The sequence below is a fragment of the Phascolarctos cinereus genome, unplaced genomic scaffold (genome assembly GCF_003287225.1).
Source record: "Phascolarctos cinereus isolate Bilbo 61053 unplaced genomic scaffold, phaCin_HiC Scaffold_9;HRSCAF=440, whole genome shotgun sequence".
Classification (NCBI taxonomy): domain Eukaryota; kingdom Metazoa; phylum Chordata; class Mammalia; order Diprotodontia; family Phascolarctidae; genus Phascolarctos; species Phascolarctos cinereus.
In genome coordinates, this window is record NW_027556402.1 from 251,105,176 (window position 1) to 251,247,912 (window position 142,737).

Sequence of the window (142,737 nt, forward strand, 5' to 3'; positions counted from 1 at the left end):
TATTGCATATTGTTAAATTCAAACAAATATACATTTTGCTCTACCTCAATGGTGTACATCTTCAAAGGACATGTACAAAGCATCCCCAAAGAGGGAGAATGATACGGTGGAGGGTGTGTTCAACTAGGGATCAGGAAATATGAGTTCTAGGCCCACCTCTGTTTATAGAAAGCTGCACAGCTTGGGTAAGTCACTTTCTTCTTGGGGCCCAAGTTTCTTCATCTGTAATATGAGAAGATTGGACTATATTTGTAAGTTCCCTTCCAGTTCCAAAATTCCTGGTTCTATGTTCCAAAATTCTGTTTAACCCTTACCATCTAAGTGCTTTGTTCTAATGTCCCTTCTAAGATCCTATGAGCCACCTTCCATGAGTCTGACATCCATGGATTTTTCATCAATAAAGTCAAAGATGGCATGATCATCCCATTGGTAAGTGACACAAATCTAGCAGGGTTAGCTTACATGTTGAATAACAGAGAAGGGATCCAAAAAATCTCAGCAGGCTAGGACATGGAGCCAAATCTAATCAGATGATATTTAATAGAATAAATGTAAAATCTTGCACTGGCATTTTAAAAAAGTTGACTTTATAAATACAAGATCAGGTTGCAGTGGAATTCTAGTGCAGGTTTTCGTGCTTTCGGGTCCAGGATTCTATTTACTATGCCATACTGCTAAAAACAAAACAAAAACAAAAACAGAAACCAAAACAAAAACCAGGGGGCAGCTAGGTGGTGCAATGGATAGAGTATTGCCCCTGGAGTCAGGAGGACCTAAGTTCAAATCTGGCCTCAGACACTTGACACTTACTAGCTGTGTGACCCTGGGCAAATCACTTAACCCTGATTTCCTCACTAAAAAGCAAAAACAAAAAACCAACAACATCAAAAAACCCACAAACAACAACAACAACAAAAAACTATGTCATGCTTCTTCTCTATTCCCCTGTTTGCTTTTTGATTCAGGAAGGCTTACATGACTATCACCTAGAATATAAGCAAAGAGTTATAAAGTATTACTTAGACTATAAGTCTGGATTGCTCCTGTCTAAAGGACTGACTAAGTATCCCTAAATAAGTCACCTCAATCAACCAATCAATTGATCAACAAATATATATTAAGTGACTTCTATTTACAAAGCACTATGAATATATTGATATGCATGGTTCACTAATATACTGACCAAGGCAAATCAGTAAGTATTTATTAAGTGTCTGCTTATATGTCATGAATCCAACATATACACATTGAGCACCTGTTTATGGAAACCACTCTCCCAAATCTTGAGGACATGAAGGCAAAAATAAAACAGATTTTGCTTTCTAGGACCTTCAATTCTGTTGGAGTGATTGGATATAAAAAGGACATGGATACGCAAATTCAAGGTTATTTGAGGAGAAAAACAGCATTACTACCTGGATGATCAGGGAAGATTTTGTGGAGGAATTGGTACCAGAATTGAGCCTTGAAAGAAGATAAGGATTCTGAAATGTGTAGATGAAGATGGAAGAATCCTAGGCAAACCAGGGACGGTTTGTACAAATGCATGGAAGTAAGAGATGGCATGCTGAGTTCACAGAACAGCTGATTTTTCACTATTGCTGGAGCGTAGTATGTGAAGTGGAGTAATGTGATTGAAGGCTAGAAAGACAGCTTGGAGACACATTTTGGACAGCCTACTAGGTCAGGTTGAGGAGCTTTTGGTTTTTTCCCTAGAAGCAAAGGCAAGCCACTGCAGAATTTGAAATAAAACAAGAGAGTGAGTTGGCTAGACTTGTGCCTTAGGAAGAGTTTTTTTTTTTTGACAGCTGAATTGAAGATGGATTGAATATGGATGAAGCTGGAAATCAACTAGGAGTCTATTATCATAATCTTAGTGAGAGGTGTTGAGGACTCCAATAAAGGTAGAGGTTATGTGAGTGGAGAGAAGTGGCCAGGTGTAAGGATGTTCTAGAGCTAGGATTGGCAAGACTGAACAACTGTTTGGATATGGGGAGCAAGGGAGTGGTAAGAGTTGAGACAGGTCCAAGATTATTAAACTAGGTGACAGAAAGGATATTTGTCTCCACAACAGAAATAGGGAATTTTTGAGGAAAGAATATGTTTAAGGGGAGATATGATAAATTTCATAGTAGACCTGTTAAGTTTGAGACACTAGGTCAAATTTAACTCACAAACCTGGAATTGTAGATCGATGAAATATTTTCTTTTCTTTTTTCTTTTTTTTTTCTTTTAGGCAATTGGGGTTAAGTGACTTGCCCAGGGTCACACAGCTAGTAAGTGTCAAGTGTTTGGTCTGAGGTCAAATTTGAACTCAGGTCCTCCTGACTTCAGGGCCGGTGCTGTATCCACTCCTCCACCTAGCTGCCCCCTTGATGAAATATTTTCAAAACTTTTAAGAAAGTAGGTCCACACTTTATTCATTGAAAATAATAAACATAATATCATGGAATAGCCAAGTTGAAAGGGACCTTAGAGATTGTGGGCCTCCTGGCATGCTGTTGAGTATATAACAAAGCCCAGGTCTTTGAGAGATTTTGAAAGATGGCTCCCTTCAAATGTCAGCCTTGCCTCTTGGTTCTTTTCTGGCACCACCTAAATGCAAATACTCCGCGGATCCAGATGACCAACTATCCAAGGAATAGTTGGAAAGTACAAACTAATTTATTAGTGAGTAACTTTTTCAGTTATAATCCATAAATGATGCGCTCAATAATCCCACTCAGTATTTTCATAGTATTGTAGATCAAAAGTTGCTATTGACATCGGAGGTCATAGGATTACGGATTGTAGAGCAGGGATGAACCTTCAAGGGTATCTGGCAGCTCTTTCATTTTACAGATAAGAAAACAGGACTCAGAGAGATGATGTGATTTGCTCAGGTTTACACAGGTACTAAGTGATTGAGCTTGGATTTGAAACCAGGACCTCAGAAATCCAAATCTAAAACTCTTCATATTTTATATTTAAATATCCTTTTGAAAATGAATCCTCTCTTCCAATTTTCCATTGGCTTAATTCCACCCATTATGGAAATTAGCAAAGTATGGAGTATTTTTTAAGATCTTATCCTGTATGGAAATTGGGATTTAATTTTACTAGGAAGATATTTATTATGGTTGTGTTTTTGTCATTATGATAAAATTTTGATGCCTAGGGCTAGTATTGCAAACATGCCTGAGGCAAGGAGCATGAAGAGTACCCTTAGCTGGCATGGGAGAGGGTGGGATGGAGACCATGGGACATTGACGGGAAGTTGTTGCTCGGAAGACCTGCAGTGGAGGCAGGGTTAGTTCAGTATTCAGTAGCTTCCTATTACACCTAATTATTCTTGCTAAACAGGAACTAAACCCTTGTTGCTTCTATCCGTAGAAGGACTGTGAGAGCTATCAGAGCCCACAAAATTCTGTGCCAGGTCACCTTGCCCTAGCTATAGCTCTGAGGACAATGATTTTGTCTTTTCTGAGGCTTTAAAAACAGTAACTTTTCTTCGTTTATTCTAAAAAGCCCATGAATCTGCAATCTGAATGAATATATAAACCCAGTCTTCTATTGGCTTTTGTTTTCATATGAATAATCCGGTGTAGGGACACCTTGTCCTCACTGGACAAGGGCTGCTTATTCAATCAAAATTAAACTAGAAAAAGGCACTAAAACTATGGTACTTTTGCCAAAGGGCAAAATCTCATTTTAGATTTAGGATGTTCTGATTAGCTTGACTTCAGGAAGGCACATGATGTAAACATGGGGAAATCAGCCTGTTTTGCTAGGTTATGCATATTTGTTACAAGGGTTTCATTTCCTTTTGCCTTGCAGAGGGAAGAGGGAAGGAGAGAAAACAAATGATGACTAATAAAAAAAAAGTTTTTTTTTAAAGCAGAGTCAGAGTTGGAACCAAGGGCTTCTGACTCCAGAACCAGTGTTATTTCCATAGTAGTAAAATACTACCAGTCTTGCTCATTTTCAATCATTGAACAAATATTTCTAAAGTTCTTACTATGTCCCAGAAATTGAGCTAGGTTCCAGGGATACAAAGATAGAAAATGAGAGTCCCTCTTTCCTTACAGTCTATTAGGGGGTGGTGGTGAGGAGACAACATATACACGTGTAAGGATATGCAGAATAAATGTGCACATTCTGAGTAAATCCAAGCTAAATATGGGGTAGTTCTGAAGTGAGGACACTAAAAGTTGAAGAGACCAGGAAAGGCTTCATATAGAATGTGGCACTTAAGCTTGAGTCTTGAAAGAAGCGAGAGATCCTATGAGGCCAACGTGAGGAGGGAAGGCATTCCAGGCATGGGCAATGGCTAGTGCAAAGGCATGCAGATCGGGAACACCACGTATGACAAACAGAAGGCCAGGTGGCTGAAGCTCAGAGTGTGGGAAGTGGAGGCTGGGAAGACAGGTTGGGGTCAGGTGGTAAAGGGCTTTTTTTTTTTTTTGCCAGGCAATTGGGGTTAAGTGACTTGCCCAGAGTCACACAGCTAGTCTGAGGCCAGATTTGATAAAGGGCTTTTTAAAAGCCAAACAGAGGAGTTTATAATTTGTTCTATAAGCAATAAGAAACCACAGGACTTCACTGAGTAAGGGAATGACACAGTCAGACCTGAGGTGTTTACATCCAAGCAAAACACATTGGCGGTTATGTGACGGATGGATTAGAATGAGGAAATGAATTTAGCCTTTTACTCTACATTTCCATAGATTAAGGCAACAGACCACCATGAACCTAATAGAACTACCATCTTCATGTGTCTCTGTTCAAATGAGGACTCATATTCTCTCTCTCTCTCTCTCTGACCTGACACTGAATTGTATGACCACAGGCATACAATATTATCTCTGAATCTCAGTTTCCACATCTATAAAATAGAAGCAAAAATATTTATAATACTTGCCTCACAGAGCTGTTGTTAAGATTAAATGAGATAATCTATGTAATGCGCTTAAACTTTTTTTATTTTGAACTTTAAACAAAAAAAAAGAACATTTCCATGCATACAGTAGAACACAAAAAGGGGATTCACTATAAAACCATGAATCTCCATTTGAAACTATTTGTTTTAACAAAAAAATATTCTATGTGTTACTTTCAAAACTGTTCTCTTCTTTGTGCTTCCTTCTAACTTCCTTCCGTTGTCTTCTTCATATTGTGAAGTGCTTTTTCAGACCTTAAAATAATATTGCTCAAGAGCCAGCTGTGGAGAGAGGAAACATATTATCTGTGGATCCCTGAGTAAATCACTTGCCCTTTCAGTGCCCCATGCAACTATGACTTATAGACTCCAATCAGATCTTTGAATTGTTTACAATGTCCTGAAAGCACATCTCTGCAAGCTGTTTTCTGCTTTAAATAATCCCTTTGCCAAACCTTCAAATACTTTAAAATTGTTATCATATTCCCTGCAAGTCTTCTCTTCTCCATTTTCAGTTTCATCAACCAATCCTTACATGATGTGATATACTCCCTGATCTTATTATCCTAGTCATTCTCTTCTGAAAAACTTCAGTTTGTCTCTACCTTTCTTAAAGTGGGCTCAGGAAAAGTGGGCTTCAGAAATTTTCTTTCTGCTACTTTCTCCCCAGCTTTCAAAGCATTCCTTTGTTTCTTTTCCAGCTATAAAAATATGTTGTCAAAGACAGCTCTCTCTTTTTCCTTTATTTTTTTGCTTAGGCAATTGGGTTAAGTGACTTGCCCAGGGTCACACAGCTAGTAAGTGTTAGGTGTCTGAGGCTGGATTTGAACTCAGGTCCTCCTGGTTCCAATGCCAGAGCTCTATCCACTGCGCCACCTAGCCCAAGACAGCTCTCTTAAGGACGGTTTTTTGCATTTTCTTTTGCCCAAAGAACATTGAGTTGAATTCAGTATAAGCAACTTCCTTTCCAAAAACTGATGATGTTGGATACCCCTAAACATCTGCTGGACTCAGTTCTCTTTTGGTTGTTGCAGAGAACGTAGTAGCATCAGAATCCCAGAGGTCTGTCAATGTCTTCCCCACCATTGTGACAGCAAAGACTTGTCCATACTTTCCACAGAGGTTTTCTAGAATTGCAATAAGACTCTTCCTAAATACAATTCTGTATCCAGAGAAAGAAATAGGGGAGCAAATACATAGACAGTTGGTCAACACACATTTATTAAGTGACTACTATGTGGCAGGCACTGTGCTAAGTGCTGAGAATACAAAGAGGGGGGAAAGTTCCTGTTCTTCAAGAGCTCACAGTCGAATGGGGTAGACAACATATAAACAATTAGATACAAACAGGATGTATGCAGGATGAATTAGAAATAATTAACTGAGGGAACATACCAGAATTATTAACAGATCATTATTTATTTATTTAAAAATTAATTAATTTTTAGTTTTCAACATTAATTTTTATGAGATTTTGATTTCTAAATTTCTTCCTCTCTCCCCTCCCTCCTCCCCAAGACAGCTGCAATCTGATAGGACTATACATGTATAATTATATTAAACATATGGGAAGGTACTTGTATTGAGGGGGAATTAGTTAAGAAGACCTTGTAGCAGATGGGATTTCATCTTTGACTTGAAGGAAGCCAGGGAGGTCAGGAGATGGAGATGAGAAGGGGGAGATGACTGCAGGCATGAGAGACAGCCAATTAACATGTCTGGCATTTGGAGATGGACTTTCTTGTTTGAGGAACCCGAAGGAAACCAGTGTCACTAGATCATGGAGTACTTAGAGGAGAATAAGGTATAAGAAGACTCAAAAGGTAGGAAGGGGTCAGAGCTTTAACAGACAAATGCAAGATTTTGAATTTTATAATGGAGGCAATGGGGAGCCAACTGGATTTTACTGAGTAGGAAGATGATACCTAGGAATATCAATTTGACAGCTGAGTGGAGGATAGACTGGAGGTGGGGAGACCAACCAGTAGTCTATTGCAATGGTCCAGAAGTGAGGTGATAAGGGCCTGCACTAGGGTAGTGTCAGAAAAGAAAAGCAGGAAAATGTGAAAGATATTGCAAAGATGAAATCAACAAGTCTTGACAACAGCTTCAATATTGGGCAGGGGATGGGGATGGTAAGACAGAATGAGGAGCTGAGGATGACACCTTTGGTGTGAACCTGGGTAACTGGGAGGATGGTGATGCCCTTGACAACAGGAAAATTAGAAGAGGGAGGCTTTTTTGGGGGAAAGATAATGAGTTCAGTTTTGAATCCTTTGAGTTTAAGACGTCCAAAAAGCAGTTGGAGGTGCAGGACTGAAGGTTAGGGGAGAGGTAAGGGCTGGATAAGTGTCTATGATGCTGAGACAAGGGCCCAGGCTGAGAGGGAGGGGGCAGGTGGCTAGCCCTAAAGGAGAGGAGATTGCCTTTTGTCAGCTGTCCTACCTCACGTCTTGATACCTACATACTGGCCTCCAGCAAGCAGAGAATGGCAGCCTTTCCACTGGACCATCTGTCCTTGCTGTTCTTATCATGTGCTGCTGCCTCTGCCCTCCAGGATCCATTTTGTATTCACTTCCTGGTGATTTATTATCCTCCCACCATCTTCATTAGAATGTAAACTTCTTTTTCTTAATTTTTTCTTAATTTATTTTGATTTATCAACAATCACTTCCATGTGCTTTTGAGTTTAAAATTTTTCTCTCCCTTTCTCCCCACCATCCTCCCCAAGACAGTGCACAATCTGGTATAGGCTATACATATAGAATGTAAACTTCTTAAGGGGAGGGATCCCAAGTGCTTTTATTCCTTTTTGGCATCCTTAGATTTCTTTGTCAGTCTACCTGACTCACGTATAGCTGCTTAGGTCCAGGTAAGACACTGCTATTCTGGTTTTCTGTGAAGAGATTCCAAGGTAGGATGAGATGGTGTGGAAGAAAGTAGTATGATAAAATACAGCGAACATTAAATGCCTATGTGTGCCAACTATGTGTGCAGAGCACAGGGCATGGCACATAATAGACAGTTAATAAATGTTTGATTGGTTGGGGGAGATACAAAGTTAAGATACTGCCTCTGCCTTCAGGCATCTTACATTCTAATATGTAGAGAAAATGATGGGAGTTACAATGCAAAATAGAAGACCAGATGGTTGAGGAGGTATCCAGATGGCAATTGTTTAGCAGAGGAAGTTGGAGCAAGTAGGTTAATTAACAAATGAAGAATCTGGGTTGTAAATATAACCTCTCTGAAGGTAGGGATTGTTTATTTTTTCTCTTTGTATCCTGAGAATGTCTCACTGTCTAGCACATAGTATGCACTTAATACAAGTTTATTGAATTGAATTGGGATTAATCATTCCAAGTCTTGTTAGACCATCTTTTTTTTTTTCACATGAAAAATGGGGGTGTGTATGAATGATATTGAACACAAAGAAAGTGATAGGGATAGTCGATCACAATGTTCACAAAAGGTTTGGAGGGCTGATGTTGCCACTGGGGCCAAAGTCTGAGCCTGAGGTTATCTCTTATCTCAGTGATATGGGAGAGTAATGTTGCTCACAGGCTTTTTCCACTTGGCAGGTCCAATGGGAGAACACCGAACAGCAGGGATACAATTCCATTCCCACAGTGCAGGTCCTCATATTTATGACCTTCCTTTTGTTATACCTGGGTGCCTGGTGGTTAACTTCATTGCCCTCAGCACCTGGAGTGAATGTTCCCTCTACATCCCACATACTTCTTCCTTTTTGTGTTAGAGGTCCTGAAATTTGGCTACTCTAGACCAACACTGCTCTTTTGACTTTGGTAAGTGGTATGTTCGTGGGGAAAACACTTGTTTCTCTAGACAAGTTACTTGCCTCTCTAGACACATTACATTATAATCAAATCATGAGTTGACAGTTGTGTATGCAGGTAGCATTGGGATCCTTAGTGCTTGGGTTTCTGTTGTCACTACCACTCTAATCTGCCACCTCCCATTCCGTGACAACATTGAAACCTACCACTTCTTCTGTGTCTTGCCTGCAGTCATGCATCTGGTCTGTGTAGACACTCATGAGCATGAGACTGCCTTCCACATCATTAGTGTCACAGCTGTGGCCAATTCCTTCCTGTTGATCCGGATGGCTACCATCCTAAGGTTGATGTCAGCACAGGGACAGTGTCATGCCATCTCCCCTTACTCCTCTCACCTCATTATTGTCCTCCTGCAGTATAGTAGCTATACTCTAATTTACCTTCACCCCAGTTCTTGCTCCTCTCCAGAGAAGGCCTGGTGGTGTCTGTGGCCTATACTTCTTTCTTCACTAGTCCTGAACTCCTTGATCTACAGAATGAGGAACAAGGAGGAAAAGGATGCAATAAGGAGATTTATGAGAAGACATATACTAGAGGAAGAGATAATTCAAGGGAGTAAGGCAAAGGGTAGAGAGTTCTGCTTACCAAATCATTGGCTCTACAATGGTCTAGATCGGTGAAAGTGTAACCAGGTTTACATTCGCACTTCTTTTAAGAACCTACAATGAAGGTCACAACAAGTCACAGAGATCATTTGCTAACACAGAGGTTCTTTACCCTTTTTTGTAGGCTAGTGTAAATAAAGACATAATTTTTCCCATCCAGGTTCATGGGCTCCTTGGGAGTCAGTGGATTCCAAGTTAAGAACTTTCATGTTAAGGCATAGAAGGGTTATGATTTGCACTGGCAGAAAAAATACTCATACCAATGAAATGGACCTTTCAAATATTGATGTAACAAGGGACTGAATTGGGATTGTAGGAGAGACCCGTGAAATGGATGCCATTCATTTCCTTTTTTGAGAATCTAAATCCATTTCAGCAATTAACGTCACTCGAGCATCTCAGGACCAGATAAGTAGAGGAGACAGAAGATGATGGCAAGCACACTATGCTCAGAAAACCTACGTTCCAGTCCTAACTCTGACATGAACTAGTTGTGTGAATGTGGACAAGTCACTTCTCCCTGAGTCTCAGTGCCCTCATCTGTAAAAGGGGGATGATATAAATTCTATTCCCTAACTCACTGGGCTGCTGCAAGAAAACATTTTGTTTCTGTGAAAAAAGATCTTAGGGTTTCAATGGACAGCTCAGTCAACAAACATTTCTTAAGCACTTAACATATGCCTCGTACTATACTCAATACTGCAGGTACAAAAAAGGGCTAAGCTCAATAAGAGTTAAAAGTGTAACACAGAACTACATAAATGTTAACTATAATTGTTCAATGTACGGCATTACATTGGGTGACAAAGATGTACAAAAGACAGAAGCACCGTCAGGTGACAAGACGAAGCCAGAGTCTGTAAAGAGAACACCAGGAGTGTGAAAGTGCAGAGAGAGCTAAACTGGTAAGGACAGCGAAGGGCAATGCCAAGGGTTTTCTTTGGGGGGAGGGTTGGCACACAGGAGAAAAGGGGCAGAAAAAAAAGGATTGGACCCCTATTCAGGGCGAAGGGGAACAATGTAACAGATGTCAGAATGCAGGCCGACTTAACTCAATTCTTGTACTGCTTCTATTTTGTCTGCCAAGGATAACGTTCTTTGGCTTGAAAGGGTTTCATTGGCAGTTGAGAATCAAGATCAGTAGTGAAATAATTAATGTGCATCTGCCTGTCCTTGATGAGCTTGAGTCCTTGGGTCCGGACAGACTGCATCCTAGGGCATGAAAGAACTGGCACATATCACTGCAGAATCACTGTCAGTGATCTTTGGAAGAACATGGGGAATAGAAGAGGTACTCGGGGAAGAGAGTAGTACAGATGGTAGACGCTATTGACTGGTGAGCTTTACTTCAATTCCTGGCAAAATTCTAGAAAGCATTATTAAAAGGATGGTTAATGAACGTCTTGAAAAGAAGTGATCACAGGGACAGCTAGGTGGCTCAATGGATAGAGCACCGGCCCTGAATTCAGGAGCATCTGAGTTCAAATCCAGCCTCAGGCGCATAATACTTACTGGCTGTGTGACCCTGGGAAAGTCACTTAACCCCATTGTCTAGCCAAAAAAGAAGAAGAAGTGATCACAAAGAGCTATCATGTCTTTATCAATAACAGGCCATGCCAGGCAAACCTCATTTCCCTGTTTAATGAGGTTCCTCAATTGTTAAAAGGGAACGTCAAAAGATGGAGTTTACTTAGATTTTAGCAAAACATTAGTATTGGAGTCATTCTCTTCTTCCAAGTTTGTGTTTTGAGCTTCCCTGCCACCATAATAGTTCTTTATGGTGACTTTTTTTTTTTGCTCATTCTTCTGGCCTACTTTCTAACTTTGAAATTTGTTTTAGGGCTGGGCTCTGCCTTGCTTCTGGAGGAAGTGGACCTCTAGCTTGGGGATCTGCAAAGATGGTCTGACTCTGGGAAAAGTCCGGTTACTGACCCCCTGGTCTGTGCTTATCAAATGGTCCTGAGCAATAGTATCTGGATTCAGCCCCTATCAACCAGCTGGAAAGCTGTGCTGGTTCAGTGACAGAGCTGGAATCTCTCTTTTGATCTGAGATTCCTGCTCTGATTATTCCCCTGCTGGCTGGGTTAGAGACCCTGCGCTGGGCCTAGGGTCTGACCCACACCACCACCAAGCTGCTGCTGACTTCTGAATTTCTTCCTTTCTCAGTCCACTGCTGCAGGTCTTTTCTATCAGGGAACACCACTCCCCTGAGCAGGTGTCAGTCAGACCTGAACCTGTGACTTAGAATTGGGTAGTGGGTGACAAAGTTGCTGGTTAGCTCCTCTTCCCATTGCAGTGTCCTAGGATGGGTTAGAGGGTGTCCTACCAGGGGTCTGGTACTTCCTCTTGCCCTGGTGCTCAGTCTCTCCTTGGGTATTGGAGTGTTCTGCAGCCCGGATGCTCCCGCTCCACCTGTTCCAGGCTGAAGGTCTCCTTGCTTGTCTCCCTATGCTCAGCTGGGCTAGATAAATGACTCGGTGACTTTTTCTGGGTTTCTCCTTCAACATTTTGTCTGGTGAATTTTCTAGATTGCTTTATAGGATTTTTGTGGGGGGAGCTCTACCATGCTAGTTCCCACAACTATGCCATTTTTGGCTCCACCTTACCAAACCATTCAACAAACTCTCATGCTGTTTTGTAGAACAGATGGAAAGATAAGGAGTGGACAGATGTGTAGTTAGGTGGGAGACGACTAGACCCTATGCCAAGTCCCTATGCCAACTTGGAGGAAGTCCTTAGTAGAGTAGCTGAGTGGTTCTGTGCTTGGCCCTGTGCTCTTTAATAGTTTTATCAATGACTTGGATAAGGCACTGATGGCTTGCTAACCAAAACAGATCTTGCCAGGCCAGAACATAGGCCAGAAATGAATGAGGCCAAGTTAAGTGAGGAGAAATAGAAAGCCCTAGGGGCAGCTAGGTGTTGCAGTGGGTAGAGCACTGGCCCTGAAGTCAGGAGGACCTGAGTTCAAATGTGATCTCAAACCAAACATTTGACACTCACTAGCTGTGTGACCTTGGGCAAGGCACTTAACCCCAATCGCCTAAAAACAAAAAAGTTACCTGTTGAAATAGAAAGCCCTAAATTTGGATTGAAAAAAAAAATTAATTCTGTAAGTATAAGTTGGGAAAAGCACGACTAGAAAAAATTCATTGGAAAAAGTTCTATGGGTTTTAGTGAGTTGAAAGCTCAACATCATTCAGTAATATAATATGGCAACTAGTGATAACAGTAAGCATAATAATAATAATAGCTAACATTCATAAAATACTCTAAGTGTTTTGTAGTGATCTTAGGCTGCATTGAGAGGCATAGTGACCAGCAAGAGGGAGTTTACTAGTTTTGTTATTCTCTGTCCTTCTCAGATCACATCTGTAGTATGTGGCCAAGCTCCAAACACCATATTTTAGGACTTATATTAACAAGCAAGAGAAGGGAAACCAAAATGTCAGTGTTATTCAAGGTCATGTGTTAAGTGGATTATTTCAGGGGATGTTTTAATGTGGAGAAGAGAAAAGCCAGGAGAGTTTTGATGTTTTTTTTTCAAGTATAAAGATGGAGTTAAAATCCCTCTGAGCCCTACTCTTAGGTGAGAACACATCTTTACTAGTCACAAGGTGTGAACAAGATCTGAACCACTCCCTAGAAATTTTGTTTGGATTGGCTGAGGGACTTAATATCTTCCTATAGAGCCTGTGTCAGCAAAAAGGAATTATATTTGTTCTGATTGGGCTCGGGAAGAGGAATTAGGAGCAATGAGTAGAAGTTATGAAGAGGAAAACTGAGGCACGTTTTTAGGGAAACAAAACTTCTTAATGATTAGATCTATCCCCAAATGGAATGGATGATCTCAGGAGGTGGTGGCTTCCCCATTCTGCTTAGGGGAGAAGTTTTGTAGTCATAATCTTAGCACCTGGCTCCATTGCTTCATACCTTTGTCCCACATATGCTTTTAGAATCCCCTTTGTTAAAACTTCTTTTTTCCTGATCAAAGGAGTAAGCATTGATGGATAAGGGAGAGAGAAGAAACCAAAGTCTGAAAGAGGCAGGAATTGAAGGCAATTCAGAAAGTCAGAAAGAGGCAAGACAGATTCTCAGTCAATCATTATCATCATCATCAATCTTATCAGTGCTGTCTCTTTTCCCCTTACAGGCCTTCAAGCAATGGCTGGATGACCACTGGTAAAATATGTCCATGTTAAAGAAGGAACTCTTTTTCGGTATGTGTTGGACTAGATGGACTTTGAGCTTTCTTCCAACTCTGAGGATCTGTGAATCCCTTATTTCCCCCCTTTCTCCTTTGAATTTCCTCTTCAACTTCAAGACTCAGCCGTACTCAAATCTTCTTCATGAGCCCTCCCCTGGCTCTCTCCTTTGTCTGAATTCTCATTGCTCCTTTCTATTTCAACATGTTTCGATTCTTTGCTATTTTGTATTGTTCTTCTATAGATTTGCACATGTGTGTTTTGTTTTTCTGGCATGACTGTGAGCTCTGTGAAGAGACAGGACGTCTTACTTATCTTTGTACCCCTGTGGCATCCAGATCAGGGCTGGGCACAGAGTACATGCCTCTTCATAAATGTCTGTTCATTTGATAATGTAAGGAGTGGGGAGCTGTTAGAGGCAGGTAGGAGTTCAAGGCAAAAGCTGCCAGTTCTATTGCTCTTTTCTGGCGTACCTAAGTGCCTTCTTGGGCCTTCTCAAAGATTCCAGGCTATATGCATCATCTTAGAATAGCTGCCAGGGGGTGTGACAACAGGAGTTGATAGGAATTCATTCATTCTAAGGCAGCTAGCAAGGAGGGCTTCACTGAAGAAATGGGGGGAGGAAAATAAAGAAGGGGGGAAGGGCTTGATGGCTGCCTGAGGGGCGCCTTTGTGCACTATCCCTGTGTTTAATGGACAACGGATATGAAAATGTGTTGATTAGCTCATTGTTACTTGTCAGGATCGAAAAAGTCCTCCCTTTGAGGTCAAGGAAGTGGTAGCAGATGAGAACTACAACAGCTTTCCACGGTAGCCAAGTGGAGAACTAGGGAACAGAAGCTTTGTAGGCTGAGGGGAGAAAGAGGGATGTACATCTGACTGGTGGTGTGGGAAGTATTCTAGAATAACCCTAGGTATGTGTGGGAATATACCCCCTTATTTGCAGGAATATTCTGTCTCTTAACTGCACGGCTATCTGGAAGATTGTACCTTACTTTGTGGATAGAAGGTGTGGGGAATGATTCTACTACTTGGAATTCCCTTGTTGCTTATTTGGTATTCTATCTCAATTAAATGCTTTGCTATTTGCTGTATGGTTCATGACTATTCTATTTGGTAGAAAATGACCTGGATGAGAGTTTGAGTCATATTTGCAAAATGTCAATTAACCCAAGCACCTCCCACTAAAACTGTGGTAGGAAGGATTTATACATGAGATTCATTGCATAATACCACTCTGAAAGGCTAAATATGTCGAGAGGCAGTGGGGTATAGCAGAGGGTGCATCAGATTTAGAATTAGGGTACTTAGTATTAAATCCTGACTGTGCTATTGTTGTGGGAACTTTGGAAAGTCACTCTTTTTTCCTCCTGGGCCTTAGTTCCTGTAAAATGAGAGATTTGGACTATGTCATCTCCAAAGTACCTTCTAGTTTATAAAAGAAAGGATTTTAAATATATGATAATCTGAACAGCTAATTTCCATTGGGAGAAAAAAAAACCGGTAACAATTCTTGTGTTGGTGTGTCATGAAAATATAGCATGGAAATTCACACATTTTGAAAAACAGTGACAAGTGTGGGAAGGGGGAAAGCTTGTCAGTCACATAATGGGCATTGTTTTTTCCTCTATGTATATGATGCCATTTTTTTAAATGTCTATGCAGAATAAGATCCCACTAGCTTGTTTTTCGTTGGTCCAATTTCAGGACCTTAGTCTCCTCACTCAAGAAGAGCTTGGATGAGATGATCTCTAAGGTTTCTCATCTCAGCAGCTTCACATCAGTTCCCCCAAATTTTGCTATGACTTCTTTAAAATGATTTTTAACAAAGAAACTCCAAAACAAATACCTTCTGTGTATGTGAGAGGATTCTCCCCCTCCCCATTTCATCTCATTGCTAAGAATCCTTACTGGTATCATTAAATCTCAGATGCTCAATTCAACTCATGTTATGACAAGAATCTCCTCTCTATCTTCCCTGACAAGTGGGAGGTTGTACGAACCCTTGGTACAAATGAAGGAAAACAAAAGAGTCATTTATCTGGGAAAAGTTGGGACTCAGCTCTTGACTCTCAGTTTATCCATGTGCTTTGGTATCTTGAGCCACTGGGAAGAGGTCTTCCTTCCCTCACCCCTTCTTTTACTTACCCAGTGACGCAAAGGACAAAGGGATTAGATAGATATAACTCCAGAAATGGAGTCAGTTGTTCCTAGAATATTTGGTGGGAAAATCCTAACAACAACATTATTGGATACCATTAAATGTCATAGAGATTCTTATGTTTGGGCAGGCTTGAGTCTGTCATCTTGTCTCCATTATTTCTTCTCCACCTAATACCATGTTTCATAGGATCATAGATATTCAGATCTGGAAGGGACCTTAGAAACTATTTTTACTTACTAAATTTAGATGAGGAATACACTCCAGATTACTTTTCCAATTGGAAGTACTCTCCACCCCTGAGGCTTCAGCTTCTGCAATAGGTGATTTTTTTTTTTTGGTGAGGCAATTGGGGTTAAGTGACTTGCCCAGGGTTACACAGCTAGTTCAAAGTCCACTTTGGATGCTTCTGAGATGTGTAACCCTGGGCAAGTTACTTAAACTCTCTGAGACTCAGGCCACTCTAAGACTCTTAGATTTCTCTGTTAAACTATAGATGGTGAGCAATTCTTACACCCATGAACACACAGTCTTCCTTGACTCCATACTGTCACTCAGTCCACATATCCAATCAGATGCCCAGTCACATAATTTCTACCTTAATAATATTTCTACTGTATGTTTTCTTCCCTTCACATAGCCAGCAACTTAGATCAGGTCCTCATCACTTGTCTCCTTGCACTGCTGGAACCCTATCCCAATTGATCTTTCTGCCTCCAATCTCTCCTTCCAATTCACTTTTCACAAAGCTGCCAAAATGATTTCCTTAAAGCATGGTCAGACCATGTCACACCAAACCTGCTCAGGAAACTTCAGTAACTCCCTCTGATCTCCAAGATCAAATATAAAGACCTCTAGTGCTTGAAGCTCCTCATACCCTGGCTCTTTCTTACCTTTCCAATCTTCCTATACCATACTCTCCATTATACACTCTAAGGTTCAGTGATTATGGACCACCTTCTGTTATTCACACATAACACTCCAAATCCCATCTCTATGCTGTTGCACCCCGTTCTTCTTGGAGCATTCCTGGAGTGTTCCTCCTCATCTCCACCTTGGACATCCCTACCTTTCTTTAAGACTCAACTTAAATGAAGGATGCCTTCCAGGTTCCTGGTTCTTCCCCTCAGCATACACTTTGTCCCTACCTAGTTATTTGCATAATATAGTCTCCTCCATTAGTATGGAAACTCCTGGAGGGCAGGGACTATTGTTTTGTTTTGTTGCCTTTCTTTGTCGTCTCTGCACCTGGCACACAGTAAGATGCTTAATATATGTTTACTAATAGATGGATTGATTAATGTTTTCACAGTTGAATTCTAAGAGTGGTGTCATCCACACTTCTCTATTCAAATCTACCCAGTAAACAATGAAGAAATAGGTCCCTTCTACTCCATCCTATCAATCCCCTAAAACTATATGAACAGGTCAGATTGAAAGGCCTGGAAGTCCTTTAGGGGCAATGACAGGGCAGATGGCTGTGTCTAGTGGTAAATAAGGGGCAGTGTCAGAGCAGTATGGGTAAGGCTCTGTGGTTCCTCTGTTTTATTGGAAGGATTGCCATTGGTGACCTGTTCATCAAAACAGTGGAAGCAGCCATGTCTGCCATGCAGCTGAGGACATTGGGGTCCTGGGCCCATGGACCCTCAATGAAGAGACAAAATGGAGCTGGGGCTCCAGGTCCCTCCCACAGGAGTAGAAATACTAGTAGGGAATTAGAAAGGGACATTGGGCAGAACATTTGGTACACCATTCTAGGAGTCAGGAGCCATGGATTCAGACAGTAGCTGTATGGCTTTGAGCAAGTCATTAAATGTCTAGTTCTCTGATTTGGTTTCTGACTTTTTATCATAAGGACAGCATAAGAATGGTAAGACTTTCAATAATTTTTTCAGTGCTCTGAGAAATTGCTATGGTTAATCCCTCCATCTTCCCCCTTGCCTTTGGTATGATGCCATCATGGTATGACCCCATCAAGGAAACCCACTTTTCTCAAAAGTCCTCACCTCTGGCTCACATCTCCTAACCCTGGGCCAGGACAGATGGCTAGATCCAGAAAACAGGGATTCCAACCTACCCCGTCTGTGGCCACCAGGGGGAGCTAACTCTCCCTTCAGGCCCAGGAGAATATGTAGATGAAGGGGAACCAGAGGGTAGCCTGGAAATGAGCTCTGGTCAAGTCTGACACTGGTCAGGTCATTTCAGAAAACTGCTTGATGTCTCTTTCTCTTTTAACATTTAAAAAATTGATAAAATTTTAATTGATGATTTAATTTAAATTGATTCATTTTTTTTTGGAAGTTGGGAGGCACTTTGTACACTTTACAGTGTTATATAAATACCGGCTATTATCATTTTGATCCATCCTCCAAAACCCCACCTCATGAGTAAATTCCCTTTAATAAAACAGTTTAGAAAAACAGCATAGAAGAATGATCAGGATGGATCATCCCAGCATCTTCACAATTTATTTATTTTAAAATTTATTTAAATTTGTTTTTCAATGAACAAAAATTAACTTTAAACTTTTGTAGACTACAAATTTCTGTTTGTTAAAATAGAGGGTGTGTGTGTGTGTGTGTGATAAATTAATTTCAATATTTTCCTTAGTTCTTGATCTCAGTTTTGAAGTGGTTATGATTTATAGAGCTGGAGTATGGGTGCTAGATGGCACAGCTGATAGCATGCTGGACCTGGAGTCAGGAAGACTCATCTTCCTGAGTTCAAAACTGGCCTCAGACTCTACTAGCTGGGAAAGTCACTTAACCTTGTATGTCTCAGTTTCCTCATCTGTAAAATGAGCTAGAGAAGGAAATGGCACACCACTCAAGTATCTCCACCAAGAAAACCCCAAATGGGGTCACGAAGAGCTAGAAATGGATGTAAAAACAACTGAACAACAACAATTATGTTCAGAGTTGCTGACCTGAGTTTTGAAGTAGCTGTCATTTCTAGAGTTTGGAGATTATACACATTATTCTTGTGAGTATGATTTGTCTACTCTGTGTCCCTTCATCTGGGTTGTCCCTCATTTTTTTTTCAATTATTCATATTTTCCTGTGGGACAGTGATATTCTATGACATTCAAATTACAGAGTCCTAACATCTCAAAGTTGAGAGGAACCTCAGACAGAACCCCCTTTATCCCACCCTTACATAGACAAGTAGTCCCACTACCTCGCCCAATTCCCCAGGTCTGGACCACTCCTCCAGCTAATGCACATTCTATCCATTCTGAAAGACCCCGCCTCCATCCTACTGCCTCCATGAAAACTGGTCCCAACACCTCCAGCCCAAAGTAAGATGACTCTCCTTCCTTGGCCCTGAGCTATGGCACCCGCCAAGGGCTCCTTTGGTGTTCATAGTCTCTCGGAGAGTTGATCATCTTTTTGTGTGTTCAGATCTCGCCTTCTCAATGCTTTCGGTTAAACTAGGTTTTAATCATCTCTGTAGGTTGCAGTAGGTATAGTTTGATTGTAATGGCCTCATAACTCAGCTGCCTTGTGGTCTTTTGTATTCAGGTATTTCCTTGGGGATATACACATATATTCTATTAAATTCAACAACAACCTATACAATTTGCAATATCCTGTGTTAGGTTTGCGATTTGTCTGTGTACTGCCTTGCTCTAAAGTGTATCATAGTGAACCAGTTATGGGTAACCCTTCCCCACCAGTGCCTTCCTGCCTACCCCAGGAAAGGCCCAGGTGGGCTCTCGTAATTGCGGGAGACTCTAGAACATTTGGCGCTGGAAGGGACTTCTGAGGCCACTGGTCTAACTCCCTCCATCCCTTATTTTACAATTAGGTTAACTGAAGCCCAGGGCAGTTAAATGACCTGCCCAAGGTCACATAGGTACCACATATTAGAGGTAAGATTTGAATTCAAACCCTTTGATTTAAAGCCAATGTTCTTTTCCCTGTATCAGATGGTCAGTTGGAAAGCCTGAATCATAGTCAAACTGAGACCTGTTAAAGACCTTAGGTTAAAAAGGCCAAGGTCTCCCCCTTCATCCAGGGCCCTCTCCAGTTATACTGATCGACATCTGGCCCCTGGACCCAGATGGCTCCGGAGGTGAAAGTGAGGCTGGTGACTTTGCACAGCCCTCACTCACTTAAATCCAATTCACCTGCATGTCATGGCATCACCTCCCTGATGCCAATCAAAAAAATGGCCCCTGGAGGGAATTTATCCTTAATCTAGCCTGAACCTACCATTTTAAAGAGGTAGGAAACTGGGGCCCAGAAAAGAGAGGGAAGAAGCTGTTACATGTGCTAAGCACAATATTTTACACATATTTCCTCATTTGGTCTTCCCAACAACCCTTCAAGATAGGTGCTATTATTATTCCCATTTTACAGTTGAGGAAATCAAGGCAGAGGTTAAGCGACTTGCCCAGGGTTACACAGCTAGTGAGGCTGATTTGAATTCATGTCTTCCTGACTCCAGGCCCAGCTCTCTGTCCTTGGCGTCAACAACTGGACCAGGACTTGTTTGCCTAAAATCACATGACTTGTAGTACTGAGCCAGGATCTCTGATCACTTGACTCTGAGCCTTAGGCTTCCCCCCCCCGCCCCCCCCCAGTTTTCTACCATCTCCAATGAGATAATAAATTGTATCATTTACATCCATAACATTTTAAGATTTACTAAGTACTTTGCATACATTATCTCCTTTGATTTGTGCTAGGAGCAGCCCCATTTGATAGGTGAGAAAATAGGCTCAGGGAGATTGTGACTGGCTCAAGGTCACACAGCCAGGAAGTGTCCGAGGAAAGATTCAAACCCAGGTCCTCCAGACTCTGAGTTCAGCTCTTTTTCTACCATGCCACAAATTACTTGAAGTTCTTTGAAAAACTAAAAGTATTATCTCAGTGTCAGTTATGATGATTACTCCACTATGCTACCTATTTCATAAATTGTCAGATAGATTAACAAACAGGCTGTATCTGGTAGAATGTGCATGAAAGTACTTCCCCTTTAATGAGTCAAGCTATTCGGTTGGCCACAGGCCTCAGGTGAGCAAAGCAGCCTCAGAGAATGGAATAAAGCAAGTCAAGCAAGCATTTTATTGTTTACTATGTGGCACACACAGTGCTAAGGACTGGGTATCCAAATACAGATAGAAAGACAGCGTCTGCCCTCGAGGACTTAATATTTTAAAGGGGGAAAATAACACACGAAGGGAAGCTGAAACATTAGGGGATGGGGCTGGCATGATAGAAAATTCTGGAGAATAAGGAGCATGGTGTGGCAAGGAATGAAGACATGGCAGGCCTGAGCATTCTCCTTAAAATGGGGGTTTGGGGAGGAACCAGCCAGTCAGAGGGAGAAGCCAGAGGGCACAGTGTGTTTCCCAAGTGAGAATCTAGGGATGAAGTGAAACTTCCAGGGTGAAGAGGAATAAAGTCTAAAAATGCATCGCAGATCATGAGGACCAAAGATTCCAAGTTCAAAGAGTCCTTAGAGATCATCTAATCTAACTTATTCATTTTACAGATGAGTAAACTGAGGTCCAGAGAAGTGATTTGTCTGAGATCAAATGATGCAGCTGAGACAAAACTGGAACACAGGTCTGTTCAGGCCGAAGAACCCAGTGTTCTTTTTTTTTTTGCTATAATTCATAGCAGCCAGAGGGAAGTAGAGAGGTCTGTTCCTCAGAGACCTTTCCAATCTTTCTGCTGTAGGGAATTTGGTAACAAGGCCAGAATTAGGACAAGACAGTATCCAGATAGGAGAAAAAGCTTTGGGGAGAAGGAAGCAGAGAATCATTATAACAATAGCTAGCACTTTAATGAATGTAGAGAGTTTACAAAGGCCTTTTAATCCTGTACTTTGAGGGCTGATAGCAGAGCAGAAAGAGTTTGGGACTGGGAGCCAGGAGTCCCTTGAGAATGCTAGTGTGATCCTTAGCAGGCCATTTTTATTTCCATGGACCTTGGCTTTGGGCAAGTGTAAAAGAAGAGAGTCAGTTGAGCAGAGGGGATCTTTAAGTTTCTTTACACTTCAAAGCATCCCGATTCTATGACTCATCCACTCATTCCAACAAGTGCCCACTGATGTGGACCTTCTATCAGGAAGAGAAGGTTGGGCCGGTTTAGCCAGTGAGTTTGACATATTTGCCATTCTCCAGTTCTGTTAGGTCCTCCACTTCCTGGAGATCACTCTCCTCTCTCCACCAGTCCTCAACCATCCTTTTCTGATTTACCTGAACCCCGTGGGGTTCTGCTTTTTCCTAAACTCTAAAGTTGTTCTTTCTTCCCCTGGGACTCTTTCTACCTTTTCTTCAATTCTCTAACCTCCTTTTCAGTTTGTTCTCCACAACCCTGGCATGTCCAGCCCATCTAACTCCAGCAGAACTTTCTAGTCTTTTTATGCATTACTTCCTTTCACCTACTCTATAGTCAAGCCAAACTGGACAGACTACATCATTTCTGATAGGCTGCCCCCATTCCTGGAATGGTCCCCTCCCTCCATTTTTTCTTGTTGTCTTTGCCTCTCAAAATCCATGTTTGCTTCAAAGCTCAGCTCAAGAAGCATTTCATTCCTGAGGCCGGGGTAGGGAATCCGCAGCCCTCGTGGCTTTCGTACTAGAGGACCTAGAGGGCCACATGTGGCCTCGAGGCCGCAGGGCCCCACCTCTGACAGACCCTCCCCGCCTCCAAATTACTTTGCGTATACTTGGCATTTACTTATATGTGTGCGTGTTCTCCTCCCCCCTCCCCACCACATAAGCTTCTTGAGGGCAGGGACCGGTTTTTTTTTTTTTTGTCTTTGTACCAGCCCAATGCCTTGATACCTAGCAGGAGCTTAAACGCTTGTCCCATTGAATGACAGCAACAGAATTAGGGTTAGGGTTAGAGTCGACATCATGGAGGACCCAAGTTTGAATTCTGGCGCGGCAAGTCACCTCATCTCAATGGGCCTCAATGTCCCCAGATGTAAAAAAAAGGCCTCAAAGATTTTTCTGGTCTACATTTATGATCTCTGCCTTCTCCCACCCTCTGATGACCTTTCAGATTTCTTCTTGCTCTCCCAGGAGACCTTCTCGTTCTAGCTCCTGGGGGTTTCTTCTTTCTCTGTTTGGTAGGAGGCCAGAGGCAGGGTTATCCTTCCTAAAGGCGGTGGTAGTAGGAGGAGAGGAGGAAAAGGAGGCAGGGGAGGGGGTGAGAGTCGAGGAGGGGTGAGAAGAAGGAGGAGGGCTGGGGAGGAATCTAGGAGAGAAGAGGCCGGGGAGGAGGAAGATGTTGAGGCGATGGGAATGAGGGAAGAAGAGGCGGGAGAGAAGGAGGAGGAAAAGGAGAAAGGGAAGGGGAGCAGGTGGGAGACGGGGGAGGGCAGAAGAGCGCAGGGGGCTCAGGGAATGCGGGCTGCGGCTGGCCCTTTAAGGCCGCCGCGCAGTGGGCGGTGCTCAGGTAGGAGAGGCGGGGCCCGGCCGGCCGCCCCCTTCCTAGAGTGTACCGGAGGATTAGTCCGGCCGCCGCTCTGCGCCGCCCGCCCGCCCGGGGATCAGGCTCGGGGGCGGATTTAGAGCGCACTCTCGGGCTGGAGCCGGAGACGTGGGGAGCGGGCCGTCAGTCCCCGACGGGACTTGGACGCTCCTCCGAGCGCGGCCGCCACCCCGCTCCTCGTCCTTCACCTGCGGCCAACCTCGGGCGGCTACTTCCTGCCGCTCACCTGGGCTGTGCTCGTCTGGCTGAGCTCACCTGGGCGGTGCTCACCTGGGCCGCGCTCTACTGCCTGCCGGCGCCGGGGAGGGGGCCCCCCCGGAGGCTCCTCTGTCCAAGATGAAGGACCGGCTAGAGCAGCTGAAGGCTGTGAGTGCAGCTTCCCCACGGGGTCGCTCCGGGGGAGGTGGAGGGCAGCCCCCTTTCTTGGGGGTTGGGGGGAGGCCCGGGCACTGCCGCCCAGGAGGCTGTGTACGTGCTAGAGGGGTGGGAGGGTTGGCCTTCCCTTCCTCCATTCTTCCGATCCCCCCTCCCCTGGTGCTTCGAACTCCCCTCCCCACCCGCGTCATGTGCCGGCTGATTCATTCCAGGGAGGCTGCTTGCTTCCCTGACCGCTCCTGCCCCGCACCCCCTTCCGTCTGTCCAGCTCCTCCGAATGGGTGAATGGTTCTAGCTTCCATCTCAACCCCCCCACTGCTGGGTCTCTGTGCACTCAGCATTAACCCCGACAGGCGTGTGAGTGCGTGTGAGTGTGTGTGTGTGTGTGTGTTTTGTGCTCTATTCCGTGCACGGTCACCTAAGCTAGTTCTGGCTGGCAGAGTGTGGAGGGCGGTGGGGCTAGGTCTTCCTGGGGTGACAGAACAAAGAGGTCATTCAGGTCACTCCTGTCTGTTTTCTCCTTTGGGTTCTCTTGCCTCCTTTCTCCCCCAGGCACTCTTCTTTGCCTCCAGCCTCTCCCATGCAGCGGCTCACGCCTCCTCCAACTTGGAAAAAAAAAGGGCAGGTCTGGCTGGCTGCCTGGGCTCTGCTCCTCACCATCTCCTCTCATTATTGATTTTCCCCCCTCATCACTTAAGTTTCTATTATCCAAGATTTATTTTCTTTCTCCTTCCAAGCCTTGGCCTAGTCCTTCATTGCCCTTTGAACTGAGTTTATTGTAGAGATGCAAATGAAATCAAAGTGCCAGACTTCCTCAAGTCTGGAGGAGCATAGGAGGGCAAAGAAAGGGGCAAGGCTTTGTTGTGGGACTTTGTGGGGTTCAGTAGACTCCACCTGTTCCCAGGGGCCCATACTAGTCTTTAGCAAATTATCGGATAGTGAAGTAGGCATAGTATGTCTGTTACTTCCCTTAGTTAGGACTAGACACATTCTAAGGCGTCTGAGGGGTCTATTCAGTTGTTTTAACACCTCCTGGGAGAAGAAGCAAGAAAGATCCCATCCATCCAATTGTTGCCAGCAAGAAACTGATAATTAATAATGCTATGAGCCATCATTAAGTGCCTCTGTGCCATGCTGGGTGCTAGGTGTGATGGAGAGACAAAGGCAGAATGAAGCAGTCCCTGCCCTCAAGGAGCTTACATTTAACTGGGGTCAAGAATATCTACCCATATAAGTATGTTTTAAAAATTGGGGATAGGTAGTGGACCTATGATTTCACCAATATAGTGAACTTCCAGAGGAGGAAGCTTCTCTACCAAACCAGGTTACCACTTATAGTCTTAGGGAGTTGCTGAGGCACTGAGGGGGTAAGTGACTTGTCCAGGATCACATAGGCAGCATATAAGTGAAATCCAGGGCCTGAATCCCGGTCTTCCTGGTGCCAAGACTGGCGTTCTATCCGTGACATCATACTGCTTCAATCTAGGTTCCATATAAAATGAATACAAAATACATCGAATAAAATTAGGGAGGGGGAGAGCATTAGCAGCAGGCAGGATCAGGATAGGCTTGGAGAGGGTGGTGGGGAGCCCAGTCTTGACTGAAGCGTGGGATTCTATGAGACAGGGGTGAGGAGGCCAGGTATGAGAGTACACCAAGGCTAGGGGGCAGCTAGGTGTGGCAATAGATAGAGTGCCAGGTCTGAACCCAGGAGGGCTCATCATCAGGAGTTCAACTCTGGTCTCAGACACTGGCAAGTCACTGACCCTTGTTTGTCTCAGTTTCCATGTCTATAAAATGAGTGAAGTGACTTGCCCAGGGTCACACAACTAGTAAGTTTCTGGGGCTGGATTCGAACTCGGGTCTTCCTGACTCCTGGTCCAGTGCTCTATTTACTGCACCATCTAGGATCATAAGTTTAGTTTTGGAAGAGGTCTTAGAGGGCATCTAATCCAACCTGCTAGTTCTCTAGACGAGGAAATTGAGGGTAAGTGACTTGTCCAAGGTTATACAGCTGGTAAGTACTGAGTCAGAATTTGAACTCAGGCCTTTGGTTCTCCATCCAGTGCTCCTTTCTAGGCTCTCTTCCTTTCAGAAGCCAGGCCAACGTTTCTTAACCTCAGAGTATCCTGTGGATTGGTCCACTCCCCTAACTAAGCGCTTAGCTAAGATTTGGGCTGGGAAAGGAAGGAACAGGGGGGACAGGGGATCAGGAAGGAGAAAGGGAATCTAGATGCTGGGAGATGGAGGGAGCCACTTTTTAAAGTTGATCTGATCTAATCCAATCCAATTAGACATTATTAAACATCTATTATATGCAAGTTTGGGAGTCCCCACATTGTGGCCAGTGAGGGTCACCTTAGTGACCTTGTAAAGATCCAAATTCAAGCTCTGCCTCTGATAGACCTGCTGTATGAACTTGGCAACTCCCTTAACCTTTTGGTGTTCTAGGCGCTGCTTTATAAATTAGAGAAGTTGCCAGTCTGAATTGATGGGCAGTTTCCCTACTGGGAGCTCCCTACCTGGATGAGATCACAGGTATGAACCTTTAAAAAAAAAAGTGCAACTTCATATACATACATACATACATACATACATATACATACATATATATATATATATATATATATATATATATATATATATATATATATATATATATATGAAAATTTTTTTTTTGGTGAGGCAATTGGGGTTAAGTGACTTGCCCAGAGTCACACAGCTAGTGAGTGTCATGTGTCAGGCCACTTTTGAACTTGGGTCCTCCTGACTCCAGGGCCAGTACTCTAGCCACTGTGCCACCTAGCTGCCCCAACTTCACATATTTTTAAGAAGTAAAGTGACCTTTGGTAGAAAAGTTTTTTTTTTTTAATTCCCTCAGATCAGTAACTAATTGGGGCCAACTAGTTACTGGGTATTTGGAGAACACCAGGGAAAGCCAGGCACTCTTCACCATTTTGGTGTCGTGGGCCCCTTTGATTGCTTTGGGTGTCCCCAAACACTTACTAGGCACCTGTATGACAGGTGCTGAGCTAGGTGCTAAAGATCCAGAGGTGAGTGGAAACAGCCCCTGTCCTCAAGCAGCTGATTTTCGTTCTTGTTGAGGAGGCTTCCTGTACCTAGGTAGTTCTATACAGGAGTGATACAGAGTGATTGTGGGAAGTAGCTAGTAATTGCTGGGGGATCGGGAAAGGTCTCATGAAGAAGGTGGCCTCTGAGCTGAGCCCTGAAGGATAAAACTGATTCGGAGATAGCATATCGCTTTAGAGTCAGTTGGACTTCCTTTGAGAGGGTCTAGAGTTTTTAGTTCCTCAAGCAATGCCCCAACTGGTGTCTTGTGCCATTGCTATGGTGTCCCATCCTGTCCTGTAAGCATTGATTAAGAGCCTGCTGTGTGCTAGGTCATGAGGATACATAGAAGGAAAGAAACAACAGAAAACCATCCTTGCCTTCTGGATCTTCCATCATATTCCTCTGAAGGTCTAGGAAGGGAAGGACTGGAGAGGCTTCTACTTACTCATGGCAATGTCCTCACCTCCAGGACTGGGGTAGATTAGGCCCCTCCTTTTGGAAATCTAACAACAACCACCAACTTTGCCCCTTGTCTCAGATTCCAGGTAGAACTAGGCCCTTCCCTACTGGGCGAATCGTTGCTGAGCACTGAGCTGTGGACGTTGGAATGCGGGGCTATTTTGGCCTTCTGTCTGCTCAGCCAGCGGCTGTCCGTGGTGAACTTACTCCTATGTGAGCAGGAGGGAGGCTGGGCAGCAGAGGAGAGTGACAGGGATTGAAGAGGGATTACAGAAGCCAGCAGGATAAGGCCAGAAGATAAAATGCTTGGATGAAAGAAGGGGATTAATTTTATTTTTATTCTCGGTAATGTGGTGGGGGTGGGGCGGAGGAGCTGAAGCTCATGGGAGAACTATTCAGACAAGCAGCATGGTACAACAGGAGGAATCTAGCTATGGTATTGGAAGGCCAGAGCTCCAGTTATTCTCAGATTAGTCCTTGTGTGGCCTTGGGCAAGCTGCTGCTTGTTTTCTGATCCCCAGTATCCTCCTCTGTAAAAGGAGAGTGTTGATCTAGTTTAGGGGTTCTTAACTTGGGGTCCATAGGCTGGGGGGGGTGGATAGATTTTGAGGGAGTCTGTGGACTTGGATGGAGAAACAAATGACAGTCTTATTTTCCTTAATCTTTGCTTTCTTTTGTTATCCCATGTATTTTATTTTGTGCCTTTAAAACCATTATTCTGAAGGGATCTATAGCAAAATGTCAGAGGAATCCATCTGTGACATACAGAAAGGTTAAGACCTCTGGACCAGGGCATTTCTAAATCCCATGATCCTAAGGGGACTGACTTTTGACATTGGTTCCCACCAGTTTTCTGTTACTTCCACACCCAGAATTCTTTCTCTCCCTGACATTTCCCCAAATCATCCCCATCCTTCAAGGCCCAGCTCAAATCTCACCTCTTCCGGAAAATCTGGAGTCAGTATGTTACAGAGGAAATAGGGCTAGCTCTGAAGGCAGAACACCTGGGGTTAAATACTGCCTGTGTGACCTTGGGCATGTCACTTCTGCCTGGGATTGGACTCCACGGCTTAGTGAGATCCTGTCAAGTATGAGCCCAGAATCTGCCCTACAGAACTCTGCTGAGTTCTTGTGTTTCCTGTTGTCCCTGCTCTTCATTTGCTACCTAATTTTGCGGTGAATTAAAAATAACTGAGGAAACAAACGGAGCTTTACAGGTTATTAGCAATAATAAATGGGTCTGGCCTCCCCCGTCAGTCCCAAGACCCGCTTATTATGCCTGTTTTGCTAATAAATCATATAGCTCAAATTGTTTCTTCAATTATTATTAATTATCCCCCATAATTAGCAGTGGGAAGAGGTAAATGCTATCTTACATGGACGTGTTTGTGTTTTGTTTTCCTGCCTAAGGGTAAGAATTCATCCTGTGTTCTTCTACCCTGCCCCCCTCCCCCTCGGCCCAGGTTAAACTCTAAGCTCACAGAATAACGCTCATATTTTTAGAGCCAATTAAAGTTTGCTCAGGGTTCTGTATAGACTATCGTAGTTGACTATCACAGCAAACCCTCTGGAGGAAGCTTTACGGTTATTACTGCGCTCATTTGACAGCGGAGTAGACTGAGGCTCGCAGAGGCTTACCCAAGATCGCTTAGCTAGTCAACAGCACAACCAGGATTAGAACCCAGGTCTGGATTCGGTATCTTTTCCCATGCTAGCGCATGCTGCCTCTTCAATTTCAACTTTAAAATTCTAAGACATCATCTTCTCTCCACAACTGAGCTGTAATTTACTTGAACGTACAGAGAGCTGTTTGGTATTTTGTCCATCAGAAGTCATATGATCATAGCTTTAGAGTTTGAAGGGGTCTCGGAGCTGATCTGATTTAGCTTCATTTTAAAGATGAGGAAACTGAGGCCCGGGAGGTGAAGGTAGTAAAGCACCAGAGGGAGGATTTGAATTCAAGTCCTCTGACTCCAAAGTCAGTTGAAGTACTCTTCAATAAGTACTTTGTTGGTGGATTGGCCCAGCAGAATCAGAACCATAACCATTATGGGTGACGAGGGCTTTACCCCAGGGGACTGATAACTCCGAGGAGCATGTCTCCTCCCCATAGAATGCTGATAAGGTCGGGAGCACGCCTTCCTGAGGACTCGGCACTGTGGACCAAGGTGTAGGCAGAAAGTCCCTCCCTGCTGTGTAAGCACCTTGGTGGGGGGGAGGGGAAGACCATGTGACCCTCCCTCGTGCTCAGCTGTCCAGGGGGCTGTTACTCCTTGAGCATCCTGATAGTCGCATACTCCTCTATTCAAACCCAGACCTTTGGTGCGGTGCTATTGGGTCTGACCCAGATGGGCTGCCCTTGCTTTGACCTAGCCTGGGTACCCAGGGAATGGGGAACACCTGGGCTCAGTGGGGATGGCAGCACGTGCCCCCATCCAGCTACCCCTGGGTCTCCGTCACTCTTCCCTTCTCTCACTGTCTGACTTTGCCCCGGTTACTGGAATTCTCAGCCATGCCTCTGAACAGAGTAGTCATCCTCCTTGTCCGCATTGGTCACTGCTCTCAAAGGGGCCTTCATCTGGGCACTGGGAAGCTTTGCTGTGGATACAGGTCGTGGGTTTTGTATGTTTGTGGTCCCAAGGCCCTTAGCATGGCATTTTGCACACTTGGACCTTTATTCACCAAGGAAACTAGATAAAAAAAAATTGTAGCTGGCTCAATGCTAGTCCATCATTGCTGTTAGGAGAAGATTCTAATCCCATGTCATTTTGAGTGGGTGGCACCACCTTTAGCTATGGAGTATAACGTGAAGCTGCTATGGCTTCTCTTTGGTTTTACTGGGCATTGAGAGCAAATTGAAGGAGTCATTGGTGTCCTGGTTAGGAATCAGTGGGCCTGGGTTTGAATCCTAGCTCTGACCTTAACTCAGTGGGGAACTTTGGGAAAATCCCATAATCTGTATGAACCTTTTTGGGTCCATTGTCCTCATCTGTAAGGAATGAGATGAGATGATCTCTAAGGTTCTGTCCGACTGTAAAATCCTAAGACAAGAAACGTGCAGTCCAGCCAACCTCCTAGAACTTGGACTTTGAATGCCTCATTTACTGTGAATGCCACATTCCTGATTAGTCAGTACAAGTTCATACTGTGTGCCAGGCTCCATGCTAAGTGCTAGGAATGGGCAGCCCCTGCCCTCTAGGGTCTCACAGTCTAACCAGTTATTTCTACATTTTCTTGAGGCAGAGCAGGAGCTTGTGTGGGCCGCGTGACTGGTCACAGGGTGGCTTAGAGGCCTGGACGGTCTCTTTCAGCTCTAGGGTGCTTAATGGGATTTAAAGCTGTAAAGAATCTGTGAGGCCCTTTAGTTCAAACCTTCATACTGCAAATAAGGAAACTGAGGCCGAGGAGGGTGAGTAAATTGCTCTAGATCTTGGCGGCTGGTTGGGATTTCCAAGTCTGATTGTTTTTTGTGTTCTCTTGGCCAGGAGAGGGTGAGTTCCCTGAGGGCAGGGGCCTGCTTTTTGCCTTTCTTTCTATGCCCTGCACGTAGCACATGACAATTGTGTCATAAAGGCTTTGGTTGACTAACGGAAGAGGAATTAGGCCTGTTCTGCTTGGTTCCAGAAACAGGAACAAGAAATGGAAGCTGAAAAGACACAAGTTTCGTCTTTCTGTCAGGAAAACCTTTCTACTAGTGAGTGCTTTATAAAAGACACATGGGCTGCCTTGAGAGGCTACCTCACTGGAGGGCCGCAAATCATGCCTGGAGGACCTCTTGTCTGGTACATGCAGGAGAGGAGTCTTGTTCTGCTATGGGTTGGACCAGATGGGCTTGGGGGACAGCTAGGTGGTGCAGTGGATAAAGCGCCAGGCCTGGAGTCAGGAAGACTCCTCTTTCCGAGTTCAAATCTGGCCTCAAACAGTTACTAGCTGTGTGGTTCTAGACAAGTCACTTAACCTTGTTTGCCTTGGAAAGAAATGGAGAAGGAAATGGCTAGCTACTCCAGTATCTCTGCCAAGAAAACTCCACGAGGGGTCATAAAGAGCTGGACCCGACTGAACACAGCAAAAATGGGCTTAGAGATCCTTGGCTTTGGAGATCTGGGATTCTTTGATTTCCTTGTAGTCAGCTGGCTTGTTCCCATGGTAATGATCAACTGTCTGTCCCTGGAGGCTGTGAGTAAAGTTCAACCTCTGGCTAAAGAGATTAGTGGAGTCTTTAGCTGTCCTAGTTAAGGCAGCTTTGTTAGGCCTCTATATATAAGCGGGTGCTCCGAGTCCATCGTCCAGCCTGGGCAAAGCTAGTGGCTGGGGCCCCTATGGGGACCCCAGTGGGCTCTGCTTTCTTGCTTGCTGGCATCCACCCTAGCTGCATCTTTAGATAACCAGTGGGTTGCATGGCTCTGATACCACTTCAGCTGGTGTGGAGAGCAGCCTTGTCTTACATGGCTGAGCCTGTCACATACATGTGCGCAATGATATGCCCAAGGCGGTCCAGTCTTTTTAAAGATACAGAGGTTCAGAGCTGGAAGGGACCTTGAAGATCATCAGTTCCAACCCCCTCATTCTACAGAAGAGGAAACAGGCCCAGAGAGAGGAAGTCATTTGCCCAAGGTCACACAGTAGCAGAACTAAAATTTGAACCTGTCCTAAACTCTGCTAGTCTTTTCACAGCGCATTTGGATCATGCTGCTACGAAAGATGTAGCATTCTTTCTGATTTCTTGAGTGGTGGGCCATTCGTGGAAGGCAGGGAATTTTCATCCCATACACCTCTGCTCCTATGGCTATGGCCCTTTCCATGTCCTCCCCTCCCAAATCATCCCCTTCCAGGGGTTCTTAATGGGGTGTGTGTGTGTGTGTGGGTGAGTGTGAGTGAGTGTGTGAGAGATGGATGCCCTCAGAAGTCTAGGGAAGCCTCTGTAACCCTTCTCCAAATAAAGCTTGCTGCCTACCTTTATCACTGAAGGAAATTCTCAATTTTAGTGAAAATAAAGATGCAATTTTTCCCGTCAAAGTTCATGGACCTATGGGGGACTGTGGACTTCATGTTAAGAACTCCTGTTCTAGAGCAAGGCAAGATTGGCTCCCTAGCCACTCCTTTGCCTGCTCCAAGTCCTTTTACTACTTTTCAGTAAGTTCAAACTACCACCACCCCTGTTTGCCCCTAACTTACCTTTTCAAAACTTTGCTAGAGGTATTGGGGTCTAATGAAGACCTTTTCTTACTAGTGATCTAGCCAATTGTAGTAAGTAATCCTTTTCTTCTGGAAAAAAGGACAACACCCAATTCTTTGTTTCCTTTTCCCTACCCTGTCTCCAGAATGTAAGCTACTTGAGAGCAGGAAGAATTTATTTTTTATCTTTGAATCTCCAGTGCCTACCATAATGCCCAATACCGCTACTTTATAAACACTTGTTGATTGATTAAATCTTCATAGAACAAAGGATCATACTTTAGAGATCATCTATTCCTGACTGTGGAAACGGAGAAAGAGACTGAGGCTGAGGAAGGGGAAATGATTTGCCTGACATCATAAGGCTTAGTGGTAGAGCAGGATTAGAAACCAAGTCTCTTTACTCGTGGATCAGTATTGTTCTTACTTAATTCCCTCATCGTGAAGTATTCAGTGGCAGGTAAGTGTGTGTATACATAGCTAGTAGTGTGGCGTTGTGGATAGAGCCCTGGACTTAAAATCAGTAAGATGAAGGTTCAGTCTTTGTTGCCCACACGTAAGCTCTGCCCGACCGTGAACATCTAACATGTCTGAGCCCAAGTCTCTTAATACGTAAAATGGGGATCAAATACTTGTAGAATGTATGGCACAGGATTGTTTTGAGGCTCCAGTGAGAAAGTCTGTACGGTGCACAGGCATCGATGTCAAAGCCCTTGAGCAATGTCAGCTCTTTTGTTCTAGTTTCCAGGCATATGTGAATGTAGGTCTAGGTTTTGTTAAAAATCGATTTCGAGCACAGCCCAGTAGAAAGGTGCTGAACTTGGAGCATCTGCGAGACCAGAGTTTGAATGCCAGCTCTGCCATTTGTGTGCCAGGTAAAGGCATTTCACTTCTTGGTGCCTCAGTTTCTCCATCTGTAAGATGTGGAGGTTGGATTTAATGGCCTCTGAGATCCCCTCCAGCTCTCGGATCTTGTATTTAGGTAGGCTGCTCCTTGGATAGCAGAGACAGTCTCTCACTGGGACTATACTTGGCACACCGTTAGCTTGGTTTAATTTTGTTGGTTTGTTACCCACTTGAGACAGTGGGAGTGTAACAGAATTACAGTAGCATGGTGGAAAGAAGACAGTTTGGAGTCAAGAGCTCCGTTACTACATACACTTACTATGTGCCAGGCACACAGGGCCTGGAGTCAGGAAGACCAGAGTTCAGATCTGGCCTCAGATGCTTACTAGCTGTGTGACCACGAGCAAGTCACTTAACCCTGTGTGCCTCAGTTTCCTCCTCTGTGAAATGAGTCAGAGAAGGAAATGGCAAACCACTCTAGTCTCTTTGCCAAGAAAACCCAGATGGGGTCATGAAGAGTCGCACCTGACTGAAAAGCAGCTGAATGACAAATCAGCACTAGGGATACCAATAAAAGCAATTTTGGTAGGTTATTTATTTCCCTTCTCTGGCCTTCACTTTCCTTATCTGTAAGTTGAGGAGGTTGGACTTCCACCTTTAAAATTTGCTGGGCTAGTGGAGACTGTACTGTCCCAAGAGTTGGGAGACCCGGGTCCATTTTCAGGCTCTGTTAATAGCTTGGGGAAATCACTAGCTTCAGTGTCTCATGGTTTATTAATCTTTCAATTCTATTCCGTAGGAAAATCTACTTTTGTTTTTGACCAAATCAGTGATTTTGTCGGTATTGGGAACTTCCAGTGTGGGAAATCCCTCGGCTAGTTCAGATTAGTGCTTGTCATGTATTTTACTGTCTCTTGGGGAGTTTCCTGGGTTGTAGAGAGTTTAAGTGAGGAAATTGCCCAAGGTCACTCAGCTGGTAAACATCAGTTGCAGAATTTGAACCCAGCTCTTTCCAACTTCAAGAGCAGCCATATAGGGAAAGTATGGTGAAGATAGAAGATCACAGTGGTGAAAACATATTGGAAGTGGAAATGGTAGAGACTCATGGATCAGGAGGGACCTTAGTAATCCTCTCACTTCACTAATGAGGAAACTGAGGCCCAGGGGGTTGAAACTTCAAGAATCGATGCTTCTGACCTCTGGACCAAATGTCCTTGGGATCTTAGGGCGATCCCATATCCCCTTGACTTGTCATTGATGGGTGCTTGAGGAGGTCGCAGGGCCGCTAAAAGGGGAAGTCTTCCTTTGGGCTGGGTTTCCTCAGGAGGGTGGGTCCAGTATAGGTGGCAGAAAAGGGAACCAGAGGAGTTTGTTCTGACCTTTTCGATTGGGGACAGAGCAGTGAGGGCAGTTTATGCATTTTTTGCTCTTGTAGTCCAGGGAGAGGAAACTGGAGGGACAGGCAACGGTGGGCCTTCTTCACAATGCCTGCAGATGAGCTGTGTCTTCCTGAAGTCCCTGTCAGCTGGTCAGTCAGCAAACATTTATTAAGCTCTGGCCATGTCGCTATATTGTTGGAGGGCCTGGAGAGACAGAAATGAAACTGAAATAATCTCTGCCGGCAAGGAGCTTCCAGTCTCCAGGGGGATGTCCCGACCAGACAGAATCATTTATAAGAATCTGTGCGTGGTAAATTGGGGGTGGGGTGTGAGAGGAATGGGGGAGAATCAGGAAAGGCTTCATTTCCCCTCCCTTGGTTTGAGGTTCCTTATCTGTGAAAGGAGGCTTTGGACTGACTGCAACATCAGGTCCCTTCCACCCTTGACATCCCTGTTGTAAGGCCTCTTTCAGCCCTGACATTCCCTGTTCTAATGCCCTTCTTATCTCTGACATTCCTTGTTGTAAGGCCCCTCTCAGCTCTGACATTCTCTGTTCTGAGTCCCCACTTATCTCTGACATTCCCTGTTCTAAGGCCTTTCTTATCTCTGACATTCCCTGTTCTAAGGCCCCACTTATCTCTGACGTTGCCTTTTCTAAGTCCCCACTTATCTCTGACATTCTCTGTTCTGAGTCCCCACTTATCTCTGACATTCCCTGTTCTAAGGCCCTTCTTATCTCTAACATTCCTTGTTGTAAGGCCCCTCTCAGCTCTGACATTCTCTGTTCTAAGTCCCCACTTATCTCTGATGTTGCCTGTTCTAAGGCCTCTTTCAGCCCTGACATTGCCTGTTCTAATGCCCTTCTTATCTCTGACATTCCTTGTTGTAAGGCCCCTCTCAGCTCTGACATTCTCTGTTCTGAGTCCCCACTTATCTCTGACATTCCCTGTTCTAAGGCCTTTCTTATCTCTGACATTCCCTATTCTAAGGCCCCACTTATCTCTGACGTTGCCTTTTCTAAGTCCCCACTTATCTCTGACATTCTCTGTTCTGAGTCCCCACTTATCTCTGACATTCCCTGTTCTAAGGCCCTTCTTATCTCTAACATTCCTTGTTGTAAGGCCCCTCTCAGCTCTGACATTCTCTGTTCTAAGTCCCCACTTATCTCTGATGTTGCCTGTTCTAAGGCCTCTTTCAGCCCTGACATTCCCTGTTCTAATGCCCTTCTTATCTCTGACATTCCTTGTTGTAAGGCCCCTCTCAGCTCTGACATTCTCTGTTCTGAGTCCCCACTTATCTCTGACATTCCCTGTTCTAAGGCCCTTCTTATCTCTAACATTCCTTGTTGTAAGGCCCCTCTCAGCTCTGACATTCTCTGTTCTAAGTCCCCACTTATCTCTGACGTTGCCTGTTCTAAGGCCTCTTTCAGCCCTGACATTCCCTGTTCTAATGCCCTTCTTATCTCTGACATTCCTTGTTGTAAGGCCCCTCTCAGCTCTGCCATTCTCTGTTCTAAGGCCCCACTTATCTCTGACGTTGCCTTTTCTAAGTCCCCACTTATCTCTGATGTTGCCTGTTCTAAGGCCTCTCTCAGCCCTGACATTCCCTGTTCCAAGGCTTCTCTTACCTCCTTGCTCTGACATCCTATGAGTCCGCAACAGAGAATGGGAGCGTGGGCTTGGGGAAAAGAAACATCAGATGCCATTATCCCTTTTAGTCAAGTCCAGGGGGAGGAAACTGGGGTTTCTAAGGTTAGGAAAGTTAAGGCTGTCCTCCCCAGGGAGTCTCTGACACTTTTAAATAAGGTTGAGAAAAGGCCGAAGGAGTGTCTTTATCTGCTTCCCCACACATCTGCATTCCTTTACCACCTGCAGTGTGAGGCCCAGGACCAGAAGACAGACCAGCCCTCTCAATCAAATGCAACCTTTTCCCTCGGGTAGCTTTTGGCCCTTCAGTCAATAGTCCATGAAGACCAGCATGGTCAGCATCCTGGGGCCAGAGAGCATTTCTTCCTTTGTATTGGTGACTCCATCATCTGGCACACATAGAGAGGGGAGCTTTAATAAATACTTGGCAATTATTGGTTGATTGACCTGGAATCAGGAAGACGGGGGTTTGAATCCTACCTCAGACACTTAACCCTGGGCAACTCACTTCTGTACCTCAGTTTTCTCATCTGTAAAATGAGGGGGTTTGACTTATTGGCCTTGATCCCTTTAAGCTCTAGGCAGCTGGGTAGTGCAGTGGGTAGAGTAGAGTAACCTGGAGTCAGGAAGACCAGAGTTCAAATTTGGTTGCATATACTTACTAACTGTGTGACCTTGGTCAAGTCATTTAACCTCTGTTTCCCTCAATTTCCTCACCAGTAAAATGGGGATAATAATGGCACCTACTTCCCAGGGTTGTAAAGATCACATGAAATAATATTTGTAAAGTGCTTAACACAGTACCTGGCACCCTGTAGGCTCTATAAAAATGCTAGCTAGTATTGTTATTATTAAATCTGTGCTTTAGTTCTGCAGGAAACCTCTCTTGTTGCCTCTGTTAAGTTGTAAAAAAGCCCATCAATTACTCAATCAACAGCTATTAACTGATTACCAGACATGGTACTGGGCACTGAGCATAAAAAAGCAGACAGTTCCTACCTCCTGGGAAATTATCCCCTCTTGGAGGACTGGGAGATGTTCACAAACAAATAAATACAAGACAGATCAACTACACCTAGTGAATGTGTGTGTGTGTGTGTGTGTGTGTGTGTGTGTGTGTATGTGTGCGTGTGTGTGTGTGTATGTGTGTGTGCGCGTGCATGTGTGTATGTGTGTGTGTATGTGTGTGTGTATGTGTGTGTGCGTGTGTGTATGTGTGTGTATGTGTGTGTGTATGTGTGTGTGTATATGTGTGTATGTGTGTGTGTGTGTGTGTGTGTAAATGCACTCAAACAATCACTTGGTGGGGGGGCAGGACAGCTTTCTTGAAGGAGTGGGTGCATAACGGCACCTTCTGTACCCCTCCAAGGTGCGGAGGGGGTTCAGGCTTCTTGGGGATCCTGGCAGAGACCTGCATCTTTTGGGCTTCGAGGGCTCTATTTCTGCCCACACTGTGCACTCTCTCCTCCAGTCTCCTTGGGTAATGGTTAATTATTCCTGAAGAAGTAGGGATGTTTTGACCTGAGGGGGGGGGGCAGGGTGAGAGTTAATGAGGGGAAAGAGGGCTAGCTGTAATCCTGGCTCTTCTACTTACTAGCAATGCATTCCATCTCTGTGGGCCTCAGTTTCCCCATTAATAAAATTGAGATGACAATAACAATAGCTCTCACTTTATGCTTTGCAAAATGCTTTGTATAAATTCCTGTCTCATTGGATTCTCCCTCAGAAGCTGTGAGGGTAGGTGGGCTAATTCTTTCTGTTTTACAGATGAAAAAATTTAGGCTCAGAGAGGGTAAGTGACTTGTTTAGGGTCACATAGCCTGAAAGCAGTTTTGGAACCCAGGTCTTCCTGATTCCCCAGTCCAGCATGCTAGCCATTAGGTGGCCCTGACTCTCAATGATACATGTGCCACCTACCTCATAGGATGATTTTTGAGGAAAACTTTTTCCAGAATTTGGAATGTTATGGAAGTGTGAATTGATGCTGTTTTATAATCAAAAGAAGCTTTGTTTGATGTGAAGGAAGAAGGGGAAAGAGGTGGGAGCACAGTGCAGTAGGAAAGTCCTGGCTTTGGAGTCAGAGGAGCTGTATTCAAATCCTGGGTCCACTCCTTTCTGTCTGTGTGACCTTGGGCAAGTCTCTGAAGTTCTTGGAGTTTCAGTCTTTTGTTTCCTATAAAATGAGTGAGTTGGAATGCATAACCAGAAAGGTCTCTTTTAAATCAAAATCTGTGATGCTTCTCTTTACCCCTGAGGTCCTGGCTGCTCCCCGGGGCTCCTCTCTCTGGCTTTGTGATGGTTCTCGACTAGGGGAAGAGATGAGGGGGAGGACTTCTCTAGTTCTTGCATTGCTCACAGATGACTCAACTGGGTTGTTTGGCTGGCTTTCTTTGGAGACTTGTGGCCCAGCTCTTTCCCTTTTCTTGTCCTGATTCTCTTGCTCCAGGGTCACACCCTCTAGAACTGGCTGGCAAACTCCCATAGTGATGACAATTTGCATTTTGGGAATGTGGGAGCCCTTAATGAGAGTACTGTTATTTCAGTTTTATATATAGATGAGGAAATTGAGTCCCAGAGAAGCAGAGAGCTTCTTAGCAAAGAAGTTTCAGAGCTAGGATTTCACTTGCTGACTCCAGGTTCGAGGTTCTTTCCACTGTATCTCCATGGCCCATTTGCCTGTGAGGCCCTTGAGGGCAGGGACTATCTTTTGTCTTCTTTTTTTTTTTTTTGTATCAAAGTAGGTGCTTAATAAATGTTTATTGATTAACTGTTATCTAACCCCATAATCATGATTTCCCCCAATTGTTTTTCCATTCCCTCCCTCTCACTTTTTGTAAGTTCTTGCCATTAGAAAATGCCTGACACATAATTGGTGCTTAATGAATCCTTGTGGACTGAATCATCTCCCCATCACTGTGTTTTAGATTGATCTGTATGTGTGTTATTTCTCCCTTGTAGAATGTACGTTTCTCTGTTTTTGTCTTGGCATCAGCAGCACCTAGCCTAGTTCCCAGCACAGAGTAGGCACTTGATGAATTTCTTTGAAACACTCATCGAGTGCCCATTACCTCAGTGTAGGGCACTATGCCAGGCACAAGGGTTTACAAAGAGGTATAAAACTCCTAGTCTGGAGGGGCTTAGGATGTCCTGGAGAAGCTGGTACATGTTTTCATACAGAGACAGCGGGCAGAGCAGGTCACTAAGCCAGAGTTTCCATCTGTGGTTAAGTCTCCTTTGCTATTGCTGGAAAAAAATAATGCCTGAATCTCTTCTGGGTCATCCCGGTTGAGCATTGGCTCTTGGGTCCTGGCCTTTCTGCCTTACACTCAAAGAGCATTAGAGCCCGGAAGGGGCCTTTGAGAATAGGGGAAATGTGGACTTGATCACTCAGAACACGGCTTGGAAGATTCTAAGTCAGTGGACACAGGGAGGTATCTGGTGGAGTCAGAGGACCCTGAGTTCTAATTTTGCCTCTGCCGCTTCCTATTTGTGTGACTTTGGACAAGTCATTTTACTCTTCTTTCTAGAGTCAGCTCATTTATAAAATGAAAGCATTAGGCTTTTGTGTATATGTCTATATGTGTGTGTGCATATGTATATATTGTATATGTGTATGTGCATGTATGTATGGAGTTATGGGCATATACATATATGCATATGTATTTATCATATTAGAAATCAAAATGTCTTAGTATGAAAAAAGTTTTGAGCTCAAGGGCCCCCTGAAAGGGTCTCAAGGACCCTAGACCACATTTTGAGAACTACTGGGCTAGGTCTTCTCTAAAGGCCCTTGTTAGCTCCAAATCTGTGAACCTGTGGTCCCAGTGCCTATATTTACTACCGAGTGACTTTGAGTGCGTTAATTAGCCCACCTGGGCCTCACTTCCTCCTTTTTGAAATGAAGAGGTTGAACTCGATTAAGGTTCTTACCCTGGGGTCGGTTCAAGAATATTTTGGTAAACTGTATTTCAGTATAATTGGTATGTATGCACACATTATATAGGTATAGGTATGTATGCCTCAGTAGATAATATTATTATTATATTATTGTTACTTGTAATCCCACGTAGTTTATTTTGTGCAGTTACACACCAGATTCTGAGAAGGGCGCCGCAGGCCTTCCCAGTCTCAGTGGCCTAAGGGGGCCAGGACACAAAACAGGTTAAGAACCCCTAGACCAGATGATCGACAAGACCTTGTACTTATAGCTCTTTGGGACTTACAACCTACGATGTTAGATCTGGGAAGGGACTTTGGAGACCCTTTCACTCACCTCTCCTCATTTTATATTTGAGAAAACTGAGGCCTGTGGAGGTGAAGTGACTTGTCCAGTGTAAGGCAGTAAGCATCACGGGCAAGATTTGAACCCGGGTCCTGTGGCTTCAGAGTCAACAGTTTCTGCACCTCTCTCCCTCCCCCCACAATTACAACGTAAGTTCCTATTTCACTTTTTTATTCCCAGTGCCTGGCCCAGTACGTTGCACGTAGCAGGTGCGCTGTAAGAACTGAATTAATTGAATTGAATTGAAGCTCAATGCCCTGCCTATGGCACTGGATTAGTAAGTAATGAAGGATCTAAAGCTAAGTGGATCTCGGAAGCCACTGAGGGGAAAGGGAAGGGAGGGGAACAGTCTGTTCTTCGAAGTAAGGTGAAGAAGAGTGAAGATCAGGGGGCGGCTAGGTGGCGCAATGGATAGAGCACCGGCCATGGATTCAGGAGGACCTGAGTTCAAATCCGGCCTCAGACACATAACATTTACTAGCTGTGTGACCCTGGCCAAGTCACTTAATCCCATTGCCTAGCCAAAAAAAAAAGGAAAAAAAAGAAGAGTGAAGATGAAGGCCTGGTGGGTCCAATGGTTTCCCTGCCACAGTACTCTGTGTGTGTGTGTGTGTGTGTGTGTGTGTGTGTGTGTGTGTGTGTGTGTACATGCACACGAGGCCTTCTGTGCTGTACCCAGTGGGTAGTTGAGGGAGGTTTCCAGAGTTAGATTTCTGCAGATATAGATAAGTTTGTGATCTCTTGCTTCTGGAAAGGATGCGAGCCAAGGCCGTGTGATAAGGCAGCTGGAGGCTGGGGAGGGGAAGTGGTCAGCTGTGGCCTGGCCAGCCTGTCAGGGATGTTTCCACTGTGGCTTGTAGCCACAATAACGTATGTGAGGATTTCACTTTCGATAAAGTTGCTCAAATTCTCTTCCAAAGTTGGTACAAAGCCGTGTAACTGAGGAGAAGGGGCCCATGGATGGCCATCACTTTGGCCTTTGGTTGGAAGGGCAGGGCCAGCTCCACCAAAGCACAGATTTCCCCTCTTCCCTGTCTCTTTTGGTCCTGGGCTCCACAGAAGCCCTGCTGCCTGCCTTGAAGTCATTCTGGGGTAGGTGGGGAGGCCCTTCACTGACCCTCCTAGCCTCTAAGCGGCTGGGTGCCTGTGCGTGGTTTCTGTTTGGAATCCAACACTAGCCCGGGGCCTGCTTTTCTGGGGTCTCCTCCAAATCTGGCAGAGGCTGTGGCTGGGGCAGAAGGGTCTTCAAGCCTCTTCCTGAGTCATTTATTTTGATTTCAATTACTCTAAGGAGGAGGAGAACCACTGAGGGATTATAGTTCATAGTCACAGTTGGGAGGGAACATAGAACGTAGATTGTCAGAGCTGGAAGGGACCTTAGAACATAGAATGTTAGAGTTGGGAAGGACCATGGAACTCATAAGCTTTTTTTTTTCCTTATGTTTTGGTATGTAAACCTAGTATGTACAGGGCTGCGGGCCTGGTCTGTATTTAGTCAGCAGACTGTGAGCTAGCTCCTTAAGGGCAGGGACTGTCTTTCGTCTCTTTTTGTAGCTCCAGGGCCTGGCACGTAGTAGGCATTTAATAAATATTGGGAGTGGGGGGCAGCTATGTGGTACAGTAGATAGAGCACTGGGTCTGGAGACAGGAGGATTCACCTTCCAGAGTTAAAATCTGGCTTCAGGCACTTACCACCTCTGTGACCCTAGGCAAGTCACTTAACCCTGTTTGCCTCAATTTCTCATCTGTAAAATGGGCTGGAGAAGAAAATGGCAAACTACTAGAGAAGGAAATGGTAAACTACTCCAGTATCTTTGCCAAGAAAACCCGAAATGGGATCCCAAAGGGTCAGACATGACTGAAATGACTGAAAAACAACAACAATAAATGTTGATCGACTGAATATGTGTTGGCAAATTCTTATGAAGCTGACTTGGCTCCTTCTCTATGTGAAGAGGGACAGATCCCTCCCTCCTTTGGAAATGAAGGTTTCTGCCATTTTTTTGAGCCATGCTGAATCTCTCTCTTAAGGGGAAGAGAAAGGAACCAGCATTTATCTAGCTCCTAATGTGTACCAGACACTTTGCTAAATGCTTCATAAGTATTATCTCATTAGATCCTCACAACAGCCCCATGAGATAGGTGCTCTTATCATCCCCATTTTATAGATGAGGAAACTGAGTCAGATAGCGTTTAAGTGACTTAACCAGGGTCACACAACTAGTAAGTGTCTGAACTCGTTTTCCTACTCCAGGGCCAGCTCTGAAGAGAACTTGTAGAAGAACAACTCTTCCTTACACCACCCTGTGAGTTAAGAAGTATAGATGTTATCATCTCCATTTTGCAGATTATGAACCTGAGGTTCAGAGAAAGTAAATAATTTCCCCCAGTGTGACATCCAGCTAGAATAGAACGAGGCTGACAATTTGATGATGTTTGTTAGTTTGTTTCTTTCTCTCTCTTCTCTCTCTCTCTCTCTCTCTCTCTCTCTCTCTCTCTTTCTCTCTTTCTCTCTCTCTCTTTCTTCTTTCTCTCTCTCCTCTTTTCTTCTTTCTCTTTCTCTCTCTCTCTCTTCCTCTCTCTCTCCTCTTCTTTTTTCTCTCTCCTCTCTCTCTCTCTCTCTCTCTTCTCTCTCTCTCTTTCTCTCTCTTTCTCTCTTTCTCTCTCTCTCTCTCTCTCTCTCTCTCTCTCTCTCTCTCTCTCTCTCTCTCTCTCTCTCTTTCTTCTGATGATGCTACTTTCATAAGGAACTGGTTTCCTATGAATCCTGTCTTTGGGCCTACCTAGGCCTACCCATATCTTCATCTCTGTGGGAAGTGGTCAGGTTTAAGCACTATCTGGTAGTAGATGGACAACTTAGGCCTTGATTTCCTGATTGTCTTTGATTGAGGGGCTGAAAGAACTGCCCCAAGGGAATTCTCTGGGTTTTAGAGAAGGTCTTAGAGCAACTGAAGGAAACTCGGAGAATCCACCCCAAAGGTTCACACAGACTATTTGTGCCCAGCCTGTGTTAGACCAGTGCAAGCTCATATTGGTCTGATCAGCCACAGTCAGACACACTAAAACTTGACTCTAGCATAGTGATGTCATTTTGGTCCTCTTTGAAAAGGAAGGACAGTCGCAACCTCCATCACAGAGTGGGAGGAATGGAAGCACATTCTTTGTTCATCAGAACAGGAGTCCTTCAGTCTAGGACACCTTGGGCTTGTAAATTATTGGGTAAAAGGCAGAAATAAGAAGGTGGTCTCCTTGAAGTCAGCTTTTGTGGAGGAGAGTAGACTCAAGGGAGCCATCATAGCCAGCTTTAAGTATTTGAAAGGTTTTTATGTGGAAGAGGGATTGGACATATTCTGTTTGGCCCCAGAAGATAGAACTAGGTGCGATGCATAGAAGTTACGGAGAGGCAGATTTCAGTTAAATATAGGATTCTAGGGTCTAGAGCAGGGAGAGGCCTCAGAGATCATCTAATCCTGGCCTCCCCTTTGCCATTTTAGAGATGAAAATGTTAAATTATAGAAATGTTTAGTGGCTTGCCAAGGTCACACAGGTAGTAAGTACAGAGCTGAGATCTGAACCTGGATCTTCTGACTCCCTAGTCCGTCTGCCAAGGGTTTCCTTGGAAGGTGGTGAAGTTTCCCATCACTGCAAGTTTTTTTCAACTAGAGGATGAAAGACCTCTTGTTAGGGTTGGTATACAGGGGATACCTGTTCAGGAATGGGCTGGGCAAGATGATGTCTCAGATTCCTTCTAATTCTGTGATTTTGTTATTTGATTGGTAGCTCAATGTGTGTGTGTGTGTGTGTGTGTGTGTGTGTGTGTGTGTGTGTGCGCGCATGCGCAGGGAGATGGGGGTAGTACAAAGTAATTCCATTCCCAGACAGAGAGTCTGTAGGGAATATATGATCAGTTGCCTACACTCAGGATGGCATTAGTAAATCAACAAGCATTTATTAAGTACCTACTGTGTGCTACACATTGGACTACGTGCTCTGACACAAATATAAAGAATGAAGCAATCCTTTTTCCTCTAGGAGCTTAAATTCTTACAGCGGAAAGAGAACACATATTGATAAGCACATGCAGAATAAATATAAAGTGGCTTTGAAATACTTCTTGGGGGTAGGTTCATTCTTTGTGACTTTCTGCATAGGAAGTGGATGAGATTAGCAGAGCTGAAATCTTCTGAGGTTGTAGGGAGAATTTCCTTTCTTTCTGCTGTAAATATGGAAATTCCTGCAGGGAACAATACAGTCTCGTTTCCTCTGCCTCATGCTGTCTCTGAACATGGGGATGTCTGTATCTTCATATAGACAACTGGTAGCCATGGGGTGGAGAAGGTGCTGCTTGGAGCTGGACTGATGGACCCATGGTTTCTCATGCTGTACCTTATTCTCTCTTGTAGAAGCAGTTAACAGAAGATGATGCTGACGATGAGGTGGAGATCGCCATTGACAATACGGCCTTCATGGATGAATTCTTCTCAGAGGTAGGCAGTCAGACTGGTAGAGAAGATTCTGGGTCAAGTCATTTCTCTCAGACCTTATCTGTGAAGTGGTAGTGGTGGTGATGGTAATCCTTTGGCCATAGCTATCTTCCTGGGTTAGTAGAGGGAAAATGCTTTGAGAGCTATAGAAATGTGAACTGGTAAGAGATCATCCCTTCTTTCAGAACCTCTGTTGGCAAATGTTTCTGTAATTTTTTCATGAGAGACTTCTTATTCTGAAGCACAGAGAGAGGATGCTTTATTCCTGTTCTGAGGTGGCTGGCTTAGCTTTCCCTCCTTGGGCTCACAAGTGTGCATGTGAGGAGTTTTCCTTCCCTGCTATTGCTTGGGTAGAACTGGGTCTGTTACTGATCCTGCTGGTTAGTGGCAGTAGGGAAGAGTTTTAGAGGTAAATCCAACCGTGTGTGGGCTGATGAGGGAAGTTGAGTAGGACGGCTTCAGGCATTCCTTCCTTTGCCTTGGTCAGAGCAGCTCTGTCTGGCTGAAGCATCTCAGTAAGAAAACTGCCTAGAGGGAGAGACCTAGTAAGGACTGGAAAAAGCCAGCTTGCCTTCTCTGAAATTGTTGCTATCTTGTCATCTATCGTCTTGTCCATAGACAAGCCATCATACTCACGCACTGCACTGGCTGCAGGCTCCCCACCCCTGTGCAGAATGGAAGAAGCATTTAGCCAAGAACGAGAGAAATGACTCACTACTGATGGGGAGAGGAATTGAGAAGGTGCCTCTGGGAGAAATCTGAGGTCTGTTAATTTAGCCGGCATTTCTGTGTGAAGATACAGAGTTCAAAACTGAAGCAGCCCTTGCCTTCAAGAAGCTTACATTCTAGCTTGTATCCTAGCATCTTTTTACTGCTGTGGCTTAGAGAACAGAACGTGCTAAAGAACATGCTAACATTGCCCATTTTGCCCTGGTGAGTCTGTTCTTATCTCTTGTCTTAAGCCATCTCATTATCAGCCATCTTTCTGGGTTTTGTTTTTTTTTTGCAACATCAGCCTCTATCTCCTGATAAGCATGAGTACGGAGCCATTTCTGTTCAATATCCCAGAGAAACACACTGTTGCAAGAAAAATTAACTCTCCTCTGCACCCTGCACTGGACTTTCTCTTGTGAGAGTAGCTAGGCAGCTCAGAGGATAGAATGCCAGGCATGGTGTTGGGAAGATCTGAGTTAAAATCCAGCCTTAAGACACTTAGCTGCTGTCTGTTCCTGGGTAAGTTCCTTAGTCTCTGTTTGCCTCGGTTTCCTCATTTGGAGGATAGTAAAATGGGGGTAATAATAGCACCAATCCCACAAGGTTGTTGTGAGGATCAAATAAGATAATAATTGTAAAGTACCTAGCATGGTAACTAGCATGTGGTAGGTGCTATATAAATGTTAGCTATTATTGTTATTATTTATTAATATTGCTTCGTGAGCATTCATGGGTATAGGTATTAAAATAAAGAGCCACTCCTTGGGCTCCAGAGCTCCAAGATTTCCCGTGCCACTTATATTTTTTTAAAAAAATTTCTTTTTAAAATTATGAACTTCACCAACATTAACAAGTGTTTCAATATATAAAGAACGGAAAAAGAGGATTGCTTATGAAACTGTGAAAAGGTTTCAGTCTGCTGGAGGGATCCCCTGAATTGATGAGATCACAGATCGATTGGGAACTGCAAGTTAGGTATAGCTTGTTTTTTAAAAGAACATTTTTTTTGTGTCCCTGCTTATTGGTGTCCCCTTCAAAACTTCCTTCTCCTCTCTTCTCTGTAGTTTAAAAATGTTTCATTGATAACTTTTCTTCTTTTTTTGTGCATCATTATCACTCTTCTTCCTTCCCCACAACTGTTCTTCCTTGAATAAAAGCCCTCTGGGGCCTGTATAGCCTCACTTGCTCATTGCTGGGTTTTGCTGGCTCCGAGTGAATAGTAAATAGCGATTGCTTCTGTTCTAGCCAGAAACTCTGAGGGTCTTTCTTCTCCCCCAACCCCCCACTGGTTGTTTTGTGAAGGCAAACGAGGCCATCTTTTACCTCAATTCTTACCTAGCCTTTAACTACTGAATTGGCTTTGCCTCAGACAAACTGAGACCTGGCCAGGGTCTCCCACTGCATCCTGTGCTGTCACCAGTTGTCCTGACCTAGGTCTTGCCACTGGACTCCTTGACCCTGGAAGAGAGAGCTCAGCCTCACTTTGATCCAATTCACTTGCAAGTCAAGTCATGGCCCTCCTGATGTCATTGGTCCTCTTGGAGTATGAAGGACAAACAACAATGACCATGATAAAGACAACAATCTCTTATAAACTGACATTTCTGTGGCACCTTAAAGGGGCTCTTCTAGCAGCAAACTGAGACTCCAGGGCTGTATCTGTTTCTCTTCCTTAGCGTTTCTACGTCTGCAGCCCACATCTGACCTTGTTCTTGGTGAACTACTTCTTCCCATTCTGTACCAGGGGTGGGGACCCTGCAGCCTGAAGGCCACAGCTAATCCGGGTGCGTGAGTGTGAGGGCTTCTCCATGGATAGATCTGCCTGAGGGAATACAATGAACTTGTCCTTTATCTTCTCTGCTTGTGGACTAGAAATCTCCGAGATTAAGGGGGTCAAGCACATTCCAGAGAAGGTTGTATAATTCTGGGAAATGAGGTGTGAAGGTCCCCCTTTGATGTGCTCCATGGGCTATAGTCCTGCAGATTCCCCCGGATTCGCTTGTCCCTGCAGGTGCTCCTGAGATAAACCTTGTTTTCTGGACGGGCTCCAATCAGTCACCCAAGATTGTTTGTTCAGGGATTGATTTGATTACTGCTCTGGGTGGAGGGGAATTCATGCCTGGGCTTTGTCCTGTTAGGGTGGTGGTGGGAGAAGCTATGGATCATGGCTACTCTAAGTCTTCCCAAGCTAATAAAAACACAGATATTGTCCTCAGGCAACTGCATTCATTGAGACATCTACAAGAATTAAAAAAAATAATTTCTTTGTACATTTGAGGTACAAAAAAGCCTTTATTAGTTAAGTGATTTTCAGACAGCTTATGAAAGCCAAGCATCCTGAAATTAATATAACTTAGAAGGGGCAGCTAGGGGGCGCAGATAGGCCCTGGAGTCAGGAGGATCTGAGTTCAAAGGCAGCCTTAGACACATGATACTCACTCGCTGTGTGACTTTGGGCAAGTCACTTAACTCCTGTTGCCTCACCCCCCCCAAATACATATCTATATTTATATCTATATACCTATATATCTATATCTATATCTATATCTATATCTATATCTATATCTATATCTATATCTATATCTATATCTATATCTATATCTATATCTATATCTATATCTATATCTATATCTATCTATATCTATATCTATATCTATATCTATATCTATCTTAGAAGTCCAGCTATTGAATTAAATCCAGTGCAAAGTAATGGAAAGATGAAGACTCAGGAGTCGGTTTTATAATGAAAAGATGATAGCTCTGAAACGAGAGAACCTGGATTCACTTTCTGCCCCTGAGGCTTAACCTGTAAGAACTTTGGGCAGGTCACTTAATTTTATTATTTTTTTAAGGCAGTCAGGGTTAAGTGCCTTGCCCAGGGTCACACAGCTAGTAAGTGTCAAGTGTTTGGTCAGAGGCCGGATTTGAACTCAGGTCCTCCTGACTTCAGGGTTTGTGCTCTATCCACTGCACCACCCAGCTGCCCCCAGGTCCCTTAATTTCCCTGGGCCTCAGTTTCCTTATCTGTCAGATGAGGTGGTGGGCCCAGATGGCCTTTGAAGTCGATTCCAGCTCGAGATGTTGGCTCCCAGGGTCTTGCCCTTGTCATGGTTCTCCTTTCTAGCTGGTCCTCACAAATCCATTCACATCTGATCCCTAGACTCTTCATCTGTAAAGAGAAAAAATTCTACTCTTACTACCCCCTTTACTTACTGGTGCTAAAAAAAATTAATTTGTAAATCTTAAAGCTTTGTAAGCTCGGTGAAATATAGAGATGCAGGGAGGCGGGGGCTTTTATTGGGCAAGAATGAAAGAATTGAAGTAATTGCGTTCTTTGGATGGAATGATTAAGAAATTCCAAGAAACCTGGCTGAAGTTCCAAGAAACCTGGCCGAGCGATGTGTCTTTGCCAGTCACGTCTGGTGTAGTGCCAGTGCCAGTGCCAGGAAGTCTAATGCTCCTTTTGACATGGATCCCTTCTTGGAAGCAAGCTAGAGGAGTGGAAGAGACAGCATCTGAACTCTGTGGCCGTGCCTGAGGGTCCAGGAAGAAGAGCATGTTTGGGCTTGGCCAGCTCAGGCCACGTAAGGCAACCCTTCCATTTTATAGATGAGGAAATTGAGACCCAGAATAGTGGCATAGTTTTTCCTAGGAGCAAAGGGTAGAAGTTGGGAAAAAGGCATATTTATACTTGATATGAGGAAAAATTCCCAATAATTAGTCAGTAAGCATTTATCAAGTGTTCCCCGTATTCCAGGCAGGGTGCTAACAGCGGAGATACGAAGTGGAGTGGCTTGCCCCAGGACGGTTGTCTTCACCGGAGGTCTTCAAGCGCGGGCTGCACTGCCACTTGTTGGGGGTGTGGGAGAGTGAGTTTTGGGCTCTGTTTGTGTTGGACGAGATTCTCTTTTCCGCCTCAGAGAGTCTGCGACTCTGTGACTTGCCTGTTTGTTGTCCAGTGTCACACAGTGAAGCTGAGGGTTTTCTCCCCTTCTCCAGACACAGAGTGGAAACGCCAGCACTGAACACGGGGCCTTGCACGTGCTTGGATACATCAGTGACTGAAAAAGCATTTCTGAAGGGCTTTCTTTGCGCCAGGCAGGCTGCTAAGCTCTGAGGACACAAACACAAACAAGGAAGACAGCTCCTGCCCTCGAGTAGCTTACCTTCTAATGGGGAAGGCAGCACACGGCGGTGAGCGGTGGCCAGGGAGGGGAGTTGTGGATGGGAAGTCTGAGTGAATGTTGAAGGGCAGGCCTGATTTGCTTGCTGTTGTCTGAGCTAGAGTTGGAATGATGGCTGGCCGTTTATGGCCTGGAGGCGGCCTGGAGACGGCACGGTGGGCCTGAGGCTAGGAGAGACAAGGTGAATGCTTCACAGTCAGATCCCAGACTCACCTCATGAGACCTTCAGCTTCAGATGTAGGAGGAACGAAGGGTACTTGGATGGGTTCATGAACTCCTAGCTGGGAACATTCCCTTCAGGGGAGCACATTGCAGCCTGTCTTCATCTTTTTATCCTGTGCCGCTCTAGAAAGTCTTCTTGGCCAGTCTGCTGGGGTACCTTCTTCTAATTCCGGTGACGTTGCATGGATACCAGCAGAACGCGTGGCCTGCAGCCACTGATCATCCCTTGCTTTTGCTGTATGACTAGCTCCCTTCCTTTTCCCGGGCATTCATCAATTTGGTGAAATCGTTTACTGCACTGCCTGTTCTGCCCCGTTCTTTTATTGGAAGTTTGTCTCCGCCTATTCACTCTCCCCGTGGGTCTCTCCATTGTCCTTTGATTGACTCCCTGATTTGATTCTTCTGAGACTGGCATGTTATGGCTGCTTACTAATTGTGTGACTCTGGGCAAGTCACTTAACCCTGCCGGCCTCCATTTCCTGAACTGTAAAATGAGCTGGAAAAGGAAATGACAAACCACTCCAGTGTCTCTGCCAAGAAAACTCCAAGTTGAGACATAACAGACATAATTGAGAGACAATGGGAGACATAGCTGAAATGACTGCACAGCATTGGAAAGATGAACCTTTGTTTCAGGTAGAAGACTGGTATCATTAAACACATCGTGTATTTTCTTAAATTCAATACAGTTCACTTTCACCCTCATTCAATTCTGGGCCAAGTTCACTGCCCATCAGCAGTGCGTCCAATGAATACACACACACACACACACACACACACACACACACACACACACACGAGAATCTTTAGCTCTTTGCAATGTCCATCCAATTGCATTTCATAATCTGGACCATGGCAGCTATGTGGTACAGTAGATAAAGTGCTGGGCTTGGATTCTGAAAGACTCATTTTCCTGAATTCAAATCCAGTCTTAGACACTTAGTAGCTGTGTGGGGAATGGGCAAGTCACTTAACTCTGTTTGCCTCAGTTTCCTCATCTGTAAAATGAGCTGGAAAAGGAAATGATTAACCACTCTAGTATCTTTGTCAAGAAAATCCCTCGAAGAGTTGGACACAACTGAAAATGACTGAACGAGTATGGATCATAGGCATTCTTCATCCACTTGGTTTTTCTTGGCTGGATAGTTAGGCTTGAGTTCTTTGTGTGACTGTGGATTGAATTTAGGAAGCTAAGCAATGTTTTCTGATCTTGATGCAATCCATACAGTATCATCCACAAGCAGGAGCATTCGGAGGACCTTACTTTCTATAGATCTTCCATTTGTATTCCATGGAAATGCTCCATGGCAGTGGCAAACACTTTTGGCAAGCATATCGATCTGTTTCCTGGCTGGTTTGATAATAATAAACAGAGGGTCATTAAGCAACGTTATCTCTGTTGTAACCTCTTTTTAAGAATCTCGAATGATTTTAATATATGCATAGGAGATACCTTATGGTGGCATCTTACTCTCTAAAATAAAAAAAAAATTTGTGGCCAACAAATAGTAAATAAGTGGGATCACAGATTCTCTACACCTTGGTTAACTCTAACGTCAGTTGTTTAACTTGAAAGATGTGGTCTGATGTAAAGTCTCATTTGTGAAAGTGGTCCCAGTCCCTTTTTGTACCTTCAGTATATGCAGAGGTTACTCTCGTGTTGATTTTGTAGAGCTAGGAAAGTGGGCATTGCTGGTAGTAATTGTTATTTTGTTGGTTACCTTTTCTTAATAAGGTCTGTGATATTTTCCGGGTGTTTAGTATCTTCTCTTGCAGTTATCTTACTGGTTCAGCCATTGACGACCTCAAGCTTTTGTCACTCTTAGCTTGGGCGTCCTCTGCATATACTTGGTCTAATTTTTGTTTTCTTTGATGTACTCAATGTTTCCTCATGCAGCACCATCAAGGACGATGTTGTTAGAATCCAGATGTGGCGACTCTTCGGCCATTCGTTGAGAAATGAGTTGCTCTAGGAATCTCGACAGATCCTTTCCCTTTTTTTGTTTGCTTGTTGTCCTCCTTCCGCTTTCATTCTCACGGTTCCTCAGGATGTTCTGACTTAGCTGGGTCTCTCACCAAGCTTCCATAGACTTGTTTTCCCCTTTACTGCCTCTCATTGTCTTCTGAGGCAACACTACTTACCATTTTCCATTAGTGTTTTTAGTAAGATTTGATACATGACTTTATATTCTAAATTAGTTTGTTCTTAGCTGCCGTATAGCTCTGCTTCAGATCCCACTTGCTGTCTTTCCTGGTCATTCAACTTCTAGGGCCTTTCCTTTGAAATGACCTTCATCTGCCATGTATGTATTTTGTATGTACCTAAACGTTATGTATATATGTATTACTGATGTGTATATGTTATATGTAATATATATGTCTGTGTAATGTATGTATTACACATTATCTCCTCCATTGGAATGTTTAAACATTTTGAGGCAGGGGACCCTTTTTTTTTTTGTACCCTAGCACTTAGCACAGTGCCTGGAATGTAGTGAATACTTAAGCAGTGCTTGTTGAGGAGACAGCATGACTGCTTGGCGGGGAGATCAAACATTTGGTAAGGTAGTTTGTAGGTTCTTTTGGTATTCTCACCGCAATGATTAATTTACATTGTTTAAAATTCCTTTGGAAATGATGGTTGTCTGTGCTGATGTCTCTTTGTTCTGCTTCTCATTTTTGAGTTCCATCTGCTTCAGACAGATGGGATTCAAGTTGCCTCAATAGCGTTCCATAGCTGCGCTGACCTTCTTATGCTGGATTTGCAGAGGCAGTCTCTTTTCCACTGTGTGTGTGTGTGTGTGTGTGTGCGTATGTGTATGTGTGTATGTGTGTGTGTGTAACTGGGCATGTGATTCTAGTTATAGGGAACTCTGCTGGGGAAGCTCCCTCTACCAATGCATATCAGCGTCTGCTCTGTAACTTTTGCTGTTACTGTTCAGTCATTTCAGTCTCCCTGTTTGGGGTTTTCTCGGCAGAGATACTGGAATAGTGTGCCATTTCCTTCTCTAGCTCATTTTACAGATGAGGAAACTGAGGCAAACAGGATGAAGTGATTTGCCCAGGGTCACCAGCTAGTAAAAGTCTGAGGCCAGATTTGAACTGGGGTCTTCCCCACTCTAGGCACATTGCTCCATCCACTGTGCCACCTAGCTGCCCCTGTCACTTCTCATATTGGAGTACTGCTTGGGGACAGTGAGAGCACAGGTGACCTGCCCAGGGTCACAGAGCCAGGATGTTTCAAAGGCAGGACTTGAACCAGGTCTTCTTTCATCTGAGGCTGGCTCTCCATTCACTCTATGCCTCGCTTCCTCACCTGTGTTTCAATTTCCCCAAGCAAGTATAATGTGGAACAACAGAGGACTTGATTTGGAAACTCCCCTTGGAGAATAGGGCTTCTTGGAACAAAGGGAAATGCCAAAGAATCCAAAAACTGAATTGCTGTGAGAGGTAGTGCAGGGTAATGGAAAGAGTAACGTGTTTGGAGTAGGGGGGCCTGGGTTCAAGTCTTGGCTCAGATGACTTCTGCCTTTGTACCCACAAGGCTCTTGTGGATTATTGTTAAATACCTTCTCCCTGAGTTCAGTATTGCTTCTGTAAAGGGAGCGGGTTGGACACGGTAGTCCCTAGATCCTTCCAGATGTAAATCCTAGCATCCTTTTGTGTTCTGGTGGTGGTGTCGGGTCCTGACTCCATGGTGGGACAGCTGACAGTGTTATTGAAGGATGGATATTTGGAGAAATAGGAAAAAAAAACAAACTTTTTTTTTCTCATGTGGCTCTGTCTGTCCTTGCTTTTCACTCCTAACTCCATCCTGTTGTATAGATTTACTTCAGTTCTGAGATTTCATAGGCATATAGATTTAGAGGTAAAAGGGACCTTAGAAGTCATTGAGTCCAGCCTTCTTCCTTTATAGATGAGGAAATCGAAGTACGGTAAGGCAGTGTCTTTGTCAAGGTCACCAGGTAGTAAGTGGAACACACTGGAATCTCAACCCAGGTCTCCTGACTTTAAACCTAGTGTTCTTTCCACTGAATGATGTTTTTATCCTTGGGGGTGCTCTGTCTACTGACACAGCTCATGGGTCCACAGTGACTTGGTTACTGAGCTCAGAGAATCACTGTGGTCAACATTCCCCCAGATAAGCATCCCCCTCCCCAGTCTGGTGGTTGACATTCAGGTGATTAATGAGGTTGGTCCTTGGATAGCTGCTGAACAGTTAAGTTGGACCTGGCAAACTTTGGGCTTGGCTGCCATAGTCTTTGAGAAGCCATGGCTATCTCCACTGCAGAATGAGCAGTCAAAGGAGGCCTGCCCTGTGCACTGAGAAGTATCTTCTGATCTTCGGGCAAGCCTTCTATGCTGCACCCCAGGGCAAGCTGCTTCCTCTCCTGAGTGGTAATTTACCCCCTTCCATTTTCTAATTAGATTCCCCTGCCTAATTAGCTCCTTAGGGCAGAGACAAGGTCTTTGGGAATGGTCCACTCTTGCCCATCTCCATGAGGGCAGTGATTAGTATAATGTGTGTGTTATAATTAGTTCTGTGGGGCCAACATTAAAATGAAGTTTGAGGGGCTTGCTTTTGCTTAAATGGCTTCCTAGAATGGCTTGTCATGATTTCCCAGGGAAGGTCAGGAATAATTGGCCTGGGTGGAGATCAAGTAGTTTAATAATTATAAAGCTTTCATCTAGGCTGTAGAAGATGAGCTTATTTAACAGAATGTTTGTTCAGTTATGAAAATCCATCAGTTGATTTCTCTGTGCAATAGTCTGCAGACCTTTTTTGTTTTTGTTTTTTTTTTGGTGAGGCAATTGGGGTTAGTGACTTGTCCAGGGTCACATAGCTAGTGAGTATCATGTGTCTGAGGCCAGATTTGAACTCGGATCCTCCTGACACCAGAGCCGGTGCTCTATTCTCCGCGCCACCTAGCTGCCCCTGCAGACCTTTTAATGTAAACATAAAACAGGATAGTGATAGCGATCTCCTAGGTTCATGTCTACCTAAGCTTCATTGAAAATCGAAATCAGTTAGCATCTATTAAACACCTACTATGTGCCAGTAACTGTGGTAAGTGCTGGGATATGAAGAAAGGCAAAAAACAGTCCCTGTCCTCAAGGAGCTCCCAGTGTAAAGATGAGAAGAGAAAACTTACAGGCAGAATGGTATGTAATTATTACTCTTTCTTTGCCTTCTGAGTAAAGGCTTTTGTTAAGATTTTTCAAAAAAGGAGAAAAGATGAGAAGAAAGCGACGAGGCTGATGATGATGAAGATGAAGAAGAAGAAGAAGAAGAAGAAGAAGAAGGAGAAGAAGAAGAAGAAGGAGAAGAAGAAGAAGAAGAAGGAGAAGAAGGAGAAGAAGAAGAAGAAGAAGAAGGAGAAGAAGAAGAAGAAGAAGGAGAAGAAGAAGAAGAAGAAGGAGAAGAAGAAGAAGGAGAAGAAGAAGAAGAAGAGAGGCACCATGATGTCATAGCTAGCAGGCTTCAAAGTTAGGAAGACCTGGCTTCAGGTCTCACCTCTGATTCCTATTAGCTGTGTGACTCATCCTAGGCCAGAACTGTAATCTCTGAGGGGGCGTCAGCAGCTTTCTAAGATGATCAGCCAGGGAACAGGTTTCTCTGCTCTGGTGGAGGGGGCTCCCCACACCAATTAAATCAATCACAGGTCTAATTAAAAAAAAAAGGCTTAAAAATGCTGAAGACCACAGGGGGGCTCATGGGATCATAGAATTAGAGTTGGTTGCGACCCTTGAGGCTACCGAGTAAAACCAGATATTTGCTGTTCAGTCATTTCAGCTGCATCCAGCTCTTCATGACCCTGTCTGAGGTTTTCTTGGCAGAGAGACTGCAGTGGTTTGCCATGTCCTTCTCCAGCTCATTTTGCAGATGAAGAAACTGAGGCAAACAAGGTTAAATGACTTGTCCATGTTCACACAGTTGGTGTTTGAGACCAGATTTGAACTCAGCTCTTCTTGACTCCAGGCCCTGAGCTCTATCCACCTAGCTGCCCCGTATTTTACAGATACGTGGAGTTAAAGTGAACTTGGATTGACTGGAGGCAGTTGGTACTAGCCATCTCCTCATTTCCCTCCTGGCTACTCTCCTGCCTGCCTTTCCCCACCCCCTTCCTTTTCAAATCCCTTTTGGATGTTGCCTTTCCAAATCAGACTGTAAGCTCCTTAAGGGCAAGAGAAAGGACTGTCTTTTTTTAAATTTTTTTTTTTTAGTATCCCCTGCACTAGGGACATAGTAGGTGCTTAATAAGCATTTATTGACTGATTACCTTTGTCCCCTTAGAGATATGGTGCAGATGAAAACCCAGGGGGTGCTGAAGTCATTAGCCCTGAGTTCTCTTTTACACTCTCCCCAGTATAACCAGTTTGGGATTATTATTTGCTTTCTTCTTTTCTGTGATGGGAAGTTCCTTTCCAGCTTTTAACATTCTGTCATTGTAATGCCAGCAAACTTTTCAAATGAATAATAATTATAATGATGATAATAAACCTGACATTTATACAACACTTTAAGGTTGATCCTCACAGCAGTTCTGAGGGGGGAGGGCTGTTATTATCCCTATAGTATAGTTGAGGAAATAGGTTCAGAGACTTTGTAAAATTAGCATTTATTCTTTTTTCTCAGTTACATCTAAACAAAAAATTTTTACATTCATTTTTTAAAAATTTTGCATTCCCAATTCTCTCCCTCCTTGAGAAGGCAAGCAATTTCATTTTGATTCTACACGTGCAGTCAGGCAAAACATTTCGATATTAGCCATGTTGCAAAAGAAAATGAAGGCCAAAAAACCCAAGAATAATAAAGAAAATTTTAAAAAGCGTGCTTCAATCTGCATTCAGATTTTATTAGTTCTTTTTCTGGAGGTGGTTAGCATTTTTCATCTAGGCTACAGAAGATGGACTTCTATAACAATATGTTTATTTGGTTACAAAAAGTAATCAATGTAATTCTTTGGAAATAAGTCCTTTGGAATCGTTTCGGATGGTGTATTACTGAGAATAGCTAAGTCATTCACAACTGATCATTGCATAATATTGCTGTTGCCATGTACAATGTTCTCCTGGTCCTGCTCACTTCGCTTTGCATCAGTTCATGGGAGTCTTTCCAGGTTTTTCCGCTCAGAGATTTTAAATGACTTCATCACTGAGTGTAAAAGGTGGAATTCAAATTGAGATTCTCCCGACTATAAGTCCATTGCTTTTTTCTTTTTTTAACCATACCATGCTATCTCAAGAGAGAGTGAAAGACTGTTGAGATCCTTGATTTGGCAAGCATATATAGCTGCAGGTCTGAGTTTTTTTATTGGCTGGTTCCGTATAGCAGAACTCTGGTTAGCTGGCACCTATACAACTGGAACTATTATGCACATGGCACTGTGGGTTGTACCAAACTATTGGACAGTTGGGGACAACTGGTGCTGTCTTTCTTTTTTCTTTTTGGCTAGGCAGTGGGGTTAAGTGACTTGCCCAGGGTCACAAAGCCACTAAGTGTTATGTGTCTGAGGCCAGATTTGAATTCAGGTCCTCTTGAATCCAGGGCTGGTACTCTCTCCACTCTGCCACCTAGCTGCCCCTCAACAGAGTCTTTTACAAAGTTCTAAGAAATCATTCTGTCCTTGAGGAATGTTGAATTGACCTGTAAACTCACCAAGTGATTATAAACATTTATCTCATTCACCTCCATTCAATAAATGTTCACTAAAATTTGCTTAACTCAGTGCTCACTCTAGCTGAATTTGTGGCCAGTATATATAAACACAGGAACCAAAAACTTCGGTTTAGTGAAGCAGACCCTCCCGTGGGTCAGTCAATCAAAAAACATTTATTAGGCACCTACTTTGTGCTAAGCGTCATGCTAAGTACTGTGTTGTACTAGATGGTCACTAGGGGCCCTTCCAGCTCCAAAATTCCATGGTTCAGTGGAGTTAGATCTGGAGGAAACCTTAGTTTAGTGAGGGGAAGGAAATTTCCCTAGCTTATACAGCTAGAAAGCTCTCAGACAGGAAGTTAGGTCTGACTCCAACTCCAGGGCTCACGTACTATCCTCTGGCCTGTCACTGTCAGCCTGTAGGCCCCGGGATTATTCTGAATAGGAAGTACTTTTTAGAGATTTTCTGAGAAAGCTAATCCATTAGGTAGGTACAGCCTAGGGCTTTTGATCTCATTGTAACCCAAAACATGTCATTTTTAATGTTGATAGTGCTTGGGATTTTGTGAAAAGTGGGGGTGGTGAAGGGAGCTTAGAGGGTTATCTTTGGATAACGAGGATACTGCTAGCCTCAACCACGGCGGGTTCCCAGTGGACCCTTGAAGGTCATGTCAAGCAGTGACAAGCAGGAGAAGTGGTGCGGTTCAGTGGTTAGGGTGCTAATTTGAGAGTTAGGAAAACTAGACTTTATTCCGTCTCCCCTAAAGTTGTGCTTTGCTTATTCATGGTGACGAAATGACCCTAGGTCCTCAAAGACCATGCCAGCAAGATGAGAGTGCCGGCAGGCTCGATCATCCTGGAAAGGTTTGGTGGGTGCGCCTAGAGGTGGACTGACTGGAGCAGCCCAGCGCAGTCTGGAGAGAGTCATCACCGTCTTCTTGGACCCCGAATGTCTTAAAGACCATCTTCCAAATGAGAGAGAATGAATGGGTGGAAGAAGAGGATTTGTTCACAGGCTCAGAGAGTTGGAAGGGGCCTCGGGGGCCATCTAGTGTAACTCAGATGCAGATCCTCACGCTAACATACCTGACAAGTGTCCCCGGGCGCCATTTCTGTGCAGACGCTCCTGCAGTGTGCTGATGTGACGAGGCAGTGACAGGTCCTTAGTCTTTTTTTGTTTCTGTACTTTGCAGGTGACCTTTTAGGGAGTCAGGAGGAGAGAAGAAGCTCTTATAGCCCCGTGTGGCACACACTGGAAGGGAGGAAGGGATGCAGGCCTTTGTGCTGCGAATTGGCTGTAGGTTTCCTAAGCCCTGAGGAGACAGACTGTTCTTTCTTCACATTTATTTCTTTTCTGGTCCTTGTTTCAGGGCCTGGTGCGGCCAGCCGCCCTGTTGGAGTTGGGGTCATTGAGGGCATTGGGCCCTTCTCTGGTTGTGCGAGCATCTCCATTTTATGGAACCTTTTTTAGGAGGATGTCTTGTTTTTGCATCACGGTCACTGGATGCAGCTCTCTTCCAACTCAGGAAAGGCAGTTATACCAAAGCCACCAACGCAGTCCCCACACACATCGAACAGTGTATGCCACCTTCCAAATCTGTGGAGGCAGCAAGGTGGCCCAGTGGTTAGAAAGCTCCACTGAGCATCAGACACACCTGCGGTCAGATCTTGACTCCCACGTTACCTGTGTAACTGAGCAAAATCGTATAACAGCAATAGCATTCATATAGTGTTCAAGGTTTACAAAGTACTTTGCAAATATTACCTCACTTTATCCTCACAACAGCCCAAGGGTGGTGGGTGCTATCGCAGCCCCATTTTACTGAGGAGGAAACGGAGACTGAGGTTAAGATTCCTCCTCTGTAAAATGGGTTGTTGTGAGGAACAAATCTGATTTCATACATAAAGTGCTTTCCAAACCTTAAGACACAATATTATTCTTATGTGGCACTCCTCCCCCCACCCCCCCGCATCGCTCATACTCACTCCCATCTACTAAGAGAAGTGTGTGGCCCATCTTTCTCTGGTGCCAATGCTGACAATTACAATTAATCAGAATTAATTTCTCTTTCAGTGTTGTTTTCATTTATATTATTATAGTTATTATTTATAATCTGTTCAGTTCCACAAGATTTCCCATGATTCTTTTAATCCCTTGAAATTATGTCAGAAGTAGTAGATTTTAAGCTTGAAGGGATCTAAACTGTCGTTCCATCTAATCCCCTTTTTTTTTTACAACTGAGGAAACTGAGGCACAGAGATTAGATGAGTTGCCCAGGGTCACAAAACTAGTCAGATTCTCAGGCAGGACTTGATTCTAGGTCTTTATGACCTCACCTCCTGACCAGTGTCCTGTTCACTGTGGCATGCCATCTATATTTTATTTACGGGCAATATTTCATTATGTTCATATACTATAGTTTGTTCAGCTGTTACCCAATAAAATGGTTACCCTCTTGGTTTCTAGTTTTTGCTACAAAAGGGAATGCTGTGAATGTTTTGGTCTATATTGGCCCTTGTTGCCTTCCCCTACTTGGGACATAGGCCCATTAGTGAGATGGTTGGGTCATTTCTCCTTGTACCTTCACCTTTCTAATTACCATGACATTCCATAAGAGTGTAATATTGGGTTCCTGTATCTTGTGAGAGACAGAAAGAGACAGAGACAGGAGAGAGTGAGCAAGAGAGAGAGAGATATCCTTCCCGGATGCTTATTAGTTAATCTTAGGACTGTCTTGTGACACTGTCCATCGCCAGGACAGAGTGCTCCTGTGACTGTTTTATGGTCTCGTAGTTGTACAATCAGGTTCAGGAATGTGCAGAGGCCAAATAATCACTCAGTCCACGCCTGCAGGAGCGTGATTTCCCGGGTGTAACTTCCAGTTCACGGGCCTGTCACCTCTGACACGTGCCCAACAAGACTCCAGAATCAGCAGTTGCCCCGCTGGCAGAGGAGGTGCTTTGTAGACGCTCACGGATTGATTGATTGATTAGAGGTCATCTCGTCGGAGGCCCAGAGAGGACATCTGGCTTATAAATGGCAGAGCTGGAATTTGAGACCAGATCTTCTGGATGTGATGATATATCTGTCCCCATGGCTTCATCTTCTTGGATACTTCTAGCCCCGAGGTTCTTAATCCCCAGGGGGTCCTTGGAGAGATTTCAGGGGGTCTGTGAACTTGAATGGGAAAAACAAGGACATCTTTATTTTTCATTAAGCTCTGACTAAACTTAGCACCTTCTCTAGTTATTTAAAAACATTTTGGGACGGGTCCATAGGCATCACTAGACAGACTGTCCAAGGGGTGCAGACATTACATAAGGTTAAGAACCCCTGCTCTATCCTTCCTTTGGATCTGTCTGCTTGACCCTAGCTTCAATATTCCAAGTGAAAGTTTGGCTTTTCCCAAATCATTCTGTTCCACTGGCAATGAGTAGGGAGACCCAAGGGACTATCTATTGACTGTGGACTCATCGCTCTTGGAAAGCATATTCAATTGGCCGTTCCAGGATCCATTTAATTATTTCCGCCTCAACAAAGCCAGGAGAAGAGAGTGGACTCAGCAGGAAACTCTAATAAGAATTCAACAGTTGTCTTGCTAATGACAAGGGTATTTCTACCTCCCTTTCTAGATTGAGGAAACGCGGCTCAGCATCGACAAGATTGCAGAGAACGTAGAAGGAGCTAAGAAACTTTACAGCATCATCCTGTCAGCGCCAATCCCAGAACCAAGTGAGTTTTCACCCAGAGCTGATTCACCACGAGATGTCTTTTTCCATCTCGTCAAGCCAACCTCAGTTTCCAACAGGTGCTGTGTACAGCAGAGCTGCTGCATTAATGATGATGTTAAATAGCACCTTCTACCTCATATGGCCATAGGCCCCTTCTACCTGTCCAACTTGTCCCCACCACTCACTTATTACTCAGCTTCTGGCAGATGAGCCTCCTGCTGTGTCTCCCTTAAACACCCTGTAGCTTTTTCTCCTCTGTGATTTTTTTTTTCAATCTCCCCTCACTCCCCCTCCTCCCAATTTGTTACCATTGTCCCATAGGACAATCCAAATCTGAGCCATTCTCCGAGGCACACATCAATCCTACTTTTCCATGAAGTTTCCTAACCCAGCTCTCATAGAACTCTTCCTTCTCAGAACTTCTTAGGTGTTCACAGTCAAAATGACAGTTTCTAGGACTTAATTACTAATCGTCTATAATTATTTCATGTTACAGATTCTGGGATCATGGAATCCTAGATTTAGAGATGGAAGGGAGTGTAGGGTCCATCCTATCCCACCCCTTCATGATTACAGAGGAGGAAACTGAGGCCCAGAGGAGGGATATGATCTGCCCAAAGTAATACAGGAGCTTCAGGTCACAGAGCTGGGTTGGTGAATATTGCTTGGATATTCTCTCATGAGACCCAGTGAGTGTCATCATCTCTTCTTGGTGCATGACCTTGGTTAAATAATTTCCCTTCTCTGGATCTTACTTTATTTCTCTCTAAAATGAAGAAGCAGGAACGAATGATTGTTAAGGTCTTCTCTCTGAACCTTTGAAGCTCTTGTGAGGAATTCTTTGATTCTCCTGGATGGACCGAGAGCTCCAGCTCTCCTCTGTTGATGCTTATATCTACAAACATCTCCTGCCCCCCTAATTTTTTTCCTCTGCCTCTGTTTCCTCAGAAACAAAGGATGACCTAGAACAGTTAACAGCAGAGATTAAGAAAATGGCCAATAGCGTCCGGAACAAGCTAAAGAGTAAGAAAGAAACTATCTCTGAGCTGTCCTGATCCTCAAATGTTTCCTATCCTGCTGTTGAAACCCTGCTCATAGCTGATGGTGTCTCCCTCCTCATCACCCCTCCTGGCCAAGGAGGACTTTGCCTCTTTTCTGCCTCTTGGCTAATTTGCATTTTCTGGGGAATTGCTTCTTCTCTTCCCCATCAGCCTTTCTTTCCCAGGGACACTTTCGCATATAACTTCCCAGATCCCCTTCTGTGGCACATACAATTATGTCACTTTGTTGGGGCATGGATGAGGTGCATGGGGACAAATGAGGACTCGGGGAGGTGCTGCTCTAGGAGATGTCATGATTTCTCACTGGTGGAGAGGACGTGACCTGATCTGGGCTGGGTTATGGAGCACCTCTATTTCTAGTGATAGTCGGGGTTGGGTGGGGTGGGGTTCTGGTGTCTAGGACCCTGGTTAGAACACAACCAGAGTACTAGGCTCTCCATGATTGGTGAAGGCCATTGCTAAGTTGGAGAACATCTAGAGTGGGGCAGCTAGGGAGGTGAAGGGCCTTGAGTTCATGTCACATGAGGACTGGTTGAAAGAACTTGGGGGTGTTTGGGATGGAGAGGATGAGCCATTTGGTGGGAGAATATGGAAGAGAGTTGATTTGAAAGTATTATGATGTGGAAGAACAATTAGAATTACCTTCCTGGGTAAAGAGGGATGAAGTAGGAACAGTGGAAGGAGGTTTCAAAAAGGCAGATTGAAACTTGATGTCAGGAAAAAGTTCCTATTGAGGAGGATTGTCCAGAAGCAGGATGGGCAGCCTTGGGAGGTGTGGGATTTCTTCCATTTGGGGGCTTCTAGATGCCCACTTGTTACCTGTTGCAGAAGCAGTTGTTTTTCAGGGATGGGTTAGGCTAGATGGCCCCGAGGTCTCTTTAACTCAGAAACGCTATGACTCTGATCCATTTCTAGACATGGAGAGGCACATTGAGCAAGATGAGGTGCGGTCGTCGGCAGATCTTCGGATACGGAAATCCCAGGTGCAGTGCTTAGCTCTTGGCCTTTGCTCTCATGGGATTAAGTCAGACAGTATCCACCGAATCCTTTTTGTGGGCCCAACTCTATGTGAGGTGCTGTAGGAATAAGACAAATCTATGGTCCCTGTCCTTAAAGTGTTTACAGTCTGGTCAGGGAGAATTGATTTTGCACACATGAAGCAACTGGAGGACACCTAAAGAAGGTGGTCAGTCAACTAGCATTTATTAAACACCTACTATTTGCCAGGCACCATGCTAAATGGGGGAGACAGTAGTATATATAAACAAGATATATTTGGGATAAGTGGGAGGTGGTCTCAGGGGGAGGGCCCGAAGATTGAGAAGACCTGGAGTGACAGGGTTCAGAGGGCATTTATAGGCTTTAGAGCTGGAAGGGGTCTTAGTATTCTAAATAATCTAACCCTTTATTTTAAAGAGGAGGTGGTGGAGTCCCGGAGACATGAAGTGACATGTCCAAAGTCAGCTAGCTAATAGAACTGGCAGAGAACCAGGATTGGAATCAAATAGAAATGAATAGAATGTTTTGGAGGATCAGATAATAAATACTATAGGACTAGAAGGGAGAGATCAGTGTGAGCCGGGGTAATCAGGGAGCATGCCATGGAGGATGTAGAAGACTTTCCCTAAAGAGAGGGTGCTTAACCTTTTTCATGTTCTGGCCCCCTTGGGCAATCTGGGGAAACCTATGGATCCCTTCTCAGAAGAAGGTCTTTAAAAGGCAAAAAATAAAAGAGGATTGCAAAGGAAATGGATTATACTGAAGTTAATCAACGTAAATATACAGTTCATTTGTTCAGTCGTTTTTCAGTTGTGTTTGACTCTTCGTGACCCCATTTGAGGTTTTCTTGGCAAAGAGACTGGAGTGGTTTGCCATTTCTTTCTCCAGCTCATTTTATGGATGAGGAAACTGCGGCAAACAGAGTTAAGTGACTTGCCCAGGTTCCCACAGCTGGTAAGAGTCTGAGACCAGATTTGAACTCATGAAAATCAGTCATCCTGATTCCAGGCACAGTACTCTGTCCACTGTGCCACCTAGCTGCCCAAATATATAACATATATTGTAAACTACATAATATTAATAACAATAGATAAATTGTATCTAAATATATCAACATGAGTTAATTTCAGTATAATTTTTTATTGTTACTAATGTTCTATATTTTAAAAAAAAGTTTATGGACCTCAGATTAAGAACCCCGTAATTGTAGACCATGAGTGTGAGAACTTTTGATACATGTAGAGCAGTTTTCTCTGGATTTCAGGTCTAGTCAGAGATGATACTGGATAAAGTAGGGCTGGATCTCGGAGGGCTAGGAGCACAGTACAATAGTGTCTGTCTTCCCCTCACCTCCCTCCCTCTGCCCACAGCACTCTGTCCTCTCCCGGAAGTTTGTGGAAGTGATGACGAAGTACAATGAAGCCCAGGTGGACTTCCGAGAACGCAGTAAAGGGCGCATCCAGAGGCAATTGGAAATCAGTATGTTCTTGGAGGGAACGTGGGCCTCTACTCATCCTACAACCCCTGCTCATGACTACTGCCCATCGCTCGAAGGCTGGGAGGTGGCTTTGGCCCAGGCCAGATTTCTGGTGGCAGCCCCAGGCGTTGTTTGCCAGGGCTTAGGACGCCCCCTGCTGGACAGAGTGGAGAAGACAGTCACGTTCTAGCTCCGTTACAATTTATTGTGGAATCGTAGCACAGAGAGACCTGGACCAGTAGGGTCTTTGAAGGCTGTCTGATCTAGACCCCTCATTTTACCCAGGAGAAAACTGAGGCTCAGAGAGCGTAAGTGGCTGGCTCAAGGCCACACAGCTTATAGGTGTCAGAGCCTGGCCTTCCCTTTTTCAGGTCCAAAGCTTTCTTTTACTATGCTCTGATGGTTCTTACCAGCCCTGCAATTTATAATTCTCTTTTTTTCCTGAACCTAGAGTTACCTAGTACCTATAGGTGGCTTAAAGGCCACCCTCCTCATTTTACACACGAGGAAACTGAGGCTCAGATAGCTTAGGGAGGTTGCCTGACAGCTAGTAAATGTCAGGGATTGAATTTGAACCCATGCTTTCCTGAATTCTAGGTCCAGTGTTCTAGACACCATAGGGTAATGCTCTTCCCAATCATACGGCTTTTGTCTTAGCCCTAGCAGTCGAGAGGGAGTGCTCAGTGGCTACATTAACCAAAATCTTTTACTTTTACCATGGTTTTACAATATGTTCCCCTCAGGCCTAGTTTCCAGGATGCCTGCTAAAGGATGTGTTCTGATTTTCTGTGTCTGACATCCTCTTTCCTTTGGGGTAAAGCTGGCAAGAAAACCACAGATGAGGAATTGGAAGAGATGCTGGAGAGCGGAAACCCAGCCATTTTCACTTCTGGGGTGAGTGTTCCAAGAAGAGGAAGGATTGGGGGGGTCGGAAGGGGAACATCGAGCTTTGATGGAGCGGGGATCCACCAATCGGTTGCAAGCATTTCTTAATCACCTGCTCTGGGCCAGACACTGTGCTGGCTGATGGCAAGACAAAGAGAAAAAGGAAACAGTTCCTGCCCTCAGGGAGCTTGCATTAGTGCCTGGCGTTGAGAGGCAGGGGCCTTTGGAGAAACCAAGGGAAGAGCTCGGAATTGGGAGTATGGGGAAAGCGAAGGGTGGGGTGCCCTCATTCCCACTCTCCCCCTCCTCACCTCTTAGCTAAAAGTGGCTGCTCCTGCCTCAGTCTACCTAGAGCACTCCATCTAGTTTCCTGCTGTTCCCTTTTGTCTCAGCATAATTAAGTGAGCTTGTAAAGCTGTTCCACACCTGGGCCTGAACCTTATTCATCTCTGTGTCCTTGAACTGGAGGCAGTGTGGTATGCTGGTTAGAGAGCCGGTCCTGGCGTCAGAAAAATTTTTGTTCAAGCCCAGCTCTCTCTCCTGTCTCAACCTCCTGGCTTCCTTCAGGAGTCGTCTCAGGTTCCACTTTTGGCCACTGCCAGGAAGCAGGCCTCTGCTGGCCCTTCCCCTGGCTCCCAAGGTGCCTTCCCTCTGAGATTAACTTCCCACTCTTGCTCTATGTCTCTTCTATGCACGGGGCTGTGCATCATCTCCTCCGTTAGAATGAGAGCACCCGGGGGATGAGGATGAGGACTTTTACTGCCTTTTCAAAGGAACCTCCAGCATTTAGCACTGGGCCTGGCATGTAGTGGGTGTTTAATAAATGCTCGTTGACTGACACATGGGCGCTAGTGGTCCTGAGCAAGTTACGTAATCTCTGAATATCCCGTGACTTAGGAACACTTGCTGGGCCGCATTGGGAGGTGGGATGTCCTCGCTGGGCATTCCCTCCAGTGAAATGACAAGTCTGATTCCCTAAGTATGGAACATTGACCTTTTTGTGGGGGTAGGGGTTGGGGCAGGGGTGGGGAACCTGTGGTGGCCTTCTAGGTCCTTGGGTGTGGCCTTTTGATTGAGTCCAAGTTTTTAAAAACAAATCCTTTTATTAAGGGGATTTGTTCTGTGAAGTTCAGTCAAAGGGCCGAACTTGAGGATTGAGAGGGCTACATGTGGCCTCGAGGCTGCAGGTTTCCCAGCCCTGGGTTTGGATTATCCGAAGCCTAATTGTAACCTGTGATTTTTTTTTTCCACTATGGGAAACTCCCATTGAAAAAAATTCTTTCCACTGATGAAGAACTTGTGTCTTGAAGGGTTAGGGCAATTAGAGGTTAAGCGACTTGCCCAGAGACTCACAGATAGTTAGTTATGTGTCTGTGGAAGGACTTAAAACTCAGGTCCTTCTGATTTCAAGACTGGCCCTCTATCCGCTGTGCCATGTTCCCTCTTGCCTTGTACCTAGTAGGTACTAAATAACAGTTTGAATGAAGGGTGTGTGTGTGTGTGTGTGTGTGAGAGAGAGAGAGAGAGAGAGACAGACAGACAGACAGACACAGACAGAAAGTGTGAGAGAGAGGCAGAGACCTAGAGAGAGAGCGATCCAGAGGGAGGAAGGCGGGAGAAGACAAGACCGGCAGATGCCTGCCAGGATCGGGGGTCGCATGTGTAACGTGAAGCGATGTGTTGTAGATCATTGACTCTCAGATCTCTAAGCAAGCCCTCAGTGAGATCGAAGGACGACACAAGGACATCGTCCGGCTCGAGAGCAGCATCAAGGAGCTACACGACATGTTTGTGGATATCGCCATGCTAGTGGAAAACCAGGTAACTTGACCTGGGGCAGTGAGCAGCAGGAGGAGGGCACAGCCTAGGACCCAGGGAAGGAGGCAGGAAGGGGATGATTCAGTGGCCATGGAGGGCATCAGACCAGGAGGAATTCCAAGCCTTAGGAGGAGGCAGCCAGGTTTAATCTAAGTCCTGGCTGGAAGACCAATATAAAATGATAGGAAGAGCGTGGAATCTAGTTTTAAATTCTGGCTGTGCCACATACTGACCGTATAACCATGGCCAGGTCATCTTCTTTCTTGGGGATTCTGTTTCCCCATCTCTAACATGAGAATCTGCATTAGAGTTTCCTTAAGGTTCTTTCCAACCCCGAGTCTTGTGTTCCTGGCTGGGCCCCAAATTAGCTTTGTGATTGTGTGTGAGTCACTTCTCTGAACCTCGGGTAGGAATCTCCCCTTCTCTCTTCTTCCTGTTTGAGCTTACTTGATCTCAGGTGCCAGGGGCTGTAGATGTTCCGCTCCAGACCTTAGCACCCACTTCTCAAGTTCTCCTCTTCCACTTTCTGTTTGTTTTTTTTTTTTGCTCTCACTGCCATGCGAGGATCGGGTGTGAGACTTGGGGAACGGTGAGTGGTCTCTTTTTCTCTTTCTGGTCTAGTCTCCAGTGACGGGGAAGGGCTGAGGAGGTTTTGGTGCATATGGGGCCTGGGACCTTCACCTTTTGTATACCAGGGAATGGACTGAAGAGAGGATTTAGATTCTTGCCACAAGAAGTGGGGATGATGAGTGTATGAAAGGGGTAAGAGATCTCATTCAGAGACTCCTTCCTGGAGGAGGGAGAGGAAGGAGTCTGCAAACACCGCTTGGGTAGGCCAAACTCCTCCATCACTTATGGCCCAGCCAAGGTTCTTGGATTCTTCTGTTACATGGGCCATTTTAACAGTCTGGTAAAGCGTATGGATCCCTGCCCAGAATAAACTGTTCAAATGCATAAAATAAAATTACATTTTATTACAAAGAATTACAAAGGAAACCAATCATATTGAAACAGTTATTAAAATACTTAAAAATAAAATAAACCAAGTTCATGGAGCCTGGATTAAGAACCCCTGTCTTGGGGCAGCTAGGTGGCACAGTGGATAGAGCACTGGCCCTGGAGTCAGGAGGACCTGAGTTCAAATCCGGCCTCAGACATATAACACTCACTGGCTGTGTGACTTTGGGTAAGTCGCTTAACCCCAACTGCCTCACACACACACACAAAATTAAATAAAATAAAAGAACCCCTGTCTTAAATGATATTATAAGAAAATCATTGTGAGATGGCCTTTGAGGAAACCAGGATCCCATTAAGGACTGAGCCTCTGGTTCAGAAAGAACCAGATGAACCAGGAGAATATAGCGTCCTGACCAACTCCCAGAGTGGGTGATACAAGGCCTGTGGGGAAGGAAGTGTGGGCTAGGAGAGCGCTGGATTGGCATTCAAAGGCCTGGCTTTTCTCTTCCTGACCCTGTTCCTTGATAATGGGACAACTTTGCACGAGCTTGAGCATCCTCATCTGCAAAGTAAGGCTGAAAATACTCATACTTCCTGCCTCAGAGATCATGAGGATCACATGAGAGCATGTACCTTGAGCCCTTAGTAAGTGTGAAACTTGACCTGATGTTAATTCACTGGTGTTAACGGTGTTAAATTCACTTCATCTCTGGGCCTCAGTTTCCCTATCAGTGAAATGATCAGATTGGACTAGATGATCAGCCTGAGGTGTCTTCCAGTTCTAAATCTGTGATGCCACTTGGGCAAGGCATTTTTCTTCCTCATAAATAAGATGACCACTAAGGCCTCTTCCAGTCCTAACCTAAGTCAAGATTCCTGGGCTCAATCTACTCTTGGCTATGGGTGATCAACCATGGGGTCAGCAGCCCTGAGGTGTGGGAGTTGGGCTTTGTGCAGAATGTGACCAGTATCTGTCCTTCACAGGGGGAGATGATAGATAACATAGAACTGAATGTGATGCATACTGTGGACCATGTGGAGAAGGCTCGGGAGGAGACCAAGAAGGCGGTGAAATATCGTAGTCAGGCCCGGAAGGTGAGAGTTCCCTGGGGCCTTGCCTGAAGAGAGCACCTACCTTGCCTGCTATTTCTCTTTCCTATTTTCTGTCGTGCCATCTCTGCTTTCTGCTGCCGCCTCTCATATCCCTGGAAAGGGAGCCATGATTGATCGCATTGAGAACAACATGGACCAGTCAGTGGGCTTCGTGGAGACTGCTGTGGCCGACACCAAAAAGGCTGTGAAATTCCAGAGTGAAGCTCGGAGGGTGAGAGCCTCAGCCTCGGCACCACCTGCCCTGTCCCCTTCCTGGTCGGCCCTTCCTGTCTGTCCGTCCCCTGCCTCAGTCTTCCCAGTAGAATCACTCCCACCCCTTTATTCCCGTTTTGGACTGGCATGAATCCTGTTCTTGTACAGGCTCAGGCATGTGGAAGGTGCTGGACTGGGAGTCACATGAGGTGGGTTTGAGTTACAGGCTTTCTGACTAATTATGTGCCCTTTGAGTATATCACTTCCTCTCTGGGGCTCAGGTTTCTTACTGCACAGTGAGGAACACCCATACAATAGGGGCCCTTGGTTTTTTTATCTGTCCAGTAGAGGCCCTCTATTTCCTCATCTGTATAACAGGAGTCCTTGGTTTTCTCCTGTGTGCAATGGGACCTGGGGTCTGTACAATTTGGGCTCTTGGTTTCCTTCTACATACAGTTGGGACCCCAGTTTCCTCGTCTGTCCAATGGGGACTTTGGGTTTCCTCATTTGTGCCAGATAGTCTTTAAGGGTCCTCACAGACTGAATCTATAAGCCAGAACCCTTGAAGACAGTGATTTAGGCGTTACGCCTAAATCTTACCTCTTATTGGGCCTGATTGGTAGCCAAGTGCTTTCAGAACATGACCTTGGACTCTCTTCTCCAGAGGTTTGCTTTGGCCTCGGACAGGAGGGCTGTGCCTCTCCTATCCCGGGTACTTGGTTACTTTAGCAATCAGAATGACAAAGTGGACTTGGACTGAAGCACCAGTGAGCCTAGTGTCAAACCCCACTTCTGGCATAATGGTGGCATTTTAGAGAGACAGTGTGGCACCATGACTTGGAGTGAGATGACCTGGGCTCTGATCCTGACTCTGTCATTTACTAGCTGGGTGATGTGAGCACTGGGAAAATCACAGTGCACTGTAGAAATAGAAGCGGTTCTGTCAGAATGCTCACCCTTGTCAGTTCCTTCTTAATCGGGACCTTGCTCTAAGCGGTGGCAGTTTCTCTGACTTTTCTTTCTCCCTGGTTTCTTGACATCTGGCATCATTGCTATCTTTGGTTTCTCTTCCAAGCTTAACTGTTTTCTATATTGGGTTTAAGGGAGCTAGAAACCTCCTCTACAGAATACTTCTGGGCTGCTCTTAACCATGCCTTCTCTTCAGAGATCTCGTTGTATTCTAGTTTGCTGTTCTAGAGCTCTATCTCATAGCATGCCCTAGGAATGCTGGGGTGATAGTAACCCCTCCCCCTTCCAATTTATTAATCCCTAAGGAGAGATGACAGGCAGTTTGGTTTAGTGGACAGTGTGCTGGGTATGGATTCAAGAGAGATCTGGGTTCAAATCCTGGCTCTGACATTTGCAAGCTATATGACCCAAGCAAGTCATTTCATCTCTCTGAGCTGATTTTCCTCATCTGTAAAATGGAGGTATAACATCTATTGAACCTGGATTTTTGTGAGGATCAAAGGAGACTATGAATGTAAAGAAGTGTAAAAATTGGAAGTGCTATTTAAATGTCAGCTATCAGTAGTAGTAGTAGTAGTAGTAGTAGTAGTAGTAGTAGTAGTAGTAGTAGTAGTAGTAGTAGTAGTAGTAGTAGTAGTTAGTAGTAGTAGTAGTAGTAGTAGTGGTGTAGTAGTAGTAGTAGTAGTGGTGGTAGTAGTAGTAGTAGTAGTGGTGGTAGTAGTAGTAGTAGTAGTAGTGGTAGTAGTAGTAGTAGTAGTAGTGGTAGTAGTAGTAGTAGTAGTAGTGGTAGTAGTAGTAGTAGTAGTAGTAGTAGTGGTAGTAGTAGTAGTGGTAGTAGTAGTTGTTATGCGGAAGCTTGGAATAATTTCATATCCCTCCCTGCTGGCATTCAATTCAGTCCAGGTCAACATTCATTAGGCATTAGTCCAACAACAGGCATTTATTAAGCCCTTATTGTGTATTGGACACTATATGAGATGTAATGGCCCCTCAGTTTGTGCAATGAAGTGGCCTTTGCTTTCTTCATCTGTACAGTGAGGGGGAGAGGCTCAGTTTCCTCACCTGTATAAAGGGGGACTTCAGTTTCCTCATTTATACAAAGACAAAAACAAAACTTGCTTACTTTTAAGAAACTTACATTCTCACTTAAGAAGAATATTTAGATATTCGGTTACTTGACACACATTTTGTTGAGGTCAGAAGCTATTGCTACTCTTCAAAGGGATAACTGCCCGATTCTCTGGGATACAGAAAGAATGCTTCTTTCATTGCAGAGATGACCTAGCCATAACAAGGGTGGGATAACAGAGACTTTGTCCCAGAGCATCAAAATTTAGAGTGTTGATAGCATTTGCTATCCTTTAGCAGGTTACTTATAAATAATGAGTTAAAATAGGAAATTACCAGGTAGCCAAGAGGCCCTTTTCCTCAGCCTATTCTTAGCCTGTTTACTACTATGGAAGTGGCCTTCTCAGCAGTGGATTTCCTGGCGTGACAAGGTCTACTATTCTCTGAACTGAAATTGTCTTTAAAAACTTGATTTGAGAATGTCTTTTGTGTTCATCACTTCAATTACCAGGCTTGCTAATTAATTCCTCCTTTGTGAGAGGATCGTAGCCAGCTAATTTGTACTTCTTGGTTATTTATGATAATTTCTTCTTCCTCTCTCTTATGCCTCCCTCCAGAAAATGGTAATTATCATTATCATAGTTGTGGTGGTCCTGGGCATTTTAGCTCTGATCATCGGGCTTTCCGTCGGGCTGAAATAGCAGCAGCTCCCATTGACTGCTGGCACTGAACTGTAAGTAGTACGGACCTGACTGTCGGGGGCTCGGTTGACTCTCAGAGAGAAAACTAACACACGCTTATTTCAGCATCTACTCATCTCTCTCCTGCTTCTGGGAATCTCAGAGCCTCTTGGAATTCCTAAGCTAAGTCACCAGGGGAAAGGCCCCTCGGCTCTTGCTGGGGTCTGTGCTTGGGGTGTCTTTCTTGTGCCTCTGAGACGTGGATTGTGGACTCTCCACTTAATCGGGCTTGTTCTGGGGCTGTCCTTTCCTTTTCCCCAGTGTATCTGGGGGAAGCATAGCGTCTGGATTATCTTGGCACTTGGTGTCTTCTTTCTGAATACTCACTGGCTTGGTAGATCTTGCAGCTTGCTTTCTATATCTGCTCCATTTCTGTTTCTGCTCCTTTCCTGTGTAAATGGAGCTGTGGATTGGGCACTGAGAGGCCGGGCTTCGGGATTTGGTTTCTGGGCTCTTCCTTGACTTAGCACATTTGCATCTGGGGGAGAAATTTTTTTTTAATGTTTTAGCTCTCTCATAATTAAAATTTTTTAGAATGTTTATTGCCTTGTATTTTTAATGTCTATAAAGAACACTGAGAGCTTCAGAGAAGGGTGATATCGGTGCCCTTTCTTTTTGCTACTGATATTGAATCAGCTGATGAGGGAAAGGCAAAGGGATATGGGACTGGAAAAAGTCCTTGACTTGGGAGCTAGGACGTCTGGGTCTGAGTCCTGGCTTTATTACCATGTCATTTAATCTAAACCTCAGTTTCCTCATCTGTAAAATGAAGGATACCAATAGTTACCCTGCCCATATCAAGGTCATTGGGAAGAAGGCGCTCTATAATTCTTTAAGTACTGCATAATGAATTGTGGGCTGATTAATCAGCCGTCCCTATGTGGTCTGGTTGTAAGCCGAACATTCTGAGCAGTGACATTTCTAGTCATTTGTTTGATCTGCAGATATTATCTCAGTTTCTTTCTGGCACATGGGAAGGGAACCTTCAGTGACTAGTGAGATAAATGGTGGTACAGTGGATAGAGGACGAGACTTAGAGCCAGGAAAGCCTGGGTTTAAATCTTGCCTCTGACACTTAATAACTGTGTGACCTTGGGCAAGTCACTTCACTACCGTGCCTCAGTTTCCTCACTTGTAAAATGAATGGGGCTGAACCAGATGGCCTCTAAGGCTCCTTTCAGCCCTAAACTATGCTCTTCTGACTCCTGTCCTCCACCTCCTTTGTCCGTTTCTTCTCCCTCTTTCCTTCCTCCTAGTCTCATAAACACCCTCTCTGGGTAAGGCTACTTCCTTCTCCACCTCTACATTTCATGTGACAGGAGGGTGTGGGCTCAAAGTCAGGCTTCTCACTGTGTTTATCTTTCTGCTTTCTTTAGAGAAAGGAGAAGAGATGAGGAAAGATGAGGTGATGGTCATGGGCTAGAGCTAGAGGGCAGTCTGGTTAGAAAAACAGAAAATAGAAATATGAATGAAGCCCTGATGCAGGACTATTGGGCTGGGCCTCCTCTTACGGCCAGAGGATTGGCATCTGGGCTCCCCTGGTATCTGACAGGCACCTGGTCTCCAATGGTATCTGGGCTCCATTCTTCCATTAGGTCTTCATTTTCTTTCGTTATAAGATGTGATTTTGGCCTTACACTCAGCTACCTCAATTGGAGGTTGCTAGAATTGGTAAACTACAATGAAATAATTGCTTTCAGAGAGTTGAATTAGCTTTTATGCAAATTAGGTAGGCCTTAATTAATCATAGGCTGCTTGGTTATTGAACATTGAGCCTCGAGTTAGCAACGGAAAGAATGTAAAACTTCACTGTCAGCAGGCAAACACAACTCCCCTTCCCAGACAGAATCTTATGGACAGTTTCTTCACTACACTCTCATTCTGATGCCTTATTGTAGGGTGGGAGTGGTCTGGGTTCTGGAGAGGCAGCATGACGTGGTACTTAGAGCTCTGGACTTGGACTCAGGAAGAACTGTGTTCAAAGGGGCAGCGAGGTGGTGCAGTGGATAGAGCACTGGCCCTGACGTCAGGAGGATCTGAGTTCAGATCTGGCCCCAGACCAAACACTTGACACTTAATAGCTGTGTGTGAGCCTGGGCAAGTCACTTAACCCCAATTGCCTAAAATAAAAATAACCAAAAAAGAACTGAGTTCAAATAGGACCTCAGACACTAGCTGTGTGACCCTGGGCAAGTCACTTACCTTTTCTATACCTCAGTTTCTTCGTCTATAAAATGGGGGTAATCATAGCATCTACTTCTCAGGTTGTTGTGAGGATCAAATGAGATATTTTAAAAGTGCTTTGCATACCTTAAAGTGCCATAAAGTGTGCTGTTATTAACAAGAACAAAAAAAAATTCTGCCGGTTTGACTGCATGAGCCACCCTAGAGTTTCTGAAATCTTCTGGGGAAGTATAAAAGATGCACTGATGATGCCATTTTCCATGTAGTAAATTAGGGGAAGGGCATTTCCTTCCTCTCTCTCTCTCTCTCTCTCTCTCTCTCTCTCTCTCTCTCTCTCTCTCTCATTCCTTCTCTCTCTCTCTCTCTGTCTGTTTCTTTTTCTTCCCTCTGTTTCTGTCTCTCCCTCTACTTGCTCACGGACAAAGGTTAGTTGCCTAAACTAAATGATTTCCAACGTCTTTTCAGACTCTAAAGTCTGCCCTATGACCTCCAGTGCCCCCTGGGCAGCCTGCACTGGGGTTTGGCATGTGCCCAGAAGGAATTGTGAGCATCCTGGCCTCTGGGAATGGGGACTTCTTGTTCCCTGCTCAATGACTCAGGTTTGTGAGTTGGATCTGTTTGCCTAGTTGTTAATTTATTTCCCCTTTGCTGTTCTTCCCTTTTTCCAGTAACTCCTCCTTGCCCCTCACCTCTTTGGCCTGCTGCTGAGTCCCGTTGATTCTCACCAACCACGTGTGCACTGACCGACGCTTCCTCCCCTGCTTCTCCCAGAACCCGATCCTCTCCCAGCTGGATCCCTGCACCTCTTCCTTTGGACTGGATGGGAGTTGCCTCTCAAAAGTCTCCAGAGAGTGATTGGGACACGTGCCTTTGTTCCCTAGTTAACCCCATCATGGGTCTGGCTTGCCATTTGCCCACCCCAGCAGGGTATCCGGCCTGTCCTGATCCAACCCCAAATCTCTTTTTGGAGGGTGTCCTGCTAACCCATTCTCCAGCCCTGAAATGCCTCCAGGCCTACTTGGCTAATCACTAAGTCTACTATTTTGGAATTGCAACTTGGGAACCCCCTCCCAGGATGCTGCTTTCTACCTCATGGAATACTCTTTTCTCAGGAACTACAATAATTTTTTCTTTAACAAATGTTTAAGAAAACACAAAATGGAAATCAGTCTCACTGTGCCAACTTTGGCAAGGAGAGGGCTTAAACTTGGGTCTCCACCATTGGCAGGGAGCTAACTCTGATCTTTGTAATGCTCCCTAGAGACTGGAATTAGAAAAGGAACTGGGATGATGGATGATAGTAAGAATTGGGGTCTCTAAGAAGGCACAGTCTTTTTGAAACTCACCTTTTGGCTCTTCACCCTGTAGGGGAGCCAAGAGGCCAATGTTGACTTTTAATTCCTTGGTGGATATGTATATGTTCTTATGTGTGGCTGTTTACTGAAGGAGGGACTGTGATGACGTAGTCCTCCGAGGTCATCATTTGCCCAGGCTGAGCCCATCCTTGGCAGTGTTTGGAAGTATGTATCTTGGAAACCAACTGTTGTCTGGTGGAGAAGGTCATGCAGCTCTCTGTCTAGTGGCCAGCAAGAACTCAAATATATGAAAACTGGCTTATTGAGGAAGAGTATGAGACCTGATCCTTGGTAATATCACAAGATAAGGGTGGGGTTCAGGGCTTCTTATCACATGTTTTTCCTCTGTCATTCCAGATGCCCAGGGGTAGTATCAATGATTTTCAGATTACTATTCCAGAAGGAACTGGAGAGGATGTAGGGATGTGTGTGGTAAGAATCTGGGTCTTTTGAAGGTATATTCCTTTAAGACTCCCCTCTGGGGAGGGAAGTGGCCACTGTAGACTTTTAGTTCCTTAAATATATGAATGTGACTGTGTGTGTGTGTTTGTGTGTGTGTGAGTGAGTCAGTCTGGAACCTGGGGAATAAAGGTTCTAGGTATAATTAGCTCTAGAATTAGCTTGAGTAACTTCTTCATGGGAGTAGATGAGGAGACAACCAGCTCTTTGTGCAGCTTTGAGAGAATCCCTGATCAAAACATACTCTTCCTGAGGATCATCATGGAGACGAACACCCTAGGGTGAATCCCCAGTTTTGGATGGCATGATCTCAAGATCACTCCTAGTCCAATGGCTCGCTTGCCCAGTGGACACTTGTTCGTTTTTCTCCCTGGTGCCCAGGTCCACGTTGTACTAAGACTCACTAGAAATTAAGGGCCACTCAGGGTGACTGAGGAGAGCCAGTCTCCCCAGGGCTCTGTTGACAGAGCCACTGAGTTAGGAGTGGAGCTTTGACCAAATGGCATTTGCTGTTAAAACACCTTCCTCTTACCAAAGAGGGTCCGGTCTCTCCCTCATCATGCCAAGGGGGAATGAATTGTATTGAACATCTTCTTTGGACCATGCAGAAGCAGGCACTAGTGTGCAGAAGTTCTCATGGAGCTGATGTTAGATTTATGCCAACGTAAGCGGGTTGATTTCTCTCCTGGTGCAGTCCTTGCTCCTTTGTACCCCAGGTACACACCATCCTTTGTTGACTTAAGCCTCAACCTTAATGGCTCCGACGATGGATTAGGATCTCTGATCCAGGCCAGTGTCCAATAGTACCTTTTGCCGGGTCTGTTCTAAACACTCTTCAATATGCAGACAGAGCCGTGGGGGCTGTAGCACTATTCTTGCCCGAGGCTGTGATGTCTGGCATTGAACGGTGGGTTGGCTGTGGAGCCAAGAAGGAACAAACTCCAAAAACACGGCTTTGGTCTCATGTGTGAGACTGGGAATTGTATTGTGTGTCCAAAAGTGAAGGGTTTTTAGTCTTTTTTTTTTTAATGGAAACTTGATTACTTTATTGTTAATTTAAATAAATGAGTTTATATTGATTGTGAGAATGCCTTGTCTCTCCCTACATTCCCCCATGGATGTCCAGTGATGGGAATTCCATTGTAATTAATGCTGTTTTCAGATTTTGCTTAAATTCTACATGACAAACCAGATTGCTTGGGAAACAGGTTCTGGTACAAAGAGACTGGATGTGAAATTAAATTAACTACCTAGTTTCAGTTAGCAGCCAAATATGAGGTACCCTGCTAGGTGCTGGGGAATACAAAAATTAAATGACAGACACGCCGCCCTCCAAGAGCTTAGAGTGTGGCTGCAGTGGGAATGGAAAAGAGAGTGGGGATATGAGATATTTTGGAACTGGTCAACAGATTTTGAGCCTGAGTGACTAGGTTGATATGATTGTGTCAGAAATAGAGAATTTATGGAGGAAGGGAGATTTTTTTTGGCTGAGGTATGACATTTTGACAGTTTGTAAGCACATCCTAGTGGAGGTATCTAACAGGCAGTTGTTGAAATAAGACTGATGTTCTGGGGAGAAATTGAGTATAAAGACATTAGGGAGATAACTGCATATTTGTGATCATTACAGCCACATGAATGAATAAAATGACTAAGGGACAGAGTACAGGGGACTGAAGATGGTTGAGAACAAAGTGTTGGGGGAAAACTACATTTAAGGGGTAGGAGGCAGTGTGGCATAGTGGACAGTGTGATGGACTAAAGGGAGTCAGAAAGACCTGGGTTGAACTCCTTGGACACTTATCTGCTATATGGCAATGGGTAAGTCAATTGAGCTCTTTAATTTTTATTTCTGTCATCTTGTAAGATGGCACGACCTCTGAGGTTGCTTTCAGCTTTAAATATTTGATCTGGGAGGAGTGTGAGGAAGCGGTGAAAAACAAACAAAACAAAAACCAGAGCAGTCCCAGACGTAGGAGGAGAGCTATGAGGACAGTGTGATAAAAGCCAAGGGCATCAAGAAGGGGGTATTCAGTTGGGTCAAGTGTTGTTGAAAGGTGAAAGAGAATCAGGCTAGAGAGGAGGGTTTGGTCATGAGTTTGGAGGTCACTGTTTCAGTAGAGTAGAAAGGACAGAAACCAGATTGTCAGGGGCTATGGAGTGAGTGGGTGATGAGAAAATTGATTTGATGAATGTAGGCTGCTTTTTCCAGAATTATGATGGTGAAGGGGAGGAAAGACATATTGTAACTTGGGTGGGGAGGGGTGGCCAGAGAATCAAGGGTTTAAAATTTTTATTTATATATACGTATAGTATATATTATGCATACACATAATACACACATAATATATAGAACATATATTAACTTAGATAAATATGCATGTCTATATATGTATATATATATATACAAATATAGGTATGTATAGTTAAGGTAGGGGAGTCCTGTGCAGATTTGTAGGCCAAGGAGAAAGCACTGATGTAAAGGGAGAGATTAAAAGTGTTGGAGAAAGTGGGAGGGGCTGGGATCAAGGGGCTAGATGGGAAAGGTATCTTTGACCGAAGGAGGACTGCTTCCTTTTCTGGCACTTGGCGGATAGCGGAGAGGATGGGTATATGAGAGGATATGAGCTTCTAAGGGTAGAGAAGGGAAGATTGTGCAACCTATTACAGACGGCCTTGACCTCACTAAAGTGGGGGTAAGGTCATCTGTTTAGGATGAGGAGAGATGTGGACATTAGTGCCTTGAGGGAAAGGCTTGGGATTTCAGTTGTGAGGAATATGAGCAAATTAAGAGGGAAAAGGATCTTGATGTTGGAATGAAGGCTTCCCAGTTTACCAGTTAGCAAATTGGAGGAGCTTCCTTCAACAATATTGTCACGGGAAATAGAAAGAGAAGAAGCAGCTGCTGGTAGTTAGCCAGAGAACAGGGCTGGAATGGCAGAAAGGCAGCAGGTCAGCTGCTGAAGGAAGTCCTCCACTGGAGGGTGGGATTCACAGGGAGACCTCATGATCTCAGATTTGGAGATCAGAGTCACCAGCTTAATTTTGTGTGCAGTCCTTCAGGTGTGATGATCACTCATTCCAGAGAGCGAGGCGTGTCCGTGAGGGAGTGAAGATGGAGATGTGTGTTAATGATATCTGGGGCTGAGGCACGGCAGATGTGTGGATGTTTTCCCTGGGCTGCAAGCCGAGGCATGCATTTCTGGGTATCTGGGTCTGCACCCTCTGGTTACCACTGACTATCATCCCGCGTTGGGAGGCAGCTGGTGGGGGTGGGGGAAGGGCACTGGATTTGGAGTTGGAAGATTTGGGTTTGAAACTTTTGGGTCCTATCTCCAGGAGCCATCTGTAAAAGGAGGGGGCTAGACAATCTCTGAGGTTCCTTCCGACTCTAAGAAGAGGATTCTGGTTTCCCCCGACAGGAACAAATTAAGTAGTGGACAGAATGCTGGACCTGGAGTCAGGAAGACCTGGGTTCAAATCTTGCCCCAGACACTTGGTATTTGTATGACCTTGGGAAAGTCTTGAGCTTAGTTTCTTCCATCTGTAAAGGAAGAAGGTGAGCTAGATGCCTCTGTGCTCTGAAGACCAGATAGAACAGGATTCATCTTGGGTTTTCCATGCTTGGAGTAAATTGCTCAGCGGTAGCACTTTGGATTCCAAAAGCCAGCTCCATGTTTGTCCTCTCCTTCCCACTGTCTCTCCTTCATCTTCATCCTCCACTAGCATAGTTGCTCTGGGAAGCCCAGGCCCCACAGACCTCTCCTTGTACGATGGTATTGTTTGCTTCTGTGCTTTCTCTTTCCTTCTCCCGGATGAGCAGAAGAAGATTATGATCATGATTTGCTGCATTATCCTGGCCATCATCTTGGCCTCCACCATTGGGGGCATCTTTGCCTGAAAGCCCACTTTGACCTTGACCACCTGCCTCAGGTGAGTCCTCTCGGAAGAGAGTGGAGAAGCAGCCTCCCTTGCTGTGACTGGACAAGCTGGACTTTGTTTGGCTGGACGGTCCAGCGGCAGGGTTACCATTATGTGAGACATCATGGGAATGCAGGCTGTGTCTGGGCATGGAACCTGGTTCCTGGGTCCTTGGATATCCCCATAACTTTGGATATTCGTAGAAGGATGCCTTGATGTGGGTGGGCTGCTGTTAGGAGGGGATAATCAAGCAATCAGCCAGCAATTATTCAGTGTTTACTAAATGGGGAAACATTCCAGGTGCTGAGAATACCAAGACAAAAATGAAAGTCCCTGCCCTCCGGGAACCTACTACTGATTGTTAGAAAAATCTTTCAAATGGGAGAAAAGGCAGGACTGGAGAGGATGAAAGAGTGATACAGTCTGGGTTGAGGTGTGGGGGATGGTGGAGACAGATGCCAGGTGGCCACGTGGTCCATGGAAGAGGGCATCACTGAGATCAGCGTTGAGCTTCAACGTCCAGGCCTACTATCCAGGTGCCCTGGGTAAATCACCCCTGGGCCTTCTTCCCGCTTACAAAATGATGATTCTGTTTCACTCAGTGAGCACTACGGAAGCAGGTGGGTGGCGGGACAAAAGTGAAAGCAATTCTTGTCCTCAAGGTGCTTACTTTCTCCCAAGGAGAGAGTTCCAGCCTAGTGGGGGAGGGTAGCACTTACTTCCTCATCAAAAGAGAAAGGCAAGAGGAGAGGTGGCCAGCTCTGTCAAGTACTTTGAACTCCTGGGAAGAAAGGCCTGAAGTAGGCCCGGGATGGCATTTTAACTCCTGCCAGAAAAAGGTTCTCACTGAGGGACATTTCGTAGGGTTGAGAATAAAGTGTTATTGAATCAATCCCACCCAATGGGCTGACATTGCTTGGGTGTTTTGTGATCTTTCCTACCATCTTTGCTACTTTTTTTTTTCTAGACAGATCCTGGATTAACATTTCAGTTCCTCTTTCCAACCTGGCGGTGCCATCCCTCCACTGCAGATTTCTCGGCTACTTCGCCTCTCCTTTGAGAAGTCCCAGTTGTCGTCACTGGACAACCACCAGCCAAATGCCTACCTTTTCATTTTATATCTTCTTAGAAGCATGGAGGGCCAGGGTTCAAAAACCCATGGGACTCCACATGGGGAACTGGCGGGCAGGGGGGTTGAGGGAAAAGTCAATCAAGTTGGTTGAAGAATAGGAGTTAATAGTGTAAATGATCAGTGGGAGGGATAGGCAGTTAGGCCCAATAAGAAAGGACAGACGGGAATCTGGAGAGATATATGAGCTATACACCTTTTATGTTCTGGGTCAAATGCCGGCCTTCCCAACAGCTCCAACTCAAGAGAACCTTGATACCATGGAAAGAGGACTTGCTACTGGTGATCTTGGGCAAATCGCTCCTTCCTTGGATCTCAGTTTACTCATTCCTAAAATGAAGTCCTCTGAGGCCCCTTCCAGCTCTTGGTCTATGTATGATCAATCTGGGTTAACTCTGTTTAGGGTAATTATTAACCTCCTCTCACTATCTTCTACCTCTTTCCCAGGGCGAGCTTGTTCCAGGTAATAATGTGAGTCAAATAGAAGGAATTCTTTACAAAGGTGGTATTTGCTGCCCACTCTATCTTTCGATTAGGGAGTATGCCCCCAAGCCAATCTAGAAGATGAAGAGACTGAGTTTCCACCTCTTTGATGTTGTTAAGGCGGTGTTAGGGGGATGGCGTTGCTATTTAGTTAACTGGGAACACGGTGTTCCTGCGTATCAACAGGCACGTCACCGAACCAACCCACATCTGAAGGGGGTGCACTAGGTCCTTTTCCTAAAGGTGGAGATGGATTCACATTGATCTGCAATAACCTATTGCTGGATAGTGTGGTGACTGGATAGAATGAAAGCTTGGAAGTCAGGAGCAAGTAGGTGTGAATCCTCTTGTAGAAACTTATTAGCGTGAGGATCTTGGGCAAGTTACGACCTTTCTGGATCCGTTTCCTCATCTGTAAAATGGAGGGGCGAGGTGGACTAGACGGCCTCTGGTCTCTTCCAGATAAAAATAACTGTATGAAACCGTGATCTATAATCCTATGGCACCCCCTTGTGACTAATGGCCCTTTTAGAAAATGGCTGCCTGTTGGTGGGGTAGGGCTTTTTAGTGCATGGGCAGCTAGGTGGCCAAGTGCCTGGGCCTGGAGCCAGAACAACTGAGCTTCCTGAGTTCAAATCTGGCCTCAGACACTAGTGTCACCCTGGGCAAGTCACTTAACTGTTTGCCTGTTTCTTCATCTGTAAAATGAGCTGGAGAAGGAAATGATCAACCACTCCAGTATCTGCCAAGAAAATGGGGTCATGAAGAGTTGGATAAGACTGAACCGACTGAACAACAGGACTTTAGTAAACACCTAATTTCAGTAAGCACAGAACAGAGCAAAATAAACCAGCTTATACTGAGACTGAACTCATATCTCGGGTTTTGTTGGCAACGTGGTCTTAACTGAGAATGCCACCTCCAGACTTCTAAGAGAACAGGACTGTAGATCTGAGGCAGGAAGTCTAGTCCAAACACCTTCTTTTTCAGATGAGGAAATCGAGGCTGAGTGGTGAAGTAACTTGTCCTGGGTCACACAGCCTATTTTAGTTTGTAAACATTTATTTGGGTTTTGGATATTCAAAATAATGAGTCAGTTTGCCTTTTGAGTCCCAAAAAAGCTTACATCCATTCCCTGTCTCTTCAAGTGCTGATTCAATTAACCTCATAGATTTAGAGCTGTAGGGGATGTTAGCAGCCACCCAGTTTCTTAAGCAGCAGAGGAAGGATTTCAGCCCAGGTCCTGACTCCAAAGCCAGCCAATGTTCTTGGCCCTGTACTTGGCTCCATCTAATTAGGAACCCAGTTGTCAGGTGATGGACAGATGAAGATGCTGCTTCTTCACTTCTCCCTAAAACTTGTCTTTCAACCATTTCCCTGCTGGCAACAGAACTTGACTTTGCTGACCAGCAATTTGGTATGTCGATAGAAAGCATTTGGTTCCCACTTCTGTCCCCAAGAGCCTCCAGAATAGAGCTGAGGCTTCAAGCTTATTGTGATTCACTGAAATGTGACTATTTACATTATGAAAGGATACACTGCAGGGTACTTTAAGGAGCTGCCCTTGTGCATTTTTGTAAAAAGGTCATCAGCTGCTCTAGGAACAGAACTCGTGCATAACTTAAGTGTATCTTGAGGCTCAAGCGAGCTGATTTGGTGGTGGGGATGGAGTACAGGACTTGGCCTCAGGAAGACCTGGGTTCAAATCCTGTCAAACCATGAGAAATCATTAACAACATCTGTTTCCTCATTTGTAAAACAAGGGGGTAGACTAGGTGGTCTCTAAGGTCCTAAGCTGTCCTCTACCGAGGCATCCACTTGGAAGTTTTCAGAATCTGCAAGTTTGGCACTTAAATTCAGATTTGTGCCATTTACATCGAAAGTGCTGTTCTTTCCTCCTGCTTATATGTTTTAGAAGAGGGGAGTGGTCCTGCATGTAATTCTACTGATTCTGAATTCCTTTAGCTCTGGAAGAGGGGGAAGGTAAAGAGAGTGTTTACTCAGCCCCTGAATCACAGGGTGGTGGTGGTGGGGTGCTACAGGCAGAAAGGCAGGAATTGCCAGTGATACCACACAGAATTGCAGGCTTTGAGTCAACAAACATCGTGACTATGTTGGCACTGTGCTAAGTGATGGAAGATGACAGGAGAATTAGAGATGGTTGGATATGACTACAGACTCTGTCCACAAAGAGCTTGGAGTCTAAGAGGGTAGTGTAGAGTGTTACATAAAGGAGCTGATACCAGGGTTAGATAGAGTCACACAAATGTTTAACCCTGCTATCAGCTCTCTGAAGATTTTCAGTGCTCCTGGCTTTTCTGTTCTGTCTCACTGAGATCAAGTCTAGGACTGGTGGGCAATGTGGCCTGGATAGAGGAAGTCTAGATCCTGATTACAATTTCTCTGTTGCTGTATTAAAAATGCAGTTGTCAAGTGAGTATGTGAATTTAACAAATAAAGTCCCAATGAGTGAAGACAGCTGTGCCCAAGGCTTGTGTATGGGGGCAGGAGAAGTGGATAGCTCAGGAATCTGAAGACCAGTGAAGGGGAAGGGGGTAGAGGTGAAGGGACGGTTTGTGTTTTGTTCCTCTTCACGTTTTCTCTCCTGATGATCTATACCTTTACCTTTGCTTTGCCACTCTCTCTCTGAGTCACTGATGTAGAGAGGCAGGGCGCCAGAGTGGACAGAGGGCTGGCCTTTGCATCAGGAAGAGCTAGGTTTCAATCCTGCCTCTGACACACTAGCTGGGCAACTATGAGACTGGTGACTTTGCACAGCTCTCCCTCACTTAAATCCAATTCACCTGCAGGTCATGGCATCACCTGCCTGATGTCATGGTCCTCTTCAAGAAAAAAGTACAAACTACAGCTGGACGACCATGGGAAGGTCAGAGACTGTCTTTCTTTGTGTCCCCAGTGCTTAGCAGAGTCTCTGGCACAGAGTAGGTGCTTAATACATGTTTACTGACTCAGTGTCAACCTCTGTGTCCCAGACACCTTTTGTGACTATAAATTACAGAAAATTTATTAAGCTACACCAATGGAAGGGAATTTCCACACTGGAAGTCTCTCCTCCTCTCTCCCCCCCCCCCAACGGATGCTCTCACAGGGATAAGGAAAACAGGGCAAGGGTTCTTGACCTGGGGCCTGTGAATTCCAAAATGGTCCAAGACTTACAAAAGCAGGTCTAAAGACTGCTGGGATAAGGAAACTCCCATTACCAATGCATGTCTTCCAGCTGCCAAGAGCACTTAGCGGGTTAGTGTCTTGCCTTGAGTCACAAAGTTAGTGTGTATGAGGCAAGGACACAAAAGAAGTCATTTAGGTGTTTCCAGAGTCCCTTTACAGGGGCCAAGACTTCTGTACAATCAACTACAATGCACACTATGGTTCTTCTCATCCCAATGCTTTGCAGAGATCCTCCAGTCATCTGGGGGTGCTCAGATGTTTCTAGGGAGAAGCTGCAGGCAAGAGATGGGGCAGCTTCTCTCGAAACTTGCTCTCTTCCCCTCGCTGTCGCTAGACACGCTCAGGTAGGAAGAACTTGCCCCAGTAGCGCCCCTTGTGGGTCAGGTCATAGGGGCTCACCACCTTCCTCAGCCCCAGCATGTTGGCAGTGACAATGCGCTCAAAGGTCCAGGGGTTCTGGTTGTTGAGCTCCCTCTCCCTCTGCTCCTCGCGCATCTTTTCCAGAGACTCTCGGCTCACAGCCTTGGCTGGGAAGGGCAGCTTGTGCGCCACCTGCTTGAGGATGGGTTCCACCTCGCCAAACTCACAGCGGCCACCCACCTCCACGATAAGGCGGCCAGTCTTGACTGCTGTCACGTAGTGGTCGATGGCACCTTTGCCACCCCCCATGCGCTGGCCCATACCCTTGCGGGTGATGGGCTTGTAAGGGCCTGGGACACGCCAGATGGCAAACATGTTCTTGGTGTCTAAGGCACGGTTGATTGTCAGGCGCATCATTTCAAAGTGGCCCCAGTGGAGATAACCGCCACCTAGTGCCTGAAAAAGAGTCAGGAGTTACAAAAACAACCAGCATACTTTAAGCACCTAGTATGAAGCAGGCACTATGCTGCATTACGGATTCAAAGACAAAATCGATAATCTCCCATGTCAAGCAGCTTACATTCTACTGGGAAGATGCAACATGTACAGAAAAGAAATACAAAGGGATTTCAGGAGGGGGGCACTAACAACTGGGGGAACTGGGAAAGGTCTCTCCTAAGGGGGCAGTGAAAAGCTATAGGTTTCCAAAAGGCAAAGGAGGGAGGGCATTCCAGGAAAGTGGGACAGTTTATGCAAAGTCACAGAGATGAGGGAGGGGATGTTGTGTGGGGACAACAGCAAATAAGCCCGTTTGGCTGCAATCGAGAGTCCATGGGAGTGAGGAGACAGCAGGAAGTTGCACTAGAATTAGGCTGGAGCCAGAGTGCAAAAAGCTTTCAACAAGAAACGCCCCCATGACAACTTTGCCTGAGATACTACTGGGGCAAAGAGGCAGAAGCAACCAACATTTCGTTACAGTGGAGTTGATCCCCTTACTCCTCTCATCTGTTCCTGCTCTGGGGTTTGTCTCCTCCTCACTTGTTTTTCTACTAGAAGATGTACAGGCAATGAGAAGAACTTAAATTCAAAGCTAAAAATATCTCTTAAGCACCTACTGTGGGTGAGGCATGATGCTGACCCAGCTAAGTGGTGGCAACTCTGGTCCAAATCATGCAAGAGGACAGTGTTGAGAGAAAGTACTTGTGTGCACAGTAGAAGATGAGATATGGAAGTGAGCTCCTTAGGAAAAGGATGGGAATAAGCAATTAAGCGCCTACTATATGCCAGGCACAGTATTGTCTCATTTGATCCTCACAAACCCTGGGAGACAAGTGCTATTAAAATCTCCATTTTTACAGCTGATGAATTGGGGCAGAGATTAAGTTATTTGACCAGAGCTAGAATGTGTCTGAGGCTAGATTTGAATTGTCTACCACCCGGGACTCAACTGATAAAACCCTGAATGGATACCCATGTGCTGTAAATGGTGGAAATTTTGGGCACTGAGAATATGTGCATTTGGAAAAAGCCATATTAAAAAGCATTTCTCATCGTAGCTCCCTCTGTAAGCCACCACAGGTGGCTGCCTACTTAGCATATCCTTCACTGGCTCTGGCAGAACACCCACTGCCACCAGCATTTATTAAGTACCTACTAAGTGCCAGGCACCGGGGATACAAAGGCAAAAACAGTCCCTGCCCTGCAGCAGATTCACATTTTAATTGGTACGTTCACAATGGAGAGGAGAAATTGGTGGTAATCTCAAAAGGACGGCATAAGCATTAAGAGAGGTCAGGGAAGGCTTCTTGCACAGGGTGGGATCTGAGCTGACACTAGAATGAATCAGGAGGCACACAGGAGACAAAGCATTCCAAACATGCAGAGACAGCCAGCAAAAAGGCACAGTCAGGAGAGGGGAGTGTTAGGATCAGCTAACCCAAGGCTCATGACCTGACCTCTCGACACCACTTTCCCCAGCTGCTGATTTCTTGGTGCACTCACCAGGATACCAAAATTACCCTCGGTGAAGTCAGTGGCTTCAGTGGACGGCCCTCGGATGTCACTCAAGTTCTTAGGCTCCCGCCTCACCTTTGGCACAAGCGGCAGCCGATCAACAAACCTGAGCTTGGGCTTGTTGGGAATAGAAACACCTAAGGAAAAGAGCAGGGAGCAGAGGGTGGGCCTACAAGAGCCATTAAGGAGCACAGACCTCTAGGCATAAAGCTTCGGGGAGGGAAGTTACAGGGCAGTAGCTATAAAAAGGAAGGAAAAGTCTCTTCCTATGTGCTCAGAATCCCTCCAATGCTTCATTTCAGCAGTGACTAGACTTGGGGATCTGGAAGGGTGTGTCCACCCAGCTTAAAAGAGAGGAAGTCCTACTCAAGCTAGAAAGGTCTCGAGGATGGGTGAGGCTCACCACAATTTTTTGGCCATGGCAACTAACAAGCAGAGACTGCCACCTGGATTGGAGAAGGCAGTGGCCATACTGATGAAACTGTAGACCCTAAAGTATGCATGTTGGCCAAGGCATTAAAAATAGATTTTCATTTATATCTTGTTTTCACATTGCCTCCTCTAGAGACCAATCCCTTATAACAAAGAAGTACACAATGTTCTGCACCTGTGGATCCCTACCTCTGTAAAGGCGTAGGGGAGGTGAATTCTCCTATCTCTTCCTTGGGTCTAAGGCAGCCACTAGACCAGGGTGGGCAGGATGTTGTGCAGGCCTGCCCTAAGGGAACTTTGCATAGTCAGTTTTGCTGAGGGATTTGCATTTTTGAAGGCTGCCCAAAATCCTTTGGCAGGAGGCAAGCCAATCATGCCACAGCTAGTGATGTTGTGCAGGCCTGCACTAGACCCATCAAACTATGACGCTGAGGATGGCAGCCCTAGTTGGACTTTGTAAAATGGCTGGGCCTAAAAATGTCCAGGAGAATGTAAGCTTCTCAAAGGCAAGAATCTTTGTGTGTGTTTTGTTTCTGTATGCTCAGTGCTCAGCATTACCCGGAGGAAGTGCTTCATCAATGCTTGATGGATTGGACTTTGTTGCTCCAACTAAGAAATGACAGAGTTCAACCACGTGCCCAGCACAACTAGGTGCTGTGGTTTTGGGATATATAGTATATGACTGTCCCTGCCATTAAGAGCTCCGGCACCCCCCCTCCCCCTCCCCAACAACAGTACTTACTGGTGAGCCTAGTACCAGCTGGGGAAATAAGATTGAGATGAACTAGAGATTAAGATCTCTCACCTTCATAGGTTGGTACTGGGAGGAAGGTCTTCATGCCAGCACTAAGGGGCTGGGCAGCCCCAAGACCTGAAAAGCCAAACCGATGGACAATGGACTGAGAAATAACAGGGATAAGCATACACGATGACCAGAATTTGGGAACCTGGATGGTGCTAGCTCAAAATCCTGGGGAGATGGGGCAATCTCTGGGGCCTGGAGCTGAGGTGCTGACCCTTCCTGCCACCTGCCTCACAGGTGATCCTTTGTCTACAAGCATGGTATCATGACCCTTGGCTGGAGGAAGTGGGAATGTTCCTCAGAGGGAAAGGAATTCACTGAGGTGGCAGAACTGAATGGGATCTCTCTCTGAATACGCCATGTTGAAGGAACAGCAGACTTGGCTTTATGGATGAAACACAGACTAATGTCCTAGAAGTCACCATCTTTTTATGTGAGGCTTAAACGAACACTTCCAATGACAAGAAGCTCACTACTTCGCAGGACAGTGTTCTGACGCCGAGCTCTGTGAATGAGTTTTAAACACTTCAATACCGGTACTTCAATATGACTGGTTTCCTTTGTAATCCAATGTATTTTACTTTACATACTTAGAAACGTGATTCTGAGAAGGGGACCATAGGCTTCTACTGACTGCCAAAGGGATCCAGGACACAGAACAGGCTAAGAACCTTCCAACCGGGGTGTCCCCTTCCCCATTCTTCTTTTCTAGAATTCTAGAATTGGGAGCTACAACGACCTCAGAAACCAAGCACAGCTTCACCTCCCGCTCCCCAAACGAAACCAGTGGTGAGACCTGCCTCAGTTTCCTCACCTGCCAGGTGCTGATGGGAGCCCTGAAGCTATTTCCCACTCGGGGGCTGCTTTGTGAGCCCCCAGCAGGCTCAGGACCCACGGGTTAACCCTTGTACAAGTGCAAGTCTCCATCTTAGAATGGAAGCTTCCTGAGGCCAGGAACTATCTCGCCAGGCCTCAGTAAACAGTAAGCACTTAAAGAATGCTTGTTCACTCATTCACATGGGGCTATGGTTATTGTCCAGCCCAGCCCTTCCCCCCACAAACTCAATTTACAGATGACAGATGCCTGAGGGGTTGGGGAGTTGCCCAAGGTCAGGTTATCCCGGTCTCGGGGGGGGGGGGGCGGTCGCGGGCGCTGTTGTTGGCCCCATTTCACAGTTGAGACAAACAAAGCTCAGAGAATCTTGCCCAGGGTGACGTAGCTCGGGAACATCGCAGGCGGGATTCGAACTCCCGACCCCCCACACTCGGAGGCAGAGCTCGGCGCTCAGCAGAACTGGGAGGGGGGGGAGGAGGGGCAAGGGAGGGATGTGGGGGAGGGGAGCGGACGGCTTAGGCCCAAGCGGGTCTGAGACGCCGGAGAGGACGCCTGACCTGAAGGGAGCACGCTCAGGACCGGAGGGCCGGCGCGCGCGCCAGCAGCCGCCACATGGTTGCGAGCCGGAGTCCGCCGGGGTCACCGAAGACAGAAAAAACATGCGACGAGAGCCAGGAAGAGACTGCGGGACGTCAGCCGGTTCTCAGGGCGCCGCCATGACAGACCGGAATTGCGTCATCGCCGCGACCCTTTAATTTCCTTTTATCCTCCAATTGGCGCTCACTTCCGCGGTCGGGCGTGACACATCGCGTCTGATTGGTGGACCAGGCGGAAGGGGCGGGAATCTGAGCCGTCCTGCGTGGTTTCAGCTGTCGAGCTTTTCCGGGCTCCCGGGATGCTTGCTGTTAGGTGAACGCTCTGCGCATCTGTTCCGTTATTCCTGCCAGAGGCTGCCCGGAGGTGGCTGGGGCTGCCGCCCTCCGCCCTCCGCCCTCCGGCCTCCGACCTCCGGCCACCCTTACGTCTTTTTCTCGCTCCTCGCCTCTTGCCGGATTCCGAGCCCTCGGTGCTCAGATTTGCTGGCTGCCCCTCCCCCTCGCCTTATTGCCTGACCATTTGTGACTTTGGGCCGGTCACTGTTCACCTCCGGGCCTCAGGTTCCTGTTCTGCACAGGGGCGAGGCTGGTTGACCAATGCGCGCTCCTTTAAATTTGGAGCGAGAGGATTTGAATTAAAGTCCTTTTCGTCCATTTACTGCTTTGGTGATCTTGGGCGAGTCACTTAACCTTTTTGGTCCTCAGTTTCCTTAGCTGTAAAATAGGGGTGGGGACAGGTGGATGGTTGACTGCCAAGGACCCCTCCAGCTGTAGGTCTGTGACCCTGGGAGTCAAGGAAAAAGACTGTTCCCTGTTCCCGTCCTCCATCCTCCCTTTTCCTTGAGCAGCTTCCATCCTTTCCTCTGTTCTGCTGTCGTCGAATAAAGTCTAGTAGCCTGATACCGTGCAGGTAATAAGTAATAGGACTAAAATTCATATTCAGCCCAGGTCTTTTGACTCTACTTCATAAGACAGCAGGCCTGGACCTTGGGCTTGGGGGTCCTGCCAAACTGGAAAGACTACCAGGACAGTCCAGGCTTACATGCCAGTTAAATAAAGTTTGAAGAAGCTTATCACCAGATTGGCAGAAGGGTGGTGAATTTTCATGGACTGCCGCTCTCAAGGACCAGCTGCGAAGTTATGGAAGGGCCGTGATCGGGCATTCGTGAAGGAAGTGCCCAAGCTGACAAGTTAAAGATCCTTCAAGTGGTTTTCTGCTTTTGTCCTCCAGTGCCTCATCATAGCCGGGAGGGTACTGAGTCTGAATGCTGTGCTGTGCAAGGCTCTGACAAGCTGCAAAGGCTTTGAGATAGGTCTAAGCAGATCAGAAAGGTTAGGCCACTCCCCCAAGGTCACCCCAGAAGTGGTGAGCCAGCTCTACCTACGACCTGAGGCTTCTGGCTCCTGTTCCATGCCCTTTTTCATTACTCTCCCTCAGAAGCAGAGTGGATAGAATAAGAAGTTCAGCTGCTGAAATGGAGGTTTGCATGATTATGGTTTTCAGTTGTCTGTGAAATAAAAGTTACTCATTCCGGATTGTCCCCTTTGTAGCTTGTTTGTAGATATTTGGTGGTGTGTCCTCTATTAGATTGTGAGTAACTTGAGATCGGGGACTTTTTACCTGTGTGTCCGCAGTGCTTAGCATAGTGTCTGGCACATAGGAGGCACTTAACAAATGGTTGTTGAGTAGTGTGGACTCTAGTAACAGATTTGTGTGGGGTAGATGTGAGCAGAAGAGAGCAAGTTATATTCACCTCCTGTGTATCGTGGTGGTGTCTCAACAATAGTGCCCTAAATGGCACGTGTGAATCCTTGCAGGGGCATGTTGATTTAGAAAACCACACCTTAACTTTATCTGTTACTGTTTTTTCATTTATTTTGTGAAGTATTTTCCAATTACATTTTGATCTCATTCAGGTTGGACTTTGGCTGATGTAGAGTAATGGACAAATGAGATTTACCGTAGGAAGAGCAGATTTAGGGTTTTAGATTTGGAAGGTACCTCAGAGCTTATTCCAGCCATGCTAGAATGGGATCGCCTGTAGCTGGTTGAGGGTTAACATTGTTCTACGATAAGTATCTTTTGACCTGATATTCTTTATCTGCATGTCTCGCTACAGCTTAGAATAAGTCTTCCAATTTAGTGAGTCTGCCCCAAAGTGAGGTGACTTTGGTTTGGATTTGATTCACAGCTTGCAGAAATCTTAGAGTTAATGACACCAATGTCCTCACATAAGGAGATACTAGTCAGCTGACTGTCAGCTCCTTTCACCATTGTCAGCCCTCCTACCTTCCCTGTTGGGGCAGCTAGGTGGCTAGGTAGATAGAATATCTGCCCGGAGTTGGGAAGATCTGAATTCAAATCCAGTTTCAGCTAATTATTAGCTGTGTAACCCTGGGCAAGTCACTTAACCCCTGTCTTCCTTGGAGGCAGCTAGGTGGCACAGTAGATGGAACGAGGCCTGGAGGAGACGTGAGTTCAAATTTGGCCTCAGACACTAGCTGTGTGAATCAGAACAAATCACTTTCTTCGTCTGTAAAATGAGCTGGAGAAGTAAATGACAAACCACTCCGGTATCTTTGCCAAGAAAGGGCCAAATGGGGTGACGAAGTATCCTACGTGATCGAACAACAACCTTCCCTATTACTGTGGAGGGCAACGCCATCTCCCTAGTAACCTAGGAGTCATCCTATATTCTTTACTGCCCCCCCCATCAAAGGCTATTGCAAGGTCTCTCAGATACGCCCCCTTCTTTCCTGTGATGCTTCCACTGCACTGGTGCAAGCTGTCATCACTTCACACCTGGATTATTGCAGTAGCTTACTGGTGGTCTGCCTGCCTAGGCTCTCCCCACTCCCATTCACCCTCCATTCATTCGCTAGAGTGTTTTTCTAAAGTGCAAGTCTGACCAAGTCACTCCCCACCTCCTATCCCCCCCAACACTCAATAGACTCCAATGGCTCCATTCCTCAAGGATCAAATAAAAATGGCGTTTGGCATCCAAAGTCCTTCATAAGCTGCTCCCTCCCTTGCCAACCTTACGTCTTATTGCTCACTCTGATCCAATGATACTAGCCTCCTGGTTGTTCGATGACAAGCCACTCCATCTCTTGGCTCCGGGGAATTCTTAATGGCGATCCCCATTCCTGAAACATTCTCCCTCAGCTCAAACTACTGACCCCCCTGGCTTCCTTTAAGTGCCAATAAAATCTCACCGGCTACAGGAAGCTTACTGTAACCCTTCTTAATTCCAGTGCCTTCACTCTGTTAACTGTTCCCTATTTATCCTGTATATAGCTTGCCTGTATATTTTTTGCCTGTTATCTCCCCCATTAGATTGTAAGCTCCTTGAAGGCAGGGACTGTCTTTTGCCTCTTTTTGTCTCCCCAGTACTTAACACAACGACAGACCCATAGTAGGCACTTAATGTTTATCAATTGATTCACTCCCACTCTTTTGCCTCTGGAATGTAGACCTTTTCTCCACACTTATTTTTGGGAGCCTGTTTAGAGGAAGTCGTTACAGTAGCTAGCTCTCGGTCAACCCTTGAAGATAGAGTTATCTGCAAGATAACTACGCTGGATGCAGACAATGTAAGAAGCTGTTTACAAACAAGGCAGCCATAACCCCAAGGACCTTGATACAAAATCCGGTTGTGAGAAGAATTGCCCTTGGCCCAAGTGCTTCACCTGCCCTCCCCTCTCCCCATTTAGCCTTGTTTTAGTACCAGATCTTTTTAACCAACTTTAAAGTTTATTTTCTGTCAGACCAAGCTGAGCTCACTCTTAATTGGTTGCTTGGAATGAATGAGTGAAAAAGCATTTGTTACGTGCTTACAATTGTGGGAAAAAATTCTGTAATCTTGAGTTTTAACTGCACGTCTACCGAAACAATTTGAATTTAAGCATTTCTGCTTAGAGAATCAAAGATGGACAGAACTATCCTATGACTCCAAAAATCTCTTTGAAGCCTTTTTTGAGCTACAGTGGTATTTTAAAAACAACAGATAATTCCACCATGAGATAAAACACAGTTATAGTGCTCAGGGTAAAAGTTCAGGACACATTTGTTTCATTAAACAGTAATAGTCAATTAACTTTTGGAGTGACATGCTTTTGGAAGATAATTTTTCTAAAAACCAATCCCTCTTTGACCATTCCATTTAAGGATTTTCCTTTCTAGTTTGGTTAAATGTAAACTCAAGAGATATTTTTATTGTTATTCAGTCATTTTACAGTTGTGTCCAACTCTCCATGACCCCTATTTGGGATTTTCTTGGCAGAGATATGGAGTGGTTTGCCATTTCTTTCTCTAGCTCATTTTCCAGATGAAGAAACTGAGGCAAACAGGATTAAGTGACTTGCCCAGGGTCACACAGCTAGGTCAGTGAGGCTGGAATTGACCTCAAGAAGAGAAGTCTTCCTGATTCTAGACCCTACACTCTTACCTACTCTGCCATCTAGCTGCCCCTGAAGTAATTTAGACATCTATTTTCTGTTACTCTCATTGTCCTAATATGGTCAAGGTGAACATGTCAAGGAGTTTTTGCGTTCGTCCGGTCACCATCCCAATCACTTCAGGAAGGGGCTGCACCTTGGCTGTTCTGGAGAGAGGAACATAGGACATTGTTTCTAAGTGTATAGGTAGAGAAAGACTCATAGGGTTTCTCTTTTAGATTAGTCCAAAGTTCTAAGACTGGGATGATTGCAAAATGCTTCTTAATATTTCTAAAAGAGGGAGCAAGGTGACTTTAGTGTGCCTCCATATTATGGGCGTATGGGCAAAGAACTGGTAAACTCTGGGAGTGCAATCACATTTTTCTGTAAAAGGCATCTATAATCATAGACATGGAATAGACAACATACCACCATAAGGGGGCAGTCTTTTGCTATGAATCACAATATTTCACATCTTCCCTGACATGGTGTCCTGCATTACAGGATTATATTTCCTCAGGGAAATAAGCAGGTTTCCTCAACAGGGGCCAGCAGAGTCCTTAAGAAGGAGACTATTTGTGACAGGCTTTTTCTTTTGTCCTGACAGAATGGTCTCCTCCAGTCCTCCTCTCACCAGATTTGGCTGTTACATTTTTAGCCTTACACTGCCAGAGTCACTACCCTTGTTCTAAGCAAATTGTATGTATTTTTTTTTGGGGGGAGAAGATAATAATAATATCTTGTAATTATATAGTACTTTAAACTTTGCCGAGTGTTTTAAAATATACCATTTTATCCTGACAACTCTGGGAGGGAGGTGCTATTATTATCTCTTTTTTGTAGATGAGGAAACTGAGGTAGACAGAGGTTAGGTGACTTGCCCAGGGCCATACAACTAGTAAATGTCTGAGGCAACATTTGAACTCAGGTCTTCCTAACTCTCTAGGTCTGGGCCACCATCTGCTGTGCCACCCAGCTGCCTCTAGCATCTATATCATCACTTCTCTATTTGTGCTTACATTGTCTTAACTAATAAAGCAAGCATGTTGTGCCTCTCTTATTATATCATCACATTCTGACTTGCAGTGAATTTGTCAGAACAGTAATACCAGTAGCTTACATTTAGTTAGCACTAAGGTTTGCAGAGCGCTTTGCAAGTATCACATCTGATCCTCACAAAAACCCTGAGAAGTAGGTGCTATTGTTATCCCCATTTTACAGATGAGAGAATTGAGGTTCAGAAAGATTAACCAACCTACTTAGGTTCACATAGGTAGAGTGGTCTATTGGGAGTCACAAGACCAGGTTTCAAATCCTGCTGCTTCCTGCTTGTATGACCTTGGGCAAATTACCTAACCCTGCTGGGCCTCAGTTTACTTATCTGAAAGATGTGGGAGTTGGACTAGATGAACTCTGAGGTCCCTTTTAGCTCCAAATTTATGACCCTGCATCTCAAGTGGGATTTGAAACTAGGTCCACCATCTTGTCCATTATATGCCCTGGCCCCCTGAAGGTATCTTCTTGCCTCATTCTTTTCCCCTGACCCCAGTTCAAATCATGGCTTCCAATAATTTCTATGAGAGCCGAGAAACTGGATTATTTATGTCTTCAGGTCATAGGCTTCCCTCTGAAACCAAAGAGAATAAATAGGAATTCAAACAATTGTTTGATGCATCTTTTATTTCTGTATAATCATTGCTGACCTTTGTAGGGCAGGTGCAAGTATGACCTAGACATTATTGACATAAATCTATCCCATTTCTTCCCCAGGAAAAGTTGATAAAAAGTTGAGCATGGATGTCATGTTAGTACTGTGTAAAGTTGGCTGTGATGTGTTCATTGTCATAGGGGATGTAGTAGCTGACCCCTGTGGAGGGAAAAAACCGAGGAAGAGTTGAGGTAGAAACTGTTCATGTAACCCTCCCCACCCACAAAGACAGTGCCTTTTATACAGAGGGAACCAGAAGTCTTAGCATAGTTTTCAGCTCTTAATGGCTTAAAACTGAACTAAGACTTTTGGGACAGCCAGTATTTTCAAGGTGAATGAACATCACATCATTGTGAAGTAAGCCCTTTTGGAAAACACTAGTGCTATTTAGGTCTATAGTAAAGCCAGTGTGTTCTCCTACACACCCAGGGGCTAGGTTCTACCTCCTGGTGCCTCAGTATATCCAGAGATTTTCCATAAGCCCAGTGAATGACTGATGACCATTTGGCCCCTTCTCCCTCCTCCCAGCCAGCTGGTCTCCTTTGCCATTGTTTCCATATCCCAAATGAGGCACCTGTTTTAACCTTCACCCACCTTCGTCCAAAGGAGTCAGGCCGCTCAGGAATTGCCAGTAGGTCCTGTGGTTTTCATCTTCATTAATGTTGTTGATGGAGGTGATATAAATGCCCCAAGATGTCATTTTTGATTCAAATCTGTAAGGACAAAATCGCAGATGATTAAACGTCTCGGCTTAGGTTACAGAAGTGGGAGAAGCACAGATGGGCTCTAAATAGTGTGGAGCTACTGCATCGTATAAGAAGGATCTCTTGGACTGCACTGGCCTGGGGTCAGGAAGACTCCCTGAGTTCAAATGTGGCCTCGGACACTTACCAGCTGTGTGACCCTGGGCAAGTCACTTCACCTCATTAACCTCAGTTTCCTCGTCTGTAAAATGAGCTGGAGAAGGAGATGGCAAACCCTCCAGTATCTTTGCCAAGAAAACCCCAAACAGGGTCATGGAGATTCAGATATGATTGAACTCCAGCAAAATGGTTAAGATGATAATTAGGCTTTTATAGTGCCGTAAGGCTTGCAAAACACTTCACCTAGTTTATCTCATTTGATTCTTGTGACAGTCCCAGGAGGGAGGGACTGAAAGTGGGATGATCTTCTTTCTATGGATGAGGAAGCTGAGTCTCAGAGAGGTTAAATGACTCGAGATGGAAGTCCGTCCCGGTCCTGGATTCGGCATTCTTTCCACTATACCACACTGTCCCCAGGGTCTGAGTGTGGTTTTCAGCTTCAGTAGCTTAAAACTGGGCTGAGACTTTGGGAACAATCCATCTTTGACCCTGTTATTCTATCCTGCTTTATATTATATTGGCATATTATTATCTGGGCAAAGTCATAGTGTGTGTATATCTCCTACTGTGACTACTATGCCAGTGAAAATGACGTGAAAGATGATTTCTTGTTATAATCTGCTCCGTTGCTGCGTCCTAGGGACCGTGGCCTGGTGTGTGACGCATCGTAGGCATTTATTAAGTGCTTGTTGTTTGCCCAGGGGACCCTTCCAGCTGACTGGTAGCTGAATTTGAGCTAGTTAAGATCACTGTAACCTCCAGTGCTTTTTGAAGGTTCTTCTCAAGTCCATCCTAGTATACAAAGCCTTTCCAGATCATTCCAGCCCACAGTATCCTTTCCTTCTTCCAAAGTGCTCTAATTTCCTTGTTCTCATTTGGCACTTGGTCATTAACTTTCTTGTATTATATCATTTTTCACCCATGCAGGGCTCATACCCCCAGCTCAATTGCAAATTCCTGTTATGTGGAGACCATGTCCTTTTTTTTTTTTTTTGTATTTTCCACAGACCCTAGCACAGTCCTGTAGTATAGTTCTGTAATCCTAAATGATTAGAAAACACATCCTTGGCTGGCATGAAGAAGGGATGTCCAGAACCTTCTGGAGGAACCATTAAATCCCTCCTTATAAGGAATGGTAAGAGACTTTACATTATCTTTATCATCTAAATTACCATTTCCTTGGATTTGTCTATGACCTTTCTCCCAAGGTAGCTCAATCTATTTCACATAGATATTCTCATTCCTCTCCTGAGGCTGGAGAGGACAACCATCACTATCCCCATTTGCCTGAGGGAGAATCCGAGGCATGGGCACATTGAGGAGTGTGGACCTCAAGCAGGAAGGGACCTTGGAGGGTCTCTAATCCAACTTCTTCATTTTACAGATGAGGAAACTGAGGCCCAGGGAGGCTGAGTGCCAGGTAGAAGTTACGCAGTAAATGCAAACGTGTCCAGTGAATGACAAATGAGAGAAGGAAATGGTGTCCTGGGCACTTAGAGGGTGTTTCAGGCCTAACTCACTTGAATGTTGGGTTTTTGCGCTGGGCTTCTTCTAGAACAACGAGCAGGACTGATCCCTTTTCCACACTGACCACCTCTGTTTCATTGAAGACCAGTTCCACCCCCCTCAGCTGGTTGTTGATTGTGTAAATCACGGTGATGTTAGAAACTGAGGTCTTGAGGGGACTCGGGGGTCTCTGCGGAGTTTGTCTCACCTCTTGACCTGCAGAGAGTAAAGAGTTAGGCTTCATGAGAGATCGCAGAGCTTGTCCATGCAGAGCCAATGCCTTTTCTGGCATCGGGATCTCATCCAAAAAGAACTTTAAGAGGCGGGCAGTGCAGCGCCTGGGTGGGCCCTCTGAATTGTTCTGATGAAGTCGTGTGGCAGGGGAAGCTCTTGTTTTTATTCCTACCATCACAGAAAGTCTGGTAGAAGCCCCTTTGGCCTTTCTCCATGCTTTTATTTTAAAAGAATGTTCAAAGTGGGTGTGAGACCTGTCCCTTTAGGGAATCTTATAGACATAACTAGAGCTTCCTGAGACAGCTGTAGAGGTGGATCTATAAAAAAACACCAAGGGAAAATCATCTCAACAGTGTGAGAAACTCAGCTGTCAGGTTTCAGACTAAGCCAAGGAGGTGTGGAGGCATAGGCTGGGAGGCACCCAGAATGTTCTAACAAAGACCCTGTGGCAACTTAGAACTGGCAAAGATTGGAATAGGGAGACAGTAGTCAACTGGGCCCTGAAGATTCTTTGGGTTAGAGGGGACCCTGAAGAATGTGTCCTGTGCTACCATGTGGTTTCTGTGCCTTTTGTTCTGGTGATGCAGGAGGTGCTGATTCTCTAAGGAGGAGGATCAATACGGAGCGTATTGATTTTTCACTTGCAGGGGTGTGTTGCTAAGTGTGCGACTGTCAGGGCATCTCAATAGGAGAGGAAGGTGTAGAGGGAGATAGCTGGCTGTTGTGTTATTAAAAACATATATAAGCTGTGTCATTAGACTGTGAGCTCCCTGAGAGTAGGAACTTGTTTTTTCTTTAAAATCTCCCCTTGTAGGGGCAGCTAGGTGGCGCAGTGGATAGAGCACTGCCCTGAAGTCAGGAGGACCTGAGTTCAAATCCGTCCTCAGACCAAACACTTGACACGTACTAGCTGTGTGACCCTGGGCAAGTCACTTAACCCCAATTGCCTAAAAGCAAAAAAAAAAAATCTCCCCTTGTATTCTCAGAGCTTAGCACAGTGCCTGGCACATAGGAGACCATTTGGCTCACTGACTTAATGTCTGTTGGGGAGCACCTAAATCTTACTATGAAGAACTTTGGATCTTTAAAGACATGCTTACCAGTAGAACAAACAACATGGGGCACATCTAAATAAGTTTTGCCCTTCAAGGAAGGAAGGAGCTGGGCGATGGACATGGGGTTAGCAAATCTGTTCTGCTCAATCTCATTGAGTATTGTTTCCACAGTCTTCTGGCAGTCCCAGTTCTCTCCAGGTTGCACATAAAGGGCCTGGGAAAGGACAAAATAGTCTAGTGGTAATAGCGAGCATTAATAAGTTGTAAGGGAGGGGATTGCTCCACTCTACGTCAAGTGACTTACAGTATTTTCTAACCGTTATGCCGTTATCAGGTGAGAAATCTCTATTGAATCAATAAAGCACTTGTGTTAGTCTAATGCATGACCTATCACAACCTGTGGATCTTCTGCAAAATATTGAGCAGATCATAACCCAACCTTGGAGTATCAGCCCAGCAATTCCAGTTAAGCCCCTGAGAAGGAATTGCTTGTAGAATGAGGTGGGGAGGAGAGCCTGTGTCTCTGCTCCCCCATCTTTTGACCAGAGCATGACCTGGTGAGCTCCGAGCTGGAGGATTTGGACTTCTCGTGGGTGTCTAAGGACAAACACTGAGGAAAGGCAGCTTCAGAACTTTATAGAAAGCTATGCTGTATACCCATGGGAAACTTCATTGGGGCTCCACAGAAAGAGAAAAGGACTTCCAGTAACCAAGAGCTTTGCCACATGTGCTCTTCAAGCTTGGGCTCGCTCTCCCCTAGACTCTATGTCCTTGGGAGAATGTTACCCTGTTTGGAAGCAGGGAATGCTTGTACCAATTGTTCTTATTATCCTACTTTAGTGAATACTTGCTTCTGAAAGCTAATTAAATCTGGCTGGCTAATTGATACCAGTAAGTGAAACATACTAGTGGGGGCTCATGAGGTACAGTACTAGACCCCTCTATTCCACTGTCCCCCCAACCCATCATAGGTTATGCCTAGAACCCTGAGGGGAGAAGAGGCCAGTGGCTTGCCAGTGCGAGGTGGGGTTGATGGAGCAGCCACAGAGCGTGTGCCACGCAGGCATAGCGTGGATTGTCAGTGGCAGATGTGATTGCTTAACTCTGAAAGGTTTGTTGTTGTTCAGTCTCTTCAATTGTATCTGACTCTCCATGACCCCATTTGGAGTTTTCTTGGCAGAGATACTGGAGTGGTTGGCCATTGCCTTCTCCAGCTCCTTTTCCAGATGAAGAAACTGAGGTAAATGGGTTAAGTGACTTGCCCAGGGTCGTACGGCTAGTAAGTATCTGAGGCAGCATTCGAACTCAGCAAGATGAGTCTTCTTGACTCCAGGCCCAGCGCTGTATCCACTGCATCACTGAGCTGCCCCAACTCTCAAAGATACTCGGCCTCTAATGATGCCACCTTGTCTTATAGAGATTCTCAATCCTGTAGAGATAGTCCATTGTGTCAAAGGTCTATGATTTTGTCAGTATGGGTAATCCCTGGGCTGATGAGGTTTGTGACCCTCTAGAACTTACTAGATAGCTGTTTAGAATTTCTGGAATTAGGGGCAGCTAGGTGGCGCAGTGAACAGAGCTCTGGCCTTGGGGTCAGGAGGACCTGAGTTCAAATCCAGCCTCAGACACAAAACACTTACTAGCTGTGTGACCTTAGGCAAGTCACTTAACCCTGATCACCTCACCAAAAAAAAAGCCAAAAAAAAATTTCTGGAATTAGTCTCTGCCCTCCTCCTCTTCTAAGAAAAAAAAAATCAACATTACCCTCCTGGTGATGAACCTTTCTGAACATAACTGAGGGTGAGCAGGGTGATTCTAAGGGTGAGGATCATAACTAGAGAGCTGGAAGGGACCCTGGAAGTCCAGCCTTCTCATTTTACAGATGTAGAAACTGAGGCCCATCAAAGTTAAGTTATGTGCCCGTGATCACAGAAGGAGTAAGCACCATGGGTAGGAGTCAAAACCCATGTCATCTGGCTTTGCAGCCATTGTTGATCTCTTTGTACCATGCTGCCTCAGTCAAGACACTTGGATAATTCAGTAGGTCCCACTAGACGTTAGGGAATCCCTTCTCATGGGTGAACTGTTTGTGTGATGCTGGGAAAGTCAGACAAACCCTCCAGGCCTTGGTTTCTCCATCTGTAAAATAATGAGCGTGGCCTTGCTGACCCCCGAGATCCCTTCAGCTCTGAATATACAATCCCACGATCCTGAGCCTCAGACTGCCAACTTCTTGGGTAAATATAAATTTAGTGACAGTTATCAAATAGAAGAAAGATCCAGCTGTGTAACCAGTCCCCTGAAAAAAGCAGGTGATGTGGGTTATCAGTGTTTGAATTAGCGCTTGCCCTTTATCAGAAATTGCTGCGACTCTAAGAGTGTATACAGCAAGTCTAGAATACAATTAATTAACAAAGGCAAGGAATGAAAGTCAACATTTCCTGATTGGTCTGAAGTGGAAGAAGGGTCACTAATAGGTTGGCAGCAAATTAAGTCGGCATGATATCCATGCTTATTACACATCAGATTCAATGGTCTCTTCTATAAAATGAGGATGTTGAATTCGATGGCCTACAAGTTCCCTTAAAGCTGTCAGCCTATAATCTAGTGATGTCCAGGGCCTTCTGGGGGAGCCATTAAGCCGTGTGTGATAATGAATGATAATTGAATTTATATTATCTTTATAATATAAAACAATACCTCCTTAGATTTTTGTACCATTTTTCTTTCAAGGAATCTCTCTCTCTCTCTCTCTTTTTTTTTTTTTTTGCATAGAACACTCATTCCTATCCTGTGAGGTTGGGAAGAATCAACCATCATTATTCCCATTTGACCAAGGGAAAAACAGAGTCAGACACATTAATGATCATAGGACCATAGAGTTAGAGCTGGAGGCCATCTTGTCCAAACTCCTCATTGTACCGGGAGGCCCATGAAAATGAAGTGACTGGAGCAAGGTCATGTAGGTATGGTCATGGGATTGGAACTCAGATTGGAGAGCCAGTACTTTTTACCTTTTCTCACGCTGCCTCCCCAAAGAAGAGATTGAGTGAAGGGACTATTGGCTGTCACACGACTAGACATCGGTGGAGCCATAATTAAAATTTTCGCAGTTGACCGTCTCCAGATGCTGGGGTTTTCCCCATGACACTTATTGGTTACCTGCATGGCTAAGCCTGTGCTGTAGGATCCCCCAATGAGGCCATTGTCTTCAATTCCCCCGCTGATATTCTCCATGACGCTTGTTAATACTTGACCAAATAACTGACTGTAGTCACTCAGATCTTCAGGGATCATACTGCTAATACAAGTCAGGGCCAAGGTTACCATAGCTCCAGTATCTGTAGAACATAGGAAATGCAGATTGCTATTCACGTGAATGCCCTCTCCATGTCTTCTCCCCTCCCCAAATGTCTATCCATTCTGTAAGTCACTGCTCAGATGTATCAGCTTCATGAATTTTATTGATTCAATAAGTGTGTACTAAGTGCCTGCACTCTGCTAGATACTAGGGATACAAGGACAAAAAGGAGGTAGTTCCTGGCCTCGGGGGGCTTATGTCCACCTGATGAAATCTTTGAGGAAGTTTTTTCCATCCACCTGAGCTGGATGGGATCTGCTTTTCCTCTGAATCCTTCTTGCCTCTATTATCATTATTAGCATTTCATTAGTTACTTGTGTGTTGTCCCTTGACTAGAGAGTAAATTCCTCAAAGGGGCAAGACATGCCTTAAATATTTTCTCATTTCATATGAACATAAGTATTTCACATTTCAACCTTCATAGTATATAGTGTTATGGAAAGGAAGGAAAAATCATTAAGCTCCTGCTATGGGCCTGGTACTGTACTTTGGAGTAACAGGTGATTTACTAAATGAATGAGTAAGCAGGTTCTGGCCTGAAAAGATAAGGAAATCATGGCCCTAGCAAAATGTCATGCTAAGATTCAATTCAATTAACATTTATTCAGCATGCTGGAGAATGTCCAAGGTAACCAGAAGGATCCTGAGTCCATGTCTTTTGAAGCTTCGTTGAAGGAAATACAAAGCTTAGATTAGCGAGAAGACAGGTAGGTGGGGAAACATGATAGCTCTCTTAAAGTATTTGAAGGCCTAATATGTCTTTTTTTTAGTATTTTTTTTTCTTTTCTTCCTTTTTGGCTAGGCAATGGGGTTAAGTGACTTGCCCAGGGTCACACAGCTAGTAAGTGTTATGTGTCTGAGGCCATATTTGAACTCAGGTCCTCCTGACTCCAGGGCCGGTGTTCTATCCACTGCGTCACCTAGCTGCCCCGAAGGCCTAATATGTTGAAGGAATTGAACTTATTCTCTTTGGTCTCAGAGATTAGAATCAGGGGCGATGGGTGGAACTGTCAAAAAGGCAAATTTAGACTGGATTTTAGGAAACTCTTGTTCCTAGTTAGGGCCAAAAGAGATAGAATGGGCCTCCTTGGAAGGTGGTGGGGCCTTCCTGACTGCAGGTCTTATTTAAATAGAAGGTGAATGGCTCTTGGCTTAGAGCGGGGATTCCTTTCGGGAATGGGTTGGGTTAGATGGCCTCTGAAGTCCTTTCCAACTTGAAAATTCAGATTCTCAGATTCTACATCAGACAACGAAGCATTTGTCAAATGTTGAACATGTACACTGTGTTAGGGGGCAGGGATACAGAAACGAAACAATCCTTGCTTTCAAACAGTTTGTCTTCTAGTCTATATCTATCCCTGCAACTGAAAGCTGAAGTGTGATTTAGTTAGAAGTGGACTGTGCTGATTCATCAGAGAGACAGGCAGACCCTCCAAAAGCTTGTGGGTGGGCGTGGACTCTGCAGGCCAACACTGGCCTTCTGAGAAAGTGACCAGAAGGGTCTTTCCCCCCATCTATTTACAGAGCAGGCTCACAGAAAGAATGCCTGCCTGCCTGTGAAATTCAGACTTGAGTGAGGGAGGTCAGTGATGACGCACATATACGACAGCAGGTGACAAATAGGATGAAAGGTCAAATTCAGTGTTGGATGAAAGCATGAGGTGGCCTTACAAGGGATGGGTCTTGTGTTATATGGAAGAGAGAGGGAGGAGTTGGTTTTATAGGGAGAGAGGCTATAAATAGTTATGTGCTTGTTCAGAGAAGTGATTGGATGGTCTTAATGTTTTGTAACCACGAAAAACAGGGGCTTAGGTCTTCAGAGAGGACCCACTTGTCAACAAGAGACTGTTTGGGACTTGGAGGAGGGGTGGGCATCGCTGTGCATGTGTTTCATTGAAAGTTAGACCTGGAAGGCCCATTGGAGAGGTACAGTATTGGTGATGAGGAAGATGTGACACCCTGGGAATCATCTAGATAGTAAGTGGCAGAATAGGGTCTAGATTTTAGTTCTCCTGACTCCTAGCTGATTGTCTATACTGGGGGTGGGGAGCCACATGTGGCCTCAAGGTTCCCCACCCCTGGTCTACACCATGCTCTTCTGTCCTTGACTCTGCTTCAAAGGCAAAGTGGTACCTACAGAAAAGTTCCAGATTTAGAATCAGTTGCGACCCGAGCTTGAATTGCATCTCTGACACTTACTATGTAACTATGGTTGGATCGCTTAGCTTTCTGGGCCACAATTTCCTCATCTATAACATCAGGCATTTCAAATTGGATGTCTTATATCCATTCAAAACCCACCATATACAAAACAGAACTCATCTTTCTCTACAAACCCACTCTCCTTCTGAACTTCCATGTTTCTGGCTACGCTATCACAGTCCTAGCTATTAATAACTTTTTGCCCTCACTTGTCCCACATGGCAGGCAGCTACCAGTTCTTGTTATTTCTTCCTCTCCAACATCTTTTCTTTCTCCACTCACACAGCTAGTCCAGGTCCTAATCACCTCTTACCTGGTTTATTGCAATAGCCTCTGCATTGGTCTCCCTGCCTCAAGCCTCTCCCTAGTACAATTCATCTTCAGTACAGCTGCAAAAGTGATTGGATTTTCCAAAGTGATTTTCCTAAAATGAAGATCTGACCATGTCACTGCCTTACTTAATAAACCCCAGTACCTACTACCTCCGGGATTAAATATAAGTATCTCTGGCATTTAAAGCCTTTCAGAAACTACCATTTTGGCTTTGTTACGTAGGACTTCCCTTCATGCATTCTATGCTTTAGCTAAGCTGGTTCTCTCTGTTCCTCACCCAGAGGTGCCATTTCCCGTCTCTGTGCCTTTGTATTGGCTATGCCCTATGCCTGGAATGCCATCCCTCCTCACTTCTGCCTCTTGGAATCTCCACTTTCCCTCAAGACTCAGCCCAACTGCCTGCTTCTACAAAAAGCCTTGCCTGATTGCCACCCCTTCCCAGATGCTTTTGCCTTCTTCCCCCAAATTTCCTTGGATCCAATCTGTATCCACTTTCCACATAGCTACATGTTGTCTTTCTTGATAGAATGTAAGCAGCTTGAAGGCAGGGATTGTTTTAATTTAGTCTTTGTATGCCTAGGACCTATCCCAGTGCTTGAAACATGATAAATAAAGGCTTTTTGATTGATTGGTTGATTAAATGGGTATAATACAGTCTGTAGCACCTACCTTATAGGTTATCATGATGGACAAATAAGTAGAATGTAAATTTTTTGAGGGGCCAGGACTGTTGTTTTTGGTTTTGGGTTCCCTTTGCCTTTGTTGATAAAATTGAGGCCATTTGCCTTGAACTCTCTCTTCTTCCATTCTTTTTATCTTAAAAGCCCTTGATAGCATACCAGTCTCTTTTCTCCTTTCCTCCAGTGTCTGATGATGACATGGCCTTTCTCCTTGTCAGGGCCACCCTGTCTTCATGTGCCCTTAATCCCATAATTTTTCATCTTTAATAGTTTTTCCTTTTTATTATTCTCCACTCTTGTCTTCAATGTCTTTGTATTGGTTCCTTCCCTACTGTCTTCCAACACGCCCAAGGCTCCCCATCATGAAAAAACTCTCCTTAGGCCTGTCCTACCACCTTCTCAAGCTACTGCCCCATATGTCTCCTCCCTTTTTTGGCCAAACTCCTAGAAAAAACTGTAAATACTCTTTTAATCTCTCTCACTCCTCAGGCCTTTGCCATCTATCATCCAGCCTTTACTCTTAATTGGAATTGGTCTTTTAAAAGTTACCAGTGATCTCTTAATGGCCAAATCGGACGATCTTTTCTCATTCTGTGTCCTTCTTGACCCCTTTGCAGCATTGGCATTATTTACCACCCTCTCATTTCAGAGGAGTTTCTGGCTTTTGGGGACGTTATTCTTTCCTGGTTCTCCTCCTTATCTTTCTGTATGATCGTTCCTTCACAGTCTTCTTTGCTGGCTCACCATCCATATCATGCTTCCTAACATAGGTGTTCCCTAATACTCTGTCTTGGGCCCTCTTCTCTTTACACATATTCTGTTGGTGACTGTGTCAGTTCCTATGCATATGACTCCCAGATCTAAATATCCAGCCCTACTCTCTCCCCAGAGCTTCAGCGCTAGGATACTGCCTGCATAGTGAACATTTCAAACTGGATGTTCCAAAGGTGTTTCAAACTTAATGTGTCCAAAATAGAACTCTTTATCTGTAAAGGCTGCTAGGTGTCATAATGGGTAGAGTACTGGGCCTGGCATCTTAACCTTGGTTTTTGCCTCAGATTCCTCAACTATAAATGGGGATTATAATAACACTTCTCTCCCAGGGATGTGAAGATCCAGTGAGATAATATTTGAAAGCACTTCCTGCAATGCCTGACACATAGTAGGTACTTAATAAAAGCTATCATCATCATCATTATTATTGCCAAATCCACCCCTCTTTAGGGTTCCCTATTTCTGGCAAAGGCACCCCCATCCTCCTGGTCTCCCAGGTTTATACCCTTTGCATTTTCCTCAGTTCCTTCTAGTTACTCATCTCACAAGTCTAAGTAGTTGCCTAGACCATTTCTACCTCTACAATATCATTCATATTTACCCCCTTCTCCATTCCAAGATACCACATCAGTTCAGATCCTCATTGCCTCTCATCTAGACTATTGCTGTGGCCTTCTAATTGATCTCCTTGCCTCCTGTCTCTTCCTATTCCAGTCTGTCCTCCATCCAGCTGTCGAAGCTCTTTTCCTTAAGCATAGATCTGACTCTGTCACTTTTCTACACACCAGTGGCTTGCTCCCTATTGCCTCTAGGATCAAATAGAAACCTCTCCATTTAGCTTTTAGAGATGATCACAGCCTTTACTCGGCTTGTCCTTCCAGCCTTATTCCACATCATTCCCTTTCTTGCACTCTGTGACCTGGTTAAACTGGCCGTTTAAGGAATTCCTCCTCCTTATCTTATCATTGTGTCTTTGCAGTGGTCATCCTCCATTCCTGGAATGTGTTCCTTCCTCCTATCTGCCTCACAGAATCCCCCTCCTCCTTCAAGATGTAACTTCAGCACCACCTGTGTGAAGCCCTCCCTGATTGCCTCTGTTGGCTAGAGTCCTTGACCCCACTACCTTGTGTTTCCTTTGTAATCAGTCTGTGTAAACTTGCATGTGTACTCATCTCTGCGATAGAATGCAAGCTTCTTCAGCAGTGGATTGTTTTATTCTTCGTGTGTATATTCCCAAGCACAGAGCCAAGCGCATAGTAGGTGCTTAGTAAATGTTTGCTCACTGATTGTATATGCATAGTAGGCCTTTAATAAATACTCGTTGAATTGGCATAAATGAGATAATGCACATAAGAGCACCTTGTAAATCTTGAGATGCTATATACATATCATTTATTATTTTTTCTGGGATTATTCTTGATTTAGGACTCTCTCAAGCTACCTTTTGCTTAACTACTTTACATTTATTCTCATATTTATCGTATATACTTAGATATATTTGTGTGTGTATACATATATATGTGTATATATGTATGCATACATACCTATATTTATAAGTATTTATTTATATATCTTTATGTGGGTACATATACATGGAGAAATAAACTTCCCACTTTTTTTTTTTTTGGCGAGGCAATGGCGTTAAGTGACTTGCTCAGGGTCACACAGCTAGTAAGTGTCAAATGTCTGAGGTCAGATTTGAACTCAGGTCCTTGTGACTCTAGGACCAGTGCTCTATACACTTGACACCTAGCTGCCCCCAACTTCCCACATCTGAATGTAAGCTCCTTAAGAGTAGGGATTATTTCATTTTCTGTCTTTGTATCTCTAGTGCCTAGCTAAGTGCTGTGTACAGAGCAGGGACTTGAAAAGCTTGTGAATTAATTACTTGATTTGCCCTTAGTTGGGACCAATCCTCTCTGGTTGCCCTAGATCCTACGCATTGGACTTGGTTGTCTATTACCTCTGCTCCTCCTCTGCTCCCATCTCTTAGTTGCTACTTACCTTTGGGTCCCAGAGTCGCCATGTAGTACATGCCCTCCTATGAGCCCGTTTCCAGCTCGGGAGGGTATGGAGCAACACATCACTCACCGATGTTGAATTGTGAGACATTGGCTAGCAGCATCTTGGAAAATGTGACGGCTAGTTCCAAGGTGACTTCTTGGTTCATCTGGCACAGAGCCAAGAGTGCCAGGCTGGGTCCATAGAAAACTGAATATGAATCTTGTGGGCCTGAAAATTGAATGGGGTCTCAGTGAGATCAGATTGAATGACTGAGATTATTTTTGGAAAGGAAGAAGAAAAAGTGTTTTCGTTTGAGATTGTCAGAAAGCCTATCTATAATGAGGAAGGAGAGCATATAAAGGTGATGGATATGGGTAGATATAGTGTCAGTGTCCATTGAGACATTGATACTATATCCCCCAATGATACAATGTATCCCTCTTTGCATTTTGTAGATAAGGAAACTGAGACCCAGAGCTTTGCCCACAGTCACAGCTCATAAGTGTCAGAGGCAAGATTTGCATTCTACATCTAGGACTCTAGATACCTAAGTGACTCCTCCTACTTTCTGTGGAGGAGAGGAATCTGTAGATAAACCTTCCATTACCTGGTAGGATTTGTAACCATCTCCAGAAAAAAAAGGGGGAAAATAAATTGGAGGTCACATTCTCTTTCCTTGTCTGCCTCCCTAATTACCTTCTTCTGGGTTTAGAATTTCAGGGAAAGGGCCACTTCCTCCCCCTCCCCCTTCAGCTCCCCTCTTACTTGAAGATACCCAACTTTCCATTTGGTTTTTCAGAATCGAGAGTCTGTTTCCAGGATCTTGGCAGGATGAGGTGAGAGCCATGATGTTGAGGGCCAGCTGGCCAATGGTAAGATCTGCAGAGAAGTCAAGGGGGTAGGAATAAGAACTCACCCTGTGATTCATAGACATGAAAGCCTCTTGGCCAGAGCCACTTTGGGGAAGGGAAATTGCTCACTTTTATTTTATCCAGATAACTTTGATTTTTCTTAGGGAGGTTACCTTAGAGAGAGTAAGTTTATGAAATGGCTTTTCTTTCTTTCTTTCTTTCTTTCTTTCTTTCTTTCTTTCTTTCTTTCTTTCTTTCTTTCTTTCTTTCTTTCTTTCTTTCTTTCTTTCTTTTTCTTTCTTTCTTGGTGAGGCAATTGGGGTTAAGTGACTTGCCCAGGGTCACACAGCTAGTAAGTGTCGTATGTCTGAGGCTGGATTTGAACTTGGGTGCTCCTGACTCCAAGGCCAGAGCTCTATTCACTGTGCCACCTTGCTGCCCCTGAAATGGCTTTTCTAATGGGAAAAAGAACAAAGTTAGAACTCTATTGCCATTGTCATTCAGAAAATGCATCCAAGCAAATGACCACAAGGTCGCTCAGGGGCCTTAGAAGAATTAGAAGGAGGAATGGTTAGCCCAGAGAAGAGAAAACATAAATGTGTTTAAATATCTGCAGTTTTCACATGGATCACAACTCTAGAGCTCTAGATAACTCCAAAATCTCATTTTACAGATGAAGAAACTGAGACCCAAGGAGGTTGAGTGACAAGGTCCTACAGGTGGGAAGGATCAGAGTTGGGATCTGAACCCAGGTCCCCTGACTCTGGGGTTAGTGCTCTTTCCACTTGATCCTGATATCTCCTGGAAATGAACCTAGAACTACTCTGCATGGTCCTAGAGGGCAGAGCTATGGGAGGGAACTATTCCGAGCTGTCCCAAAATGGAATGGGCAAGCTTGTATGAAGTAGTGATTCTACTTTCACCAGAGATATTCAAGCAGAAGCTAGGGGATGACTTGTGAGCGGTGTGCTTTGTATAGAAAGGTCCCTTCACTGATGGTTTTTGAATCTGAACCTAAAATAGAGCTGAAGAGAGAAAGAGCTCCCATTCTGTAGAGCTCTGGGGTTTACAGAGGGCATTCTTTGCAGTTGATTCATGAAGTTGGGAATTTTGAAAGTTTCACGGAGCTTGCCAGCGTGTGTTACCTGTTAGGTCAGTGGACAAGATGATTTCAGTGAGGAGCTTCTGGGCCTCTGCATTGCGGGCCCCAACCAGGTTCATGGCAATCAGGATGCTGGGATTGGGAAAGGAGGATGGAGTCACAGAGCTCTCCATGACATCTTGGAGGTCATCCACCAAGGCTTGTTTTTCTGCAGGAATAGCTAGGAACCAGAAGCAGTTGCTCAAGCATCTAGTGATTCTTCCTCCCAGAGACACATTTTACACAGGATCATATTATCATAAGACTGTAGAGTGAGAGCTAGAAGGGTCCTTAGAGATCATCTCCTCTGACTCCTCCATTTTATAGGTGCAGAGATGGAGGCCCAGAGACATTAAATGACTTGCCCAGGGTCACACAGGTAGTAAGTGGTATCGAAGCTCACCTTGTCTGGCTCCAAGTCCAGCACACTTTCCTAAGATGTTTATTTAGAAGATCTTAGCGAATCAGCAAAGTAAGGAACTGAGACAATGGATAGCTTCAGCAAAGCAGCGGGATACAAAAATAAACTCACAAAAATCGACAGCGTACGTATGTAGCAACAGCCAGTACAGACAGAAGAAAAAGAAAAGAAAGTGTCTCTCTCTGCTTTCATACAAAATACGTAAAATGTCTGGGAACCCATATATCAAAGTATCCTCAAAACTTGCACATGCACAATTTTTAAAGAAATAGTGACTTAAATAACAGGAAGGATCTTCGGTGTTCATGGCTAGCCATACTGACATTAACACAAGCAACGTTACCTAAATCAGTAGGCTGACACCCTAAAGGCGGTCATCTTTGTGGTGGTTTTTGAGGGGAGGTGAATGTTGTACGGCTTTTACTAAGGGCCTTGGGAAAATCTTTTGTTATCCTGTTACCTCAGCTCCAAATATGACCTTATTGTTGTCGTTCAGTTGTTTCAGTTGTATCTGATTCTTTGTGACCCCATTTGGGGTTTTCTTGGCGAAGATACTTGAGTGGTTTCCCTTTTCTTTTCCTAAACTTTTGGAAATCATAGGCTCATAAAGTGTTGTTATTAATTTGAAATATATGATTATTTCTTAGTATCACATTTTAAGAACTGGAAGGGATTTCCAGCCTTCTCTTTTTACAGTTAAGGAAGCTGAGGCCTTTGGACATTAAGTAACATTAAGTTATGCTGGCTTACACAGCCGGCGAGTGTCAGAGGCAAGATCCGAATCCGGCTCTTCTGAGCTCTGAGCTAGTGCTCATTTCACTGTATAACAAACTGTCAAATCCTGCCTTTTACTTATTAATCCTCATCAAGTGCCCCACAGAGACTCCCCATCCACTTCAGCGCATGACTGGAAGACAGTGGACTCATCTCCACAAATTTCATACCGTAGATCATTTTGTCTCCTTCATGAAGGACGTCAAAGCCACATGACCTGATCCATCAGGAATGACATGACCCAGCCCCCTCTCTCCCACCATCACTTTCACTTATGCCGTGGATCCCAGGGTGACTTTTCATTTCTGCAACAATGCCCCTCTAGGTATTCCAATTTCTCCCACTACTAAGATTCTCACCTCCTCCCTCAGGGAGCCTACACTCTACTAGGAGTGGAGGGGGTGGGGTGGGAAGAAGGGAACACGCATAAATGCAAAGATCACATTCTTAGCCACCTCCCAGTCAATAGATGTTTCTCATCTCCCCTCCCCACCCCCACCCCATTTTCAAATGGAGGATGACCGTGCTCACAGCATTCACTCCTGGTGAGTGTGTGGGCCCTACTCACAGCCCAGAGGAGGCTCAAGAGAGGGCTTGTAAACAGGATCATCTTCCTTCCTCTTCTCTTGGGCCTCTTCTACTGGAGGACAATCGACCATTCGTCTGTTTCAGCAAAAGTGGCCCTTCCCTTGCTTGTCCTTTTTGTGGTTGCCTTTTAGAGTGCCCTGACCTTCAACCTCTTCTGTTCAGCTGATATTCTTTTCTTGCAGTCTTATCCGTGTTTGCCTTCTGCAGGTCCTCCAAGGTGACTTTCTGGCAGCTGTCCTGGGAAAGAAACATCTGGGCGATAGACATGGCATCGTTAGGAGATTCTCCAGAGTTGTAACTGATAATAATAACAACAACAATAACCACTAACATTTCTCTTTCAAGTTTGCAAAGTGCTTTATATCTCCTATCTCATTTGATCCTCACAATAACCCTTTATTATCCCCATTTTATAGATGAGGAAACAGGCTGAGAGAGGTTGAATGACTTGCCCAGGGTCATACAATATTTAAGGCAGAATTGGAACTCAGGTCTTCCTGATTCCAAGTCCAACATTCTAGTCACTACAAAACCCAGGTGCCTAATAATAATAATAATAATATTAACCTCACCATAATAATAAACAATCACCTAATGATAATCTCAGCATATCCTTGCAAATCCAACAAATAAACTCCCCTGGAGATAGATTGTTACCCCAGACAAAACCGTTTTCCACCGTCACCAAGATATCATATTGTTGCCACATTCAATATTCATCATCTCCAAGCATCCAAAATCCCGAGCTAAGGAAGAAGTTAAAGCCAGGGAGAGGAAGGCTGAAGTACCTGCTGTTCTGTCATCTTGCCTCCTGCTGGACTCATTGACCCTAGAGAGGGAGGGTGTCCATCCTGCTACTTTTATTCAATGACGAAAAGCGGTCATTCTGTCTGTTTGCACAATAGTCTGTAGAATATCCAGCACTGAAAGAATCATAGCAGGATGGAGACCTATCCCAGGGCCATTTCTCCGTGAGTGCTATCTAACTAGAGGAGGAAGACGAGGTGATAATAACAGCAAGAATGGTAATAGCAAACGAAATAAAAGTCATGTGAGAACAGACTGATGCACATATCATGCCTGAAGCTAGAGTTGCATTGTGGATGCTTGCGGTAAGCATGGAGAAGATGAGCTTATTTCCTAATAATTTTATTCGATTACAAGAAGCAGTCATCTTATTGCCTGCACAATAGTTTGTGGGTCGTTAAATACAAGAAAATAATAACAGGATAATGGCACCTGAGAATCATTGAAGATATGAGAACAAATAATAAACCTTCATCAAAAAAATAGAAGAATGAGGTGGACAGTGACAAAAACAACATGGTGTTTGACAGACATTAAACACAAAAAGGCAGTGGCAGAAGCTCATGGACTGTTTCCATCTGAACTCCATTGAATATAGAGCCCCTGCCATGCACTGGACACTGTGCTGGGCGCTGGGGCTGCAAAGACAATGAATGAAGCTCCTGCTTGTTAGGAGCTTCCATTGTAACTGGGAAAATGACATATACACATACAAATACATTCCAAATGAACACAGAACAAATACAAATTCTATGGGGGTGGTTTAGGAGGGAGGGGACCACCAGTTTGGGGAATCGAGAAAGGGATTTTGAGGAAAGTGGTGCTTCAGCTATATCATGAAAGAAGGAAGGGGTTCTATGAAGTGGAGATGAAGGCATTCCAGGCACAGAGGACAGCCAGCACAAAGGCACGGGATGGGAGGTGATGGGCACCAAATGTAGATGGTTCTTTCTAGGAGAATGTTAGTGGCCTTTTTCTAGGACATTTATATACGGATTTAATGTTTGCAGAGTACCTTATACATATGATCTCTTTTGAATGAGTAAATACACAAAGCATTTATTAAGCCCTTACCAGGTGCCAAGCACTGGGTTAAGTGCTAGGGATATCAATAGGAAAGTCAGATAGAGCCTGCCCTCAAGGAGCTCCCATTCTAATGGGGAGGACAACACATGGGGGAGGTTTCAGCTGCAGATCAGAGAAAAGGTTGCATGGTGCTTAGGGTGCAAAGGCAAAGCAGATGTCAATGCCTCATCTTTCAAGTCTTTTCCACTGACAAAATCATATCAGTTTCTGATGTTGAACCAGGATGTTGGTGGGAAGAACTTTTTTTTCCTGGGTCTTCAGAATCTATGATTAGCACCTGCAGGGATGGTTGACAGGCACTGTCTCCTCAGGGGCTTCTTAGGATGGTCACTAGGGCACTGGGCTAGAAGGATGGCCTCTGCCAAGGCTCTGGGCTATCTCCGTCAGGGTCTGAGGGGAGATGCTGTTCAAGGTGGTGGCTGGTGGTGTTCTGCACTATGGGCCACACGCTCTCTCCTGTCTTTCCCCTAGAGAGCCCTGCTGCTTTGATCAGGTCAGCCTGCCTACCGTGTGAGTGGCAGCGAGCCTGGCAGTCGGTGGGGACATCCCTGGGTGATGGCTGGAAGCGGGACCGGTGGTAGGGGACATTTGCCGCTCTCAGGCTCCTCCGTGTGACTTTTGTTGGCATTTGGTCAGTTGCTGTTTATGGTGGTGTATGTTTATGAGGAGGAAAGTGGTGATTTCTCCCATCCATGATGGCTATGAGGGCTGGACTAGAAGCAGGCCTTGTGCTTTGTGGGGGAGCTATTTCCAAGACTCTTGGGCTCAAGGTCTTGGTCTGTCTCTAACAGGGTCTGTGGGAAGATGACAGTCAAGGGAGTGGTGGTGGATTGACCTGCCAGGAGCATGCTGCCTCATTTTGAACTTTCACAACAATCCTATGGGGTTGCTTTAGGCATGATTATCCCCATTTTACAGGAGGAGCCTGAATCTCAGAGAAGACGAGTGGCCTGCTTATGGTCACACAACCAGCATGTCCAAGTCAGGTGAGGTGATTCTAATGAGTCATACATAGCATGGCCTCTACCAGGGACAAACTTGGGTGTTAACCACTGTTGATCTCACGGACTCCATGGTCGTTCTCTAGGGACATGGACTTTTCTTCAGATAGATCCGGAACAGGCAGCATTAGGAATATTTCAGGGAAAAGGCAGAGAAGCATGGGATTTTTCTGTCCTCCTCTCTTAGGCGATGTCCTACTGCACACGATGACCCGAGCATGAAGGACACACCTGCGTGTGTCCCTTACCTGCTGTGAGGGAGGTTGGAGCGTAGCAAAGACAACCCCCCTACTTCACAGTCTTCCTGTGGGTCAGCCCTGATGCTGGCAGACTGTGGCTCCTGCCAAGTTCTAGGTATTTGCAGGGTTTCTCAGCAGTGAGACAGAAACATTAAAATGACACCTGGGTAAACGACAAGAGTAGAATGACGGCGATAAGGAACAGGGACAGGTTGCAAAACCAGACTTCCCAGAAAACTAATTTGCTATTTGAGCTTTAAAAAAACCCAAAGAAACCAACAAAAAAACCTTGCAATAGTTTTCATTTATCAGAATGTATACAAACGATAAAGAAATTCAGAAGGCATTTCAAAATAAATTAAAATTCATTTCCTGAGTGTTCCGAGGAGAGAACAGGGTCATTATAAGCTAGTAACAAAGTAAATCAACATAATGTCCATTCCATGCTCAATTTCTACCTTAGACACTTATCAACTCTGTGACCCTGGGTAAGTCACTTGACTTTTCTGAGCCTCAGTTTCCTCATCTGTAAAATGGGGATAAAGTTGTGACCATCAATTGCGACAACATAGAAAGTGCTTTGCAAACCTTGAAGTACTATATAACGGCTAGCTATTAATGTTGTTAGTATTGTTGATTTTTCTAGGGTTCTCCAAGTATATCGTCATATCATCTACAAAAAAGTGATAGTTTTATTTCCTTCCTGACTATTCTAATTCTTTAAATTTTTTGGGGGCCTAAACAGTGGGGTTAAGTGATTTGCTAAGCTAGTAAGTATCAAGTGTCTGAGGCTGGATTTGAACTCAGGTCCTCCTGACTCCAAGACTAGAGCTCCATCTATTGCGCCACCTAGCTGCCTCAATTTCTTTTTCTTGTCTCATTGCTATAGCTAACATCTCTAGTATAATATTGAATAATAATGATGACAATGGACATCCTTGTTTTTACTCCTTCTCTTGCTGAAAAGGCTGTTAGTGAATCTCCTTTACAGATAAGGGCTTATTCTTGGTTTTTTATAATAAGAATGAGTGTTGTATTTTGTGAAAAGCTTTTCCTGCATCCATTAATATGATCATGATTTTTGTTGTTTTTGTTATTGATGTGGTTGATGATGCTTATAGTTTTCCAAATATTGAACCAACCCTGCAATTCTGGTATAACTCCCACCTGGTCACGGTGCCATGATCTTCATGATACATTGCTGTAACCTCCTTGCTGGTATTTTATTTAAAACATTTTGCTTCGATATTCATTAGGGATGTTGGTTTATACTTTTCTTTTTCTGTTTTTGCTTTCCCTGGTTTAGATAGCAAAACAATATTTGTGTCATATGAGGAATTTGGTAAAACTCCTTTATTTTTTAGCCTATTATTAAAAATAGTTTGTATGGTATTAGAATTAATTGTTCTTTAAATGTTTTGGTAGAATTTTCTTGTAAGCCTATAGTCCTCTCTTGTAGTTTTTTTCCTCAGGGAGCTCATTTATGACTTGTTAAATTTCTTTTTCTAGAATAGGGTTAAGTATTCTATTTCCTCTTCTCTTAATCTGGATAGTCCATACATTTGTAAACATTCATTTCACTTAGATGATCAGTTTTGTTGGCATAAAGTTGGACAAAATATATACTGATAATTCATTAATTTCATCTTCGTTGGTTATCCATTCACCCTTTTATACTAGTCATTTGGTTTTCTTTTCTGTTTTTAAATCAGATTAGCCAATGACATCTATTTTGTTGTTCCCCCTCTCCCCATAAAACAACTCTTAGTTTTATTTACCAGTTCAATGATTTTTTTTACTTTAAATTTTGCTAATCTCTTTTTTTTGATTTTTAAGATTTATATTTTGGTGTTTAATTGGGGATTTTTAATTTATGCTTTTTCTAGATTTATTTTAGTTGCATGCTTAATTTGTTGATCTGCTCTTTCTCTCTTTTATTGATATGTAGATTTAGAGATATAAATTTGCTTTGGCTGCATCCCACAAATTTTAATATGTTGTCATCTTTAATAAAATTATTGGTTATTTCTATGATTTGTTCTTTGACCCACTCATTCTGTAGGATTAGATTATTTAGTTTGAAATTAATTTTTATTTATTTTTTTTGGTGAGGCAATTGGGGTTAAGTGACTTGCCCAGAGTCACACAGCTAGTAAGTGTTATGTGTCCAAGGCCAGATTTGAACTCAGGTCCTCCTGACTCAAGGGCCAGTGCTCTATCCACTGCACTGCACCATATAGCTGCCCCTTCCAATTAACTTTTATTTTGTGCTTTAAAGACTCTTTATTGAATATATTTTTTATTGCACTACAGTCTGAAAAGAGTGCATTTAACATTTCTGCTTTTCTGTATTTGTTTGTGAAGTTTTTATACCTTAATATATGGTCAGTTTTCATGAAGGTACCATGCAGAGCTGAGAAATAGGTATACCTTTCTATTCCCATTCAATATTCTCCAGAGGGCTATCCCATCTGACTTTTCTAAAATTCTGTTCATCTCCTTACCATATTTTTTGTTTGTTTTATGATTAGATTAATTTAGGTCTGAAAAGAGTAAATTGAGGTCCTCCCAATAACATAGTTTTACTGTCTTGTTTCCTCCTGTAACTTACCTAACTTTTCCTCCAAGAATTTAGTGCTTTGCTATTTAATGCATATATGTTCATTAGTGATGTTAATTCATTGTCCATTTTAGCAAAATGTAATTTCCCTTAATATCTCTTTTAATTATAATTATTTTTGCCTTTGTTTTGTCTGAGATCATGATTGCTCCCCCCCCTTTTTTTTTAATAGATTCTACTCCAGCCCACTTATTTTAACTCTGTATATCTCTTTCTGTTTCAAGTGTTTCTCTTGTAAACAACATATTGTTGCATTCTGGTTCCTAATCTATTTTGCTGTCCTCTTCCCTTTTATAAATGAGTTCATCCCGTTCACATTCACAGTTAGATCTGCTGTGCAACTCTCTATCCTATTCATTTGCTCTTTTTTTTTTTAACCATCTCTTCTTCAAAAGTCTGTTTTGCCTCTGATGATTGCCTCTCTTAATTTACCTACTTTCTTATCACTCCCCCACTCCTTTTCGCTTAGCCTCTTTCCCTCCTACTTCTCTGTTGGGCGAGATGAATTCCTATGCCCAACTATGTTTGTATATATTATTTTCCCTCCTTAAATGAGTTCAGATGAGAGTGGGGTTGAAGTGTTGTTTGCTCCCCGATTTATTTTTCCCTCTATTGTGAAACTCTTCTTTAAGCATTTCTTTTATGTGAGATAATTTCCCTCATTCTTCCTCTCCTTTTCCCTGTCTTCCAAATGCATCCCTCTTTCTCACTCTTCCATTCTTCTTTTGAGATCATTTCACATAATAGACCCAAACCATGCCCTCTAAATAGAGTACTTCTAATTGCTGTAATGGTGATAATGTTCTCAGGGGTTACATGTATCTTCTTCCCATATAGGTATGTAAACAGTTTAACTTTGCTAAATCTCTTATGATTTCTCATCCATGTTTACCTTTTTATGCTTCTCTAGAGTCTTGTTTTTGAATATTGGATTTTCTATTTAGCTCTGGTCTTTTAATTAGGAATGCTTGAAAAGTCCTCTATTTCACTAAATGTTCATTTTCCCTATAGTTTTGCTCACTCAGTTTTGCTGGCTCGGTTATTATTGGTTGTTATTCTAGTTCCTTTGTCTTCTGGAATATCACATTCCAAGCCCATTTATCATGATAGCTGCTAAATCTTGTATGATCCTGACCACAGCTCCATGGTATTTGAATGATTTCTTCTTGGCTACTCACTGTATTGTCTTCTTGACCTGTGAGCTCAGGATTTTACCTACAATCTCAGTAGTTTTCATTCTGGTATTCTTTTTTCAGGAGGTGACTTGTGGACTTCTTCATCTTCTGCTTTGCCCTCTGGTTCTAAAATATCTGGGATTATTAATGTCAAAGAATAAAACAAGAAGAGAGATGTGTTTTTTATTTTTTTTTAATCATCTGTGTAGCTCTAGGGCCTGCTACACTTAGTAAGTGCTTATTAAGGGAGTGAATGAATGAATGAATGAATGCAAGATGCTCTGGATGCAAAGAAAGCAATGAAATGGCCCTTGTCCTCAAGGCAGCTACATTGGATTGGGGGGAGACAACATGTATGCAAAAGGGAATTGGAGGGAGAGCAAGAACCCCATCAACTGAACCTCTGTCATCCTGACGTGCAAAATAAGGAGACTGGATTAGATTTTCCCAAAGATTTCTTCTGGCTTGAAATCTTAGGATCTTTACTCACTTTTCTTCTTTGATCCTCAGTTTCTTCATCTGCCAAATGGGACTAATAAATATTCATTGTCTTAATTTCACAGAGTCACAGTGAGGAACAAATAATAAAGCAGAGGAAGTACTATGTATTTTAAGGCACTTATGTCCACGTCAGGCATTTTTTGCCTAGATCCTCTTAATGGTGGCTGGACAAAAGTTCCTTTCTTTGATTTCCAAAGCCCTCTTATTAGCAGAAATGATCAATGACACTATTATTCTGTTGAATTTTTATTGTGTAAGGGGAGAGAGAGAGAGAGAGAGAGACAGAGAGAGAGACAGAGAGAGAGAGAGAGAGACAGAAACAGAGAGAGACAGAGAGACAGAGACAGAGAGACAGAGGAAGGACAAAGCTATTTCCCACAGGGGCTGAGATGAGTGAGGAGAAAGGCAAAGGATCTTGTGTTTCTCCAAGGAATCCTAGGGTGAACTCCACAGGTGGAAAGGTTGGGTATTATAGTTGGGTGACTCTTCCAATATCTCTTCCATCAGTATTGACTCAGCCTGACCTCCAGATTATCGCCATCAGACACTACAAAGCTCCCAGCTCCTGTAGGGGGAAATGAGAGAAGACTGAGTCAGATGATGAAAAGCTAGGGTCTCCAAGTAAAGGAGCAATGCCATAGATTTTACCCACCCTCACGAGCCCTTGCTTCATGGGACATTTTCTAACTAAAAAAATCTCCCCAGAAACAGAGCTTTACACTCTGCAGAATTCCAAGCAAGAGTGCGCGGAGAAATTGCTTCTGCTTTATTTTATCTGCCACATCTTTGCTCACCTTGGCTCAATGGTTGATGATTATTCAGGAGCTCCCAGTAGGTTCTGTTTTTACTGCTGGCCTGAATACCATGAACAGAGGTGACATATGCTCCCCATTCACTTGACTCTATTGTGAACCTGGAGTAACAGAATTGCATAATCTCATGGTTGTCTGAGATCTGACAAGTCATTTGGTCCTACCCATGCTTGAATAGGAATCTGCCTCTACCCTGAAACCAGCTGTTCCCAATTCCTTGCTTGTAAATAGCTAGCATTTTGTAAATCTTAAAGCGCCACAAACAGCCCCCATCAATCAGTCAATAAACTTTTATTAAAGGCTTACTACGTGGATACGAAAAGCCCAAAACAAAACAAAGGGCATTTGCCTATCCTCAAGGAGGCTTACAATCTAATCTCACTGATTCCTATTAGGCCCTTTCTGTGACTTCAGAGTATTATAAGAAAGGATCCTGGAATTGTAGTCACATTGTACAGGTGGTGAAAATGAAGCTGACAGAGGTTATGACTTTTCCTATTAAGTATCCAAGGCAGGATTCAGACTCAGATCTTTCTGATTTCCAGTTACTTCCCTAAGCCACCTATTCAACAAGTCAAGTCAACAGGCTGCCTTAGCCTCCAGTAACGGACTTCTTATACTGCCACCTGCTGAGTCCGCCCATTCCACTTCTGGGCACCTTTATCTGCTGCTAAGTTTTCCCTTCTGTGATCCAAAATATGCCTCGCTTCAGCTTCTGTTCATTGCTTCTACTTCTGCCCTCTGGGGCCAAGCAGAGTGAGTGTGATCTCTCCTCTACAAAGCCAGTCTTTCAAATACTTCCAAGTAGTTATCTCCTCTCTAAGTCTTCTCTAGGCTAATTATCCCAGGCCCCTTCCCATCCTCACTGGGATATGCTTCAGTTTCTCAGTGTTGTCCCTAAAAGGTAGCATGTAGAACTCAACAAGATGCCCCCATTGGGGTCAGACCAGAGCACACATCATCTCCTTTCTTGTGGTCACTATGCCTCTTTTAAGGCATCCTAAGATTAATTATTTTTTGATGTGTAAGGACAGGAACCTGGGAGACCATAGGAAAGCATAAGAAATGTCATTGTTTCCATGCTGCCTTTCCTATGTTTCTACATGAACTTCTGGGGTAGTTTAAATAGCCTTGGTACATATGGTGGTCATGTGCTTTCGATATGCTGGTGTTAGAGGTTATTCCTTAAATATTTTTCTAGGTTGTTTGATATTTTGTTTTTATTAGACTAGACAAAATTACACATTAATTCAAAACAAAATGCATTGAAACTGAATAGAAAGATAAATGAGGTAATATTTATAAAGTGCTTTGCAGACTTAAAGCATTACAGAATAATAATAATAATTATTATTATTGTTATTACATAAAAAGGAAAAAGCTCTTTCTACTCTGTGCTGCTAGGGGGAAAGCTTCCAAACAGGAAACTGGATTTTCTGTTCTCTTGTGGTCTGTTCTTCCTTGGTGACCTAGAAGTGGAATTCCTATCCCTTTTTAAATTTTTTGATCTCAGGCTCTTCTGGCAGTCTGGTAAAGCCTATGATCTTCTCTGTCTCTGTTTTTCTTTCTCTTTCTGTGTCTGTTTCTTTCACTGTGCCTGTCTCTTTTACAACAATGTTTCCAAATTAATAAAATAAAATACATAGGATTGCAAAGGAAACCAATTATATTTAAATGCAATTATTAAGATATTAAAAAGAAAACTGAATCTATGGAACCCAGGTTAAAAACTCCTGCTCTAGGTGAATTGTAAATAGTGACTGGGGACTGGCTTTTAATCTTGCCTGTTGGCCAGGCAAAAGTTTTGGGCAATTTTTAAATTAGCTCTTGGGAATCCATTTCCCCCCTAATCTTCATGTGACTTTATAATAGCTAACCAGGTTTTGCTCACACAATCAAATTCCAGGTGTTTTTAAGCATTTAAACTCCTAGTCGTCCATAGGGCTATTGCTTCTTCGTTACTAAGACCTAGAAAGTCTTTAATAAATCTAGACTTGCTTCTTCTTTGGGTGTCCTCATTCTGGCATTGTCTATAGAAGCAGGAGATCCATATTATAAGCTGAATTTGCCCCAAGTCATTTTAGAAACATACCAAAACTTGGAGTAGTTTTGGGCTTGAGCTGCCTCCATCACCTTCAGGAAGACAGAATCCTTCGGCACTGAGATGATGGTGGATTCGTTAATGTTGTTATTGATGGAATCCACTACACTGTAAGTGACTGAGATATTCTTGGATTGGTGAGTGGGTTCTGTAGGTTTTGGGGTAGAGATGTTGAGGTGACCTGCTGGGGACAAAGAAGCAGACAGAGGAACACTCAGATATGGAATGGTTAGATGGCAAGCAAAACATGAGAGAAAGACCAAATCCTTGGTTGGCTCCAGGTCCATTCCAACTCCTTTTGGGTCTATTCCTTTACCCTGCCCCTGCTCTCCTCAGAGATTCCTATTTTGGTTAATTAAAACTCAACATTTTGGTAGCTCTGGAGGAGGCTAGCCCCATTTGTCATTTGACTTGTAATTTGATGACCTTGTCTCCGTGTCTCTTGATGTTCATGTCTCTCTTGGTGGGATTCCTTGCAGATTTGAGCAGATTAACAAGATAGACCACTTGTGTGTATGTGTGTGTGTGTGTGTGTGTGTGTGTGTGAAAAAGAGAGAGAGAGAAAGAGAGAGAGAGAGAGAGAGAGAGAGAGAGAGAGAGAGAGAGAGAGAGAGACAGACAGACAGAGAGATAAGGATAGCCAGAGGCGGAGACATAGAGACAGACACAGAGAAATAGTGAGAGAAACAAAGAGAGAGAGAGAGAGAGACAAAGAGTAGAAAGCATCTTGTGGAGGGAACCAGAATTATGTTGTTCTTGAGTTGTTTCAATCATGTCTGACTCTCTGTGAAGCCATTTGGGGTTTTCTTGACAAAGATGCTGGAGTGGTTTGTCTTTTCCTTCTCCAGCTCACTTTACAGATGAGGAAACTGAGGCAAACAGGGTTAATTGACTTGCCTAGGATCACACAACTAGTAAGTGTCTGAGGCCAGATTTGGACTCAGGAAGATAAGTGTTTCTGACTCCAGGCCTGGTGCTCTATCCACTGCACCACCTAGCCCAAGGAATTTCTATGCAGTACTATGCTTTGTGTGTCTCACTGAGGAGGTACCTAAAAAGACACTGATGGTGGTAGTACTGTCTCTGATGTCCTCTCTACTATCCAGAGTGCAATTTCCATCCAATTTAGGACATGAAATAACTGCAGCAGGGCCTCCCAGCGGAAGCTGACATCTCATCAACCAGCCAGGTTCAATGTTCAGCACAGAAACCCTAGAAGCTGGGACTCTCATTTCTTACTAGGTCTCTTGGCCCTTTTTTGCTACATTCATTAAGAGATGAACAAAAAAGAAGAAAAGGTCTCTCTCTTCCTTGGCTGTCCCTTTGAATAGCTCCAGTTCTCTGAGAGGGGCAACATTCCACAGAGGAATGCATCTTGACCTTGGTGTCCAAAGACCTGGGTTTAAATTCCACTCCTGCCACTGACTAGTTGTGTGACCTTGGAGAAGTCACTTCACCCTTGTGAACCATAGTGTCTTCATCTGTAGACTGGGAAGAAAAATGCACAGCCCATCCCACAAGATTGTTGTGAGGGGGGTGCTTTGTAATATTTTTATAGCTAAATGTGAGAGGCTGTATTCTATGAACCTTTCTCAATTTATTTCATTTTTGTCTTTATCTCTAGCACTGAGCACCACATTTAGCATACAGTAGATACTTAATAAATGTTTGTTGATCGATTGTTTTTTTTGCTCATGTTCATTTAACCCTCTCCTGTATGATCACTATAGTTTCTGCATTTGGAGACACCATTAGTCCCAAGTGATTAGGGAGTCATGCTTCAATTGAGGAGGAAATTGTGTAATGCCATGTTACTTGTTCCCAGAAAAACAAGCAGTATGGAAATTAGTTCTACTGGTTCTTGGAGCCAGTGGAGAATTGAATTGTCTAGGGCACAATTGCTTTGAAAACTGAATCAGTTCACCAGAGCCTTCCTTGCTGACTAATGGCCCAGCGAGAATACCATCCAATTTATCATTCTGTTAGATTTCCCTCCTCGATATAGTTGACTATTTCATTTCTAGATGTTGCGTTGAGATTAACCTCTTGGGCAGAAGTTTCATCTAAGCCCCAAGAACTCCTAGGACTCACTTTCGTTGGGTGGATTTCCTCTTAGGAAAGAATAAAGACGTCCATCTTAGGATGCTTATACCTGGTCTGGACTGACAGGAAACATGGGTAACGTCCAAGTAAGTCTTGCCCTCCAGGGCAGGCAACACTTGGGCTGCAGCGATGGGCAAGCTGAATGTTCCCTGGGAAATCTGGCTTAGCACGGTGTTAAGAGTCTGATTACAGTCCCAGGCTTCCTTCTTATAATACTCTGGAGTCACAAAAAGGGCCTAATAGGATTCAGAAAGAGAGGGAAAAAAGTAGATCTCAATTTAAGAAACTATGATGAAACCTGAAGTTTTATAGGGACAACATTTTGAAGGGGAATGTTTCTATTTTTCCTTCCCCTTTTTAAAGGAAACCTAGACCCATAAACTCTCCTAGTGGATAAAGGTCTCTTTTGTTTTTAAAGAATTCTGGGGAAGGAGATACCAATCTCAATCTCTTCTATTGCTCTATCAAATAATCAGCTAATGAGCATTTATTTAGCATCTATCATGTGCTAAGTACTGGGGGAAGGATGGGTGGGTATATAAAAGAAATAGTAGTGGGGATTGGCTCTTCCTGAGAGATGTGCAGAATCATATGGTCAGTCAGTCAATAAACATTTATTAAGAGTCTATAACATACCAGGCACTGAGCTAAGTGTTGGGAATACAAAGAATAGCAAAAGACAGTTTGTTTTCAAGTTTGTTATCTAGACAAGATAAATTGAAGATAACCAATACAGCAAAGGCACTTTTATTAAAGGAGCAATGATGATTTGTTTAGTTTGACTACTTATTTGTTACAAGAGGAAGTAATGTTGGGAAGGGTCAGGGGAGGAGTCATGGGGAAGTGGTAGTAATATAAAAAACAAGAAGGGCATCAATAAAAAAATTAAAACAAGAGTGACAGTTACAGAGAATGGGGGGGAGAGAGAAAGAGAAAGAGAGAAAGAGAAGGAGCGAGGGAGAGGAAGAGGGGGAGAGAGAGAGAGAGAGAGAGAGAGAGAGAGAGAGAGAGAGAGAGAGAGAGAGAGAGAATCCTTCTCATTCTTGAACACAGGTGTTCTGTCCCCCTGAGAACAGGGGGCCCAGAGCAGGGGATGGCACCCTCTTCAGTTACTCTTGCTGATGTCTCTTCTCTTTAATTTCCATAAACTCACCTGCATGGCTTCTCCTGTGCTGTAGATATCTCCTATGGTGCCATCTTGTTTTTTCTCCTTCAGGATCTTCTCCACAAGCCATAATATATTTTTACTGATAATTTTATCTGGGCTCTGCCTGTTCACACAAGTCAGAGCCAGGACTGCAAGTGCCCCAGTGTCTGTTAAGAGATTCAGGGGGTCAGAAAAACATAGCATGGGTAGCGATGTGTGTGTGTGTGTGTGTGTGTGTGTGTGTGTGTGTGTGTGTGTGTGTCTCAGAGGTAAGTGGGCATCTCTTGGTTTAGTGCTACCCTAGACTCTTCCAGGCTAGTGGATGGGAACCTGGAAAAGGTATATTTTTTATTTTGTCTTCTTATCTTAGATTCATAGGTCTGGAACTGAAAGGTATCTCAGACACTATCTACTCTAACCCTATTATTTTGCAGATGAAGAAACTGAGGCCCAGAAAGTTTAAATGACTTATCTAAGGTCACACAGGTAGTAAATTTCAGGGAGGGGATTTGAACCCAGGTCCTCTGAGTCCAGAGCCACTGATGTTTCTACAATATGTTGTATCTTCCATTTTTGTCCCCAGTAGTCTTATCTTGATGTATATGTCTTCCCTCTCTTGTGACCCTCAGCCCTTTTCTGTGTATATATGATTTCTACCTGAATGCAGCATGTGTGGGACTTATTTTACAAGTTGTTGATACCAAGTTCCTGATGCAAAGTGAGTATCTGATTGAGCTAATTTCCATTTAGATAAATGATGACTTCGATACTTATCTGTGAGCTAAAATTTCACCAATATGATTGATTGATACACTACCTGAATCAATTCTCGGTGACTCGTTAAGTTACAGAGAAGGTGCTGACCTTCCTGGGCAGAGCAAATTCTTACAGCTTCCTACATCGATGAAATCTCTGCTCTGGTTTTCTTTTTTCATTGAGGCATGCTTTTGTTCAGTATGCTTAATATATCTACCCTTCCGTTTTCAGAGACACATCTGTGAGAGGGTGAGTTGTTGGTATCATCTCTCCTGATGCACTATTGCCAAAGCAAAAAGACCCCAAGTTCATTAGAATCATGGGATATGTCCACTGGAGGAGCCTTCCTACAGCTTTCTGTACTTCAGTCTTTCTAGAAATATATGCCCATGTACACACCCTCTTCTATTACTGTTCTCACCCACCTACTATGTCCATCCTACCTCCCTCCACATCAAAAGTTGGCAAAACTAGTGGAGAAACCCAGGACATGGTCAAAAAGGAAGAATATGCTTACAGTACATACCTGGATGTCATAATTCCCTGGATGGGAAGTAATATCTTAGTCTCTGTATTCCTCTGTCTGCTTCCTGATTTTTGTTCCCTCATTTCTCCCCTCCTCCCTTGCCAATTTCCCGCTCCAGATTTTCCTGTCCCTTCCAATGTGCTTTTGGGAACATCTCCATAATAAGCAATTTTTCTTTCATCTTAAAACTTTTTCTTTCTCGCTTCTGTCTTCTGGCATTCACTGAGACCTGGTTCCCTTCTGATGATACTGTTTCCCTTGCCACTCTCTCCAGGATTAACTAGATTTTCTCTCACACTCCCCACTGAGGGGTTGTGGTGGGGGTTGGAATACCCCTTGCTCCCCACTGCCACTCCCTCTTTATGACCATCACTCAATGACCTCTCTTCCTTTGGGGTTCATTCAAAACAAATTTATCACCCAGTCTAGGTCACTCTCTTTCCTTTCTCCATAAATTCAGTGCCTTGTTCACAATCTTCCTCTCCACCCCACTACTCCCCTCATTATGGGGACTTCAACTGAATGTGTTGATGTGGCTTCCATTTTCACAGTTGATTCAGCCCTCACAACCTACCCTTCCATTCCACCTAAGCTACAAAAAAGATTCTCTTGCTATTACTAGCAAGTGTTCTGCTGCCATGCTCAAGAGCTCTGAATTTCCAGCACATGGTCAGCACATTTTTATCTTACCATCACCTTCTATATCTAAGCATTCTCTCCATCCTCACTATGACCTCCAGACCTTCCATTCCTCAGTACTGTCTTGGGCCCTCACTTCTACTCTTGCTGTACTCTTTTCTCTTCCCAATTTTGACCCCTTGGTGGAACAGTTCTGCTCTTCACGATCCCCTTCTCAAGTTCCTTGTTCTGTTGTCCTTATGCCAGTCATACTTGCTAAACCCCAACCCTGGATTGTTCCCATCATCCACCTCCCCCACTTTCGCTGACATGATGCTGAAATGGAATTAATTGGAAGAAATCATGAAAAGGTGACCATAGGGTCTACTACAAATTGATGCTAGCTGATCTCACTATAGCAAGGCATTCATTAATTCTCCCTAATAGACTCTTTGTTCTACCTACCACAGCAGTTTCAACCCTTGTATTCTCTTCTCAAACCGTCTCGTACCACTCCCTTCCCCCCACTATTTCTGCTAAGGATTTTTACTTCACCAAAAAAAATTGAGCCCATCTCATATCCCTCTAACACTATCCCCCACTACCTTCCCTTCTCTGCTAAATTCATTGAAAAAAGCTATCTATGACCAGTACCTCTACTTCATTTTCTCTGTCTCTTCTAAATCCTCTAAAGTATAGCTTGTGAGCTCATCATTCAACTGAAACTGTTCTCTCCAAAGTTACTAATGATGTCTGAAACGCCATATATCATGGCCTCTTCTCAATACTCATCCTATTTGACTTCTCTGCAGTCTTTTACACTGATGACTACCCTTTGCTGGATAATCTCTCTTTTATGGGTTTTCATCCCTCTGCTCTTTCTTAGGTCTCTTCACAATCTGTCTTACCACCTTCTTTTCAGTTTCTTTCGCTGGGTCTTCATCCCTGTTGTGACCATTAACCAAGGTTCTGTCCTGATCTCCTTTCTCTCTGTACTTTTACTTGGTTTTTATCATTGGTTCCTAGGGCTGCAATTATTCTGTGTAGGTGATTCCCAGGTAGCTAGATGGTACCATGGATAGAGTGGTGAGGCCGACAGTCAACAAGACTCATCTTCATGAGTGCAAATTTGGCTTCAGACACTTACTAGCTGTATGACCCTGGACAAGTCACATAACCCTGTTTGCCTGAGTTTCCTCATCTGTAAAATGAGCTAGAGAAGGAAATGGCAAATCATTCCAGTATCTTTGCCAAGAAAACCCTAAATGGGGTCACAGAGAGTTGGACATGACTGAAAGATAATGATTCCCATTTCTGTCTGTCTGTCTGTCTGTCTTCCTCTCCACATATAGGCTTTCTTCTGAGCTCCAGTTTTATATCACTACTTATATATTAGAAATATTGAACTGGATGTCTCAAGGGCGTTTCAAACTCAATATCAACATGTCCAAAACAGAACTCATTTTTGTTTTTCCCAAAACTCTACCCTCTTCTGAACTTCCTTACTGCTGTCAAGACTTCCCAGTCACCAAGGTTCACAACTTCAGTGTTACCTTTGACTTCTCTGTCTCACTCACTCCACATATCCAATCAGTAACCAAATCTCCTCATTTATTTCCATGTGATCTCTCTCATCTCCCCTCCATTCTTCCATTTACATGGCTTACATTGAACTTGAGGCCCTCATCATCTCAGCTAGATTATCGAAGAAGTGTTCTTATCGGCCTCCATGTCTCAAGTCTTTTTATGCTCAAATCCATCCTCCACTTGCCTGCCAAACTGATTTGCCTAGAGCTTAGATCTTTCCATCTCACTCTCTTGCTCAATAAACTTCAGTACCTCCCTATTACTTCCAAGATCAAAAATAATCTCCTTTGTTTGGCATAAAAGGTTTTTCATAACTTGGCCCCTTCCTACCTTCCCAGACTAATTCACACACTTTACTCTCCTCCACAGCAGTCTGTGGTGCAGTCATCCCACCCAACTTGACACTTCTCAGATACAGAGCACCATTTCCTGCTTTCATGCTTTGGTGCTGTCTGCTCCGCATTTGGAACACTCTCCCTCCCTCCTAATCTCCTGCTCTTAGAATCCTTGGCTTCTCTTAAGACTCCACACAAGTACCATCTTTTCCAGGAGACTTTTCTTGGTCCCTTCAGGGTCTGGTGCTAACCCTTCCAAGGTTACCTTCCATCTAACTTTATATTTATCTTGTCTGTTTTAATTTACATATGTTGTCTCCTCCATTAGAATGGAAGACACTTGAGAGCAGGGACTCTTTTCTTCTTCTCTGTATTCCCAGGTCTCAGCACAGTGCCTGGCACATAGCAGGAGCTTATTAGAAACTTCTTGATGGATTGACTACTTCCTAAAATGTTTACCTGAGACAGTAGATGGGATGATGGAGGCTAAATTTCTATTTCTATTTCAATTTCACACTTGGATTTTGCGTAGGGAAGATAGCCTGGTGTCATTACTTACCCACAAAGAACTGACCACTAATATAACTCATCCTTTGCTCTGCAGAGAAGAGCTTAGCAATTTTGGAGGATGAATAGGTTCCATTTAGAAGACACAAAGCCAAGACATCCAAGCCAAGCTCATAGTAGTTAGTCAGTGGCTGGCCAGAGGTATCTGATGGGAAGCAAAGAATAAATACCTTATCCGTAGAAGGAAAACAAGAGAGATATATACCCAAGTAATGCTTTTGTCCTCTTCCTCCTTCATCTTACTCCTCTTCCCCCCCGGCCCCTGTCCCTGCTCCCTACTAAATACAATTGGGTAACAGAGAGAACATGGATAGAAAAGAGTTGATAAGATATTATAACCCATATAGGAATTTATCTCTCCAGAAAGGTGATGAGAGTCCTAGAATCAGAAGGAACGTTGGAGATCATGCAGTCCAATTTCTTATCTAATGCAGGAATCCTCTCTGCACCATCTCTGACAGCTGTCTGCTTAGTCTCTGTTTGAACACTTACAGCAATGGGGATCTCATCACCTTGTAAGGCATTTGTTCCAATGTTGTATGGCTCTAAATGTTAGCTAAATCTTTTGTTGAGCTGGAATCTGCTTGCTTCTACCCTCTTCCAGTTGGTCCTGATTCTGCCTTCTGGAGTAGCATACAGTGATTTACTTTTCATGGGCTAAAACGGTGTCAATACAAAGCATGGGATTTTATGCTTCATATACTTATTGTGAATTTTATGAATGCCTCATAATTCATTTTATCCCAGTGCCTGGCACATAGTAGGTGCTTAATAAATGCTCATTGATTTATTGAACTCTGAATTTCCTGTTTCTCTAAGAAATGTCTTTCAACAGAATGCAATGCAGCGTTACTCTGTCTTCTTGTAGCACTTGGTATCTATCTGACTGGGATGCGTTCCTAGACTCAGATATTGGCTGCTACGATTCTCTTTCTTGTGCATTATCTCGTCTCTTCATTATGTGCCTCAGGTCGTAAATACTTCATGGTACCTAGGACAATACTTGGGACACAACAGGTCCTCAATAAATATTTGATTGATGGAAAAGAGGAAGCCGTGGATGTAGAAGGAGGGAAGTTAGTTAGCCTGAAAAGATGTAGTAGAACAAAGAAGAAAAGATAGAATACAGAAGTGGAACAATGGAGGAAGGAAGAAAGGCAGCCTTTGATGGAGATGTTCTTACCAATACTGTCTATTTCCTTTTGGAACTTCTCTTCCAGGCTTTTGACCAGTTTATATTCAGCTACAAAGCTTGTCTGGCAGGCAGCTGTCAATGCCAGAATAATCAGGGCAAGCTGTCCTGAGGTTAAAGTTTCTTAAAGGAAACAAATATGTCTGAGTAAGTAAGTGATTTTGACATAGTTGATTTTATTAGAGAGAGAACTGGGCTTGGATTCTTGATAGAGAATCACAGAATTTTAAACTTGGGAGAATGCTCATTGCTCACTGAGTACAATCTAAATCCTCTACAATGTTCATGAAAAGGGTCATTCAGCCTTTGCTTAAAAAAATCTGGGGAGGGGAACCCACTGCTTCATGTATCTCCTTATTTTTTTTTAAGGCAATTAGGGTTAAGTGACTTGCCCAGGGTCACACAGCTACTAAGAGTCAAGTGTTTGGTCTGAGGCCAGATTTGAACTCAGGTCCTCCTGACTTCAGGGCCGGTGCTGTATCCACTGTGCCACCTAGCTGCCCCCTCCTTATAATTTTTAATCCATGGCTCCTGTCCCTCACCCCAATCTGGAATCAAACAGGACAATTCCAATCTTTCCTACAGATACTTGAACACAGGTGTTATGTCCTGAGCCTTCTCTTCTCCAGCTTAACTAGCCCGCCCCAGTTCTTTACATGAAGGATTCAAGGTCCTTCGTCATCAGGTTGTCCACCTTTGGATGCTCTCCAGATCATCAATGAGCTCCATAAAGTGTGGTGACCAGAACTGAATATGATACTGCAGGCATGGTCCGACCAAAGCAATACCATTAACACCTTTGAAATAATACACTTAGAATTTCTCCAGGAACAAAAGTTAAGCTCACTGGCCTCTCATCTATAGGCTCTTATTTTCTAGATTTTGAAGAATAAGACACCATTTGCTTTCCTGTAAGCGTGGAGAATGAGAGAGAACCTCGGAAGGGCAAATGTTGTCCTGGGAAAAGAATCTTTTACAAGCTAATGCCAGCAAGCATTCTAATTCTTGGTAAAGTTCTAAAATGTTTTATGTAAAAGATGTTTCATGGATATCTAGAAACATTGGTGATGAATGCAAAGAGGCAGCATGGCTTCTGTGAGAACAGGTCATTGGGGCATCGAGGTGGCATAAGAGGTATAGCACTGGACTTTAAGTCAGGAAGATCTGGGTTCCAATCCTGCCTCAGATATTTGCTGGATGTGTGACCCTGGGCAAGTCACTCCTCCTCCTCTGGGCCTCAGAATTCCATATCTGTAAAATAAGGGGGTTGGACTCAGTGTTCTTTAAGGGTCCTTGCAGCTCTAAATCTATGATCCTATAGTAAATTCTAGGTCCTTTAGACTGGCTGATGAGGGGAATTCTGTCGATTTTGGACTAGCCATTACTAATAGTGTTTTTGTTGTTGCCACTTACTTCCTACGTCACACCTACTAACTGGAAATGCAAGCTGGCTGTGTGAACTTTGCTCTTCTCAGACTCAGAATTTCTGAGTTTGTCGACTGGCAAATTGTCTTTTTTATCCATCTGTCCCCGATGCCCTTTCCGTTTTCTTTTAATGAGCTCCTTTTTAACGTTCTGCTCTGGCCCTCGTTTGTTACTGGTACGGCATGTATCGGCAATGTTAGAAATAGGCTCTGGTGTTAGGAAGATCCTGCTTTGACGCCTGCCTCAGCAAGGTGGCAGGCTGAGAGAGCTTCAGTGACTTAGCCAAGGTCACCCAACTAGTAAGTATCTTGGGCTGAATTCGAACTCCAGATCCAGTACTCTGTCCATTGTACAACCCACCTACCTAAGTAACCTAGCTGGCTTCAACTAAGGTTATAGAATTTTAAAGCCAGACTAAGTCTTAGAAAGGACTTAGCTTAACTCCCTCCTTTTATAGAGGCAGCTAGATGGTGCAATGGATAGAACACTTGGCCTGGAGTCAGAAAAACATGACTTCAAATCCAGCCTCAGGCACTTACTAATTGTGTGACTCTGAGCAAGTCACTTAAACTCTGTCTGCCTTAGTTTCCCAACTGTAAAATGGGGATAGTCACAGCACCTACCTTCCAGGGTTGTTGTGAGGATCAAATGAGACAATATTTGTAAAGTGCCTGGCATACAGTAGGTGCCATATAAATGTTATTTAACCCTTCACCCTTTCCCTACATAGAGATGTAATTTTGGTATAATGGAAAGAGGGCTGGATTTGAATATCAGGAAGACCTATGCTCAAGGCCTGCCTCTATCATTTACCAGCTGTGTGGCCTTAGGCAAGTCACTTAATTTCTGTTTGCCTTGGTTTCTTCATTTGTAAAATGGAGATAATAATGTCTATTCTCTCTCTCTCTCTCTCTCTCTCTCTCTCTCTCTCTCTCTCTCTTTCTTTCTCTCTCTCCCTCCCTCTCTCTCCCTCCTTCTCTCCTTTCTCTCCTTTTTCTTTCTCTCTCTTTCATCTATTTACCTACTTACTTCTCTATCTATCATGCTTGATTTATGATTTCATTGTTATAATGAATAGAGAGGAGGAAATTCTTTCTCAGTGAAAATCAACCCCTGCTCTGAGACTTCTAGTTTTCCAGAGTTCCTTGGGGGGTATCGAGAGGTTTAGTGACTTGGCCAGAGCTGTGAGTCTCATTAAAATGCTATATAAAATTCAACGATTATTATTTTTGTTACTCTCATTAGAGAGGAGGAAACCGAGGCCTAGAGAAAGGAAATGACTTGGTCAAGGTCAGTAGCAAAGGTGGGTTCGCAACTTGGGTGTCTTGATGTCTAGTTCAACGCTTTTTATACAGTCTCCTATTCTGTGAGCTATTAATTTTTAGGAGTATTTATATCTGAATGGAGAAGTCTTGAAGAAAGCCTCCAGTAGCCAAAGGAATGGTGGGCAGAGACCTTGGTTGCTTGAGGAGAGGGTGGTGTGCCGTCTTGTATTCCTTTAAGGGACTCATAAGTATGCGATCGTTGGGGAACTCCTTGGTAGAGCCCTCACTGGGAGATCAGCAGCAGGGGCTTTGGCCCAGGCACCAAATTTAGAGGGCCCTAACATTCCTTGAGTCCTCGGGCAGCTAGAAAAACCAGCTTCATCCTTCATTAGCAGGAATAATGGCAATTAAAATAAGAACCTCTTACATATGGAGGTTCCTCCATCCCCCACCCCAGTTGTATTCCTTCACATGTCCTGTTTGGCTGTAGCCCTGCTTCTCCGCTCCAGCCTAAGGTGACCCCGCTTAGGCACAAACTAGAGGTGTCCCATGTCTCTGTCCGCGGTGTCATGGGGTGGTGGAGTGCTTCATTCCCTTCTTTACAACTGAAATCACGTTAAAAAGGTTATTATGAGGTCCTTTGTGCCCCCTTGCAGAGGCAGGGGATTATGGGCATAGAACACTGCATGTACTATCTGGCTCATTTGACGCATTGGTTAATTTCACTGAACTGTTTTTTTCCTCTTTCCTCCCCTTCCTTCTTAAAAAAAAATAGTTACAAGGTAAGGGTGTCTGGGTAGGGGAGTAGGAGGTGAAATATTTGGAAATGAAGGTGACAGAAAACCAGAAGGTATCCTGAAATTCTCCGTGTTTCAAAAATTATAAAATATGAAACAAGTGTGAGGTATTCTTACTACATAAAAAAGCAACAATAAAAAACAATAAAAAAAACCCCCAAAACTTTCCAGAGCTTTGCTCTATAAGCAGACCACTTCCCCCCAACACTGACTGGACAGCTGGGATGGGCCCCCTCCTTGTCATTTGTGTTTTTAAGACGGTTGTTCTTACCACGCTGCAGGATGTTTTGTTTGACTACATTGAGGAAGGCTGTCTCAGCTTTCTGGTCATATTGCCTTGCCAGCTCGAGGGCAATCAGGATGCTGGAATCTGCTTCTGGGGAGGGCTGCCTGGATTGAATCATTGTGGCCATCAGAGGAGCGAGGCTGGCCTGCTGCTCATTGCTTGCCTCTGGGGTGAAGGAAAGAAAGAGAGAATCAGAGGCATGTGCCCAAGCCTTTCCTTAAATTTTTTTTTTTATAAATGGAGAAACTGAGGCATTGAGGCTGATAGTAGTCTTCTAAGGGCCCAGAGCAAGTCAGCCACAGAGCTGGAACTAGAATGCTCGTCTATCATCCTCACCAATATCAATGCTAGCATTTATGGAGCACTTTCAAGTTTGTTAAGCACATTACATGCATTATTTCAAATGATCTTCACAGTAATCCTGGAAAGTTGGCACTTACTATTATCCCCATTTTACAGATGGGGAAATTGAGGCTGAAACCTTTGCCCAGGGTTACACTAGTAAGCTGGAGAAGGAAATGGCAAACCATTCCAGTATCTCTGCCAAGAAAACCCCAATTGGGACCATGAAGAGCCAGACATGACTGAAATGACTGAATAAAAAAAGTAAATTATCTGAGACAAGTTTATTAGTAAGGTAATTAAATGTCTGAGACAAGATTTGAACTTGGGTCTTCCTGACTCCAAGTTCAACTCTCTATCAGTGCTTTCCTTTGTTCTCTTCTATATACTAGATGCAGCTTTTCTTACCCCCATCCCCAGCGATCGCAATGCAACAAGTATTTTATTAAACATCAGCTAAGTGCAGGGTACTAACTAGGAATTAAAAAAAAAAAACAAGGAAGAACAAATGATCTCTGTCTTGAAGTAGCTTCCGTTTCCTGGAGAGATCTGGTACCTACCCAGGTAAGTAAGTAAAGGATAAGATGAGGAAGGAGGAAGAAATTAAGAGGATCAGAGTCCTGAGAGCTTACCGTGCCTATTGGCATTCTAAATGAGTCCTGGGCTTTCACAGAGGGGGACAAGGATGGCAATAAGCTTGAAAGAATCAGCAAGAAGAGGGTGGGCTTTTGGCCAGCCATGCTTAGCACAGAAACTTATGAACAAATAGAAGAAAGCTCCCAATGCGATGAAGAAATCCCCTGGATTGAGGAAACCTCAGCACCAAGTTCCAGAAGCAGACAATAATTCTTTACCTGCAAGGTGACCTCATCTTCCTTCCCCCAAAAGAATGGACCAATCACAAAGACTCCAAGAGTAGATGGAAGAAATGAAGGAGGAAAGAATGAAATGGGAATTCTTGAGGGAAAACTGTGGAAGAAGAGAAGGTGGAAGACTTCACCCTGGGGAGCGTGCAGCTTTGGAGAGGGATGCCTGCTGTTCTGGACAAAAATCATGCAGTGATTCTAGTCCTGACCCCTGTGGGGAGGGACGACAGGGTCCAGACTCGGACTGACAATTCCCTCATTCCATCCTAAGGGCTGGTGGGGGCAGAGGCGGCTGTGTACAAGAGTGATGGGCGTGCAAGTCCAAGAGGGAGCAAATCTCGAGAGTGAGCACTGTCTTGATTTGGCTATTGGTAACTTTGGTCCCTCAGTTTCAGCTGAGTGATGAGGTCAGAAGCCAAGTTGCAAAAAGAAAGAGGAAGAAGCAGGTATAGACTTTGTCCAGGAGTTTGGGCAAAGGGAGGAGAGACATAGAATAGTAGCTTGAAGAGTTGTTAGGGTTGAGTATTCCCTTCTCTCTAGCTCCCATCTGTCCTGGCACTGACTCCTTCTCTTCCCATTGATCAAGAGCCAAAGGTGAGGGTGTGTTGGGGGTCTGGGGGATGGGGACTGTGCCAGTGACCCCACTCCTTGCGCCCACAATGGGAGTACTGTGTGGTTACCCCTCACAGACATCCTGTTTGGCAATCTTCCTGGAGCTGAGAGCTTGCCCCATCTTCCTGGTCACCACTGTCCAATCAGATTCCTTGGCTTCTGCCCTCCAGGTACACTCTAGTAATTTTTGTCCCTTTCTTACTGACTTTCTAGCCCAGGGCCCTTGTTTCTCTGAGGCTGGAAGGTTTGTGAAGCCCCTCCCACACAACAACCCTATAAGGAGGCTAGTGAAGGGATATTCCTATTTTACAGAGGAGGATAGTTAGGCTCTAAGATCACACAGCTAATAAGGCTTAGACCCCAGGATATGAACCTCAGGATTTTCCTCCAAGGCCAGCACTCTTTCTACCACCCGGCAAAGGTTTCCTAGGAAAATCTCCCCTGTAGAAACATAACTCTGAGAAATGACTAACAGTAAAGAGTGATCTGGGCCAAGTCAGTTCCTCATCTGTAGAAAGAGGGGATTGGACTTCATGACCTCCAAGCTCCTTTCCCAGGACAGCTAGGTGGCTCAGTGGATAGAGCACAGGCCCTGGAGTCAAGAGGATGTAAGTTCAAATCTGACCTCAAACTAGCTTTGTGACCCTGGGCAAGTCACTTAACCCTGTTTGCCTCAGTTCTTCATTTGCCAAATGAGCTGGAGAAGGAAATGGCAAACCACTCCAGGATGTCTGCCAAGAAAGCCCCAAACAGGGTCCTCAAGAGTCCGAAATTACTGAACAAAGTCTTCGTCTATGAGATGGGGATGTTGGATTTCATGACCTCCATGGTTTTTAAATTGATGAGCCTATGCCTTGCCCAAGGTCACATAGCTTATAAGTATGGCTTTTTTTTCTCACAGTAGAGTTATTTCCACTGTTATTCTGTTCCGTAGAAGGAATGGGAGCAGACTCGATGAAACATCCCCAAATTCCTGCTCTCAAGAAGCAAGGTCATCAATCTGTGAGTCTGGAATATGGTGTTCCCGTGAGTTAGCTATGGGGTCTGAGTCCCTCCTCCCCTATTTCCCATAATCACCCTACCCCTAGGAGCGCCAGAATTCACTTACCACAGATCTCACAGAGGTGAGCAGGGAGGAGAAAAAAGAGGAGAAAGCCCACCAGGGACAGCTGCTGGGATGCTCTCATCTCTCCAGCGGTGGTCTCCTCTTCCTCTCCTCCACCTGTGTTAGACGACAGAGTCTGAGTCTGGATACTTAGTGGGCAAAGAGCAGGGCACAGCTGACGCTCCTCCTCTACCTTGCCTCACCCCTTTCTGTCAGACAAACGTTGAGCAACAGCCAGCAGGGTGGCTTGGCCAGTCGGCCCCTGGGGAGGCAGGAGCCCAGGAAAGAGTCAGAAGGGGGGCTGTCAGGTGCCATGGATCTTCCCCCTGAGTCTGGGAATTGCTGCAGCCTACTCATGTCTGCTACATGTTAACTGGCAATCAGTGTATCATTGAACAAGGGCTTAGTGATCACTTACAGAGCTTTTCGACATTGTGCTCTAGGGACCATCACTTTACCTTCACCGCAGTTTGTGAGATCCCAGATCGAGAGCTGGCAGAATTGGTAGAGGCCCCATACCTTAATGACTTTAAGGCAGCATGGGCTCGTGACTAGAATTCTGCACACTTTCCAATTTCCTCATCTATCCAATGGACATGGCAAAAACAAATGTCTCACAAGGTTGTTGCAAAAATCAAATGAGATGATATTTGTGGAATGCTATATAAAGCAAGCTCAGATCATTCAGTCTAAGCCTCTCATTTTATAAAAGAGCAAACTAAGGCCCATTTTGTCTTTGTATCCCTACTGCTTCTTACAGTACCTGGGTCCTAGTAGGAAAGGAGAAATACTTGTGGATTGATTAATTCCCTATTTGCCTGCCAATAATGAATGGGATAAAGCGGGATCCTTCTCATAAAGTCATATCACCAGTCTTGGCCTCACATCCTCCTGCCCTCAGCCTCGCTGGGGGTATCTATCCCCTCCTCTGTAGCTTTTCACCTAGTTTCCCCTGCCTCACCACCTTCATGGACCAACTCCATGACAAAAACCTGAACATGTTGTCTCTCCACGTGCCCAGTGGACCAGCGAAGCTGGACTGTGACAGCTGGTCTAGGCCACGAGACATTCAGCATTATAGGCCAAATAATAGCATGATCGGACTGTTTTGGTCAGTCACCATGAAAAGCAAGTATATTCATTCAGACATTTATTAAATAGCTCTATTTGTATATGGCATAGTGGATAGAGAGTTGGCCTCCGAATCAGGAAGACCAAGGTTTAAGTCAGGTCTTTGACACATACTGGGTGTGTGCTTCTGGGCATATCACTTCATTTGTCAGTGCCCCAGGCTGCTCTCCAAGACTAAAACTTGAACAAGGGCCCATCTGCCTTGGTAGATGGAATTTCCTCGAAATGGAGTTCCCTACTCCAAAGAAGTCTTACGTTGGGACCAGAAAATAATATCCAGAGCACAGTATATACTGGAGGAGATACAAACACTGAGAAAATAGTCCCTATTCTCACTATACAAATAGTTCACAGAATCATAGGTTTGAAGGTAGAAAGAATCTTAGAGCCCTCATTTTAGAGATGAGGAAACTGAGACCCTAAGAGATGAGGTGACCTATTATATTATAATTATAATATGTCATGATTAATTATTATATTATAATATATCATAATGGTCACTCAGGGAGTATGTCATGCAGAATTTGAGTTCAGAGCATCTGATTTCAAAGCCAGTGCTATTAAAATTTGTGTCTCATTGTTAGATTTTATAGTCTAGTAAGAGGTGATAAGGTGTACATTATAGATAAATAAAATACAAATCTAGAATATGCCAAGTGAATAACAGTATAAAAAAACTATGAGAGAAGATGAAGGTGAAATAACTTCCAGCCTGGAGGTTCATAGAGCAGAGATGTCATTTGGGCTGAATCCAAAAGGATTGTGGGATAGAAATTGAGGAAAGCCTTGGGGGGTAGGGAAAAGAGCATTCCATATGTAAGGATTTATGTAAGGAACAAGGGTATAGGGATGGGAAAGCCTGGGCTGCATTCAGGGAAAAGCGAGTAGTCCACTCTAGTGTGACTGATGTGTTGGCCTCAGTATCCAGGAAGTTTACTCAGAAGGATTAAGGAATGGGATTGAAGGGTAAATGTCACTGAGCTTTCGGGAGTCAGGAGGAGTCTATGGTAGGAACTGTTCCAACAGCTGCCTCAGCTCTGCCACCATTTCAGCCAGGACAGCTCACTTGCCTTCCTCTCCCTTGCCCAGTCTTTCTAGAGTTTAAAAAGGCTTTCTGGTCTCTGACTGGGCACTTTCATCATCCCCATCCTCTGGCAGAGTCCAGAGGAGTTTCTGTGTCCTTGAGTCTTGGGACCCAGGCCCTTCCCCAGCTGCTTAAGAGCAGGCCCAAGTTGTGAGATTCCTGACAACACAACCTTATCACTGTGGGATCCAAATTGTCCAGCCTGCAAGAAAGAACACTGAGGCAGAGCTCCAAGCCAATAGCACTTGATTAAGAGGTCCATGGTCCCCCTTTAATGAAGTGGACCTCAGATCTTCCTCATGATCCGAGATGCCCCCTGTCCCTACGGCCTTAGTTTGATAGTACTGGATACCCAGACATTCGGAAGAGGCAGAGGAGAATATAGGATCTCATTGGTTGATAGACTTTGCTTTTGATCCTCCAGAAGGGCCAGAAATGGTACATCAGCATGGGTGGTCGCAGGATGGACAAGGCAAGGGTCATCTCTGCTGACAAAGTGGTCATTAGATGGGCCCCTCTTCATACTGGGCAAGAAAGGATGGTCTAGAGATGCAAAAATAAGTTGGGGGGACTTTCCATGTCATGTCAAGACGTCCCACCCACTCTAGGCATGGTCCTGTACTCATCACCCAAAAGGGTGGGGGTTCTCTAGTTAGCATTCTTGTGGTTAGGCAAGTGAACTTTACAACAAGCAGTGAGCTTTGAACTTATAGCTTGTAGTTTCAAGCTTGGAGCCTAATATAAGAAAGAATCTAATCGTATCCAATTATTCCTTTATTTAATATATGTAAAATATGTATTAATATATGGTATTCCTACACTCATGCTAGCTGACTACACTGACTAAATATATATGTATATATACATATATGTATAACACTAATAACTGGTAATAATCACTAACCCTATGGAATCATACTAAACTGATTAACACTGATTAGAATAAAATAGGGGTCCAATAAATAATTTTTCTCACCACTGTTCCATTTACCCAGTGATATCAATATTGGGATTGTACCGCAAAAAGATCAAAGAAAGAGGAAAAGGTCCTTTAAGTACAAAAACATTTACAACAACTCTTTTGTAGTAGAAAGGAACTAGAAACTAAGGGGGCTGGCCATCAACTGGGGAGTGGTTTAACAAATTATGATATAGGAATGTAGCAGAATACTGTTATGTCATGAGAAATGATGACAGGGATGACTTCAGAGAAACCTGGGAAGACTTGTATGCACTGATGTAGAGGGAAGTGAGT

The 142,737-nt window shown here is 44.3% G+C and overlaps 4 protein-coding genes across 8 annotated transcripts; 1 reads left to right on the forward strand and 3 right to left on the reverse strand.

The window, feature by feature from the left end:
* The first annotated feature begins 23,187 nt into the window (after window positions 1–23,187).
* Window positions 23,188–84,711, forward strand: STX3 (syntaxin 3). 4 transcript variants are annotated; one of them, XM_020976093.2, is made up of 11 exons: window positions 23,188–23,560; window positions 44,832–44,915; window positions 61,326–61,425; window positions 62,373–62,447; window positions 63,401–63,468; window positions 64,855–64,963; window positions 65,782–65,855; window positions 67,533–67,667; window positions 69,838–69,948; window positions 72,584–72,699; window positions 75,559–84,711. In XM_020976093.2, the coding sequence occupies exons 1-10, from the start codon at window positions 23,531–23,533 to the stop codon at window positions 72,665–72,667; spliced, it is 870 nt and encodes a 289-aa protein (XP_020831752.1). In that variant the 5' UTR covers window positions 23,188–23,530; the 3' UTR covers window positions 72,668–72,699; window positions 75,559–84,711. The 4 variants fall into 4 exon arrangements, with proteins under 4 accessions (XP_020831752.1, XP_020831755.1, XP_020831751.1 ...); XM_020976092.2 differs by lacking the exon at window positions 69,838–69,948 and adding an exon at window positions 69,609–69,719 and having other exon boundaries at window positions 23,191–23,560; XM_020976096.2 differs by lacking the exons at window positions 69,838–69,948; window positions 72,584–72,699 and adding an exon at window positions 69,609–69,719 and having other exon boundaries at window positions 23,190–23,560.
* A 524-nt stretch (window positions 84,712–85,235) lies between these two features.
* MRPL16 (mitochondrial ribosomal protein L16) lies at window positions 85,236–90,610 on the reverse strand. The gene is given in 5 exon segments (XM_078148489.1): window positions 85,236–86,242; window positions 87,788–87,936; window positions 89,037–89,102; window positions 90,426–90,465; window positions 90,468–90,610. Coding segments are annotated over 5 exon segments (756 nt in total). The 5' UTR covers window positions 90,483–90,610; the 3' UTR covers window positions 85,236–85,756.
* A 5,968-nt stretch (window positions 90,611–96,578) lies between these two features.
* Window positions 96,579–113,466, reverse strand: CBLIF (cobalamin binding intrinsic factor). The gene is given in 10 exon segments (XM_078148371.1): window positions 96,579–96,768; window positions 97,204–97,322; window positions 98,993–99,194; window positions 100,313–100,459; window positions 100,936–100,966; window positions 103,430–103,608; window positions 109,709–109,849; window positions 110,387–110,500; window positions 111,618–111,794; window positions 113,340–113,466. Coding segments are annotated over 10 exon segments (1,251 nt in total). The 5' UTR covers window positions 113,419–113,466; the 3' UTR covers window positions 96,579–96,706.
* Window positions 113,467–120,969: 7,503 nt separating this feature from the next.
* TCN1 (transcobalamin 1) lies at window positions 120,970–139,427 on the reverse strand. Of its 2 annotated transcripts, none has more exons than XM_020976138.2 (9): window positions 139,271–139,427; window positions 136,328–136,507; window positions 132,561–132,692; window positions 131,370–131,522; window positions 126,995–127,155; window positions 125,891–126,077; window positions 123,730–123,919; window positions 121,620–121,738; window positions 120,970–121,390 (listed from the first exon to the last, which is right to left on the reverse strand). In XM_020976138.2, exons 1-9 carry the CDS (start codon window positions 139,347–139,349, stop codon window positions 121,329–121,331), a joined length of 1,263 nt encoding a protein of 420 aa, XP_020831797.1. In that variant the 5' UTR covers window positions 139,350–139,427; the 3' UTR covers window positions 120,970–121,328. The 2 variants fall into 2 exon arrangements, with proteins under 2 accessions (XP_020831797.1, XP_020831796.1); XM_020976137.2 differs by having other exon boundaries at window positions 120,971–121,390; window positions 123,730–123,922.
* Window positions 139,428–142,737: the final 3,310 nt, after the last annotated feature.

What these genes read in the sequence shown, in the direction of transcription:
- STX3 (XM_020976093.2), top strand. Translation starts at nt 23,531, where the DNA reads ATGAAGGACCGGCTAGAGCAGCTGAAGGCT. An exon ending in AGCGCCAATCCCAGAACCAA is followed by an intron (nt 61,426 to 62,372) that starts GTGAGTTTTCAC and finishes CTGTTTCCTCAG; the next exon opens with AAACAAAGGATGACCTAGAA. An exon ending in CCAGAGGCAATTGGAAATCA is followed by an intron (nt 64,964 to 65,781) that starts GTATGTTCTTGG and finishes TTTGGGGTAAAG; the next exon opens with CTGGCAAGAAAACCACAGAT.
- TCN1 (XM_020976137.2), bottom strand. Translation starts at nt 139,349, where the DNA reads ATGAGAGCATCCCAGCAGCTGTCCCTGGTGGGCTTTCTCCTCTTTTTT. An exon ending in AAAGGAAATAGACAGTATTG is followed by an intron (nt 131,523 to 132,560) that starts GTAAGAACATCT and finishes GCTTCCCATCAG; the next exon opens with ATACCTCTGGCCAGCCACTG. An exon ending in GCACAGGAGAAGCCATGCAG is followed by an intron (nt 126,078 to 126,994) that starts GTGAGTTTATGG and finishes GAATCCTATTAG; the next exon opens with GCCCTTTTTGTGACTCCAGA.